The 144,179-nt window shown below is 38.8% G+C and overlaps 1 protein-coding gene across 1 annotated transcript; it reads left to right on the top strand.

Moving 5' to 3' along the window:
* Nucleotides 1-32,070: 32,070 nt before the first annotated feature.
* On the top strand, nucleotides 32,071-118,951 carry ZFAT (zinc finger and AT-hook domain containing). The gene is made up of 16 exons (XM_032182854.1): nucleotides 32,071-32,214; nucleotides 42,970-43,140; nucleotides 50,229-50,489; nucleotides 59,018-59,191; nucleotides 68,401-68,551; nucleotides 68,826-70,297; nucleotides 71,473-71,705; nucleotides 81,065-81,152; nucleotides 84,817-84,966; nucleotides 87,532-87,705; nucleotides 92,088-92,176; nucleotides 96,714-96,852; nucleotides 101,856-101,974; nucleotides 103,690-103,816; nucleotides 105,234-105,364; nucleotides 118,012-118,951. The coding sequence occupies exons 1-16, from the start codon at nucleotides 32,196-32,198 to the stop codon at nucleotides 118,249-118,251; spliced, it is 3,738 nt and encodes a 1,245-aa protein (XP_032038745.1). The 5' UTR covers nucleotides 32,071-32,195; the 3' UTR covers nucleotides 118,252-118,951.
* Nucleotides 118,952-144,179: the final 25,228 nt, after the last annotated feature.

Below are 144,179 nucleotides of genomic sequence, written 5' to 3'. Positions count from 1 at the left end.
TTTGATTATTCTGTATGTCAATACTGAGAAAGCATTTGGCTTGAGTCTTGTGACGGCTGCTTTCTTGGTGGCTACAGCCACTGCTTATAGGGTCCTTGTGGAGAGGGGACAATGTCCCATACCCACAGGCCCATGTGCAGTTTCCCTTCCCTGCAGGGAGCTGCTCGCTCCCATTTCAGTTGGCTTCTCCCCCAGCTTCTGGGCCCTTGCCAGCTTTCCCCAGCCTGTGCTGATGCCTGGGGTTATTCTGCCCTGGGTGCAGAGCTTTGTGCTTTTCCTTCTTGAACCTGATGGGTTTTCTTTTGGCCCAGTGCTTGGGCTTATCAGGGTCTCTGACTGTTGGTAGAAGTGCTGCTGCTCACTCTGGCAACCTCCACATGGAGCTTGTTCTACGTGGGTGCCTCAAATGTGTCTTCCAGAAGCTGGTGGTAATCTCTGTTCCCTCTTTTGACTTCCTTGGATGGGAGTCTGGTGGTTCTTGTGCTTGTCACATGGAATTCTGTGAATTCCGTGACATTTTGTATCGATGATGCTGGTAGCTCTGTCTAGAGTACAGAAAAAGAAGGCTTGTGCATTTGGTAGTTGCTAAGCAAAGTCTTCAACAGCATAAAAAAGATTGTTTTTGTGATGTAGAAAACACAATCCAGCTAAAAGTTGCTTCTGTCTTCTCCAAGCAACAACTGAGTAATGATTGCCTTCTCTTATTGTAGTCCAGTAACTAAATGTTACTTTGCTCCAAGTAAGGAAATATGACTCAAAATCACCAGATAGACTTCACTGATCTATGAATATGTCAGGGGTATAGCTTACTGCTTATTGTGTTATAAATTGTATAGGGAGGTGGCTTGATTCTCAAACAAGTGTTTGCAAGGCTATGAAAGTAGCATTTATTATAGATATTTGCCAGATCCTATGCAAGACTGACTTGAGATTCTGGAGAAATTTCAAAATGAGCTGTTTTGGCAATGTGTTGTCTTTTCAGTTACTGTCAGTATTACCTGAAAGCTAATATCCTGAAAGCAACTTGATGAAATCCTACCTTTAGAGAGACCTTCCAAGTACTCTTAAAGTTATTTTTGTTGCTGCTGTATGATTTTTGTTTGTGAGGTGGTTGATATTCAAATGGATGCCACGACTACATGCTGTTCCTGTGTGGACTGCTTCCTTTGGGGAAGCAGGCTGTATAGGGGCACTTAAATGAATGGGCCTCTTGGGTATTACAGCAAAACAAATAATTAACTTTTTTTTTTTTTGAACTTGTAATAGCAAATGCCACACACTTATCTGATGTTCTTGACCTGCATGCTTGCTGGGTTGAGCTTATTTTCTTTGAAGTAATTAAAAATCCTGTATATGCTTTGCTGGGAGCAAGGTTAAGATTTACAGTTTCATGCAGATCCCTTCTCAGTCTGATCTCCTTCAAGGTTCAAGCACAGTGGAGGAGTTGAGCTGCACTTCATCCAGTAAGGAAAATGAGCTGTTGCAACACTGCCCTTTCACCAGGCTGCAGTAACAATCTCAGGCTCTGCTTACTGAAATTACTGCCGAGGGAACGTCAGAATCTGTCATATTTGTGGCTGTACAAGCTTGAAAAGGTTAGAATATGCTCATGCAGGGCTGCTCTTAAAACAGGAGCATTTGTTGTGTTTTGTAGCCTCTGGATCTCTTGGTGGCTTGGCCCAAGCTGAGTATTTACTTACCATCTTATCTGGTAATATGGTGTAGGCTTAACTGTTGGATTTCTGATGTCTACAGAGCATCCAAGGGTGTCCTCAGGCAGCGAAGGTAAGCAGTGGGACTGCAGCATGGATTTCTCACTGCAGTTCTGAGCTTGTTTCCGTCAGCGGTACAGAGGGCTATTGTTGGCAGCTGATATCACCAGAGAATTATAATTGCAAATGTGAATGAAAAGTCAGTAGATGAAGTGTGCTAAATGTGCCATTGTTTTGGAGTCTGCTACGCCAGACTCAATTGATATCCGCTTAAAAAACAAAGGGGGAGGAAAGGGAGATGTGAAGAGAAAACAGCGTAACCTAACAAGTGACATCTGTAGCTTTTTTTTTTTTTTTTTTTTTTTTTTTAGGGGAGGTTTTTCCATTCATGCTTGGCTATATTTGAGTCAGCAGGCAGGGAGGACTTCAGTGTTTTAGCAAAATTCGTAGGGGGCATAGTGTGTATGTGTTTTTGTTCAGTTTTTGTTTTTAAATAACCAGAAAATAAATAATTATTTAACTTTTTAAAGGTAGAGCTCTTACTGCAAAGAACATCTGTTAAATTTATGCTTTTATTTCTTGACAAGTGTTAGGGTTAGTTTTTGCCCTCCTGTGTCTGTCTTCTGCTCTCATTAAGACATTATCAGATCCATTATTTCGTATTCAGCAGTATGAACCTTCCTTGTATGTTCCAGATTGAAAGATCATCTCTGTCTTGTACTCAAAGATGCCTTCCACAAGCTCGCTTTCTGCAGACAACTTCATAATTTTGGACCAGAGATCCTTCTTACCTTGAAAGAAAAGACACTGTGGGCACAGATTTGGAATTGGAAGACTCTCAAGATAAAACAGATGAATTGTCATGTGGAGGTACCTGTAGCCTATGTGAAGTGATTTGTTTTAATAATTTCTAGTAAAGCATCTCCAAGAATACCCTGGATGAAATGATATGATTTTTGTTGCAGTTCTTTCTGAGGAATCAGGTGAAAATCTTATGTTATAGGGACCAAAGAGGAAGTTGAACAGCTGAAGCTGTGAAATTAGACCTGTATTGCAAACAGCAGTATTTGTTTTAAATCTTAAACCTGTTGAGCTTTTATAATCAACGTTTCTGGACAAATCTGAAGGAGTACTTCAATGGGAAAATAAGCAAAGGCATTGAATACTTTTGTGAAAGGAGACCCAATGCATTCTGTGTACTCATGTTTCTCCTAAGCTTGTAGTTCCAACTGTTCATGTTTCTCTTCCGGTCAATGTGTTTTGATGTAGCTCTCCTGCTAGGAAAGTTTAAAATCTTTTTGTTTGTTTGAAAAAAAAAAAAAAAAAAAAAAAAAAAAAAAAAACTGCAGTTCATGTATGGCTGTATGTTAAATAGCAACAAACTGTCAAGTGTCTGTGCTGGGAGGGGAGAAAAAAACTATACCAGTAAGGATGCTACTGTTCTTTTTCCCTTTTTCTGCTCTTGATTGCAGGTAAACCTAGTATTGGGGTTTTTACGAGGACAATTCATTTAAGTTCTTAATAACAGAAAGATTTTTATTTTTTAAATTCTAAAGCAAAGTGATCTTGCATCAGCCAGTTCCTGCCCCTGAGTTGGCAGCAAAGATGACTGAGTACTGCAGAACTTATTTCCTAGGTTACCTAAAATAAAAACTTAATTTGGCTGGGTAACTTCTTGGGTATGTAGTTGTACTAAGTAGAGAGACAAGCTGTGTTATAAATACATGATTTCTTCACACTGAACTGTGTTCTTCAGCCAGAGGGAAGAGGAGGCTTGGGGAGGAGGGGAGAGTGTGTGTCTAACTGCTGCCTTTGATTGCCTAATGAATCATAGAGAAGAAGCCAGATAATTCTTGGAGGTATACAGCAAAAGGATGAGAGGCAATGGACCCAAGTTGCAGCAGGAAACTTCAATAAATTGTAAGGGAAAAAAAAATTCTTCAGTCTGTGGCTGGTCAGGCACTTGACCAGGTTGCTCAGAGAAGTTGTGAAATATCTGTGTGTCCTTGGAAATGCTCAGAATTTGAGTGGAAAAGACATGAGCAACCTAACTACTTCAGATTCAGTTCTCCTTTGAGCAGGGAGTTTGCTCTAAGTGATGTCCAGAAGCCACTTTCAATGTAAGATATTTCTGGATTCTGTTTGGTAACTAGTTTGAATTTTTTTTTTCTTCAACAAGCATAGGCTTAGCATTGTTCTAAGCTCTCTTTCTAATCTTCTGTTGTAATGACTTCTGATGTCTTACTTTTTAAACTTGTACTCACTGGAGTCAGAAATGGGGTCTGCAGAGAGTGCTTTTGTGAAGCATGTACTCACTGACTTGCTGCTGTTTGCAGTCTTGCTGCATTGGAGCTCTGAATGCATTCATCTTTACTGGATCTGCCCAAGTCAAGCCTTGAGAAAGTGAAACCAATTTCCAAGCTGCTCTTGCTGTGCTGTTTCTGTTACTGTTTTTCGACTTCAATTTTATGTATTTACAATTCACAGCACTAAATTTTAGCAGGAAAATATTTTGGAGTAGGGTGATCTTAGACGTTGTAGGCAACTTGAAGTTTTCTCTTTTGGAGAAAAACTTGTGAAATCCGTTGTAGGTGTGCAATTTGTGATGCAATTTCTGGATATTGTTCCTGTGTTAATAATTGATTCATATCTGCATTTACATCAGTTATGGCAAATAACAGTGAGCAATCTCACTATTTAGTTGTTGCTGGTGTATATTCTGGAGAATTAATGAAAGAAAGGGGCTAAGTCTGTCTTGCATATTGCATCTGTGTCTGTGCTTGGGCTTGCTATACTGTAGGAATTCTCTTTGCTGTAGTTCTAGATTAATAGTCAATTATTTTCTTCCCTATTATACCTTTATTCTTTGAAACAGTGAATCATGGAAGGGAATGCATAAGACAACTGCTGCTTCCTCATCATGCGTAGCCACAGCAGACAAAATTTACAATTTTGGGCTGAGTTAGCTCATGCTCAGTTGTGGGGCAACCGGGTGGACGCCCTTCTGAATCAGGATCTGAACTTTATTTTGGCGCACGCTATCATTGTCTTCTGCAGCTTATCCCTTCCTTTTGTCAGATGAGAACTCTATTTTTCAACACAGATGTTGTGAAATGCCTGTGTTTTTCTGAAATGATGATATACTTGGCATTTGCATCTAACCCTCACTTAACTTCATCTTGGCTGTGTTAATAGTATACTGTTTTCACACTTCCCATTCATTCTTGAAATGAGACTCTGTTTTTGCTTTCTTATAGCCCAATTTAAAAAAATCTCTAACTTTTACCGTAAAACTGGTAGTTATACTGGATGATCATAAGCAGGGTGAATAGTTTCCTGAGGAAAAGCAGTTCTAAAACTGCTTACATATAATTCTTATTTCATAATTTGTCATGCAGTGTTTAGTGCCCTAATGAACTCTCTGGGGCTATTCTACGATCAGAGCCTTTACCTACACTAGGACACACAGTCAGCATTCAGGTGTATCTGAACCGCTGCATGACGTAAGAGCTTTTGGAGATGATTTGCAGTGCAGAAGAGCTGAAAGCTATGATTCTTAAGATAAAATACTGATTCAGATGCCTTACTTTGTACAGGACAAATAGTTTAATTTATTCTTTGTAATCCATGAAAAAGTGAAACAAAAACACTTGTAAACTATAAGGCCAGTTAAAAATGTATATATATATTTTTTTTGCTTAGACTTACAAGAGGAGTTTGGGGGAGGGAAATGAAGGAAAGAGCACGTTGAGAGCGTATCAGTCCACAAAGCATCAGTCTTTAAGCAGACTATACAGTAGCATGCTATAGTGTTTTAAAATCTAAATCTTTACTACTAGAAAACCAGTGTATGCTGCGTGTTGATTTTCATTGTGAAGTTCTACCATTTTCTCTAACTTACATGCAGTTCAAGTGTTCCTTTATATTTAGGATTTAATGTTTAATTCTCAATTCTGTTCTGGTCAATGAGCATGACTTAAAATAATCAGAGTAGTAGTTAAGATCTGTATTCCTTTGTCAGCAGTAACTTTTTTATTTTGCTTGCATCAAGCATCTGTGGCTAAACTGCTTTGACAGGTAGACTGATGGACGAGACCTTGACTCCAAAACACACATGAGCATGCATACATAGACTCCTTTAATTCCTTTTTCAGTTAATTATTTGTGTGCCAACTGACACTTCAAAGGATAGTAGTGTAGATTTCATAGTACAGGTAATGTTATCTTTATTGCTGTTTTTAACAAAAGCTGTTAACAGAATTTACAAAGATGGCAATTAATATTCTTCAGCTTGCAATAACATTAGAATAATTTCTACTTGTTTTCAGTGCTTGTAAGCTTTACTGAAATTAAAGGATGGTGCCTTTAACAGAAGCTGGAGTATGCTGTCAGTTATCTTTTATTAAAAGTGTATGGGAGAACACCTTAAGCAGTTTCTTTATGAATACTTGGCTTCAGTTTTCATCGAGCTTTTATAGAAGTTGAATCCCTCAAGCATATAGCTGCACGGAATGATCTGTACTGTATATGCCTTTTAATACCATACCTCGATGGAACAGAAAATCTAACTCCTTTATACAAATATAATCACATTGTAAGATGCTGTGCAAATATCTGTAGCTGACAGTGAGTTTGATAAAGCAGTAGGAGACTTCATTGTCTTTTATAGTGTCTGGTTTGTGGTGATTTACGTGTTAAAACAAAAGGAGGCTGAAGGGAGTTTGTTCTCTTTAGGTGACATTGCAGTAACCTTTATTACTTCCTTAAGAAGCAAGTGTTAAAGGAGAGCAGTGGAAGAAATGGTTCACTGCAACTTAATGCTCAGCAGCCTAATTAGCCAAATACCATGTGCCTACCTCTGCATGAAATAACCCATTTCTTTCCAAGGTAAAATAGGAATTTTCAGTTTTGGAACAGCCTGAAGAGGCTTTTGTTACAAATGACCACTGGCTTTTTAACTATTTATTCTCAAATAATGAAGGTCAGCATGGTATCCATAGTGACTGCATGCAGCTTCCTCATTAATCTTGGCATACTCGTGTAATAACCAAATTCTCTTACTACTAACAACTTTTCACGTTTCAGAAGGAAACCTTTATTTGAAAACAGGCTGTGATTTAGTTTCTGTAACTAAGAAATCTTCAATATATAGTCTTTCTTCACTTTTAAACTACTTGTCATAATTTCCACTTTCTGGCTTGCTCTGGAGGCCTTAACAGAGAGCCCCAGAACAAGCAAGCTTAAATTGCAGGAGTCTACATATAGTCTGGCCATAGAAAACTTCTTGCAGTCTTCTTTCTAAATGGTTAAAGAATATTAAATGAGAATGTTATTGTGTTTTCATCTGTTAGTTAAAGGAAGGTTTTCCACTATAAACCATAAAATAAAGGCCTTTAATAATAAAGGCACATGAATATGATCAAGCCAGAATGATATGGTTTAAAAAAAAAAATAATCTAAATCTGCTGACAGGCATTTCAGACCCTCCAGGTCTATCACATTTGCATCGTCAGGAGCACCACTAAAGTCCTTTGGACTTTGAATTTCTTCTGTGCAGAAAATGAGAATCAAAGTGTTATAGAACATGAAGCAACTCTGATACACTTAATAAACCAAAGTAATTTAAATTAAATTCTCTTTAATAGTACCTTGAATTGTAAATATTTTTAACGAGTTCTTTTGTTTCCCTCCCACCCTGTCCCTCTCCTTTAACACTTAACTCAAAGATAGCTGTTTATATTTATTTGGTTGTTTGAAACAGAGCCATAAACTGATCAGTCATTCTAACACTGGGGAAAAAACATACTTTCACAGTTCTGCCAGATTTATTTCTAATACTGTCTTCATTATGAGTATGACTTGTTTTGCTTGTGTGCTCAATTTTGCATATAGTGTTATATATATATATTATATATGTATTTATATTCTCCTTATATTTTAAGAGCTCTCGAAATGAAGGTACAGGGAAGAAAAGTATAAATTTAAATATAAAAAATGTGAACCTAATGAGGTCTTAATGTGTATTAAAACTGAGTCCATGTATTTTTTTCATATGTTGCATTTAGAAACTTGGTTAAGTAAGTATATGTTGATCTAGAATTGTGTTGGTTGGTTTGTTTTAACAAAGCGAAAGTGAGATTTTATTCGGAATTAGTTGAACAGCAATTTGTTGGAATGTTACAGAACCATGTCTTAAATCTCTTTTTTTTTTATCTCCCCTCCTCTAAAGGTCACCAGCTGCTTTGTACAGTTAGACAGTGGCAGTGATGTGTCGTAGTCTGTTGCTGTAAACATCCCCGACTGGAAGCTGTAGCAGCTCTAGCTTTCAGTCAGATGTTTGCTGCACCCGGCTACTCTTGAGCAGCGTGTGACGGAAAAGGTGCTGTAACAACACATGCATAGATACCTAGCTGTTAGTTTCTATAGACACAGCTGAGCTGCCTTCAAGCAAGATAACCTGGTTGTTTTTAATAGTGCTGCTATGATCCATTGAAATCTAATCTGTTAGAAATGGAGATGCAAAGTTATTGCACTTGTGTCACTCAGAAGTGAGTCTCTGCTGCGTTGTGGTGCGAGCTACGGAATTACGCCTCACTGGGATGTGACAGCGAGGGGGGCTTGATTTCATGTACAGCTATCCATAAACCAGACTTCTATAAATTGTCTGTTTTTAACAGCTTCTGTTACTTGTGACTCTTATGAAAAAATAATATGCTGTCAAGTACTTAGCAGGCGTTTCATCGGATGTGCACTGCTTCTTGTTGTTCTTTCTGAAATTCCATGTTCTGGGTCTATGAGTGGGTGGCGCTCTTATTGTTTGCAAGCTGGATGTAACCCAAGGCCAAAATAAAGGTTTAAAAAAAAAAACCACAGGATGTATTTTTGTAGTAACAATGCATAACGTATACACTTGTTTGTGGTATGGTCGATTTGGTTTGTGCTACCCTCACCATGGCATTTACAAAGGATTATTCTTCACACAAAAAACAGATTTTGAAAGTACTTCAAAATTAACTCTTCACTAGGTGTTGACTTAAAGCAATCATTTCAACAAGAACAACTCTGCAAAACAGCTTTACCACTCTTCACTTTTCTCTCCACTAGGAAGGGAGACCTGCAAATGCTGTTTCCTGGATTTTTGTCTGGGATTTTTCTCCTTTGTTTCACTTTAGTCCTTTACTTGCAACAGATAGGGAGGGGAATTGCATGTACGAGTAAACTGTGCTGTTCAGGCTGAAAGTATTCCTGTTCTGCTTTAATTCTACACTCCTCCCCCTCTGAAAAAATATTAACTTGATATTCCTTGACACGTGAAAGACAAACTTTATTTAGTTATTTGATAGTATTATTCTAGTGATTATAGTAATATCTTGGGTATTTTTTAATTTCAGCATAGGGATTCTGTAGAAGATTACATCCAAAGGTAAAAATACTTCAAGAAATCCTTTTTTTTTTTTTTTTTTTTTTTTTTTTTTTTTTTTTTTTTTTTTTTTAGTCCTGGAAAAGCTAGACAGCAAGCATTGGAAGTGTAATGATTTTGAAGCAGGTAGTGAATGGCCACTTGTGAACCAAGGACAGCCATTCTTCTATGGTGGTCCCAGGAGCATAAATATCGAGCTTCATCTGTCCAGTAACAGTACCATGTGGTTATAGAAGGTTCCGAACTTCTATATCGATATAGAAGATAGCACTGCTACAACAACTTCTTTTCAAAGCAATGCACGTACAACAGACTCAGTTAAAATCTTTTTTTTTAAATATGATGTTTGGTTTGTGTACTTATTTAAAAAAAAAATACTTTGAAGAAGGATCTACAAATCTCGGTTTTCTTTTTTCAAAGAAAAACACAAGCGCTGATAGTCATTTTCCAAGCTTTCTTTACTGTAAATATTTAGTATTTCCTAGCTCTGTATAGTATTTGAACTTAAAAGAAATGAAGTGTTGCCTGTTAACATTCTTCACTGAATGATCAAAGTAAATGTTATCTCTTTGTTAATCTAATAGTCATTTTTAGTGCTGTCTTTCCCCATGCCAGATAAGTGTAGAGGAAAAACATGCCATTAGTTTACGTGCAGTTTATCAGTCCAGTCCCATGGAACTTTATTTATGTAATAGTATTAATACATATACTCAAAGACAGCTATCATGTCTTCACACAAAAACAAACTGAAGTGGTGTGTGACTGTAGGAAATAAATAAAAAAAAAAAAAAAAAAACACACTGCCTTTCTCTTTGGGGTTTTCTTGCTAAGTGAAATACAAGGATCTCTGTTTTCTGTATGTGAAATACAAACTACTGAACATCTTAACGTGTCTCAAACATGGCTCTTGTTTATGAATAAAGAAAGTGGAACTTCTTAAAAGCTGTTGGCCAAATGCATGTTGATGCAGTGATACAAGGTGGACTTGTAGTACTGGCACTGCTGGATCAATGGATTTTAGGAATGGAAGAGGCAGGTTTTACATACCGGCCTAGTCCTCAGCAAAGCAAATCACTGCATCTTGTTAATATGAAGGCTGTAACTATTGCTTATGGTAGAAGACTTAAATAAGTTTCTAATATTTTTACAGTCTGCTAATATGAGAGTGAAGGCAGATACCTAAGGGAAGAAAAGGAGGCTGGTGCTCCAGAGGCCAGTGGTGAAATTGTGAATGTGCAACTATTCACTGGAACAGGCTGCCCAGGGAAGTGGTGGAGTCACCATCCCTGGAAGTCTTCAAAAGACGCTTAGATGTAGAGCTTAGGGATATGGTTTAGTGGAGGGCTGTTAGTGTTAGGTTGGAGGTTGGACTCGATGACCTTGAGGTCTCTTCCAACCTAGAAAATTCTGTGATTCTGTGATTCTGTAATTCCAGGTGACTGTCATACACAGTGCAGGTGCAATGTTCAGAAATAGAAGCTAGGGTGAATACCATGGCCCTTGTTTGCTGAGCAAGTAGAATGCCTGTGAAGCTGAGTGTTTGGGGTCTGGATTAGTTGCCTGTGGTTTTCTTCTGGGTGTTTTTTCTGACCGCTTAAAAGCAATATATCAAAGTCCTCAGTAACTTTAGACTGCACGAAGCACTCTCCCCTTGCTGTGAACTCACAGATGCATTCAGTAGAAATGCTTGATTTTATGTTTTGTTTTCTTTCTAATTCAGTGAACCAATTGTTAATGTTTGGAGGTCTTCTCCCAGCCTTTGTGTATGAAATAATCTGCATCTGTGGTGCCTTTTTCCCAGTAAATCTGTAAAACACCTGCTCAGCAAAGAGCTTTGAGAAGGTTGAGACTTGGCCTCTTGGTTGATACTGTAGAAGTAATTTTTTTTTTTCCTGGACTGCTAATATTTTGTTTGTTCAAGACTGTAGATGCTAAGTTAGACACACATTTAAAATAAGATGTTGAAGCTTAAGTAAGCGTCGTGTTCCCTTGCTGTTAAAATGACTCATTTCTGAGTAACTAAATCTGTGTGGAGGAAAATAAGAATTAAGAAGATTGAAATAACAAGAAGAGTACCTTGAAAAAGTTTTGGAATGGGAATTAACTTAAGAAAATGCAATACAAATAGGAAGATTTTCAAATGAAGCAATAAAACTTAGCCCATGAAGGAAACTGGAAATTTTTAATACTACAGGAGTTGAATTTTTGCACAAACCATTTGAGATGGATATTTCTGAGGACAGTTACCCAATTTATACTACCCTTTGGATGTTCAGTGTGTGTCTTGGTGCTGGGTATGGATTTTGAAAATGGTTTGAATTTGAGATTTCTAGAAGGTGCCTACTTGGAGCATCAAGAGTCTTGGCAGGTAAGTGCAACAGAGAACGCTGATAGCCATGGTCTGTGAGAAACTTTTTCTTCCTACTTTTTCTCTGATACCTCTACAGTATTAGGGACTGTACGTGTATATTCCTGTTCTGATATTTATAAGGTTAAATGTTAAAAAAAAAATTAAGCGTTCCAACTTTGTTACATCAGTAAAGCTTAGTAATTTGCATGCGCCTTACGAATTGCGTAAGTTGTAGCTCACACAATGTATCGCAGTATGTCTGTGCCGATTCATTTTTGGATATCTTGAAAGCCAATGCTGTATTTATATTGTTAAGCTAACTTTTAGTTCCTGTAAACATCCTACACTCAGCTATAACAAGTGGTAGGGCTGGGGGGTGGATGTTTACTTCAACTGACTTGGAAAGGCAGCTTTCCTGAATGATCAAGTGACATATTGGCAAGAACGGAATACTATTTTCCAGTAGTATTCAAATAAGTTCATTGTACTGTAAATACTCTTTTGTGAAAGCAATGTATTTCTATACATGTCTTAATAGGCAATATAAACCTTAATTGGAGTGTGTAAATACATATGTGTTTATTGTAAGTCAGTCTTTAACTGCAAAAATATGTATCTTTTTTTTTTTTTTCTGATTGTGAATAAACTGTGCTCCTATTTCCTTGTCTTGAAAAGTAAACTTCTGGTGTCCTTAGTTCACCCAAGATATGCTGGTGATAGGGAGATACCTAAAATCTAATATTGGATGTTCAGTTCTCAATTGCAGCAGTGATTTGTTATTTGTCATCTACTTCTTTGTTATTAAAGGAAGAAGGGATGATACTGGGTAACGGTAAATAAAGAGAAATAAATATGTGAAACATTAAAGTGGTAAAAAATCACTCCTTTAACCGTTTCTGTTGCCCTTTGTATCAAAATCAAAAACATCTCATTTTGATGGGGAAAAATTGTGTAGCAGAACAAAGGAGCTAATCTACTCTATCTTTGCATTTAACTCTTTTTACATCACATCTTATGTGCTAGAATCTCATTCCTAATGATGAATTAAATACTGATCTCATACTGATGGGTATATTCAATGAAATACAGCTCCAGCATTGGACAATATTAAATATTAGGTCTAACTGTTCAAAAAAAGTTCAAAAATATTTTTCTTCAGACCTGAAGGATGAAGGACCTTGGATTCATCACCATTATGAAATACAACTCAGTTTCTTGAGGATCACGTTTCATGGAATTATTTTAAAATACAAAATTTTAGTATTAGAAAGGTAGTGCCTCCTTAGATGTAACCAATTAAGGCGAACATGAAAATTATCAAGAGGGTTTTTCTCACTTAAGTTCACGTATACAAGCACTTTTTTTGTTACAGTTAAACACTGCTGGGCTTCTTATTTTTAAGCTGAGGAAGTATTGTTGTCCTGGGCACGTTTTATAAAATACATAGCACTGCAAACACTGGCACACACAAAAATGCATCAGAAGTTCAGTATTTGCATAGAACTTTGTGAACACTGCAGTGCAACCATGTTTTTACTATGGACAGGTGCATGCACATTAAAAAAAAAAAAAAAAAAAAAAAAAAAGTTCTATGAGGTCTTGATCGAATGCATCTGTTCAGTTGATGCAAACCTGGATTTTCAAATTGGGGTGAACTAAGGAAGTATTAGGGACAGGAGTCGTCCTCTTCAGAAGAGATCATGTAATGGGGGTAAAAAGCTTAACTGCAGAATGTTTCTCTACTGTATTTCCTAGAGTTAAATGCCCCGTGGCATTGCGAAGTATGAGGGATCTTCATTGTTGCTAGTGCAGCTCTGTTTTCCACTCTGGAAAGTCGCCCTGCTCTGGGACTGGTGGATGTTGAGAGCAGGACAGAGGCAAGAGGAGGATTTACCTGTAACACCGCATCTTGCAGCTTCTTGCGTTAAGCGGTGATTCATGTTGGTGGATGCTCTTGAGCTGGGTCACTGGTGATTTCTCCTCTTGCTTCTTATATAAAGGAACACAAGGAGTTTGCACTACACATCTTTATACCACACCACAGAGCGCAGCATAGCGCACTACTCTTCCTGCTCAGTGCGGACCAGGTCCCTGGCTTGGCGCACTGTGCGGCCCCACAGGCGCTCGTGCTCATGTAGCCAAGGGATTTGCAGCCAGAAGGATTCCTTAGATCAGCATTGCCACTGCTCACAAAGCATAGGGGGTCATCCTTTTGGCAAGTGCCTTTGTCCGGAGCTAGTTGGTACTACGGATAGCAAGTAAGTGATCTGAGCAAATCAGATAGGGGTGGATATTTGGTGTTTCGGCAGGTGTAAGTGCATTCGAGATATAAAATTCATGCTCCAGAAATGTATGAACAAAACTGCAGTCTTTTTTATTACAGGAAAAAAAAAAAAAAAGTTGACTTTTTGATATGCCTATTAGAAGATAAGCAGTAGAAAAAGTTACATTTGGTAAAAACCAGAGAGCCTATTGATGCTTGTATTTCAGTTAAGGCTATCTTCTGAGTATTTGGGACTTGCAGGAGTTTGAGTTCTATCGTGGTCTCAGGTTTGGGGGCTTAAAGTTTGTCTACTCCTTGGATAAACCCACGTGGGAGTAGATCACAATGGTCCTGTTGTTGAAGTATTCCAAGTAGTTTGGCTGATCCTAAGGGAGACAACCCACTGAAAAGTGTCTTGAGAAGAAATTTCTGAAAGTAAGCCAAGCTGCTGTTTGGTTTTGTTTTAAAGTGAGGATGTGATAAGAGAATGTGTACTGTGCATGTGTGCATCCTTGCTTGTGCTTGGTTGCAAGTGCTGGTGTTAAAAGTGCTAACATTTACTATCTGTGAAAATCCTAATTTGAGAGTTAAATAGACTAATTCTGTTCCTCCTTAGCCATATTAATTGGTTAATTCTCACCATTCTAATTTGTGCTAAAGTAAAACAAAATGTCAAACTTAACCTAGAGTATGTTTAAAGGTTCTAAGCATAAAATAACATTGCACAATTTGGAAATGTATTAGGTCATGTAGATCGTTTTTCTTCCATTGTGTTGGTGCTTTCTAAACAGATAAGTCATAATCCCATGGCGCCAGTGACGGCATAAAACAAAGCTGGAAAATAGCTGGGAAAAGGCTGCAATGTGTATGATTTATAAGATTGTCCGGAAGTTTTACATAGATATGGTGGCAAAGGTAAGTCCCTTAACATTAGTCAAAAACTAAATTTCTCTTAGAAAAACACGCAGGCACAGTTAATGTATTTTGGGGGGTGGGGGGCATTTTTGAAAACAGGCATTTACTCTTCTGTTTAATTCTTCCTGTTTTTGTTTTGTTTATGACAAAAATCCAAACTTATTTAAATAAAAGTACATTGGTACCCATTTTTCTTGTCTGCTTTGTTCATTAAATTTTTCTTCTGGTACTTGCGTGCTCCTCCTAACCAACTATGCCAGGTACATCCAGCTTGGTTGATGTTTTCTGGGGGTTCTGTGCAAAGGGCATAGGTAAAATTCTTAAATCTTCCACGATTCTACAGGGTGTGAGTATCAGTAACGTGGGTCTTAGCTCTGATGTTGAAGCCCATTCAGGCAGTCCAGGAACACACGGGGTAAGCTTGGTCCTTCATTAGGGAACAGCAGCCCCCCAATGTGTCTGTTTAAAGCAGGAAAGCCCAACCCAAGGGACAATGCATGGGCTCTATGCACCATGAAGGAAATGTAGTTTGTGTCAGTCGGGATCATTTGTTGCCTGATAACATCTCTTTCTCGGTAGAGAAATAATTTCCTGTAAACAATATGGCTTTATCTAGCATAGGAATCTGCCGTTTTAATAAAGTGAAAAATTATTTTTCCAAACTTTACACAAGCCTTATCTTTCTCTGACAGGAAGAAAGGGAGGTGGCAGGGATGAAAGATGCTTTGTGAACTGAGCTGTGTTTACTTAAGGTTATGGAAAACACGCAGAAAATGTACCCATTAAATGCATAGCTTACTACATTTTTTTAAATGCATTTTCCCAAACACTAATGAAGGGTAGAATTGGCTAACTACCAGTTAGTAGGAAATGTGGTGCATTAATTATCTTTTGGGGGAGATGTTTCACACTTACAATGTAAGGAATTGATAAGCTGGCAAATCTCTTCTTAACCTGGATTCCAGTTTACAGTCAACAGAAACGCTGTGGTTGAATTTGTCGAAATATTTCACGAAATATGACAGTTTTGCAGACTAGACGAGGTCTTTTCTATACCATTAAACTGCCTGCTGTAGCCATCGTAGGTTACACCCTTACTCCTGAGCGTGGTGGAGATGCACCACATGCCCGGTGTCTCCACTTTCAAAGCTATTCTGGTTCTCCAGGCGTAGGCGCTTCTCCATCACCAAGCCCTACTGGTCCCGCTCTGTCAGCTAGGAGGTACGAACCTCGTACAGGCGCCTTGACAGAGGTGTTGATGAAACTTTGCTTCTCCTCAATCAAGAGCCCCTCACACATGCTTGCATAATTTGCAGTCTTCCAGAAAAGTTGATGTTACAGGATAGAGACAGTGAAATGGGAAACAGACTGGATTATAGCAGAAGGAGGTCTCCTTGTGAGCATGGGGATGATAAAAGTAATTTAATACAGAGTTTTCAGATCAGATGTACTTGTGTATGTGTGTACTGTTGGTGCTAGAGGCCAAGACCAAGAGAACATCCGTTGGTTTCTGCTTTCAAGTGAAAGCTGCAGGTATGGCTCAGATACAAGCTCAGGAAAATCACTTCTTTTTTTTTTTTTTTTTTTTTTTTTTTGCCTTTGAAAAGATGTACAAGAAGAAAAAAGGTAATCCAAAAATGGCTCTTTTAACTGATGTAACCTATCCTTCAAAGAACTGAGATGTTCTGCTTCATGTCTTGGATGCATTGCTTCTTCCCATTTTTATTTGCTAAAATTAATTAAAGGAAAAATAAATAGGTATCTTTAAATGCGTAGAGACTTGTTCTCTAGAAAATTTACTTCCAGATAGGAGACCTAGGGAAGGATAAGCTCTAAAATTCAGAACTAAGCTCTTCAAGGTTCAATCGACTCTTAACCACTAAGTAGCAGTCTTCAAGTGATGGCTGTGTAGTAGTTACAGGAGCTCAACTTCAGATACCAAGTTTCATACATGACTGTTTGCCACTGTACGTGTGTAGTTAAACCATATAATAAGAGGTTTTAATGGTTACTCCTTCAAGTGCTGGATTTGCATTAGGTATGATAAGGTTTTAATGCTATTTTGGGGCAACGTTAATAAACTTCCCCTTTTTAAGAATCAAATAAGTTGTTTATAACAGCAATCAAGAAACATTCAGATGTTTAATGCTGGCTGATACACCTGTTCCATATTTTCAATAGCTGGATAAACTCCTGTTGTCTACAGGGGAGATGTGCATAAATGGGGTTTATACTTGTTATATACATAAACAAAGCTGTTGAAGCCAGTTCAAACTCCAGGGAGAGCAGGACTTCTGGTTTTATTTAAACTTCTTGGGGGTAACATTAAAATGCAGAGATAGCTTTGGTTTTACTGAATTTTGCCATATAAGCTTTCTTTCTCATTCTTAACATGTGAATATGACAACGGATGATATTTGCAGTTTGCAGCTAGAGAGTAAATGGTTGGCAGAACATCATCATCTTCCATGTACGTCCTGCTTTACACTGAATTTTGGGTCCTAAAATAGCTCCAGATAAATTTTGTGTGTACTTATGGCAGAATAAATGAAAGGGTTTTCTAAATGGAAACAAGACAGTTTACGTTCATACAAAATCTATTTAAAGTAAGGTTACTTAAATGAAGGAATGGGTTTTTGAAAACTGTCTTCTTTCCCTGTTGTGGTGAGATGTTATAGCAATGTGACAGGGTCCTCATCTTGTGTTTGAGCTTATACAGAGCAAAACAGTGGGACTGAGGAGCAGACTCAGTCTTCACCCACTTGTACAGAGATATTCAGGCTTTTGGGTGCAGTTCGGAGCTTTGCTAGCATGCAGGATTGTGCCAGCTAGCTGCATCATCAGAACAAAACTGCTTTGGGGTAACCATCACTGATTTTCCTTCTTGAAGGTTACCCCAGTAGCCAGAAGGACTAGTTATCTTATAAGGAACATTAAAAATAAAAGTAGCAGTAAAGCAGAGCACAGTTTAGCATGGTCCCAAGCAGCAGTGGTGTTCCTCACAGCTCAAGATCACTGTAGAGTGAATTTACTTGCAGGAATTCAGGACAGCTGTTTCAGTTTGATGTATTTCTATAAAGACAGATTAATAAAGCCCACAGTATTAAATCACTTAATCACACATAGATCTGCCTATTTGCCCCATCTATCTGTCTAAGAAATATTGGCATGTCATACTTTGGCTTTTTTTTTTTTTTTTTCCTGAACTTGTGGTCCCTACTGTGTATGTCTGTGTAACAGAAAATGAGAATTGCTAGACTTGTGAATATCCTGCTGTACTGGCAGTGAAGGATTATTTTTTTAAAACTGTACCCTATCTTTTTTTCTTTTTCCCAGAATAAGAACACTGACATTTCCATTGCTAGGAAAGGATGTTTTGGGAATTCCCAGATTGCCATTCTAAAAAGACAGCTTTAAAGCAAATGAAAAAACATTTTTACGGCAAACATTCTTATGTTGCAGGGTATAATATCAATTCTTAAGATTTTAATCCACTCACAAAAAATAAACTTGAGTTTTATTGAGATTTAGAAATCCTAGAGCACTTTAGTTGGTTCCTTTTAGGAAAAAAAGGGAATGAAGAGTTCCTTCCATGGCAGTACAGGAATTCTTTGACTTTCACTCTTCCTTGTCTCCCCTCAGAAAGAAGGAAAGAGTTCTCCCTCCTGAGGAAAGAGCATGGGGAAGCAAGTGCTGATAAGGCAAAACCGAATATACTGTGTTTGGTGGCCTTAGTTTGAAAATACAGGAAAGGAAAGGGAGGAGGGAATGCTGGAAGTTGAACAAAGAGCTATAAAAGGGAGCTTTTTTTTTTTTCTTCTTCCAAAGTTTCCTCAGTACACAAACCTTATTTATAGACAGTAAGCAGAAGAAGGGATTATCCCATGAACTGAGATATTTTAATATACAGAAGACACAAGTCCAGCAATGTCCGTGAGGTTCCATATCTTTTTTTGTTTATTTGTTTTTATAGGGGATAGCTTTTTGACTGATGGTTATGTTTGTTTGGTGCACCTGAGTGGCGTTTTGAAGAGCTCCTGTGGCCTAACAAGGGTTATTGTAAGGATGCCTCGATCTCTAAGGCATGGAGCGATTTCAGGCTCCCTTTGCTTAGATCTAATACCAGGAACAGGTATATATTTTTTTCACTCTTTGGAAAAGAGCCTGTTCTCAGTCCTGTAAATGTAAATGCATGGAGTAAGATATACCATGCTGTTTTATTTTTTTTTTTAATTAATTTATCAGGACAAGGTGCAACTACAAATATTTCCCTGGGGTATCTCTTGGTGCATTCACAAGACGGCATTTTATTTGGTGTGGAAAGATACCGGCCAGGTATTGCAGGTAATATCTTCAGTGCAAAGAGGTCTGCTTCACCAGATCCTCTAATTCAGAAACTACTTCCATGAAGGCCAAAAGGCTTGCTTGGTATTCTGAAGATATTCTGTTCATCTCTGACAAGTTGTCATAACAAGTGTCAGGTAGGACAGAGCCCTGTCTCCATGGTTAATTTCCATGCAGATCTTCATCTACCTATTTTTTTTAGACTGCTTAAAGGACAAAGTTAAAATATTGTACCAGAAAGTCTGCATATATAGTAGCGGTAAGAAAGATCAAGATCTAGTGAAGGTATTTCTAAGGTTACGCTGATAAGGTTAACTTACTGTAGCTTCTTCAGCTGAAGTAACATTAAGTACTTTTGATGCCGAAGCATTTTAATTAAGCCTCATACCTTTTTTTTTTTTACCTTTTATTTTATTTTATTTATTTTTTTAAGATAACTATATTTTGTTTTACAAGCAGGGAATTATATTCTGGGCATCTGCGAACTGTTGTATGAAGTCAGGAGGAGTTAGGGTTTTTGGTTTAGGGAAAGATTCTTCTGTGACTGAGACAGAGGCTAGGACTTTAGCCTGACCAATGCACAAGCTACATCTATACTGAAATATGCTTGTTCTCGGGTCTGATTCCTTCCCGTCTCTTTTCCTACCACCACCAAAAGATTGCACACACTGCTTAGGGCTGTCTCCTCTAGCCTGGCTGCACCTGCGCTGCATAGTGCTTGACTTTGGATCTTTTCTACCACTGCTGTAGTGCCATAGGACAAATACATGGGTGTGTACTTAGACCTGCTGTCTTGTCACCAGTGTATCCGACTTGGGTCTGTCCATGGTTATAGACATTGTACCACCATGTGGCTGGCTTGGGGGTATCAGCAAGTGTGCCCTGGCAGTCAGAAGGTCCAACCTTACCCTGGGGTGCACCAAGCACAGCACTGCTAACTGGTTAAGGGAAGGGATTGTCCCGCTCTGCTCTGTGCTGGTGCAGCCTCACCTTGAGTACTGTGTGAGCTTTTGGGTACCACAGTACAAGAAGGACATAAAGCTGTTAGGCAGTGTCCAGAGGGCTACAAGAATGGTGAAGGGTCTGGAAGGCAAGGTGTATGAGGAGCAGCTGTGGTCCTTTGGTTTGTCCAGCCCCAAGCAGAGCAGGCTGAGGGGAGGCCTCATGGCGGCCTGCAGCTCCCTCACGAGGGGAGAGGAGGGGCAGGCGCTGAGCTCTGCTCTCTGGGGACAGTGACAGGACCTGAGGGAACGGCATGGAGCTGGGACAGAGGAGGGTCAGGCTGGGGGTTAGGGAAAAGAGGTGGTCGAGCACTGGGACAGGCTCCGCCGGTCAGTGGTCACAGCAAGGAGTCTGCTGGAGTTCAAGAAGCGTTTGGACAACACTCTCAGACATAATCTGACTTTTGAGTGGTCCTGCATGGAGTCAGGGATTGGACTTGTGAGTCTTTTCAAACTTAGGATATTCTATGATTTTTGAGGGCAGGGGAGAGGGAGATACTGTGAAACCTCAAGCATTCCCCAAAGCCATAGTTGGCAGACTTGAGTTTGCCTTTTTTACCAAAAGACTTCCCCCATGGTGGGGATGAGAAGCTTTCCTTGTCTTTCAAGAGTCAGGGAGAAGACTAAAATGTATGTTTCTCTCTGACAGTGGGCATGTGGAGGTTTGCACTGTGCCAAGCTCTGACCCTTCACTGATGGCTTTGGTATGGCAGCCATTTCAACCATGTTCTACATGCATGGGAACCATAAAATACATGAAGGTTTTGCTGGGTCCTCAGAATGATTTCCTCTAGTGCATCCAGATGGGATATTAGAAAATCCTATAGTCCTGACATTCCCTGAGTTTTTGTTTGAGCTGCTAGAAAAATAGGTAAGTAGAGTCACACTGAACTAATGGCTTCCAATACCTTGTTTTCAGTGATGGCTCACAACCATTAATTAGATCTGGTGGTGGTTTTTACTGCAGAATAATAGCACAGATTGATGAAACAGTCTTTAGTGAGGAGTTGTTGTGACTGAAGTCCACATTCTGATTCCATTACGTCTGGATGACTTCACTGATTCCTAAAGTATCTTCTTTTAGTTTTCATTAATGTAAATAAGACTAGAATCAGGCTTAGGTCAGAATATAACTGGAGAAACTGGAGTATGTGCAAATGTAAAAGCACATGGAGTGTGCACATAACTACATAAGTGGATTTAACTATAAAGTTTTACAAAATTCTCAGCTAAGATATGACAGGGATGACTAATTTATTAGCATAGCTTCTCAGTACGAACATAAAAACTGAAGTTGTGTATTTTTATTGGATGTTTGAGTAATGGTGTCTGTGTTACAAAAATAAAACCCCAACCCAAAACTCTTGACGTGATGTACTAATGAAAGTAGACTGAGCAGATGGTTTTTAGGGGTTGTACTAAACGTATTATGCAACTGTGCTGTTCTTTCAGGGAAAGATAAATGAGGCAGAAAGAAATATAGCTAAACCTTTAAAGCTTATTTTTCATTCATTGCCAGAACAGAAAAAGACGTGAAGAACATTCCAAAAATAGGATAAATATTCAGGTGTGCAAGCTACAAAACTTACTCTTTTACCGTCTAATTTGAGTAATTATCACATTGCAGCACTGGAGTTAGGAACTTGTTCAGTGCATTGAATTTGTATGAGGAAAAAATCATTGTAAGACCAGGAAAACCCTGCCAGCATGGCTAGGAGAAGAATCCTAGATGGAACACAAAGTTGCTTAGTTTGGGGATATCATAGAATGAAGCCTGAAGATAGAAGTTTAAACTGAAGGAGTAATAAAGAAGGAAATTTGGAGACGTGATACCATTTAAGGAGTTTATCTGTGATTTAGGAAATTCAATTAAAAAAAAAAAATTGTAAATGAACCTCTGCATTAAATTATTCTGTCAGAGAGATGGAGGGGTTTGGGTTAAAATTTCCACAGAGTGCAGTGCATGTGTTTTCCTCCTCATAAGGAACAAAGAAGGAATAGGTGGATATCTCACATCATACGACATTGCTAGGAGTTGCCCAACATATTCAGACACGTGGGTGATTACAACAGTCTAAATTACTGCCTCCTTTTTTTTTCCACCTTTTAAACAGATGTTCATTATGTTCAGATTTGGAGTCCCAAAGGAAACAGCTTTCTGATTGCTGGATGCTGTCAGAACAAGCTGTATTTATTATTAAACTTTGGAGATCCGAATTCTGCTCGTTCTACGTAGAAATGTCTTAGAGTCGGGAATACAGAATTGTTACATTTCTCAGGGTATGAAATATAAGCTGGCAAAAGAGACAACTGTGTTGCTTCTGGCCCCCAGGAAATCTACAGGGGTTTTGCTGTTGACCTTAATGAGACTAAACTTTCTGTAGTACAAATGGAAAGTATGCATGAACTTTCTGTAGTATAAATATGGCCCGTTGTAACCTATCCATACTCTGTTGGTGATGGAACCTTTTGTAATCGAGGAATACTAGTCTGAAAAGGATTTTATTTACAGCTTTTTCCAATCTGTTTTTAAGGATTGTTTTCAGTCATTGATATTTATTCTGTCAAAGCGTGAATTACTGGGCTGTTAATGTGGAATTTGCAGTGTGATATGCAAAGTTAAAATGTTATGCAAAGTATATGCAAAGTTAAAATGTTAAAAAATGTTATCAGAAGAATAGGGATAGCGAATATTACACTATCACACTGTGTGAATTCCGTGGTGATGTTGTATGAGAATGAGCAGTGATCTTTGAGTCAAAACATTCAGAACATTCAGTTATGTGCATTTGAAAGACAACCATCGGAGTTCACAACTAACTGGTGGGATTTTGTTATTGATGGTGTTTGTTTTTTAACAGTCAGAAAAGGAGAGCTTTCAATAAACAGAAGAAACAAGCTACTTTTTATTCGCTTACATGTAAATCTCCATTAAATCCCAAGTACTTCTCTGCTCTCCCTTTTTGGGTGAAAGTCCTGAAGGTCTAGTAATGTATGCACCCAGATTCTTGTATTTTTATTTTTTTTTTAGTAATGAAGCAACAAGTTCTGAACAAACTTATGGTTGCCTTAACCATTGAACTTGATGCGTAGATGAAAGCATATCATATTTTTTTTTAAGCTTATAGAAAAAAAAGGCACCAAAGGTTCATAGAACCCAAGACATGCATTTTATAATGAGGTACATGTGGAAAACAGAATGTAGGTCCTGTGTGTGTATTATCTATTTATAAATATGTATTATTTAATTGGAGGAAGTAAAATTATTTAGGTATGTAGTCATGGTAGTTCCTACTTTCCTAGGAGGGAACTCAAGTATGAAGTATTTAATGATGTGCTAATATTGCAGAGCGTTGATGGGGATTAGGAGTAGAACAGCGGTCTGCTGGAGCAGAGAAATCAAATCAAAATCCTGCGTATTGTCTATGAACTGTTAGATTTGTACAGCTTGCAGTTTGGGTACATAATTCCTACTGTACAGTTAATAAATCAAACCCAGCACAATTGGTGCTGTTTCTCTCTTTGCTCTGCTATCCTATAAATAGCTCGCTCTTCAGTGAGAATTGTGGCAGCTTTCCCAGCAGGGATATGATAACAAAGATGTCTGTCTCCTACACCTGTCTTTGTGCCTTTTTCAGTACTGCTGGCTCTTACTACTGAGGATGAGCTTTCACGTACTGTGGATTTACTTTTTCCGTTTGACACATATATTAGCTATTTCCCTGTAGTACAGTAAAGGTGAAGAGAATGAAATCAGGGCTTGCACTCTGTTTCTTAGACACTTTCACATATATAAATAATCTTAATTTTGACAGCATTACGTTCTGAAAAGCTACTAGCAAAGTTCGCTTTCTTGTGTGCATTTCTATCCTAGTCCAGGAGTCCTGTTGTTCTTGTACTTGTCATGATTTTGGCTGGGATAGAGTTACTTTTTCTTCATAGAGGCTCAGAGGGTGCTGTGTTTTGGATTTGAAATGAAAGTAGTGTTGATAATACACTGACGTTTTAGTTGCAGAGCAGTGCTCACCCAGAGCCAAGGGCTTTCCAGCTCCTCAGGCTGCCCTGCCAGCAAGGGGCTAGGGGTGCACAGGGAGCTGGGAGGGGACAGAACCAGGAGAGCTGGCCCAGACTGGCCAAGGGATGTCCCACACCATGTGGCATTGTGCTCAGCCATAAAAGCTGGGGGAAAGGAGGAAGAAGGGGGGACATTCGGAGTGATGGCGTTTGTATTCCCAAGAAAGCATTCCGCATGATGAGCCCTGCTTTCCTGGAAGTGGCTGACACCTGCCTGCTGACGGGAAGTAGCAAATAAATTCCTTGTTCTGCTTTGCTTGTGTGTGTGGCTTTTGCTTTACCTGGTGAGCTGTCCTTACCTCAACCCATGAGTACTCACACTTTTACCCTTTCCAATTCTCTCCCCGGGGACAGTGAGCGAGTGACTCTGCGGTGCTCAGCTGCCTGCCGGATTAAACCACAACAGGACTAAACTGTGGAGGAAAAACAAAACAAAACAAAAAAAACTAATCAAATAGTAATGATTATTCTTAACCTTTATTTTTAAATATAATTTTTGTCTCATAGGAGCCTATGTAAGAAGGCAACCCCCGATCAAGAAGTCTATAAAGAAGAAGGAAAAACGCCATTTAAATCTGCACAGAGCTCCAGCTGTGCTGCTGTCCCCAGATAGTCTGACATCACCTAGCAAAGAAAAACATGCTGCACAGTTGTAATAGGATTAAACAGTATAAACCTACGAGCAGAAATGTGATTAATACAGGGTATTTCGAAGCCCTGCAGTGATTATATTGCTATACTGAGAAAACTACAATCTGTTTATTAGAAACATTTTAAGTGTGTATGTATTTTTTTCTGAAGTTATTTATAATTGTTGCCTTTCTTCGAGGCCTGCAGGAGGTATATATATATATGTATTTAAATTAACTGTGCGGTGCAATCAATATCAGTAGACTATGCAATCCTGCAATGGCAGGAATTATGATAAACCTCATAGTAAGCTCTGGAGAGATTTGTAAGTGTGCAGTTTGCACTGCCCCATTTTTATTAGCATTGTCATTATAAAGATGTTACTGGAAGCAGAAAGTTAATGTTCTGTAACAAAAAAAGAGCAATTATGCAGTCCTAAACAGAGAATTCCATATTAAACATAGCAGATAAAAATAAGCTTATACAGTTAATCTAGAAAGATACTATGGAATAAAAAAATGAGCCCTTTACAGTAAAGCAATAACAACTTTTCTTTGTTAAGTACAGAACTAGCTGCAAAACAACCTCCTATAATTTCCAAGTGTTAATCTCCTTGAAATTTTCAAGTAGAACTTTCAAAAGTGCACAGCGTCAGCTGGAATGGTTTCCTCTTAGTAATCAGTGGGAATATAAGTGAGAATCAAATGCTGAATGTCTGTGAAATTTCATCTTAAGCCTATGTAGTGGTGGACTCGCGTAAGCCCCAAATTTGATCTAACTGATGGAATGGGGATAACGGGCAGAATTATTCACAAGAGGGTGAAGGTAAAACTTTTTTTTTTTTTTTTTTTTTTAAATACTGCTTGGAGCATTGCTTTTGGAGGAATCCATCTCTATGCTTAGTTTTTTAAAACATAATTCATATACCTTAAGTTATACCCTTAGAAGCATAAGGCTGGGAGGTGTGTGTGTGAGGAGAAGGTGTTCAAGAACTTAAACTTGGTCTCTCATTAAGCAATGGTACTTTTATTTTAAAATGATGAAAAGTATCCTACATGATAATACATGAAATGGGAATAAAGAGAAATAATGATTTTTAAAATAAATAGTTAACATTCAGGGCCTCATTGGCTCTTCTGGTTATAGGAAAAAATAATAATGCTGTCTGCCTGACACAGTCTGTACCTTCCTGTAAAGAAGGACTTCTCTGGGTGTTGTCCCCAGCACCCTTGGCTCTTCTCTCTGTTCCCCCTCAGTTTACAGGCTGCATAATCAAGTTTTCGGCTTTTCCCATCTCTACTTCTCCTCCACAATTTGTCACACGGTGGTGACTGTGCACGCACACGTCCCGCTCCAGCGGGGTCGAGCAAAGCACCTCTGCACGTAAAATTTGTTGCCAAGTGAGTTCCTGCAGGTCTCTGAGCTGGGGGCGAAGGTGATGGACTCTGTGGTGTAACCTGAACGCTGATAGTTGTATTGATTGCTTAATTGGATAACGTTACCCAGATCCTTACTGCTGAGACATGGTTCAGAAGACATGCAGAGCTGACGTTACAGGTCGATGCTGGGCCCTGTCCCCAGCCACTCACCTGTTTCGGTGCAGTTGCCAGTAGGCTGCCTGAGATAACTAATCCAGGTTACAAATAACTCTGAATTCAAGCCTTTTACTCATCTATCTAGATGGGTTTGCAAAGTGAATATAGAACACTGGGCTGCACGGAGTTTAACAGGCAGAGTTAGGTGGCAGCCAGCTTGCTGACAAGGACTGAGCAGCTCAAGGGAAGGAGTGGGAAGAACATTAAGCCGTGTTGTCACCAGGAAGCTGTGCTACCCCGCTAATTCCTGCGAAACCTGGAATTGTGTCTGTGCCTTTTCCTCTAGCAATTAGGAAGCAAAAAAAAAAAAAAAAAAAAAAAAAGTAAATTTTTCTGGAAGACTTTTCAAATTCAGCAGTAATAGAGATGCATTTCAAAGTGGGAACATGCAAAGGGGAGGCTCAAGAAGTAAATGTTCTGATTAGTATTAAAGTATCATCTTGAAGGCAGGTGAAATCTATCGAACGTCAGCTATGTTCAATTTTCAGATGAGGTTCAACATGGCAGAGTGCCAGGTCCTGCATTTTGGCTACAGCCCCATGCAGCACTAAAGGCTTGGGGCAGAGTGGCTCGAAAGCTGTGCAGAAGAAAAGGGTCTGGGGGTGTTGGTCAGTGCTCACCTGAACATGAGCCAGCAGTATGCCCAGGTGGTGAACAAGGCCAAGGACATCCTGGCTTACATTTTTTTTTCAATATTCATATTATAATAAAAATAAGCAAGGTTTGAAAGTCAAGCACTGGGAGCTGGCAAGTGTTAAAGGCGACGCTCGGTGTACTTCTTATCCTCCTGCCAATATTTTTTGTTCAGAGCCTTAGGTCTGTGAACACAATTTATGGTTTCTCTCAAAGGACTACTGCTTCATTTAGGCAATTAAATAGCACTTCGTTTGTGTCCTATACTGAGTTTTGCAGCCTCCCTGTGGCTTAATTAATTTTCTTGTGGGTGCTTATGTGGCATTTTTATTGATTTGCTTCTTCAACAAAACGTTTTCACAAAACACTTGTGGGGAAAAAAGGGAAAGTGATGCATTGGAATTTAGGGTAAAAAGTTTCTCTGGTTGTATACATTCAATTTAAGACATCTAAGATGAGGGTTTTTAAAAGCAATCATCACATTTTTAAGCACAGATTCTAAAAAAAAGAAATTAAAAAAAATCAGCTTTACATGCACATAATGCTTTTAAAGCAAATTGCAATATACCGTGGTGAGCAATCAAATGAGAAGGAACACACAGTTAATGATCACTTGGGTGTAAATCATAAACTCTGGGAAAAGTAAGAATAGATTTTCCAGAATAGCTAAGGCTCACGTTTCCCTCTCAGTAGTTTTCAGCTGTTGTAGCAAAGAGGTAGTTTTATTTTACAGGCAAACGCGTTTTCTGTGTAGCCCTAATTCATGTTTAGGTCAGGTCCATCTGCAGTGCTGAGTCAGAGATCCTGCAGAAATTCAATACACGATGTTAAAGATCCCCAGAAAGAACTTCTGCAAAACCAAAAGGAAATGAAAGCTGTACAGGGCGATATTAATTCTAACTTGTAATTGATTTTTACAGCTTTAATTCTGTGGAGCCACTCTATTGAACAGCTTAGCAAGGTGCACCATGGTTTCACATGTCTGAAAATGCTTTTTCAGTAAAGTGCTTTGCCCTTTTCCTGGTGGTAAAGCCCAGCTTGTAGCTGGGAAAAGGAGTCAGCATCTGTCCTTTGCCTCAGGTAAGGGGCATCTCTTCATCGATCCCAGCTCCAGAAGTAGGCTGAAGCCCTGTGCGATACTTAACTCCTCTGCACAGGAACTTTGCATCCATTTATTTTATTTTTTTCCCCCTCACTTTTATTTTAAGAGATTTGTTTAAGAGGAAATCAACTGCTGTGGGCTAGACGTGGTGGCTAAAACAGGGGACCACTCAAGGGACTGAAGGAGGCTTGCAGCCGTACTTGGAGAAATGTTGGTGCATGCAGGAACTTACCTGAGAGTAGCTAGAAAAGAGCTGGGGCAAGAGAGTAACTGCAGAAAGTACCTGGAAAAAGCCTTTAAAGATGAACAAAACTGGGACTGAGAGAAGAAAGGCAGCAACAGAGGTCAGACAAGGAGATAGGCAGGTGAGGCATGAGCAGGTAGAGAGTGGATCGTGTGTTTAGTAAATAGGGAAAGTAGGGCAGAAAGAGCTGAGCAAACAGGCCAGGATCAGATTCCCTCACGAGGTGAGGGACAGGATGAGGACGCAGGGCCCGTAGTGCCTTGCAGGGTGTGACCTGATGCACAGACTGCACTGCTCCTCTGTTTTCAGAGGGTGCCACTGAAACGCACCTGAGTGATGTGGGTTTTAATGCAACAGCATGCAGTTGAATTTCTGGAAGCACCCAAGGGTATTCTTGCTTAGGCTGTGGAGCTGTGAGTCAGAGCTGTGAAGACTTTGCTTTAATCTGGTTCCGTGACCTGGCCAAGCACCCTCACAGCGCCTCTCTTTTTGCTCCTGACCTCTGACAGAGCTCCCAAAACGTTTTGACTAGGCCAGACACCAAAGCTCCAGCTCTGATTTTTTCCTTCTCTTTCATCCTTGGTAAAGAAGCAGCATTTATTAACACAGGCTTGTGACTGTGCAAAGCAGAGCTGTACAAAACAACCACATGGAAGCAGCAACGCACCATGTGTGGTATTGATGCTCAAGCAGCGGCTCCAACTATGTGAGAGATTTGGGACAAGCACTTTTCTTGGCAGGAGAGCCCACCCTACTTGCTGTTGTGAGGCTTGGTGACTCAAGGACCAGAGAATGTTCTTTCAATGCCAAGGTAAGGATGAATATTACTCATGTCCTAAAAAGAGCACAAGCCCTTCCTTTCAGGGGAGATGAGTGTCTGAGCACGCATGTGCTTTGATCTTTATTGCTCCAAGCAGAAAACATTCTCCAGAAGCTGGTGGATACACTGGCAAGCAGGGATGTCAGGAAGGACAAAAAAGGGCACATGAAGCTGGAGCCCAGGAAGTGAAAAGTGGGAGTTAAGGCAGCTGAAGACAAAGGCATAATCCTAAATGTCTCCTGTCATCAGGTCAGGATATCCATCCTGCTAAAATGTTGCTCTGTCGTTCCGATCAGAGGAGATAAGTTAGCAGAGGAATGGGACCACAGCTCACAGAAGAGTTGTCTTTTCCTTCTCTGATGCCTAGTATTTGGGCACCTGATGTAAACACCCACCCACACACACAAAACCACTTCGTTTCTATATTAGCTCTCCTATGAAAGTCATTCCAGAGAAGCATCTGTGGGTGAACGTTCGTGCAGTACCGATTCTCCAAGCCCTTCTGCTAGGGCCTAAGGCTCATTCTGGCTGTGTCTGAGCCCTCCTTGATAGCAGCCCTCCTGTCCTTTCACGTGGCATCTGTAGTGACTGACAGTGTGCGGTGCGCTGTGAGGCTGCAAGCAGCGTAAAAAAACAGAATGAGGCATCAGCTAGGAGAGGTGACTTTGTTTTACACCATAATTATTTCATTTCCTCACACTTGCCTTCTCATATTCATAAGCACCAGGATGCTTAAACTACTTGTGACACGGAGGACGAGTTCCCATCACGTGGTCTGAGTGTCCTGAGTTTGCCTGACAGGTATATGTGGTGTTTGGATGTGTCTTTTGTGTTGTTTAGGGGTTCCCAGTAGCTCTCATCTTTTGTGCATTCATCTTGCCCCACCATTGTAAATCATCAGGAACAGTGCACTTTTCATATGCACTGGTGGCTTAAGTCACGGGGACCCTTCTTCCTTTGGGGTACAGCCTTGTAGTTTGTTATGTCTACTTTTTAGATGCAATCTAAGGACACTGGCTTCGATGAATCCTTATCCGTGATGGGATTTTCCTTTTGAGAGAGAAAACTCCTACAAGAATAAAGTATAGGGTAAATTTGTGAAGCTGGTTGTTAGGATAAAAACCCTAATTCTTTCAATGTCTGGCAGAGGAGGCTAGGAAAAAAAAATGCAATGCAAAGAGCAAAATTGCAGACATCAGCCCCACCATCTTTAAGGACACGGTGGTAGTACAGAGGCTGTGTCCACAAAGACAAAAAGAGCACTAAGACTGATCACTCTTGCAACTAAGAATTTTTGAATATTTAAGAATATTTAGAAAATGTGGATCATTGTAGAGCTGTTTTCTAATTAAAAACTGGTCTAAGGAACATATAGGTTTTGAGGCCTTCTACCTGAGGCTGAATTTTGCTCATCATAACTCCATGTAAGCAGTGTTATTTGTAAGTTATTTTAAAGACAACTTCTCAGTAAATATATATGCATTATTTCTCTTACAACAGGAAATTATTTAGGTTTATTACTGGAGTTAATGCCAAAATGAATTCTTATCTTCACAAGTTTTGCTCTCTATGCTTAATTGAATACATCCGCAGTATGACAACAACAAAAATCAAATAGAAAATATAATATCATCAATGTTTAGGAAGGATAATGCAATTTCTATGAAGACGTTTGCACTGAAATTAATAACAGTGACAGGCACTATGGAGTTCAATACTAAATTAATTAATATTGAATGTATACAACATTTATGATGATTTAAGAGTGAAGGTGATAAAACTGATATTCGGTGATTATTAGTGTAGAAACAAAGCAGAAAAGCAATGAAACAGAAAAACATGAGGCAAAAGTGTGTGTTTGTGAGTACTCCGACGGAACTTGTTGCATTTTGTCATGGAATCACAGAATCATTAAGGTTGGAAAAGCCCTCCAAGATCATCTGGTCCAACCATCCCCCTGCCACCAATGTCACCCCCTAAACCATGTCCCCAAGCACCACGTCCAACCTTTCCTTGAACACCCCCAGGGACGGGGACTCCGCCACCTCCCTGGGCAACCCGTCCCAATGCCTGACTGCTCTTTCTGAGCAGAAATGTCTCCTCATTTCCAGCCTGAACCTCCCCTGGTGCAACTTGAGGCCATTCCCTCATGGAAGTATCTGTCATCAGGCTCCTTTCAAGAATAAAAAGTTATTAAAAAAAATAACTTACTACCTGAATAAAAACTTTGGAGCTGAGTGAAAAAAAAATTAGTGTGTGATTCACCACAGCTAACACATGCTGATGTATGGCATATGCAGAATAAGGCATATGCAGATAAGGCATATGCAGAAAATAATAATAATAAAAAAGTGTTGAGGCGCACTTACATAAAAAAATAAACTTAAAAAACACAGCATGGTAGTAAACAGTACGTGAAACATCCCTGAGAACTAATGTTTATTTACAGATCACTTAATATTGTGGACATTTATTTTAAACTTGTACAACTAGGCTCCAGTAGACACGAGGCAGTATTATCAGCCACTGAATTTCCAGTTTGGCCACACGTGTTCTTATAAACTGTTGTGTTTTTTTTTTTTTTTCTTCACCGCTTTAGAAGTAAATTGTTTAAAAGACGGGAGCTGAGGGGAGCCGGGAGCCCGCGCTCCGCCTGAGGGGAGGGCACGGCGCGCGCCCCGCCCAACGGTCGCCGCTCAGCCGTTGGGCGGGGCGCGCGCGCGTCCCCCCCCCTCCCGCTCCCTCCTTCCCCCCCCTCCCTCCCTCGGGCCCCGCCCTCTCCCCCTCCCCGCCCGCCGTCGCTGCGGAAGAAGCCGCCGTGTCGGGCGCCGCAGATTCGCCATAACCCGCCTCACCTCCCCCCCCGCACCGCCCCTAAATCCATCAAAATAATTTTATTTATTTATTTATTTATTTTAAAGCAGGGAGGCCCGCGGGGCTGCGGCTGGGAGCGATTTTTATTTTTATTATTATTATTATTTGGGCTCTTCCCTTTCCCGACGAGGCCGCTGCACTGGGGTTTCAGTCAGCTCGCAGCCCACCCCCGCCTCATCTCACCTCCCGCCGCCCCCAGCCCCTTTCCCCGCCCGGTGATGGAGGCTGCGGCTGCAGGTGAGCGGGGCTGGGGCCGGGCCGGGCGGGGGAGCGCGCACGGAGCCGCTGACAGGGGCCGAGCGCTGAGGGAAGGGGGGAAGAAAGTAGTCCCGGCTGCGTACCCCTCCGCGTGAGAAAGTAGTCCCCCGAGGAAGGCGGGCAGCCACCTCACCTTACCCACTTTCAGCAGCCGTCGTGTTGCCGCTGAGGGCAATGGGGTGCCGGGGATGTTCGAGAAGGGTCGGGGAGCAGCGGGGTGCAGCGCGGAGCAGCGGGGTGGCGGAAGGATAACGCGCTCCCGAGGTTCCGCAGCTCTGAGGGGGCCGCTGGGGGAAGGGGCGGCCGAGGCACGGCGCGTCCTGAAGCGGCCCGGGGCTGCTCTCGGCATCTCCTTGGAGCTGCTGTGCCCCCCGTATTCAGCGGGGTGTGATCATTAAACCTGCGTTCTGTCACCTCAGCCCTTCGTGTGTTGGTCAGGGGGTTGTGGGGATTTACGAGCGGAATCACAGAGTCGTTACGAGACCTCCGAGATCATCTGGTCCAGCCATCCCCCTGCCACCAGCATCGCCCATAAACCGTGTCCCCAAGAAGTGAAGTTACGTAGACATGACAGCCAAAATAATATTGTGTATGTGCTGTCTGCGTTTCACAACCCTGTGTTTGTTGTACGGGTTTGAGAGGTGATGTCACAATACTTTAATCACGGTTAATTGCCCTGTAGACTGACATCTAGCTTTCAGCTGTCATTCCTGGAGATGAATTTTTAATTGATATTTAGAATCCCAAATTATTTCTGGCTCGCCTGGGCAGTGTTCATAGACAGCACAGCTCAGAATTTTATGCCAGAGAGGGAACAGGAGAATAACTTGAATCTAACCAGTGGAATACCCAACAAGTGTTGTGTTGCCTAAGTACTACTTTGTAAAAGCATTCCAGGACCACTTTATATCGTCTCAGCAAGAGCAGTCAGGCACTGGGACGGGTTGCCCAGGGAGGTGGTGGAGTCAAAATCATTGGGGGTGTTCAAGGAAAGGTTGGACGTGGTGCTTGGGGACAGGGTTTGGTGGTGACATTGGTGGTAGGGGGATGGCTGGACCAGTTGATCTTGAAGGTTTTTTCCAGCTTTAATTATTCTATGATTCTATGATTTAGATGGGAAACTAATTCTATTACTAAAAATAGTAATTTTTAATTTACTCAAGCACATTTGTCTTAACAAAAGTAGTGTTGTGAGAGTAGTTGAACCCAGAACTGCCGTGAGTGGCCAGTGCCCAATAGGTGCTGCACCCAAAGCGAGCATTTCCTTTGGGTGTGCTTCCAGGAGCCAGGTTCAGAGCATTTCAGCCAGGGCATCCTGAAAGTGATGGCCGAGTGCATCCTCTTCGCTCATTCTCTGGGGTTCCACATGTTTTGGGTATTACAGTACCATGCCCTGGTGTTTTTGTTGGGATTCCTGCAGTGTTGCGTTTAACCACATGAGGGCGATCTTAGAACGTTAAACAAGACCAAGTCTTTATGGATATGTATCTTTTTAAATGATGGAAAAGCTACTTTGTTTATATATTAGATAAATTGATTATTCTGAACTGCTTCAGGTAAGCTTCTTCCCTTATTATGTTTTCATACAGAGCCATTTGTGGAGAAAACTTGTTGCCTTTATTAGTGGTCTAAACTTGTTAGTAGAAGATCCCTTTTAATCCAGTCCTAAATTTGTATTCTAGGCAACATAAGTGTGTGTAGGCGGTGTCTTCTTTTGAAGAACTTTATAAATACTTCTGGAAAAAAAGTTACAGAAAGCTAGCATGTGTAGAATCTAATAAAAATCCATATGCTTGTATCTGCCTTCATGGGTTAAGCATTAGTAGTTTTAGTCAGATTTCTTTTGACAAATCTAGTAATGCAGAGGTTAAATACAGTGCTTTTGGGTTTTGTGAGGATGTGCTTCAGAAAAGGAAGAAGGGTAGGAGCCTTGTGCCTTTTCCCTGTTGGGGCAGCTTCATGACGAGGCAGGTTCTGCTTTCTGGTGGTATCTTGGACAGCTCTGAAGCAAATCGATGTAATTTGGAATACTCAGTCTATTGTAACTCACGTTAACCACCTGAAGCTGATGCATCTGTCAAAAGGCAGTACCGCAGCCTGTTACTCCTTTCTTTCCCTACCTCTTTATCAGAGATGATGATGTGAAATCGTTGTGTCAAATATTTCCAAGGCTTTGTGTACCACATTGCTATCACCATGGACATTCACTCACCTTACAGCCCCAGAGTTATACGAAGAAGTGCCTCCCCTTGTTTGTTCTCTGCCTTTTCCAACTCAACGCTGAGGGCAGATCCACTAACATGAGCAGACAGCAGGGTCCTGGAATCCCCTAGCTCAGAAAAGACCTTCAAGATCACCACATCCAACAGCAACCTGGCCTACTGCAGCCCTTCAGTAAGCCCTGTCCCTTAGTGCCACCAGGTGTCAGACGTTTAATCAGTGCCCCTTGCTGGTCACCTCCTCCTTCATAACTGTTTTACTCTTCATTCTTCCCCACCTTCCAATTCCCTCGTTCCCAGCTAGGAGGATTCTGATTCATTCATCTGCTACTGAACTGTGCTGTGTAGTTGGCTGTACTTACGTTTATACCTTTAAAAGAACTTTTTTTCCCCCTTCTTTTAGATTTTCAAGTTAAAGCATCCAGAGTTCTAAGCTGAAAATGGACTTCTGCAGCAATAACCTGTGCTGTTTTTTGTTTGTTGGTCTGTGTTTTAGGACCATCTCGTTGTAGGGCTGTGTATTGTACCTCTGAAGTTTTTGTTTTAGAGTAGTGCACTTCTTACCTTTATTTTGAGGCTGTCTTTAAACTGTTTGCCGTTGTCAAGAGAGCTTTCACAGAAACCTCTCCAAGCCCTTATAGAGTGAAAGTAAATTGAAAAGCTTATTTTGCTTATGACTTACCTCCTTTGAAGGCTCCTTTCATACACAGATTACTTCTGTATTACAGAGGCTCTCAGGCAGGCTTGTTACTGGTGAGGTGTTTAGGAAAAAAAAAAAGGCTGCATTCTGCTTTCTTATTTCTCACATTGCTAAAATAATCTTTATTGACCTGCATTACTGTGGTTTTATTTCTTAATTCGTCACCATTTGCAGTCTGTTTGTTTTCCTCATTTCTTTTCTGAGAATGTTTTCTTCTACTAAAGCTTCTTCTCACTGCTATGTACCATGCTCAGCAATTAAAATTATATATATTCTTTTTTCTTGTCCTTTCTAAAACCTTTGATAATTAGTATCAAGTACGATGCTTTTAAATAATCTTCATGCTGATTTAGCTCTTTTTGGAGCCCTTTTTGTGTTTTGTTTTTGTTCTGTTAAGGATGTTTTTAATCTTTATGTGGTTCACATTGTTGAAGTTAAATGTTTGGCTTTTTATCACTCCTGCCCAGGATTTCGAAGTCTTTCTTTAAGCTCCAGACCCAAGGAGAGTCACCCATCCCAAACTGTGTCTCCTCTTGCAGCTTCCCTGCTGAGCGAAGCAGCCGTTCACGGTGTCTAAATATTTAATCTTGGTCTCCTGTCCTGATCTGACATTTGCATAAGGATAATTGAAACCTAACGTGCATCGTTATTTCTCATCTCTGTAACTTCTTCTATCTCCTTCAGTGTGCCAGGGCCATTCCTACCCTCACGGTCAGGCTGTTGCTGATGTGGTTCTGCCACTGCTGTTCTGCACAGAGCAGGAGTTTCCACCTGCAGACATTGTGTTCCTTGTTGAAATGGCCTGTTAGCTGGGACTGATGCTAAGGCTGGGATAACAGGGCATTGCTTCACAACCAGCTACTTTCCTACTTTCTTTTCTCTTTAATTTTTATTTGCAGGCTGTGGTATCCCACTGGTATTAGAAGAATATTTATCAGAAACTTTGGATGTGTATCTGTCAACATCCTCATTTACAGCTCAGCGTTCCGGTTTTGACACCTTACTAAGTGTAGCACGTTATTGTGGTACCATGTAGATCTCTTTTTTCCTTTTTTAAAGCAACTACAAAGAAATGGAAAACAAAAACAACAGTTTATCTCAACTCTGTGCTCTCTGTTGTTTCCTGTTGAAGTCTTTTTTCTGTGTTATCCTTAATTTGAAAATCGACTTTACCACTTCAAGGCGAGTCTCTTTCATCTTTGTGGTCTGTTGTGCTTGCTTCAGTCTTCAATTCCAAAACTTTTCCATAATAAGTTTTGGGTTGGGTGTAGCCTGTTACCTCTCAGTGTTCTTTGCTCGTCTCGTAATGCTCCCGTAGGCAGAGATGAAGCTGTCAGCCCAGCTCACAGCACTCGTGTTCCAGGGGGTTAATAGCACCCCCCATAACTGCTGCTTTTTTTCCCACAGCTTTTGCTTTTTCTGTCCTTGGTATATTTGTATTGTATCTTTTTTTTTAAAGGCAGTTTATTTATTAACCAGACGCATTCACGCACTCCAGTGTGATTTAGTCTTATACTGTGTATCTCTCTGTAACATCTGAGAGCCTCTATAGACGTAGTTTGCTTCGAAAAGCAAACTTCTGGTTGTCTTGGGAAAAGGTGGTGAGTGCACATGATTAGGTTTACTTTAAGATCATATTAATTTGTATTGATTTTAGTGTGATTTGGTTGTTTACAGCAATGTCTTCTATAGCTACAGTTCTGTAACTTTCTCTTTTATATCAAAATGAAAAATGTTTGTGGTGTGTAATAATTAAATAAATTATTCCCACCTAAGCAGCTAGAAGTGAAAACAGACACGGCCAGGTGTCCTTTTCCTGAGAAATGCTGTGCTGCAGGTTTCTTCCTCCGTGGTCATCCTGCACTGGTGAATTGCGCAAAACCAGTTGCTAACACGAGTTTGGGTTCAGGTGAAGGTAGCCCTAAAACCACTTCGTCTTCTCTCTGGTCTGCTGCTCTCAGTGCAGTTGTTTTCTTGGTTGTGGATCTGAGTGTACTTAGCCATTATAGAGGGGATTTGGGGGATGCTACAGCTCCCGAGCAGTAGCAGGCAGTGGGATGTTTTATACAGGTTTTATTTTTTTAAAATGCTTAGTTAGGATCCTGCTTTTCATTTGGAGATGTGCTATAACCCCCCCACCCAATGATTCTTGGTGAATCATAATTCAGAAAACAGCAGGAAACAAGTATTGATCTTTTAATTCCATCAAATGAACAGAAATAAAATTAGTCTATACTACTGTCTTTATTAAAATGATAACTGAAGTATTATAAGGTGGAGGAAGAGGTCTAGGGAATAAACCCATGGCTAAATTATAGCCTTTTGGATTTAAAGCATATGGAATCAAAACCTGCATTCATTTTGAGATCTTTTTTTTTTTTTTTTTTTTTTTTAATGAGATAGAAAAATGCAGCTGAGAGTTATTTACATTTTTACAGGAATTATGAAATAGTGCTGATTACCTGAAGGTATTAAGAACATGTAATCATGCATTTCAGAGTATTTAAAAAAAGTGTTTTCTTTTTAAAACAGATTAAAGTAGAATTTAATTAAAAAACAAAAAAAGTGTCATTTCTGTGAAGCAATAAAAACATATTACTAATATGTTTTTCAAAATTTCCTATATTTGAAATATCATTGAAAATGGAAAAAGTGTGACATGCACAGAGTGATAGGTTCTGATGCCTATGACAAATATTGTCACTATATTTGGCATTAGCAAAGGCATCAGAATTCAGTGCACTGGCTGTGCCAATTCCTTTATATGTGGTTCAAAGTATTTTTTATACAGAGGAATAATTCTGCCTGTGTTAAACACAAATTACTGGCTTTTTACATATTGCTCTCATGTTAACTGTTACCTCAGTATATGAATACTTCTCCCTAAAGAAACTACCAAGGAAAAGGATTGTGTATTTTTCTGGGACATTATGATACCTTATGTACTCAGCATTTGTATAGGAAGAGATCTTTAATAAAAACGTTTTATGGGAAGAATTGTGCCCCCTTTCTGATATGATAGGCAGTATTGTTTTTATTGCATTTGAAACTTGAGCAGAAACCCTTACATATTCTCAGTAATTTTCATGTTAGTGTGTAATTACAATGTTTTGTGTCATAAATTTAACTCTACTGGAAAATGTAACTGTATTACGTAAAGAAAGCTTGTGGTTAATATTGCCGTGATCGAATGCTTGCAGGTTTCAAGGCGGAACATAGCCCAGGACAGGGAGAAGTGACAAGATAGTGACCAGGTCAGGCACTGAAGTAACATGAATATCTTTTATAAGCTTGTTTGTATCCCCAGGTAGTGCTGTGCTTTGCTAGTAGATGAAGCTACAACTTGTTTCTGAGTTTATTGTAACATTTGTGTTAGCTCGATATAGACATCGATCAGCTGTTAGTTAGCAGGAGTTTTTCTTTTATAATAATAATTAGCTTAGAAATATTTTTAAGTTGGCACTGATTTTAGGCAGTTGGTTATCGCTGCCTATACTCTAGTGCCAAGATATATTTGGGTGGGAACTGATTTTCCTTAGTCCACAAGTGCAGCTGGTTTTGTAAGAGTGGGCTTGGAGATTTGAGGGTAGCACAATATCTGAGGAAGTTAAACTTGTTGGAGAAAGATCAGAAACAACACTGCTGTTGTCAGGGGGTGCTAGGAGCAGCTGCTGCTGGTGGCAGCCCTGCAGTCTGGTGGCTTTTTCACTCGGTGCAAGGACTATGGGACTCACACGTGGGCTGGACAGTGAGGTTACACGGAGGGGCTCTTATGGAAGGTTTTAATGAGAAACAGGACAGACAGCAGTGATCAGGCCAGGACCTGGTCAGACAAGCATGTTTTCCAGTAACAGTTTACACACAACAGGTCCCTTTTATGCCATTTTCCATTCCTTCCCCCTCCATGTAAGCATTCCTTCATCCATTTAACATCATTCCACAGACCCTCCTCAAATATCCCAAATCTTTCTGCTCCTCCTTTCCCTTTTCTTACCAGTTCCAAAGTCCTGGTGGCCTTCTCCACAGCTGTGCCTGCAGTTTCTTGGTGGCCCATCGTTTAGTAACTGGAGTATTTTGGTCCTTGGCATCAGCTCTGTTGTGCGTTGGCTGCCAGGTTTGTGTCTCTGTGTTCCTGTTCATCATTTCTCCCATTAATTTACTGACCTCCTACATTGAAAATGTCCCTGATCAGATGACCTTAGCTGACTCTCACCTCCCACGTGTCCTTAAAACTGAGAAAAGACTGAGGTCTTTTTTTTTTTTTTTTTTTTTTTTTTTTTTTAAGAAATTGATGTTTCTTGGCTCGCTATATTCTATTTCCTGGCTGACGGGCAACAGAAGGACTTTGATATAGTTGCTTCTAAAAGGTTTCATATAGAGAACCTTTAAAAAAAAAAAAAAAAACTCCCCTAGTAATTGATTTTGCCACAAGTCCTGTGTGCTATGACATGACTTACTCCAGAATTGGGAAAGCTGAGTGGTAAAGAGGAAGCAGCATTTTGGACCTGCACATCGGGTGATGCAACTGAGCATCTTAAATATAAGTTGTCTTTTTTTTTTTCTTTTTTTTTTTGTCCAGAAAATTCTTGGTCAAATTTCTTATTCCTTGGGCCACTAGCTATCAAGTGAACAAAAACTAGCTATCAAGTGGAAAAGCTCCCTTTTGTTTACCTTATTTGTGTTCATTGTGAAAACAAATATTAAAAACAAACAAAAAAACTACCAACAACAACAAATAAACCTCCAGCCTGTGTTTTGTGCTAAAGGAAAGTTTGTGACTTGTTAAAATTAACTCTTAAGTTATTGTCATATATGACATTATATGACAATTATAATGATCAAAAGCATACATGGCAATTAGATAATAACCTATTCGCATAAATAATTCTATTTTCAGTAATTCTTCTAATATTACTGCTTTAGAGAAAAAGAGGGTGGACTCTTATATTTTGGGAAGGGGATTGGGAACAGGTGAGCCTAGTCTGCAGCTCCCTGTTTGTCTTCAGTGATCTGTTCATAAATCTCCCTTCTCTGTCTACATGGCTCAGTATAACTATTTTTTTTTTTTTTTGTCTATTTGTACTATAAGAAGTACCTTGAGATCTTTGGAAGAATGGAGAAAAAAAAAAGAAATGGCTTTATTTACATTTTAGCTTAATTTGCCACTTTTAGGTGTAAGAAGAAAGTCACTGGTAATATTTATTTCAAGATACATTTATCAGGGTTTACATGGGCAAAGTGAAGATAACAAATTAACACGAGGCAAGCTCAGTAACTGGAATGCTCCAAATTGGTTTTGGCTGAAATTCCTGTTGTTTGTTTACCTGCATACTTGATTACTGTTCCTTTCATTCTCTGCATATTTAATTGCTGTCTAATTAATTGCTCTGTTGATTTCCCACATAATTAATTATCCACTACTTAATCATTGATTCCCTGCATAGTTAATTGACTTATTGCTTATTTGATTTTTACAGTTAATTGCCTATAATTCATTGCTTTATTGCTATACTACCTAATTAGCAAACAGGTAATCAATTATCATTTGCTTATTCCTAATCTAGTGGTTTAGGCCCATGATAAACTGAGCACAGTTTATCTTCTGGTTTCTGACCTCCTTTTCCAGTTATTCTTCCTAAAATCATTTCTTTCATCCATTTTGTTTCAATCTCACTTCTAAGTAGAGCTCATGCATCTTCTCTGTGCTTTCACCAGCACTCCCACCGTGCTCTGCCACCTGCGCTGTTCTCTTCTGGTCTTCAGCTTTATTCCTGTTTGATTATTTCCCATGTTTTTATTACTTGGTGTTAATCCCACAAATTTCTTAGAAAAGCCTTAAGATGAGGTTTTTATAATCAGGCACTTGAAAAAAAACAAACTGACTTTTGGGCATTCTTCTGGTTTTCAGCCCCTCTGCAGGTCTTCACTGGTAGGAACGATAAATAAAATGTTTTATGAGCACAGTTGTTGAAGGAGGAGACAGGAGACACAAAGCAGTGAGCATGAACTTGCAGAGAAAGCAGCTGGAAGGTCAGGAAGCAGGAACAGTGGCAAAGAAAGCCTCAGAACAGAAGTGTCCCCTGCATCGTGGGATTTCAGCATTCGGCTGTGGTTAAACTTTTCTGATAGATGCTGATAGGTCTTGTAGTGGGAACATTAAACACATATTTAGACAGAAGAATCATCATCCACTGTGTTAATAACAGGCATCATTCTTTTTTTTAATAAAAGAATACTGCTAAATAACTGGAGCAGAAATGATTCAAAGCAACATTTCCATTATAAACTTACTGCAACCAAAATAAAAATGTGTGTGTGCTCGAGACAACAGAATGCCTGAAAAGGATCCCTACCAAGCTCAAAAGACCATGCTGAGTATATTATACGTTTTACGTAGCTGTGTGTGTGTAGGATACAGCATATTCTGTACAGCAGGAATAGTATTTCGACTGCTTTTCAGAGCTATTTTAAGAGATGAAGGCATGCTCTGCCTTTTATTTTTGCAGTAGTTGTATTATTTCTAAGGATTAGGTTGCTTTTGTTAGAGTTTCATTGCAAACAACTGTAAATGAGAGCCAGCTTCACTATTCTGAACATTCAAAAGGTTTTTCTGGAGTGGGGTGAACCATACAATTAGTGTGTCACAGAGGGAGGAGAAGAAAATCAAATAGGGGTAGTGATCTTTGTTTGGGATTGTTTTGGGACTAGGTTCCAAAGTACAGCTTCCTCGTTCTCTTTCACCCCAGATTCATCCCAAGACTCACAGAAAATCACTTAGTTTCTGTACTTACCCGGCTATCCTGTGGATTAGTTTGTACCTTAAATAGTATTGGCTGTTTTGGTTTGATTTCAGTGAGGATACGTTCCTACTTTTCCTTAGTGGAACAGAGGGAGAGGAGGAATTGAAACTGATGTCTGGGCCAGGGGCTTATATACAGAGCTGAGGAACTGGCATGTTGTTAAATTTGGTTCCTGGCTGTTACTAGTTTTTACTGGAAACAGAAGGGAGCAGGGACTATGGAAAAAACATGTTGAAAAATCAAAACGTTCAAGTGAATGACAGCAGTCTTAGAAAGCAGAAAAAGAACCTCAAATTAATTCTGCCAAAAGTTCGTAAGTTTCTTTTTAGTTGAAGTCTTCTGAATTATTAATTTGATAGTAACCCTTCTTTATTACTTACTCTCTTGTGTGTTTGTGTTCACATCACACCTCAACTACTTTGGAACTGAACTGAAAAAATCAAAAGTTTTGTCTGAAAAAATATGTAAAATTTCAGATTAAGGCATTGACCAAGAAATATTTTAATGTAGTTCTTCATTGGCTGTTACTTCAAGAACAGCAAGGTCGAGGACCAGGTATTAGACATGGAGCCCAGCATCTATCGCAGAACTGCTTTGTAAAGGATAAAATGTTCGGTGTTTGTACCAACAGGATGCACATCAACAACGGACAATGTCTTTATCTTATATAATTTTATGTTTATCGGCTGTTTAAAAGAAGTGTGAAATCAACATTTTCTGAGGCTGAAAGGGCAAAAACTGGCTTCATCTGTCCCACTTCCTTTTAGGTCTTGTTGCCAAGATTTGAGTCAGGTGAAATGTTTTGCCCTGTGAAGATCTGGGTGGAAGTCTCACCATTTCTTCAATTCTGTTTGTGATTTATTGTGAATGCTTTCATTTAATGATGCAATATTATTTGTTTTAACTACTCACTGCCTGTTAAATGTGTTAACCAAAATCTCAATAACTAGTGGTAATATGAAAAAATGACTAAAATTTGTAAATATTAACTTCTCTTTTTAAACCTGTTTTTCAGGGATCAATTCCATCTTCATGTGTAAGCTTTGTAACTTGTTTTCACCGAATCAGTCAGAACTATTGTCTCACGTCTCTGAGAAGCACACAGAAGAAGGGACTAACGTCAATGACATCATTATTCCACTCCAGCCTCTAACAGCACCAACAAACATAAACAGAAACGGAGAAGGTACTTTTGATAAATTGAATGACGTGTCATTTTCTAACAGTCATTTCATTTTTTTAATGAAACCTGTGGCGTGGTGGGCTTTCACTGTGTGTGGAATGATTTACATAGCTTGTTTCTGCGATGGTCGCTGTACGTTGCCAGCCTGAATTTCAGTCAGTGCAGATTAGATCAGGGGATGGATGTGGATAAACTCAGCATGTGACAGGGGATGATTACAGTGCTCCATTAATTTTAAATGTCAAGTATAGCAAAGGCTGCTTCCTACAGCTTTAATTTGAAGCCCTAACAAGAGTGGGAAGAGTGTTGTTAGTGCTAGACAATTAAGTTTTCTTAGGCAAGCAGCCAGGGCACCATGGACTGGAGGGAGGTCTGGAGGTTTTGGAAGAGTGGCATGCTTTGAGTAATCTAACTCCTTGCTTGTTGGGTTTTAGATAATATAAATTAGTTCTAGTCCAAAAAGGCAGTGGCATGATTCATAATTTATAATTGTGCTTTGGTGTTGGCACTAGTAAATAATAAAAAAAAATAATAAAAAAAAATCTGGTAGTCAAAGGTTATGCAGAATGAGAGTTAGTTATGCAGAATGGTTTTCCTCTGCAGCAGCAGCAGTTATATTTGTGACCACGTTTAACTGATTATAATTGCAATCCCTTGTAATGTCAGCAATGGGTTCAAAATAATTCAGACTTTCTAATTATATCTTCTTTTAGACCCTTATTGAACAATGGGTTTATATTGTTGACCAACCTCTTATTTCAACATGCCTATGAGGATTTCCAAAGTACTTAATAATTATGGTTGCTGGATCTTAAAACGTGTGTGTTTATAAGTAACAAAGCAAAATAAACAAAAACCAACCAACCAAAAAAAACCCTACACTCTTAACATCATACTTGAAAACATTTTATCATTAATGTACGTGTGTGATATTTCTTCCTTTACTTACTAAGAAAAATTCAGCAGTTCTATTAACTTTATCAATATAAGAAGATATTTCTAATAATGGTCATATAGTATTAAACTGTAGCTGTTATCTCCTCAGATCGTTGTTGAGAAAAACATTGTACTAGATCATTGTTTCACACAATGCCTAAAATTAACAGTACATTAGAAGACGAATAAATTTTAGATCTGCATCCCATTTTAAAATGCCATTCTAATTTTAATAGTAAAGAATGAGTATTTCAGGCGTATGGAATATATCTTCCTTTCTTAAAATTTTGTTTCCTGTTAGCACTTCACTCTGAGCCTTGTGATAATGGTACCGTGTAACATATTCGTATTCCTTTAAGTAAATAGGCTCTTCTGTAGTGTGCTTGTTGTATTTGTGATAGGGACTATCTGCACTATATTATATGTCATTAAGCAAACATTGTATTTATCAGACTAGTATATAATTATGGTTATGATCTGAAAGAGCAGAAATTAGACTTATCCAGCTTTGAAGAGAATAACTTCATAAATTAATTATGCAAAAAAGTCATATTATGTTACCTTTTTTATTGTTCTTGGTGAATATATCTGCCGTGATCATGTGGTGCCACCATTTTCAGATTATGAAGCCCAATTCTTTGACACCTGCTGTTAGTAGGAATGTCAAGGTGAATTACTTATCATTTCAACTTGTATTATAGAAATGAAATATATATTTTTTTATTTCTTATCGCATGTTGATTGGATAAAGAGGATAGTGTGTCCTGAAGTCGTATTGAATTTTTCCTATGTTCTGCTTAAAAAAATTAGGAGACTTCACAGCTGAATGTAGGAATTTGAAAATTTCCCCTCCTGTTATAGAATCAGCAACACAAAAGTTTTTAATATACTTTTTTTTTTCTCTTGGTGAACTCTGTACTTTTTTGTAGTGTTTCAATCTTGTCAGTAAGGGAGAAGTGTTTGATGAATGACAGCCTGGAAATTACAACTTCCTTTTGGTACTTGTTGGCTGATAGATGAACATATTTCTGTCTTTTGAAATCATAGTTTCTCTTCCGAGTACAGGTAAATGGTGTAGTTCCTCCAGAATTAGTATGGATGAGTGAGTGTTGTTAATGGGGCTCTGTTCTGCCTGAATACTAAATTAATGATTTTATAAGTACTGTGAAAAAGTAAAACGCTAGGCAAGTAATAAGTGTTTATTACTCTGAAGTTATTTTATTGGCAGTACTCTCTGCTGAATTTTAGTTAGTCACGCCACTTTCCCATAATAATTAAGGGATGATATATTTAGACTTGATTCATTCGAAACATTTTGATTTGATTTGATGTTAGAATTGTGGAACCAGGGGTACCAGGCAGATGTTGCTGTTGTACAGGTTATGAATAGGTTATGACTTGTCTGGTGTGGCATCTTTGTTTGGGAACGGACAGCTATGTTCTGGTTTACATTGGTAATGCTTTGAGGAACAGCGTAGATAGTCCTAACTTCCAACTTTACAGCTGTCTGTAATATTATTATTCCATGATGGATGCTTTAGCCTGTATCTGTATTATGGGATATGTGCTCCTTGCAACACAATCTCCAGGCCTCACTGATTTTAAGACCTACTGATTTTAAGACCTGGAAAGAAGTTACAGTCTGCCTATGGTAATTTTTCCAGAGATTTTTAACTCATTAAGGTCACTTTAAAATGCAGCAGATGCATCAGCCTTCTCATGACTTGAGGATGGGCTGTAACTAGAGCAGGCTGAACAGCTTCAGGGCTAAAAGCCTAGGTGCTGTGATGTGCACAGGGAACGATAACTGCATAAGGAACCTGCAGACGAAATTTATTTGTGTATTTTTGTCTGATGCCTTGTGCAGCAGATACTGAATGCTTCCATGTACTGTTGGAATTATTTACATAAAAGAAGATGAGCTTTTTGTTTGTTTATCAGACAGATGAGGATGGGTTCATGTTGCAGAACACATCTAGCCAGTAGCATTCAGTCAGGATGTTTATGCAAAAACTTTCGCAAGTGTTTCGTGACTTCTGGCAAACTTTTTGTTTGAATTGTGCTACAGCTCCCTTTTTTTTTTTTTTTTTTTTTTTTTTTTTTTTCCTGGGAGAAAAAGAGCCATTTGATAGGGATCTGTTATGTCTCCTACTCTTCCAGAGTCATAGATATTTGCCTTTTAACGTAGTTTAGTGACATTTGTTTTCTACATCGTTAGCTCTAATTACCCATGCAATTGAGTTAAACCTGAGGACTAGAAAACCAGAGAAGAATCTATTTTAGTAAGAAAAACAAATAAACAAAAAAACAACAACTAACTTTAGAAGATTCTACTTTGTAAGGGTGTTGTCCTTTAGTGAACCAGTTTTGGTTAAATTTGATTTTTGATACAAGCTACACAACCCCTTCAGTGAGGATCACTGAGCCCAGCTAAATCCAAAGTCCTGGAGTGCTGCCATCTTCTTCACTCTAACCTACAAAGAGTTAAAAACTGTGTGTGTGTTTTTGCTTAGTTAAATTTCAAGGGAATAATTGCATTTAATTCTGCTGTATAATAACACGAAGACCTCATAAATAGAAATGTTGCATGCTACTCATATTCTGAACATTTCTGAGATTACTGATTATTAAATGGACTTATTTGAGGAAGCTTATGTGAATAATTCCTGTGGAGGAACAGTGCAGGAGTAGACTTAAATAGTAGCTGTTTTTTGTTTGTTTGTTTTTACTGTTCTCTTTCTAAACTGTCCTTTTTAATGCCTTTGAGTACATAATATATAGCATAGCAGAGGAAGTCTTCCTAGAATATTGCCATTGTACATCCAATGCCAGTTAACATAAAGGTTAGTTTTAGTGAATCTGTGATGGGTGTAAAAATCCCTACAAACCACAAAGATGTTCTTGGGGGGAACAAGATTTCACTTTTAAAATCTTTTTGATGACAAATTAAAAACTTGAGCTTCCTGCTAATCATCCTTGAAATAAGTGCTTTTTATTTGTATTTTTTTTTTTCTTGTTAGTCTGATACTTTCTTTTAGCAAGGGGTGATGTTTCTGTTTGGCTTATTTCTGTGTGAACAGATGAATACAGTGTTCAATTACTGCATGTTGTTACTCTTAGGTGGCTTTTTGAACTGTGGTTAGTACAATGAATGGATAGCTGGTGGCAAGCTGGGTACAGAGAGACAGCTGGCATTTATAGTCCTGTGCATCATTAAACAGTGAATTCTGGCATTGTTAATTCAAAGTAGCTTGAGGTATGATTGGCTCTGGAAAAAGAGGGGATAAAAGAAGCAAGGAATTTTGGTGATACATCAGTTATCCAGGAGGCCTCCTGTTCCAATGTATGTTGTTTCCCAGCACTTGCTGTTAAGCCTTTTAAAATGTCTGAGAACTGCTGGTAATTCTGCTGCTGGCAGTTCTGCTGCTGGTAGACTCATTTACAAACCGATGTAAATTTACACATTCTTTGTATTGGTTGCACCATTAGAAATCTTTCTGGTAACAACTACAACTTGGTAGCCCACAGAAAAAGACCTATCACCAACCTTCTGAAGGAGCAGTTCTCACATTTCCATTTGTATGCAGGACTTTTTCCATTTGTGTCTTAATGAGAAAATGCTGTTCTGTTTTTCATTACGTTTACATTAAAACCAGTTAGCGAGAGGTGAACGAACCTTTTTTGCCTGATTCTGTTCAATTTCTTTTTGGAAAATATGCTGGGTACTCTCATAGAGTCGGAACTGCAAACGAATGAAAACAACGTCATAAACAGAGAATGTGGTGGTTGTATCCACTCTTCAAATCCTAAGATTTAATTGCTTAATGGCAACTTGAGCAGCATCTGTCTTCCTGATACCATGCTTGATGCACAGCAATTTGACCTTCTTACAGGTTGACATTGATATGTTGTTTGTTCTAATTTCATGTTAATTTCATTAACTCAAGGCACCAGGTACTGTTTGTCACAGTTAATGGAAGTCAAAATAACGTGAATAGTAGCAAAGAGAGGTTTTGAGAGCACTGAAATCACCTTCCTCTTTCGGGCTGATAACTCACCAAACTGCTTTCACTGGAGTGCAGTAGCACAGAAATTCAGAATGCTGCTCCTGAATAATTGCAAAAAGATTTGTGAAAGAGTTAATTTATTTTTTTTCCCATTCACAATGAGGCTTTTAGTGTTCTTATGACATGGTTAAGTAGGCAGGTGCTCCATCACTACTCTAACGAGACAAAATGCTTTCTTGCTCAGTTGATACCAGTTACATGATTTATCTCAAAACTGCCGTCTCTGTATGTGGGTTTTTGTTTGTCTGGAATACATAAGGGAAGCGATTAACAGATTCTGAAATGATGCTGCCACCACCTCCTGTTCTCTCGCCTTAAGATTCCTTGGGGTCATTTATTTTTCCTTATGTTCTAAGTCAACCAATTTAATTTTCCCTTGAAGAAATCTTTAAGGGATCTCAAAAATGTGAGTACCATAAGCCAAAACATATGAGATACTTTTTTTTTTCTTCCCAGAGCATCAAAAACAGAGTGGTTGGCAATTTTTTAATATTTTCCAGTCCTTTGTTTTTCTCTCATACTACAAGTGTGATGGCTGAGAGGCACTCCATACCTGTTCTATTCCACTTTTCACATTTTAATGCATATTATACAGTGTTGGTTTTTTTTGTTTGTTTGTTTGTTTTTGCCATTCCTATGACTGTATCAAGATATTTTGCCTTTTAATTTTGAAAGCTTAAATCCATTGCACACAGCTGAAGGTTCTTAAACTGGAACTTTGGACACTCTGGGGTCCAGAATGATTCGGGCACTGCATTCTGGAGAGTATTTTCTGTGTTCATTCAATACAGAAATACAAATAATGACTAGTTTCAGAGCTTAGGTGTCTAACATTGGATAAAATGAATGCCAAAAGCATGGAAGTAGCCTAACTCTGTCCTGTTTCTCCATACACCATCAGGCAAACTCTTCTAGTTGTGCGCAGATTTTTCTCTCTGAGCTCTGCAGAAGTAGATCTGTTTTTTCACCAGATGTCTGCTCAGACTCAAAAAGATACTATAAAAGTGAGCATGCTTTGCTTTCGGTGAACTGAGTTTCTTGCAGAAGAGCAGGTTCAAACCAAAACGTATACAAAACCAGATAATTCTTCAAGTACTTCAGAGTAAAGAACAAAAAACAGCCAAACCAAAACAAAAACCAGAGAACCTCTGAGATTAAAAAGAAAGTGAACGATACTTTTCATTGCATCACCTAACAGATGAGAGGAACTGAGAGCTAGGATGAAATCTCCTAAAGGTATCCGGTCACCATCTGGAAAATTCGTTCCCCTTTGAGTTTTTGCTTTTGTTAGCTAAAAGCTTTCTTCTAGTTTAACTGGCTTAGTCAATCCTGAAAAGTTTTGTCTGTGAGAGGCTGATAGCAAGATTGCTTTTGAAGTAACTAGAGTAAGGATGAGAGAGATCACCAGCAAGAGATATGGGTGTGAAGCTAGAAAGTGCTAGGAATAAGAAATCATGTGAGTTACAGAATCTTAGAAACATGAATGGTTTGGTTCCAGCCTTGCTGCCATGAGCAGGGACACCTCCCACTAGATCAAGTTGCTCAAAGCCCCATCCAACCTGGCCTTGAATTATTAAGAGTGTAATTACTCAAATTATTACAAGGACAATTAGGTTTAAAAGATAAATTTTTGTTTTAAAAGATAAACTGAGTTATTTTTTTTTTTTTTTCCAGAATGTATCTCAAATACTTAAGCAATTTCTTTGATTTTAATTTAAATGAGATTTATTTTTTTTGGTGGAGTGTCAGAACACAGCAGAGCAACTCTGTAGAATTTGCATGCTGATACAATTATGCGGTAATCTAAAAGAATGCTTGCAGTGTAATTTCCGTAAAACTGTAGCACTGATATCTGTCGATCTCAATAACACATGTTATTGCTTTGGTTATTGCTTTGTGGCTAGCAGAAATGCCAACAAATGTCATTGCTTAAAAATAAGGCTGTGTGAAGCTACCATTTTCTTAAGCTTTAGGCTTTGAAATTTTATTTAATATTACTAGCTTTCAAAGATCTGATGGATATTAGCTAATTACCAGAGCAACCCCGTGAAATTTCATTATAGCTTCTTTTTAACTTTCTGTTTCTAGAGCTCCTTGCAGTGAAGAGGAAAAGGGGCAGGCCCAAAGGGTCTACTAAGAAATTCTGTGCAGATGAGGATGTGGCAGACAGTAACTCTACTCCAAATGAAGAAACTCAGACGGGGACAGAAGAAGGACCAGAACCGGCTGAAGTCTCACCAGGCAGCTTGGAATGTAGGAAATGCAATCGGAAGTTCTCTAACACCCGGCAGCTGAGGAAGCATATCTGCATTATTGTGCTAAATGAAGGAGAAGAAGAAGGAGATGGAGGTAAGAAAATACCCAATAAAACGACGCAAAGTGAATCAGCGTGTTTCTGTCCTGTAGCTTGATTGGTAACAAGCTGTAAGCCCTAGTGTTAATTTTCAATTGAAAGGAGTTGTCTGTTTCTTTTAACAGAAAAACCATATCGAAGCACAACTGAGAATATAATTAGACAAGATTATTTTATTTTATTTTATTTCCGTAAAGGTCAAAAGATTTATTGCACTTGCATTAAAGTTGTCTTAAACTCACTGAAATGCTTATTTTAGATAAGAAACTGTTCTGTTTCTCAGAGGATTACTCTTTTCAAATGAGAAGTGATAGGGACCACGAAGGTGGGTATCATCCATTGATGAAGAAGGATGATTCCTTAGAGATGTTTCTGTTGTGCACCCTGGGAAACCTGAATTAAGTTCTTTTCTTTTGATAGATCTATAAGCGCCTTCCAGGGTGGCTTGTTTTCCTGTATGAAAAATAACTCAAAACTCACATTTCTATTTCACCAAAGTTCATATGGTTTATTGTCTTTGAAGTATGAGAGTTCACTGTCAGCTTTAAGATAGGTTTAAATATATTCAACCTCTCCAAAGTTTTAAAAAGAAAATGTTGAAAATTCATTTAATTTTTCTCCAAGGTGAATGTCATGTGAATACAAAATAATACAGTAGCCCAAGTTATCTAAACTTATATGAGCTTTGTGTTTATGTTAAAATGAAGTGTGTTTTTTCTTTTTCTTCAGCGGTAGTTACATTGCATATTATCTGGTTGGTTCTACTTACACAAAAATTTGCCATTGATTTTTCTCCTGTTTTCCATTACTGTTTTTTGCCCACTGTATCATTATGCTGCACAGCTAGTCCGAGTTCATTTTGCTTCCAGTGTGTTGTAGAATTTAACTTCTGCGGCTAACAATAAAATGAGCTTAGAATATGTTGACAGAGCACAGAAACTCTTGCTTTCATAAATTACCTGATCTTTTTTTTTCTTTTACTGTCATCATTGGTTGGATTTTTCAGCTACGTGTAGAGACTTTTACTCCAGCAGTCTTTTCTCTGGCATCACAAGTGTCAGGACCCTTTGCTGTTTGTCTGTGCTAGATACCATTTTAGCATTTGCATTATTTTGTCAGCGTTGCCTTTCCCAAGCATCCTTTTAAAATATAATCTGAAATCAGAATATAAGCTCAAATTAGCTGCCCATTACCTGTTAGCTCATTAGAGCTGCTAAATCTTATCTAGATCCGTTATGCTAGAAAACCCACTGCCAGATTTTTCAAAGTAAATTGCTCAGTCTTTTCCTTTAAAAAAGAAACCAACCACAATTTCATGTGAATGGAACATTTTTTATTTACTTTCTGGCAAAAGCAAAACAATCAAGAAAAATGTCATTCTTGCAGAGCAAATAATAAGGGCTTTCAGTTGTTGATGATTAGTGCAGCTAGAATGTCTCCAGCCCAAAACTTCGTACTTTGGTGGCTAACTGTAACACTACTGGCGGCTGGTTTTTATCCTAAAGGGATAATTGTTCTTGGATTACACCTGGAAAATTCTGTCTTCAGCCGTCTGCTGATAACCAACCCATCGGAGGGAAACTTCTCATCTCTGGTTTTGTCATGTGAACTGCTTTGGCAAAACTTCCCAACTTCTGAATGTGTAGATAAACAGCATGCATGTTGTTGTTATCCTTTAGGAAAATGTGATCATGTTGAGTAGCTCAAAACTTTTTATGCGTGTACAAGACCAATATGGTCTACACCGAGGATTGTTGGTCATAGTTTTGTTGCTTTACCAGCTCAGAACATACGTTCTTCAAACTTGGGGATTTTGGAGTTGTATTATTATCAGACTCAATTTTTATTACAAAGAAAGTTTTGAGGGTAATGGGTGAAACTTGTAAAAGTGAACGAAAAAAAGCCTAAAATTAAACAGGCAAACAAATAATGTAGTTGTAAATGCCTTTTTTTTTTTTTTTAATCTGTTCATGTAATTTCATGGGGACCCGTTCGTACTTAAAAATACTTGCACAAACTTGCCAAGATACGAAGTTGTTGGCAGAGCCTGTGAGCTGGAGATTTCACCCAGATCAGTCACAATGACAGCTGCTGAGCTCATTAATTTATCTAAGTGGGTTATAGAGCTGTCTGGTTTTCTACTTGTCAGTATGTTCTGTGTTAGTGAGTTTCGGAGCATTGTTGCACTGTTTGTGAAATGGTGCTTCTTCGGATTGTTTCTCAAACCTCATCCTGGTTTTCCATGGCTGCCATCTTGCTGTATACTTCTGATAAATGGTTATTACTAATTCTTATTAACCTCTTGCATAAGGTTCATAATTTAGAAATCTTCATGGTTGCAATCAGACTATTCTTACTTGGTGTGAGTCTTAAGTAGCAGACTAACTAGACGATACGGAAATTGCTTATATATTTAGTCAGTCATATCATTCCTCTCAGCAGCTCTGCTGTATCTGTTTGGAGATAGAGGACCACAAATAAAAGGGGTGTTCAAAAAGCAAGAGCATCCTTGATTTAGGCAGTGGCATAAACATATTTATTTTGCTTGTGTTTTTTTGTGTGTATAACGTTCAAAAAATATTTCAGTTACTTGAATAGATGTGATTGACACCAACATTTTCTGGACTAAAGTGTCTGTGAGACAAATACTTCTTAAAATCACACACGTTTTGGTGTGTATGAGAAAAGCAGGACTGAAACTTCTGATTTGATGACATTTCTCTGTTGCTGGAATTCTAAGAGCTGGATGGAGAATTTTGCTGAGGCTCTTTGAAGTGTTCAGAATTAAAATATCCTCTCTCATTTCTGACACAGCAGTTAAGAATAGATGGCTAAAATCATAAGGATCTCTGACAGCAAGTTCTTCTGTAATTTTTGACCTCTTGCCTAATACATATTGGTTGTTCTTCCACTTTTATATCCAACGTTTAAGCTTTTGCCATTCCAACTTGAAATTAGTTTTATCATTTTCTCCACTGCTTCTTGATTTATTTTTTTTTCTATTTTCATCTGCTTTCTCATGTTTTTAATTTCATGCAGAGTCTATCACTGTATGGGTATCCGATTAAAAATAAAGTACTGGGTTTGGCTGGGACGGAATTGGTTTTCTTCATATGGTGCAGCATTTTAGATTTGTGACCAAAATAACACTGATAATACACTAATATTTTAAATATTGCAAAAATAGGCTAAATATTGAGACGGTGTATATTGATATTCTCTGTGATATTCTTCACTGAGAGAAACATAATAAGCGTATTGACCTGAAGGTGAAGTTAAGATATCTGGTTTCCAAATAATAAAATTTGTTGCTTTTTATAGATCCCTAAGGGAGCTATTGAAACACTTATCATAATAGATGTCTAAAATTGCAGTGGGTAAACAACTATAAAACTGTATGGAAACAACAGCACGTATTGGGCTGAATACCATTTCACCAGAAATAACTGGTGAATGTAATTGGCCTCTGCTGTTGTTTTGTTTCTGGGACCAGCGAGCCACATGACTTCTGTGAGATCAGTTTCTCGCTGAGGTGGTCTCCCCTCTTTTTCAGGAGTCACCAAGCCTTACTGGTTACTGACATCCTCTGGGCAGCTAATTTACTGCCTTGATGAGTACGGGTTGCCTTCACCTTGTGGTCCTGTTCAGTGGAACAGCAAGAAAAAAAGCGTGTTTGTTTATTTGCACAGAATTTAAAAATGTCATTTTTTTTTAAATGCCCCATATTCACACTCAGTAAATGTACATGTATATACACACATTTCCTAGAGGGTTTCTCTGCCGATGATTTAAGCAGAGCTGTTTGCATGCTTGTTTTTGTTCCTATTGATTAAGCCAAATTGATGGTTTGGTTAATGGGCTGGCAGGAAGGACTGCCATCCATTCTTTTTGTCCTAAAACAAAACTGGATGAGTTGAGAATCTGCCTGAACAGTCGAAAAAATGGAGCTACCAGAGCTTGTGCCTCCAGGATGGGATGGGTTTGAGTGTTTTGGCTGTTGCTGGATTGGATCAGTTCCCCAGCAGCTGCCTCTACGCTCTTGTTTTGAGAGAGGCAAAAGGTCATTAATTTAACCTGCCTCCCTTTACCACGTTGCAGCACACGTGAATCTCTGGCAGGTACCAGAGTGAACATTTGATGGCTGGGGAATGGGATTTGGGTGGTAGATGAATTGCAAGTGGTCAGCCTAGATTCTCTTCTCTGGAATAAACCACCTTGAGCTAACGAAAAGGATTTTTAATCTCAGTTAAACAAGTGCCTGATTCAGATCAGTTTTGTGTCAAAGCAGAGAGGCTTGCATCAGTTCAAGTTCATTATTTAAAGCAGTTTATGTCTAACAGCACAACTTTTAGTATTAAATAATTAGCATATTCAAGCAGTTTAAGAATTCCTCTGATTACCACCGCTCCATTGTACATCTTAATACACTTCATAAGGTTTTCTGACCTCGTAAAATTGACTCCAGGTGGTTCTTCTACTGCTCAGATCTTATTGCAGACAGTCCAGATATTCTTTTAGACACTTTGAAGAGATTCATAGTGAATTAGGAGCCTGTGTAATTCTTAAGAAGTGTCACTTTGAGCCTTAGTTTAAAATATTTTTGCCATCAACAGGATTCTTATTTACATGACTTTGTTCTGTCTGTAGCGTGTCAACCTGTGCAGGAGAAACAATTTTATGTGTTCATTTTGAATGACCAGTTCACTACTTTTTTTTTTCTCCTCAAACTACACTCTTGCTGCTATGAAATACCGGTATGCTTTAGGGAGAAGAATAATAATTTGAATGAAGAGCAGTTTAAAAACATACCAATTAGGAATGTGTAGCTGTGCCTGCACAGTGTCGTACATCCAATTATGAAGGCAGCGAGCAGTACTCGCAGTTAAGGGCTCAGACTGAGGCAGGGGACAGATGAACAGCATAAGTTGATGGGACTGTGAAGGTACTAGTTCGTTCAGAGTTGACAGGAGTTTTCCTCATCAACGCAGACACAGCCATTCCTTAAACATGTCAGAAGGCGCAGGCATCGTGTTATGTTTCTTGCACAAGCACAACCAACATTAAAAATGCCTGTCGCTAGCTGGGGAAGGTCAGGTTATTAGTCTGCTGAAGTGCCAGCTGACGAGGTGCTAAGCTGACTGCTTACCAAGAGAGACACAGTGAGGCAGTTTGTCTAAATAAATCCGTTTATGAGCAAGCAAAAGACTTCCTTCCACTTGGAGGAAGTTTGCTTAGCTATTCTGAGTTGTGTATAACTTCATTTGCTCCTAGATCTTCTTATTTGTTGGATGCTCCTTTATAATACGCTAAGAACAGTAACAGGTGAATTGTACTAGTTGTGAAAGATAAAACACCGGTATTTGACTCCAAACCAGTGGTAACAGTCAAGTAATTTTTTTTTCCAGGAAGACACTAAATTTCTGAGATGGAAAAGCATCCTGTATTATGGCAATGCACTGTGAGCCCAGGGGTCAAAGCTGAAGCTTATCTTTTTCATTAAAACATTCTTTCCTCTCCCTCTGTCATTTCATAAAAGTCTTTTTACAAAGAGTTCGGGAAGAAAGCAGCTGGCAATGGGAGGCAAGATGGTTTGATGGAGGGTGGTTGATTGTTTTTTTTTCATTTGTTTTTGTTTTCAATCTCTTTCAGTTCATGCACAAACTGTGACGTTGTTGTGCTTGTAGGAAAAAGTATTGCCCATGCATGCAGCCCCAGCTCCTTATCAACAAATCACTTCTGGAAGGTGCTTGTTGCTTTCAGAAAGGGAAGGAATAGGACTACTTGTGTCAACATGCATTGGATTAGTGGATAGATTTTAAAGTTTAACTATAAGAACTTTATGTTACAATTCTGCATATCATTATAAAAACACTTTGTAATAGCATTTTTGGAGTTCTTTTTTGAAGGCAGGGAGTCATCGTCAACTCTGTTGTAACAGGCCTTGTCTTTCCTGCAGCTTGTACCCTTGGTTGACCTGAAGCAACTAGAAAACTGTTGTGCCTGATAGAGGGACATAGGAAGAAAACCAGCATGAAATAGTTGTTAGCTGTTAATGTGGTAATAGTTACTCATTAGTGTTTATCACTGACACACTTAACTCTTTTATTCCTTTTCTATTTTCTAGTAGAGTCTTGATATTGTAAAGTTAATAGAGTTGCAAGTTAAGCATGAGAAGTCCATAAAATGTTTTTGTTCTCTCACTAAACTGATTAACTCTTCCTTTGTAATAGTTAGAATAGACGACTTATGGGTAGGGTGTTTGGAATCTGTTCATATTCCTACAATGAATTTAGTATGTGAAGCAAAATGGGGAAATTTCTGCTGTCCTAATTTCATCTTTCCCTTCAGTCAATAGTTCTGGATTTTTGTTAGCTAAACATGCAAAATATCAAAACATTTTTTTTCTAAAACTGTCACTAACTTGCTGTCCACTGAATATAAGCAATGTAATTAACCTAATCAGTGTCTGTATTGGTTGTTTACCAGAACATAAAATAGCCCCAAGGAAACACAGTTCAACAGGCAGCGTACATTCATGTGTATTCTGATTCTCTATGAGAATACATTCTTCTGCTGGTGGCCCAGTCCTGCTCTGAAATTTGTGAAGATCTGTTGTTGATAGTAAACTAATGGAGGCTGTTTCACAAAGGAAATGTGGAAAAACGTTGTTTGCCTCCATCCCGCTTACATGCCACCAAAAGAAAACACTACATGAGCAGTTTCTGGCTTATTTCTTTATACTCAAATATAAAGGGGTTATTTCTTTATATCCAAATATCCCTTCAAGTTTTGCTGTCAAATACTGCTGTCAGAATTTCTTGGTTTCAATATCAGTCAATAACTATATTAAGGATCTAAATGGAGACATAATAAGACCCTTCACACCAAAGCAGGAATATCTTCTAAAACCATGAAAATCTACAGAGAAAAAGGTAGTTGAAGAGAGGAACGTATCAAGGAATTTTTCTAAAGAAATCTAAGCTAACTCCTATGCACCTTGTGTGCCTCCATGTGGTGTTTATTTGTTTGTTTTTAAATCTGCTTAGAGGACTTGTAGTTTAGCCAATCACTGTTTACAGGTGTGGTCCTAACTATGCTACTTTGGTTTGTGTTTAGCCCTTTTTGTTCTTTGTTTTTAACTGTCATCTTCCCCTAATCCTTTGTTCCAAGACCAATGGGTGTCCAGAATCTCAGTTGAGCATTAACAGAATACAAAATTAAAACACAGCCATTTCCATGCATCATATCTTGCCGCTGCTTTTGCTATTTGCATGTCATAAACAAGTAAACACACTACAGCTTCTGCCGTTACTGCTGTATATTTATATACCCTTTCCCTATCTCAGCAGAGCAGCTACAGCATGTTATGAATATACATTGAATGACTTACGCTGGAGATTGTGTCAGCTGCTTCAGGTGCAGAAAAAATACCCTTCCGAAATTCACTGAGTTCATTTATAATTTTCTTTCTTCAATCAGTTTTTGCTTTCCTTACTCATTACCTCTGGAATATTTGCATAAGGCCTTAATTTGCCATGAGAGTTTTCTTTAGCCTGCATTTCCTACCACTTCATCTGATAGAATGAAAGTTCTGGGTATAAACTTGTAACCCTCTTTTTTTATTCTTTATTTGGTAATTCCTTATTTATAAGCAGTTTAAAAAATTGAATAAGGAAAGCCTCATTTACTGTAAGGAAGAAGAACTTCAGCGAAGAACTGAGTTAATTTCTAAATATTTGTTATTTCAGATGAGTATTTTGAGTACAACTATTGTGTTGCCTTCAGGATAACAGGTCCAAAAGTTATCCAATTTAAGAAGATGAAGACATTCTGAATAGCAAAAAATAGGGGATAACTTAGAAGTGCAGGCCTTTAAAAGTCAGACTTTTGTGCCCATAAAAGTCTGACTTTTAAAGGCCTGCGCTTCTAAGTGTTACACAGAACCAAATGAACAGTTTTTTACCTTAGTTTTTCTCAGATCAACACTGAAAAATAAAAGTACGTTTCTGGTTATTGATTTAGTACAACTGTGGGGAAAAAGCCTAATCCTAAGAGATTGTTGAAACACTTTTCTGTTAAATAGGATGCATAATGAATCAGGTACTAGGAGAAATAATCCTAAAGTCTCTGTTACAGTGATGTACAGAAAGAAGAAAACCAATTTGTTATTTCATGATGAAATCATAAGACATTATACCAAGTTTGTAAAATTTCCACAAAAATCCGCGACAATTTAAGGATCATTTAGGAACGCAAGTGTTTCTGAGAGTCCAATTTTTGTTTTTCCCTTTGTTCTCTGTTTGTGCAAGTATCACCCTGGGTTCATTAAGGAGAGGAGAAGAAGTTTCCCTTTAGGAGTTCATGCAGCACACCTTGCTTTGATCACATACAGTTCTTTCTACAGCAGCATTAATTTTCTCATCTTTTTTTTTTTTTTTTTTTTTTTTGGTAGCAGTAGTGACTGTGTACCTGCATTGCTTTTGTACATAGTTATATATGTATTTTTTTGGTGTTTGCTCTTTAGGTAATGATTCTGACGTTGACATTGACAGGAAGGAAGATGAGCGAGAAAAAACTCCAAAGAGGTCCAGAGTACAGAAGACAGAGAGAACTCCATCAACTAAGGAGACTGAACAGGTTCCAGGAGCTAAAAATCCTATTATAAGTGTGGTTTTGACAGCCCATGAAGCTATTCCAGGTAATCAGAATCACCAATCCGTTTATTTATTTAATGCTGATACTATATATAAAAGAGTCATCAGTCTAAGACTGAACTGCTTAGAGTGTATATTACGTGAAAAAATCAAGTATTTAGTATTTTTTGGTCATCTTGATTCAGAATCTCTGCATCTGGCAGCTACATGATTTTAGAACTACCATTACATTTCTTCATAGGTGTGAGAAATGCTGGGAAAGAAAGGACTTTGTGGACCTGGGTGTATTTATCTGCATTAACATCAGTTATGCTTAGGCATAGGCATGAGCAAAGAAAGGGAAAATAGTTCTTTCCTGTAATATCTTTATTTCAGCTCTTGATTTATGTATCTTTTTATGGTAAATATTAATTTGATTATGAAAACACAAACAGCCTAGTGTATACATAACTTAATGTTTATGCTTAGAAATAGATTGACAAAATATGTACCTATATTTGAAAATCAAATCAAGTTCAAGTGTAATGATTAAAGGATTCTTCCTAACTTCCTCTAGAGCTTTTTAATCAAACAATTTTGGAACAATTTCAAAGTTTTCATTTTAAACCTAGGTTTGTTTTGTCTGTTAATATAAACCAGGTACTCACCTGACTGACAAAATGCCTTTTTAATAGTTTTGTGCATTATTTTCAGCTTTGTAGCCTTTGGCGTTCTCTTCTTTGTTGCTAACAGTTCTGGATAGTTGTTTTGCTTACAGATCTCAGAGCAACTGGAATGCATTTATTTCTTTTAATGTTGTGGGTTGGAACATACCTGGATTTTCTATGTTCTTTGTCTTGTGATAATGATATCTGTGATATGTTTGGGCCTTATTTTTTAAGATTCGTTTCTCATAGCAATGGTAGAGGATGCTGGATGAGCTACAGATGTCCTGTGTGCTTAGAAGGGAAGTAAGAATCACTTCCAAATTTAAAAAAAATAAAAATAAAAATTTGGTCTTGCAATATTATAAATATGGGGACAGCTGGAGGAGAACCTGAAGGCACTGGAACCATGGAAACCAGGCTTTGTGGTGGTTTGGTTTTGCTAACCGCAGGCCTGTTCCTCTTGTGTGATGTAACCCTAGACATCACCAACTGTTGCTAAATGCTCATTTCTCACCTCTTTTGCCTCTTTCCCACTGCATTCAGCTTCTCCTTCCATCCTGGCCCCATTCCCATCACTGCCACCCATGAGGCATCCTCTTGTGATAGTTGGTTAAGGGGCTTACTTGGTTAATGGAGTTGTACATGCACTTCCGCAGGGCTTTTGGGAAGAGCTGTAATTTTAATCTTCTCTATCCAGGTCCTACATTTTATGAACACAGTAAGAATTTTTATCTTTGAGATCTCTACCTTTCTGTCAAGGACTAGAACGATGTTTCAAGAGGAGAAGGAAAGACATGGCAGGCAGTGCCCAAAGAGGCAAATGAAATAATAGTAAATACAGACAGTGAAGAAAATACAGTAAGCATATGCAGAGAGTAGGGAAATGAAAATTTAGGGATGATGGTTACCTTAATTGCTACCTCATAAAATTTTTCTTTGGACAACAAAAAGTTTGTCTTTTCCTTACACGTATACTTTTTGAATGACTCAAAATATTAAAAACAACTTCAGCTTTGGGGCTGTTTGTGCATAGTACATGTTGCATTCAAAAGGCTGTAATGGATTGAAGGGAAATTGACAGTCAGATGTGAATTTGCGGCTCTTTTTGAAAGTCCTTTAATTTATGTGATTGACAATCAGTAATCTGACTAATTTGGAAGTTCCCAGGTAGAATATTTACGATAAAAAAAGTCATTGCTGTTACAGCAGTTATGAATTATCATCCAGGTTTCAGCACTTGTACATTCTGGAAGATATTAGCCAAATGGATAATTCTTTGAAGACTCAGAGGAAAGTGTTTAATTTACTGTAATTATTTTTACTTTATTTTTAATCGATTACCCTTCTGTTTTTGTCATTAATTTTGTCATTAATTTACATTAATCACCATTCTGTGATAGTCTAACTACTGTGTTGTCATAATTCCTGGGCTGATCCCCTTCCTCACTAGTGCTCTTATGTCTGAAATTTGACTTCCAGAAGACATTTCACAGAATTGCAGAATTTCTAGGTTGGAAGACCCTTCCATTCCATTTCTTTTCCCTGGAGATTTATCACCTGCTGAAGAGTTGAATTATTTCTTTATACTGCTTTTAATGAACATGAATAGATAAAACACTTCCCACCTCTCCCCTGCTTTCTGTGTGTTAATCATCTGTAAAAGTAGGTTGAAAATAAAATTAAAAATGCACAACTTCCAGCAAGCCATAGCATTCTGTAGCCACCTGTTACCTAGCATTAAAGTCGCATAGAAATGCCCTTTTCATGCATAGTACACTAAGATCTTGCTGAAGATCTGTAAACATTCTATCAAATAGATAAATAAAGAAGCCTTTAAGAATTAGTTGGATTTTATCCACAGCACAGAGGAAATCCTACTCAGACTGTATGTCTCTCTTCTTAACTTAGAGATGCTTTTAGGAGTATTACATTACCTGTTTGCTTTAATTTCACTTTATATTATTTAGGTTTGGGACACTGCTCCACATCATGTGTTCAATAGGTTATGACTAAATTGATCTCTTCAAAATCCCTTTGAACAAACAAATCGGCTTCTAACAATTCAGAAAATACACTCAGACAAGATTGATTTATTTTTTTTTTTCCCCATGCTCCTTTTCCGTAGTGTTTTCTTGGGAGGCACATGAAAAGTAACAGGTTTACAGCCTTCGGAATTGGAAAGCTTGTATTAGCTTTCACAAGTAGAGTCTGTGTAGAAGTAGTAGGTATTTCTCCCTGTGCAGGCACTGAATTACCTTCAGCCATCACTGAAGGGACCATAAATCCTTGAAGAGAGAGAAAGTTGTGCTTATGAACGTGTAGGTTGTGTATCAGGTTAAATGGAGTGCAGGTGGGTTTTGTTTTTAAGTACTGCAATAAAGAATGAGGGTAAATAAGTATAATACCATGCACGTCTAGAAATACTTTGTTTTGAATAACAAATACTCATGATCATAGCCTGTTTTTAAGAACCAGTGAGTAAACTCAGTGCCAAATACTCAATCTTCTGTATTTAATTTACCATATATAAATTCTGTAGGCATCTGAAACCAATTTTATTATTCATGCTCAATTAGTGTGATTCAGAAGTGATTCTACTTTTAATGTTTACTTTCTTGTTTTGTTCAAGTCCTGTACTATTTTAAAAGTTCAGGTTGTTACTAGGAGAGATGTCTTATGATTCTGTAAAGATGGAAAATGGTAGCATTTTTTGGTAATTTTGCCAATTCCATTAAACTTTTGGCTCATTAGCAACTTGATTTCTAAAGGAGTTGACTTTTTTCTCCTGCAAATTCTTAACACAAGGCTGTGCAGGTCCTTGTCTCCTCAACTTCAGCTGATGAACAACTGCATTCTCCTTGTGCTGTAATCTTACAGATGCTTGGATCCTTCTGTGAACGTGTTGTGAAGTGGGAAGAAGCGGAAGAATGGATTTTTGCTTAATATTTTGGGACCAAGTGACAATGTAAACACTTCCCTTTAAACTAGTAACAGTGCTTTTTGTTGTAAATGACTTTTCTTTTGTAGCTCCCAGAACTCTGGCTTTAGGCTTATGACACATCTGCATGGTTTAAATATCCTACTGTTGCCAAAGGAGCTTTCCTGTTCATCACTCTTATTTCCTAGTTCACTTCTTTCTGGTACCAGCACTAGTTCTTGTGTCAGCCTGCAGCAAGCCGATTCAGAAGCTGCTAAAATAAATATACAAACATGAGCATACACACGTACATATTCATTTGTCTCTATCAGAGAATTTTTGTTTTTCTACCACTTCTTCTTAGTGAGCCATTGCACACTGGGGCCATGAAGGTGTCAAAAGCGTGAAGGACAGTGGTGACAAAATGGGTCTTCCAGGGGTAAGGCTAGGCTTGGGACCACCCTTTTGTAAAGTAGCTGGGTCAGGCCCTTAAGTCATTAAGCCCAATATGTGTAGACTGCTGTCACCAAGGCAGTGCTATCTTCCTCTCTCTCCACAGCCCCTGGCCACAGATTCCTGTCCTTTGGACCATTATACATGTTTATGTATTTGTGAGCTAGACCAAGTTAGTAACCCAGTTGTTTGCAGGAGGGGAGAGATGGTTTAAATTTCAGCCAGATCCCTTGTCTGCTTTTCCGCATCTTCATGAACCCCTGTGCTGGCACATTCAAGGTGTCAAGAACATGGAGCTGAGTGAAGGGCTAGAGAAAAGAAACAAGCCTTATGTTGATTTAAAGCAAATGTGAAACTAAGCAAGGTTAAGAAAATTTACACTTTGACCTCAGTGTGTTTGTAGGTATCTTGTACGAATGGATTTAGCTATGTGGTCAGCTAGTGGCCAGCTGTGTTGAAAGGGACAATCGTCATCCCAACATATGTAGCTCTGTGTTTCTATTTATTTTTGAAAGTTAGAATATGTTTAATCTCCTTATTATTAGAACGATTAAAGATGATTTTGCCTTTTTTATGCTTTATTTTGGAGGTGGAAGGTAGGTTTTCATGGGGAACAGTGGAACTTAGGGTTAGTTTCTGTTGGTTTCATTTTCAGAATTGTCTTACCAGGGGTCAGTGTACATTTGGAACACGTTCCTTAGGATATTACAGAAACAGAAAGAAATACGTTCATTCAAAAAGATTGTAAGAAGGCACTCACTTCATCCATTTCAGTTATTTAATGTACACAGGTACCTACACTATGAATTTTTTTTTAAACTCAAAATGAAAAAAGAAAAAAAGTCGTAGCTTAAAGGCTGGTCTAGTCAGACGAGGCAGCTTGCAGTATTCCCATAGGAAAGAAGTGAGAACCTTACAGTGCATGGCCTCCAAGAGCTGGGAGTTGCTTCTAGATCATCATATTTAATACACATCTATTAATTTGTCTAAATCCCTTTGTGAATATATTTGTATTTTTAGTCTCTCTAAGATCCTGCAGTAGTCGTTCCATAATTTAATTACATACCGGGTGAAACCATACGTTCTTTTATTCCATGTTAAGCTTGCTGACTGCTTATATCTTTGAAATGCTTTTTGTGCATGGTTTATGAGATAGAGGATTATTCACACTTTTTTCATGGTATTCCTAATTTTAGAGGTCTTTCTGATATTCCTCTTCCAGTTATGTCACTTCCAAGTTGGAGGTCTCTGAGCTATTTATCCCTTTTCCAAGGGAAATTCTTCCAATTTTGATTTTGTTCCTGTTTTATAGTTCTTCTGTAGCTTTGTGTTTTTTTGTTTGTTTTTTGTTTGTTTGTTTTTTTTTTTTTTTTTTTTTTTTTTGTCTGTATGTAAAATTGTAGAAGGTTCAAAGAACTTAGTTGTGCGGTAGCAGGAATTTAGTTAATGTCATCTCCTATTTTACTTCTGCTTCTTTCTAATAATCCCTTCCACTAGATTACCTTGTAATCTGTTGATGAGCCTTGTTATAGGAGAACTCTGTAGCAAGGCCAAGCTGGCTTTTTCTAAGGGACAGAGTGTCAGAGATTAGAGCCCATCATTGCTGAGTTTGAGCCATGGGAAGGCACGCTGGATAACACTTGTTTGTAGAAGTAGCTGTCAGAATGTCACGAGGAACTCAAACCTTACTACCCTTAAAACGAGTTTACTTAGGTGATACCATCTGAAAAGAAGAAAGCAAGAGACATAAATGAAGTCTAGTAAATTAAAGTTAATTCTGAGTTTAAAATAAAATAGATACGAGGTGGTTGGAGCTACAGGAAGGAGTTTTGGAAAGGTATGTTCAGAGCAGTTGACTTTTTATTTAATTTTTTTTTTTTATAACTGTATGCTCTTAACAATTTAAAATGATTGCTCAGGGAGCAGTTATGAAAACTTTTGCCTTAGTTGTTAGCATGTAATATTTTCAATGGGTTTAATGGGTAGTGGGTTCAGTACATCTTACATTGGGTAGAGCCTGGAAATCAAGTTTCACTTGCTGGGTAAGCGTCTTTGTCATTTGGTTATGATCAAAAGATCATAAAATCATCTTGACATCATCTGTGTTTGTGGAATCTGTTAACCACGTAGGGAATTTAGTGCTAGGATGACCTGGAGTGTTCTGTCCACTCCAAGTATGCAAAATGCTGGCAAGGCAGTACTTAACTAGCTTGCCTAATTTAAGTGATTAACATTTTACACTGGTAGCACAAAAGTCTATTAAACAGTTCAACAGCCTGTTCAGGAAACCATCAAACATCCTGAAAGGCAGAAGGGCACAGAGGAGGTTCAGTGAAGAGCGTTTAATGAGGATCCTTGTCTCGTGTGCAGGAAATAGGAGGCTGGAAAGAGATAGCAAAGCTTACAGAGCAGTTTAAGATCTATTTTCTTTCATCTGAATTGCTCTAAATAAAGAAAACTTTGGTTGTATTTCTGAAATAATAAAGTAAGGCGATGTTGGTCTGGTGTCTAATATCAGCGTTATCTTTCTTACGCCAAACCCACTGACTGAAGCACATCCCCTGCACTGTTGTGCCAAGCTCCCATCTCCCAGGGCCATGATGGTGTGAGCCAGGAGGAGCAGCCTGGGCACCTGGAAGAGAGGAGAGGTGGGGATGGGAAGAACAGCACCTAAAATGTTCTGGTGACATTCCATTTGAAAACCTGGAAGTTGAATTCTGATCAACTGGCAGAATCTTTGCTACAGAAAAGAAAACATTAAAAAATCAGTAGTCAAAAAGGCCATTTTTATATGCAGTCAGTTTGGTGAGCAACAGAGGTAATTACAGTCTCTTTATCTACAGGGTTTGCTGGTGCCCCATCTGATATCAAAGCTTACATACTCCCAAAGTGCCTCTTCTCAAAATATCTTCAGTTCCCACTTAAAATCATTAATGAGGGAGCCAAGGGATCTCTGGCTTTCCCCTTTGTCTCCTTTACGACGCTGCTCTCCTCAGTTGCAATGCCCATAAGGCTTTCAAGCACACTGTTGGGCAACCCCCACCTGTTACTGTTTTTCCTGTATACCATGGGCATGGTTTTTGTTTGTTTGTTTTGTTTTGTTTTTAGAAATGAGATTTTGCAATATACTCTCCATCTAGCTTTGGACTGTGTAAACCTTTGTACTGTGTACTGTCTCTGTTTTTTAGCTTTCTTCTCCTTATAATTGTTGTTTCTTAGGGTTTGTGTTTATACCTCTTGTATTTTGTACATAATATCTTCAGAAACCTGCTCTCTGGATGGAACAAGAAGGATTTTAATTTCATCCCCATGTTAAAGGAGTAGCTTGTATCATTCCTCAAACTTTTTTTTTGCTATTCATGGGTGTCATTTTTATCGTAGAATCATTTAGGTTGGAAAAGATGTCCGTGATTAAACAGTGAGAACCTGTTAAAAATGTATTGATTCTGTCTTTTGCTTTCTAGGTTCCCATGTCTTTTTGTAAAATTACTTTGATTCTTACTATAATTTACTTTCTCTGTCACAAAGGCATACGGTACTTTTTTTTTAATGTTACTTTTATTTTAATCAGGTGAATTGAAATGAGATCAAATACTAATGTAATATCTAAGAAAAAGAAAACAAAGTAGAACATACGGGATTCCAGTTTTACCTGAAATTGTTAAACTCATTATTTAATTCAAAACTATTTTCATGTGCAACCTTGCTTGCTCGCTTGTCCCACAGAACAGTCGTTTTTTATAAGTCTGGCTTTTTTCTTTTTCTTTTTTTTTCCTTTTTTTTTTTTTTTTTTTTTTCCTAGGAGGTATGGGTAGTTATGTATTACTACATATTTAATGCTTTTTTGTTTTGTTCTGTTATTCAGTGTATGGTCCCTTGTTTACTGTTCATTTTTCAATACCCTGAAATACTGCCCCGAAAGCAGTTTTTTTCCAGAGATTCTTCTATAGTACGTGTTAGTAGAATATGAAGATTTCACAAATACATATGTATATCTTTGTAATATATATATGTGAATTAATAAATGTTCATATAAATTTTACAGCTTTTGAGCACAGTAATTCCCTTGTTTAACACATAGGTAGATGAGTTATGGTTGGACTAAGAAATTAAAAAGGGGATCATTCAATAATGGATACTTGGTTTGATATACTTGGATTTTTTTTTTTTTTTTTCAGTATAAATTAATATTTATGTGATTTGTAATTACCTTCAGTGCTAACTATAGAGGCTTGGCAATAAATTCTTCCTGACTACTGTTAACTGTTCAGGGGGGGGAAAAAAGAGCACTCAGCTAAACAATCTCAACTCAATCACATCTCAGAATGTGCTTAGTTTTGCCTCAATTAACTGTAAAGCTCTGTGGGATAGAATCTGATCTTTTTGTTTTCTGCACAGCCCTTTTACTTCTGCTTCTAAGGGAAATTGAGATGTGCACATGGAGCATATTCGCTTGTTATGAGGAGATGGCAACAAGCCCCAAAACAAAAAATGTAAAAGATTTGTTCAAGGAAAAGATGTCCAGACTTTTAAATATAGAAAAAAAGTGTCTTTTTTTCCCCAGCCTCATTGTGGAATTGATTAAATAGCTCAGCTGAAGTTTTCAGCAAAAGCATGGAGCAGAAACAGAAAAATCAAAATTTCATTTCTAAAACTTAGTTTTTAAAGGTGGAAGTAATTGGATATAGGATCTCACAGTAGTAGGCATCAAGCATTTTTATTACTCTGTGTAACCATCACTTCTGTAATGATATTTAAACAGATGTTTGGTTTGAGTACTGATGCCTTCTGGAATTGTATCTATCATTTTATGCACATGAATTTAAAAAATGAAACTAAAATAGCTGAACTAATGATTACGGAGTTTAATGTTTTATTTGTCAGGGGCTGTGGCAATAGGACAAGGACTAGTGGTTTTAAATAGAAAGAGGGTAGATTTAGATTAGACATCAGGAAGAAATTCTTCACTCAGAGGGTGGTGAGGCAGTGGCACAGGCTGCCCAGCGAAGCTGTGGATGCCCCATCCCTGGAGGTGTTCAAGGCCAGGCTGGATGGGGCCTGGGGCAACCTGGTCTGGGGGGAGATGTCCCTGCCCAGGGCAGGGTGGGTTACAACTACACAATCTTTAGATGCCTCATCCAAGCTAAAGTATTCTATGATTTACTCTTTTTTTATTACAGACAATGCACATTTTAATAAAATATTTTTAATGAACATATATTGTCTTTGTTTTTAGGAGCCACAAAAATTGTTCCAGTTGAGGCTGCTCCCCAAGAAAGTGAACCCACAACTCCAGAGACAACAGTTCAAGACCCATCACAACGACGAGGATATCAAGAATATGCAATTCAGCAAACACCGTATGAACAGGCAATGAAATCCAGCAGGTAATTTTGAAATATTTACCTTTATGTTCATGCAAAGTAATTCACTTTCATTAAAATCAATATAGAAGCATTTCATTCATGTTTTCTGAGCCTTTTTAATAAAGGAACAGCTGAAAATATTCTATGCATAGGTTGCAGAATTAAAAAAAAGCCACGGGGAATATCTTTGTATAATAAATAAAGGTAAGTCCATTATGAATATCTACAAAGCTTTTGACATGTTATGTGACTGAGTTTCAATATTGTAAATGCAGATGGTTTTCTTTCCTTTTAGGTTGGGTCCAACTCAGCTGAAGATCTTTACATGTGAATACTGTAACAAGGTATTCAAATTCAAACACTCCCTCCAAGCACATTTGAGGATTCATACAAATGAGAAACCTTACAAGTGTTCATACTGCAGTTACGCCAGTGCGATCAAAGCCAACCTCAATGTTCACATGCGGAAACATACAGGGGAGAAGTTTAGCTGTGATTATTGTACGTTCACTTGTCTCAGCAAAGGCCATCTCAAAGTCCACATTGAAAGAGTTCACAAGAAAATCAAGCAGCACTGTCGCTTCTGCAAAAAGAAATACTCAGACGTTAAAAACTTGATCAAGCATATCAAGGAAACACATGACCTTCAGGATAAAAAGGTGAAAGATGTTTTTGACGAGCTCCGCTTGATGACACGAGAGGGCAAAAGACAACTTCTTTATGACTGCCATATTTGTGAGCGCAAATTCAAAAACGAACTCGATCGAGACCGTCACATGCTTGTTCATGGTGATGAAAGGCCCTTTGCTTGTGAGCTCTGTGGTCATGGAGCCACCAAGTACCAAGCTCTTGAGCTTCATGTTCGAAAGCACCCGTTTGTCTATGTGTGTTCTGTGTGCCTGAAGAAATTTGTCAGTTCTGTAAGGCTCCGTGCTCACATCAAAGATGTACATGCAGATATGCAGGAAACTTCAGTTTTTAACAGTTCTATCAATCAAAGCTTCTGCCTGCTTGAGCCAGGAGGTGATATCCAGCCGGAAGCCCTTGGTGAACATCTTCCACAGACTACAGATGAATTGACAATCATGAGTAGTAATGTTATTAACACACCAAAACCACCTACCTGTATGGGTGAAGCAACAGCTGCAGATGTAAACCATAACGGTCAGCCTAATGGTGACTTAAAAATTGATACTGTCCCTTCTTTAGAATTTGAAAATCCTCTGGTGGAGAATGTAAGAGAGACTCTGTGTCAGGCATCAACAGACACACCTGCCCCAAACATTCAGTCCTGTGTAGCATCAGATTGCTTTCTGCTGAAAAATGGTACCTCTCCTCCTGATGAGCTGAAAGTTTCTCCTGCAAACGACGAGGAAGTTAACCACTCCAGTTCTGTAAATGAGCAGGGTGAAGAAATGCAGCTTTTGCTCTCTGAAGACAAAAGTTTAAATCTAAATCAGAACAATGCAGTGACTGAGAAGCTTTCAGGTTCTGAAGAGCAAAGTCAGTCTGTTCCTTCTAGTGAATCAGAAACAAGCAATCAGTCAGTTCAAAACTCAGCAGAAACCGCCACCCCTTTGCTAGCACCAGATTCTAATGCAGCCGTCAGCCCACAGGCAGCCTCTTCTAATGCAGATCCATCAGATAATCGGAGTGGAGCTGTTGCCTTTATGCAGATCTTGGATAGCTTACAGAAGAGACAAATGAACACGGAGTTGTGTGAGAGGATAAGGAAGGTTTATGGAGATTTGGAATGTGAATATTGTGGTAAGGAGCAGTACAATGACGTCAGATTTCTTGATTTGTGTTTTTTTCTTTTTAATGTTATATTGTGGGCTATCTTTTTTCCTGCTCCTCTGGCTTATAGTTTTTGGTATTGTTTGTATATCTTTGCAGCGGCACTATTTTTGCAGTTCAGTATGGATGCAGGGAGGTTCGCTTTGTGTTGTATAAACAGTATGAAATAATTCAAGTCTCAAAAACCACTAGTAAAATATAGCAAAGCAAAGCTTTGCCCTGCTCAATTTTCTGTTGGTATCAAACTTGATAGAATTGGACAGATTCTTGCTGTCCACCTGCCTCTCCCCACCTCAGAACTTTTAGTGAGGCCAAGCTCATCAGATTTAGGCATCTGCGATGAACCAGTTTGTGCTTTAATGCTTACACTCATTATCAGCTTAGTGTAAGAATCAGTGTTTCTCCTATAGCATGGCAGGATGTATGATCTCTTGCACAGCAGATACATGTACTGGTATATTTTTGTGACTTGTTTTGAACCAGTTCCTGTGAGATGAAAATTTCCATTACTTAATTTTAAGATTAAGACTGTTTTGGTTCTAATTGTTTCTTGAATTTATGGAAGCGGAAAGAATATACGATCCCCACTTATTTCAGCTGTAATTTTTTGTGCTTATATAACTGGGATGAAACAACTTGGGATTTATCTTGTAGTACCCCTTCTTGAGAAAGGAAAGGAGTCGAAGTTAAAAATTGTTGGTTTTGAAACATCGTAATGTTGTATGTTTATATACATTTTACTTTTTTTTTGGTGTTGTTATGTCAGAAAAGCCTTTAGGAAGGAGTAACATGAAAGTAACTACAAAGATTTCTGATAACCACTTTTACTTGTGTAGTTGGATTCAGAGTCTTTGTATAGGAAAAGAGATTGAAAGGACTTCCTCATTAGGAAAAAAAGATCATTGATATATAATAAAGTTGCCCTTTTTAGGCTGTTTCAGGGCATGTAACACGACCTTTTTAGACAAAAGCATATTTGTAAACATTTTCATTAGTGAAGAGTCTTTAGGCTAAGTTTTCATTACAGAAAAAAGGAGCAGATTTCAAGCAGCATGCTTTGCCCTAAAAGAAAACTGGGTATGCATTGGAATTTTCACTAACAACCGCTTAGAAATTGCTTTTTCCCTGTCTGATTTTATTTTCAGGCAAGTTATTTTGGTACCAAGTGCATTATGACATGCATGTTCGTACCCACACTCGAGAACATTTATATTACTGCTCCCAGTGCAATTACTCTTCCATCACCAAAAACTGCCTTAAGCGTCACGTCATTCAGAAACACAGTAATATTTTGCTGAAATGCCCTACAGAACACTGTGACTACTCTACTCCAGATAAATACAAGCTCCAGGCGCATCTTAAAGTTCACACAGAGCTGGTAAGTAATGAATGAAATACTATGTTTGTCTCAATTCAGTGTCATATTTTTAATGTTTGGAATTGTGTGGCAATGCTTGAAGAAGTAGATGCATGTAGATCCTGAGCATGTTCTACAGACTTCTCTGCAGGGATTATATGAGTTAGAGCAACTATACATTTTATCTCTCTCATTGTAGCTTCAGTAGGGTGTGCTGCATCCAGTAGGGTATGGCTGCATCCATTTTCTTCCTTCAGTTTTCCCAATATTCTCAGATTCTTTGGGTCTTGATAGAGTAAAATGATGTTTAGTACTATTTATTTCATTTCATTCCATGGAACTGAATCTCTTCTTTCTTACAGGTGAGTATAGTAAAATGAAAATCTGTTTCTGTCTTTAATTAACAAGGTTAAATTGTTGAGAAAAAAAAATATATAATTTTGCAAGAGGTCTAACTAGTTGTAGCTCGTTTACCATCCATTTCCCATTTCCTGTAGTGGTTACAAAGATGAAGAATTCTAGTTTTAAAGTCTCCGATCTTATTGGGTAAGCCTTCCAGCTCTGCCCATAGTAGTTGCTTCTTGTGTTAGAAGAGGTACCAGATCTGTTTTCCAGTGCCCTGTTACGTGTTTTCTTTGAGAGTGTGTAACGGACTTCATGCCAAACTGGAAGCCCTCTTTCAGTAGGACACTGCTTTGTGATGTTTCTCTGATTCAACATTATCAGATAAATAATCTTTTAAGCTAAAAAGAAGTTTTTTACATCAACCCTGTTTGCGTATGTTTCAAAACCAGATTGTGGTGTTCAGAATAGGAAGGAATTTAAATCTGTCTAAGGAAAGAGATTTTTATTTTTCATTGTTATTGTTGGTGGGTTTTTACAAGTGAAATCATTTGAATGTTTCTTCTTGTAAGATTAAGCAAAAACAATTCCTTTCTTTACATCAGTGTTGCCTGGGGTTTTCTTGTTGTTTTATTACATTGCATGGCTGGGCCAAATAGGTTTAGCGGCTGTCAGGAAAGGTCTGTGTACCATGGCTGACTTTTCATACCACGCAGCAGGATCCTGTTTGCTTGCAAGGTCAAGTGCTCAGGTGCGTGCTAGACCTGTGTATACTGAGGTTATAACACACTTATACCCCGTATGAACACTGGTGTGCATTCCAGTTCCAAACTGACCTCTAGAAAAGGGTGTTTGGCAGAAGCCTGCTTCCCTGGAATAATGAATTTAGCCCACTTTTGACTGTAGTCAATCCTGGAGGCTGTCTGCTTAGGTGGAGCGTATTGTCTTTTATAATTTTATATGAAGATACTGATATTGAGTAAAGTACAGTTGAGGATTTCATAAAGCCCATTAGCTGTTTGTAATTAAACTTTCTTGACTATAATACCTGAAAATTAGCGTGGGCTATGTCATTGCAACTTAGCTTTTTAATAGTTCATGCAGTAAAATACCTCCAAAGGTTAGTTTACCCTTCAGAGGGAAAGCAAATAAACAAACAAAAATGGTTATTTAATAACAACACTCACTCTTCTATCCTGTAAGAACAAGGAAACACCTGCAGAGGTAGTCCTCTCTTCTTTACACAACATTGTAGTTTTCACTGGCATTGTCTTGTAAATAAATCTTACACACCTTTGATATTGTGGTAGTTTTACCCTGCTGGGCAGCTGAGCTCCACCACAACCACTTTCTCACTCTCCCTCCTCAAAGGGAAAGAGGGAGAAAATACAACAGAAAGTGCTCAAGGGTTGAGATAAGGACAGGGAGAGCACTCAGCAATTATTGTCACGGGCAAAACAGACTCAGCATAGGGGGATTAATGAAATGTATTGTCTGTCACTAGGAAACCAGAGCAGTAAGAACTAAAAGCAAATGAAAACCACCTTCCCCCCCATCCACCAGCGTGGGCTCCTCTCCACAGGCTGCAGCTCTGGCCTGGGGCCTGCTCCTGCGGGGGCTCTCCATGGGCCGCAGCCTCCTCCAGGCCACATCCACCTGCTCCATTGGGGGCTCCTCCACCCATGGGGGGGCTGCAGTGTGGAGATCTGCTCCATGTGGGACCCATGGGCTGCAGGGGGACAGCCTGCTCCACCAGGGGCCTCTCCACAGGCCACAGGGGAACTGCTGCTGCCTGCCTGGAGCACCTCCTGCCCTCCTGCTGCACTCACCTGGGGGCTGCAGGGATGGTTCTCACTCTTCTCTCTCTAAGCTACCGTTGCACTACAGTTTCTGCCCCCCACGTCTCCCCTTTTTCAGTCTGCTCTCCCAGAGGCACAACCAGCATTGCTCATGGCACAGCTCTGGCCAGCAGCAGGTCCCTTTTGGAGCTGGCCGCAGCTGGCTCTGATCTGACATGGGGCAGTTGCTGGGCTATGCTCGCAGATGCCACCCCTACAGCCCCCCTGCGACCAAAATCCTGGCACATAAACCCAATGTAGAACACACCATATATGCACATTCTTCCTAATCGTGTAAGAAATCTGTGTAGATGATGTGTGAGAGCACGTTAGAAGAAAGAGGCCGAAATGAGACATCCCGTGTCCTTGTGTAAGTACCTGCTTTTCAAGTGTGATAAATGTCCGCCAGCTCCCATCAGGAGGATCATTTTCATGATCCTAAACAGAATTGAGAAAATTCATTTCATAATTAAAAACAGTGTGAAAGTGAGATCTTTCAGAATTATGCTTACTGATGCTTACTGTCATCTATATTTGAGTATTTAAATGGATTGAAAAATTCATGTATTGGCATTTACTCAGTAACGAACCTTGGCAGCTCTCTTGGTCTCTGTGCCCTCTGCTTGCTATATTTACTTAACGCCTACCTTTAGTAAACAGAGATGCTCATTCCAAAATACAGAACTTTAACAAACTAGGCATAATTAAATATGGAAAGCTACTTTCATGTTAATTTTCATTTGAAAAATTATTAATAAATATTAAAAATAAAGTGTCCCCAGTGAGAGTCAATATAAAAATCTCAGCTTCTTATACAAATACACATATTTTATTACAATGTTCCTGACTGCTCTTAAGCTGGATTCCTGTCGTATTTGGTGAACAGTGTAAATGATGGTTTTTAAAAAGCAGCTTTCTGTTCATCCCTGGCCCTCAGTATATTGCACCAAAAATCTGCTCTGAGCAGGCAAACATCACGGAAAGGTTTGTCTGAAATCATTTTAAATCTATACATAAGTGATACTTGAAGATAAGCACCTCTATAAAATGAGTGCAGACCCGGAACAGCTCCTTGCTCTTTGGTGCCTCCGTGTATTCACATATGTTTCTGGATGCAAATGATTCCCTTCTTTGGAAGGATGCTTAGAAAATTCATTATGCTGCTGACCTTTTGTGTAAGAGTGTGGTTAGAGCTTTGGGTAGGAAGTGAGACACTTGAGTTCTGATTGCTTATTTCCCCTTCCTGAGCAGTGTCTTTTTTACACTGTCACGGATCTGGCTGTGATACCTCTACCTCTGGGGTGTTGTCACTGCAAAGTAAAGAGTGCAAGATACTTGACAGGGAAAGAATTAACTGAAAAATGGGCACTCAGTTGGAAAATGGCTTTTGGTTTTGGACCAGGCTTCCAAAATAAATGTCAGTTAAAAATTCACTTTTACTAGGAGTTAGTTCAAGAAAATTGCTTTTAAAGTACTCTGTGCAGTTGCTTAACGTTTGTTGAGTTGTGATTTCTGCCACTTGACAGACTAAGAAGTCTGTCTAGCCATTTACAAAGTTTTCTGTAGCTTCCTTCATTCCTGTTGCTTAACCACTTTCTGGGTACATCGGACCAGCTTAACAAAGTTGCATTTTGATAGTAACATCAGCTGAATTCAGGAACCTTTCTAGATATATATTTTTTTTAATTTTATTTGAGCATCACAACAACTGCAGTGAGGATTTCTGAACTTTTTCACTCCTCAAAAGTATAACCCACGAGCCCAGTTTTGTTCTGTCTAATGTTAGTATTTAAAACTTCTGTCGATTCCACAGGTGCAGAAGCAGGCTCTGTCTCTATATTATTCTACAAAATTACACAGTGATTTTTTTTTTTGGTTAATTAACAAATTATGGAAACTTTTGCTAGAAATACTCTTAGACAAGGGCAGATATGCATGAGTTCAGTTTAGCTTGTTCCTTACTACAAGAAGGCCTGCAATTGCATGTCTGAGTAAGACCTGGAGCTATAATTGCAGGATTTTTAGCTTGAGGATGTAATAACCCCGACAGATGCCTGACAGTGTTTGCGATTTGCAGGACTATGGCTAGCTTCCAAAAGCTCATCATGTGTTTTCCTCTGCGTTAAAGATTAATTGTATCAGCTATGGAAAAAAATAAAAGAAAAACACAAAACATTCAAGTATTTTCAAGTATCAAACTATCAAAATGCACTGAGATTGAAATACTAGGAAGAAAAGAGAAAACAGTGTGGGAGGAGAGTTAAACATGGAGAAAGCAGTTTTAAGAATATTTATGTACTGCAGGTACTGGTTTGCTCTTCACAGTATTCTGACTTGGTCCTGAGGCAAATAAAATTACTGTCATGCTAGCTTAGACACTTCCTGTAATTTGTCTTTCTTCTGTCATCAGTTTCTGTGTAGTACCTTGCTTTTCATGCCTCTTTTTTTTATTCTCCTTTTTTATTATTATGCTTCTCTGACATGTATATGCTATTGTTTGTGTAAAGTAATTATGCCTTGTTGCATCTTCTTCAGCATTCCTCGCAGCATCTTCTGTAAGATCTTGTTGCCTTTGTTTTGTTCAGTTGTTTTTGTTTTTTAATATGTGTGCAATATAAAAAGCAGGAAGAGTTGAAACAGGCAAATACTGCAGCATGGGGAGAAAGTGATGCTAAATGTCTCTTTTTCCTAGTTTGTTCACCAACACAGTGTGCCTGGCATTGGGAGAAAATTCCTCTGACTGTTAGCTTCACAGAAGCTGTTTAAGGAAGGGGAGTGGTGATGGCCAAGAGCTGTTTTGTAAGCCAGTGTGATGCATTTGGCCCAAGTACTGTGCTCACCTGGCCATCAAGTTCTGAGGCCTCGAGCAGATGAGAAGCATTCAGTTTTGGCAGTGAGCACCAAGATCTGGTAGAGCTTTGTTACATTTCCTGCTCATGAAATAACATCAGTACAACTAAATGGACTAGAGTGTATTGTTGATTTCCGTATCACATCTGTCTCATTTGGGCTTGAACAATTTTAGAATGTCTGTGATCTTCATTTTGCACTACTAATGAACCTGTTTACAAAGCAGTTAAGAGTTCACACAGTCCCTTTTGAAATTAGTGGCAGTACTGCCATATAGATGGTGCTATATATCAATATAATTTCACTATCATCTGTTACTCTGTGTATGTTCATAGGATAAGGTAGTTGTGTCATTCAGAACGTCACTTTATGGGTGAGTGCATTCTAATCACCTGATAACATTGATGATGTTTTACCGTGTTGGTTGTGTTTGGCACTGCTTGGTTCATTAAATATTAACTTCATAGTGGCCCGTTGTTTTAAATAGCCAGAGGGTTGTCGGATTTGTTTGCATTGTTGGTTGTTTTATGGCTGTGTACAGCTACCCATGGAGTTATCTTGAAACACGTGCCTCAGAGAAGCAGAACTCTCTTCAGAGAACTGTATGTCATAATATACATAGATATTGCTGCCCTTTCTTAGCACAATTCATTTACATGAAGAGAAAGGCATTGTGTTTCCTGTGTAAGTGGCCTTATTTCATAATGAACCATAGCACAAACAAGAAAATTCTGTGATAATAGCAGACTACTTTTTCACTGGGTTTAAAAATAGTTATGGACCTGATTAATTCTTGATTTGTGGAATTTAAACAGTATTTGCAGTCAGAAAACTAACTACTTTGGAATTATTTTAGCTTCTTGTATATTCTCAAGTTGGCTAATAGGGGGATTAAGCAAACCTCAGGAAGTATGGATGTGACTCTGAAATGGAAGTGCTTGATTAGATTATGCAGCTGGCTCTAACAAAGCTAGATCCATCCCACTTGTTACTTTATTTCATAGAAAACAAACCCTCAAAGGCATTTAAAAGGCAGGCAGTCTGATAAAGCACAGAATAAATAACTTTTATTCATAGCAAAGGAAAACTTGCATGCTGAGAATGTGATGAAGGTATTACTACAACCTCGGTCTAAGTCCTTCAAAGTGCCTCTGTCATTGCCTGTGACAGGGGCACTCTGAAGAGCTCAAGCTGTGCTAGGGGGACCTTCTTTGGGACCCTGTGTTGTGACCTAGGAGAGCTCTGAAATATTCAATTTGCAAGAGAGGATTTCTTACAAGCCAGCTTTGAGAGTGATGGGCTTACACTGAAGGACTAGTGCTGTAACAAGCTCTCAGGGCAGTGACAGAAGTATGCTTAAACAGTCAACAACTAGTAACGTAAGCCCTGAAAGTCTGTGACACTGACCTGGACAAACAACTGTGAAAGGTTTGACTGCAGCTGTATGCATTCTGTGAGACGCTGGAGCTTGGCTCTGCTCAGAAGTGCAAGCTGTTACACTGCAAAGGACGCGTTGTGAAGATCATAGAGTCATGAGGATTGGGTTGGAAGGGGCCTTAAAGACCACCTAATTCCAACTCCCTGCCATGGGCAGGGACATCTCCCACCAGCCCAGGTTGCCTAAAGCCCCATCCAGCCTGGCCTTGAGCACTGCCAGGGATGGGGCATCCACAGCTTCTCTGAGCAGCCTGTGCCAGGGCCTCACCACTGTCTGAGGAAAAAAATTTCTTATATCTAATCTAAATCTGCTATGTTTTAGTTTAAAGCCATTCCCCCTTGTCCTATCACTGCACTCCCTGACCAAGTGTCCCTCCCCAGCTCTCCTGTAGCCCCCTTTAGTCCCTGGTAGGCTGCTGTAAGGTCTCCCTGGAGCCTTCTCTTCTCTAGGCTGAACAACCCCAGCTCCCTCAGCCTCTCTTCACAGGAGAGGCGCTCCAGCCCTTTCATCATCCTTGCGGCCCTCCTCTGGGCTTTTCTGGTATGTCCATGTCCTTCTTGTGCTAGAGGCCTCAGAGCTGAATGAGCTCTGAGATTACACCACCATCATGTGGAAATAATATGTTTCTTGGTGCCTGTAATGTCGTGTTGCTCCAGAAGAGTATAGCAAGAAAGTAAAGTTGTCACAATTACAGCATTAAAGTAGTATGTGGAGTGGATTTATCTTTTGTTATATAACTCTATGAGGCAAGGTGTATTTGTCCTCTTATTCTGGGCACAATCAGAAGAATTTTAAAAAGACCATCAATGCATAACTATAAATTAAATTTATGTTGATTATTTTTGTTGTTTTAGAATATATTTTTGAAACCAGTTACATAGCAAGTCTGAGGAATAGACCGAGATCTGTAAACATAAAGTTCACCTAACCCCTAAAGGATACTGTGCTTATACTTTTCTTACACCTGTCAAATTATTAACGTGATCATGCAACCCAGCCTCTGAGAAAGTACAAATATTGCTAAAGAGTTTAAGTAGAATTCATCTGTCGATTTTCATTTGAGTAATGTATTCATGTAGAAGTCCAAAATCATCAGTAGCAGGTTGGGGATAATAGATAACGTAATTTGAGAGATACTATTTCCTCAATTAACAGCTCTTTCTTGAGAGCATTTTGGCAGCATTGAATCTTCTTGAATCTCTTCCTCCAGAAACCAGCTAGTGGTCTCTGCTGTTCCACCTTCACTTGAGATTCTCAGGGCTCAAAATGGTGACTGCCCCAACCCTGTCTTAGCAAGATGCTCTACTTATACTACTCAAGGTGTTAATCCTTCAGAAGCTGCCGTCTCCAGTCCCTGGGCATGGTTTTCTCACAGGAGCAGGTGACTTTCTAACAGTGCAGGCAGAATTCTTGTTGTGTCATTGCCATATTAACTGCAGCAAGAGCTTTGTGTCCCATATCCTACTGTCAGGAAATTATTTATCGCTGTTTCAGCCAATGAGTTATTTCTTCCTTAGAGCTCTGTATGTGATACTGAATGCAAATACCTGCATAATGTTCCAAAACCCATTTACCATGAGAATTCTTCATTTTTTGCATTTCTTCTAAGAGAGAAGTCCATTTGTAAACGTATAACCGTAACATACAGACAATGCTAATCTCCTTGTCTTATTTTCCTTAATATTCAGAGATGCTCTGTGGTCGCAGGTGAGAAACTGGTAGAGTCCAGAATTCTTATTATCCTTTTACTTCAGATTTCTTTTTTATAACACAGAAGTCATTCTCTTTTTGGTACAGTAATCTCCTACGCTCTTCAATAAGTTATTTGTCTTCCTGAAATAACCAGTGAAATATCTGTTCTGTAGCTTCAAGTCATCTTTCCCAGTGAGTGGTTTGTAGATACACATCTCCCACAAGGTAGTACGTTATCTGGTTATCTGCCTAGTTGTCAAGACTTGCTAGACTTTCTTCACTCTATTTGTTATTTGATACTTCTCTCATATGTTAATCTGATCAGTGCAGAGGTGAGTAGGTGACCCATGTATTTGATAGAGTGTCTATCTGTTGTGTCAGCAGTTGCTTCTGGAAAGAGCACTCTCTTCAATTTATATCAGCAGCAAAGCTTATTTTAAATTGGGTAATTCTCCAATTAATGGAGAAAAGTCCTGCATTTTTGTGAGCCAGGTGCTTCTGGAATAACACTAAGATTACAATAGATATTACATTAAAATTGTATATAGATAGAATTGCATCAAAGCTTTCTAGTTCAACTTCTTGGACGGTGTTAACGCTTTTATAACATCGGTGACACTGATAAAAGCCAGAGGAGTCTGGAAGTCTTTAAATCAATATAGTAGAATAATGCTTTATTGGTAATATGTGAAATGCTGAATATTTATAAAACGTTAAAAATGTAGCCAATAAGTAATGGCATCTGTCATTGTTCATCTGCTCAATTCCAGGCCATTAAGCAGTATTACAAATTCACATACTGGTGGATGTCTTCAGAATAATGAGATCTGATCCTTAGGTTTCAGAAGGGTGGATTTGTGAAATCACTGAAAAAAACCTGAATATTCCTGCTTCTATCAAATAAGTTTTACTCTGTTATGTGACTTTATCTTTCAACTCCTGATTCCCTAAAGAGTCAGCCAGAAGATAATGCTTGCATTTATTGTGCATTTTCTCATGTGCTGTAACTTGGAACCCTACATTCATGAGGATTAATGACGTGCTTAGAATTCTTCCATATTTCTCCTTCAATTATTTCACTATAAATACCTTATTTTTTTTGTTAAAAAACAGAACCGTCAGTTATAACTTTGTTGAGAACTACGTATTACTGAATAATGGCTGCAGTGATTACACTAGTGGACTGATAATGCAATCTCTTTCTTTCTTGCTTGCTTAAGGATAAAAAGAGTTATTCCTGTCCTGTGTGCGAGAAGTCATTTTCTGAAGATCGACTTATAAAATCACACATCAAGACAAATCACCCTGGTAAGAAAAAATCAGGGAAAATTTCTCAGTCTTTCACAATAAAAGTATAAAGTTTAGAGTGAGCAGTGTAATGTGATTACATTGAAGGAAAACAAAAATCTATTATAATCTAACTATTGCATTTGCAGGTGTTAGAGTGAAGGAGTTATTGTTCTAGCTTGTGTGTTGTGTAGTAAATCAGGTAATTGTGCTAAGCAGTCTGTCATCACCTTGCAAAGAGTTAATGTCTATCCAAAATAGGTAGCAAAATAGGAAGGTGAATTCAAAATTAAGTATTGGGATGTCTGGAATTAGACCCCCAGACATTGTGTAACAGCACATGAGACATAACATTTGTATTGGCCATACATAAACTGACAGAAATGACTGTATTGCGCATTACTTTGTCTGTAAGTAGGTTGTTGTGATTGTAGGCTAATTCATGTGATGTCCCAAGGCTGAATCCAGGCATGCTCAGTTGGGATGTGGCTGGGCTAAACTCCAGGGGCAAGTGGATTCTTCAGAAGGGCTCAGACTAGAACCTGCCATCATATTCTACAGCCAGTATTAAGCAGGGTTGGACAAACATAGCTGGATCCAAGCTGACCACTAAAATTCATTCAAACTCTGTTTACACCTTGCTTTACAGTGCCCTGATTTTGTTCAAGTACAATGTCCATACTTTCCCTCTCAGTATTTGTGTGATGTTGGGTAGAAAGGCTCACTGCTGCTGTGGATGATGGAGAGATGACTGTATTGGGTAACATACGTTAATTAGTTCATTTTACAGTCATACTTACCACCCAATATAATTTGATATTAAGAAGAAAAATACCAGCCATACTCAAACTGAGTTTGGAAAGGAAAAATCCAATTAAAATATCTTTTTTTGTTTCTGAAATATAACGTAATGTGTAAAGCAGTAGTTTCTTATCTTCCTACTGCCACTAGATAGTGCTAGGCCCGTGTTTTTTAACATTTTCTTTTACTCTGAGTTCAGACTAGCTCCCACTTCAGCTGTCTTGTTTCCAAACCTCTTTATTTGGAGATCACTCTACAGCAGTATGATTGGCTTGTCATACATCCAGGAAATGTCCAGTGCACCAAACTGAGGTGAGGAAAGGTTTCTCTGCTGTGCTGTAGTCAGTGGGTATGCCACCCAGTAGGCATAGAAATTAAAGCTCAAGAGCTGTGCCTGTAAAGCTGTTGTGCTGTCTCATCCGGGAAATGTACAAGGTCTCGCTAAATAATGTAGTCTGCAAACTAGCAGTACTCTCTGTACTGTGCACGGCGCCCTGCTGTGCTAAACTCATGAATTTAAATACAATGAACAATTTATTTCATATCTGAATCCCTCTAAAAGCATAGCATAAATTTTTTGATCCGGCAAAGGGTTCTTTTAAAAAAAACTCTGGATTATAATAGAACTAAGGTTAAAAAAAAAAAAAAAAAAAAAAAGAAAAAAAAAAAAGCACAGCCTATTATCTTGTATCCTCATTTCTAATTCATATATGTGAACAGAACTTATCTAATAAATCTGGTATTTTCCTGCCTTATCTCCGTGGTGCTAAAGAAATACGTCTAAGTTATGTCTGTGCAGTAGTTATGCAACAACTATTTTAATATACGGAGCATCATTAATGCACAGATCTTTCCCCTGTGCACACTGTCCTTGTAATCAGGCGGAAATCCTTTATTCTTACAACCTATTTAATTACAAGCCAAGTAAATGTAAGGGATCTGTTGGTATAAACTGTCAAGTACTGCAATGGAATGAGTGCAATTGTTTTTAAAAATGTAAATGGAAAATAATAAAGATGGAAGAAAACAATGGATACTGTTAAAAGGAATTGAATTTTAAAATGGCACATCAAAAATTAATTTAAAATGAAGTCATTACATATTTATCATTAAAATGCTATTTCTGTAGCTCCCCTACTCTTCCTCTCTTAATAACATTCAGCACAAACACTCCCATCTCTTCCATTTTCATCAAGTAGAAAACATGTTATTAAGCAGTAATCCAGTACTCCTTCCTCTTCTAGGTTTACACAGAATAGGAGTTGAATTCCAGTCCCATGAAAGCAGTGGGACAAAAATCTATCTCTTTAGACTTTCGTAGAGCCAAACCAAAGAGAAGGGAGAGAGTTTGGCTTTATTGCCAAATGATTAGGGAGCTCAGCAGTGAAGGAGTCTTGGATTTTGGTCCCATGTCAGAAGTACCTGCCTTTTCACCCACTGTCTGATTTAACGTGAAATTTAATAGTCCTGAGATGTGAGAGGTATCAACATTCATAGATGCCTACTGAGCAGACACTAGCCTGAAGTCGTGAATCAAGGATCTAAGCCATGGAAGGTATGTCAGGGTTCAGACTTGTCTGTGATTTTTCTTGTTTGAGTGCTTTAAAACATAACCTTGCTCAGTCCACAGGCTTACGTATTTCCTTTTTGAGACTGTCTTCCTTGTACAAAATGAGTTCAGGCAGGATTTTTGTTTTCACTGTGGAAGCAGTTACTAGGACAGTAGTCATGGCAGTTCATATTTGGCAAAAATCTGTGCTTAGACTGTAAATTTCAAATTTTAATAATTTTTTTTTGTGTGTGTGTGTAGCATGATAAGTCATTTTCTGACACTAAGACTCTGTGTCTTAATGTTTAGATGGCATGAGAGAGTGTTATAGTTTCATTGAGTCACTTTGATTCATTTGAAATACATTGAAAAATTGGTTTTATTTTTAGAAGCATTTGGCAATGTTTTCTTTATGTGTATTTGGGATGTTTAAATTTAATCTTCCTTATTTCAAGCTTTTTCACAGTGACACCTAAAATATTAAATCATACAGAGTAGAAACATAGAGTTGTGTGTATTTAGCCTGAATAAAAGAAGGCTAGGAGAAGAATCTTAATTGCTGTCCTGAGCTATTTGATATAAGGGTAAGAAGGTGATAGAGCCAGAATCTTCTTGGAACCACACAGTGAAGGGACATGAGTTAAAACATCGAGATTCTGATCAGATATTAGGAGAGTAACTTTGACTGTGAAGGTGGACAAGCACTGGAATAGAGTGGTTGTAGATTGACTGTTCTTGAATATGTTCAGAACAGGATTGGATGTGACCCCAAGCAGTTTGGTTTACCTTTGATATTGGATCTCTTAAATTGGCCCTGTTTGGAGCAGGTGACCTTAGAGGTCTTCCAATCATATTTATTCCACAAGTCTCCTTCTGATATTCAGGCATTCTGGGGAGCATAGCAGTGACTGAAGTGAATGGAGTCTGGAGATCCTTGACATCTCTGGAAATCTGAGGTGAAATCTTGAATAAAGCCTTCTGAAAATACCAAAGAAAAAGGCACCAAATTGGTTTGTTGGGAAGGTTCATCGATGGAAAATAGTTTGTAAGCCAGTGGCACACTCAAACTGTTACTTGTTTTTATCAGGCAGTGGGGACATTGAGTACACAGATCAGGAGAGAAATGTAAAAATACACTAAAAACGTTAAAAGAAAAGGTCCTAAATTTGAAGTGCTGTGCTCTTTGCTTAGGTTTTATCTGAGTGATAGGAGGGAAAGTAAAGCTTTTAAAAATGTGAAGTGTATCAGGATCTAGCTCTTCAGTTTTAGTTATATAACAGAGAACAAATTCCCTGATGTCCTTCTGATTTTTATTATCTATTACTTTTCTCTCAGAGGTTTCAATGACTACAATTTCAGAGATTCTTGGCAGAAGAGTTCAGCTGAAAGGACTTATTGGAAAACGAGCTGTGAAATGTCCCTATTGTGATTTTTATTTTATGAAGAATGGCTCAGACCTTCAGCGTCACATTTGGGCTCATGAAGGTAAAACTCTGGTTTTAAGTTTTCGTCCATTTCAGTCTCATATTCTTCACAAGCTTCACTGGCATAAAAAGAAACTGAAATCCTGTTGTTTTGATGTGTACATACAATTTCTGAGTGTATTTTAATTACATCATCAGAGTGTGACAGCTAGCTGATGGGGACATAAACAGTGATGAAAAACCCATAAGGCAATGCTGATCATATATAGATGTATATGACTTAAGGAAAAAAATAGTAAGATGGTAGCACAAAGTTTTAAAATCCCTGGGACTTAGTCTTGTTTACCCAATCTAAGATTCTAACAGGTGGAAGACTGTTCATGTGCTTTTCAGCTAATAATCTATGCAACAGATTGCGTGTGGCCATTGAGCACTATTTTGGATTCTTCATCCATTCTTTTTCATAAAGCAGATAATGGGATTTGGTGCGCTTGAACTGGTATTTTGGTTCCAAAGTGTTTTTGTCCATGCAGATAGTTTTGATGTTTATACTAGAACTGTGTATTTGTTTGAAAGCCTTATCTGTGAGCTTACCTGCCTGAGTACCACAGTAGTGGTCTCCAATAGCTTTCACTCCATTAAAGAGCTGAGGTAATGCAAATTGTAAGCTCAGAATAATTGCTTGTGGATTCCGTAGATAGAGTTTATGCTGCCAAGAAAGCTTGCTACCCATCTCATCGTAACTAGCAGGAGAGAGAGGTGAAGAAACGTTTATTCCAAAATCAAAGCATGCAATCAAGTCTGCTTAAAAGTAGGCTATAATTCCTCCTGCTTGTAAATCTAGTTTTAAGATCATGAATATCAACCTAAAACTGCCAGAGCCTCACGAAACTGTTGAACTACTCCACTAGTTCTGATATATCCAACTTTTCTTTGAAGGATTTACTTTGTCCTTATACACCTTTGCTAGATGAGATACTGTCTGTCTCTCTCTTGTTACGTGGTTTGGATGGTTTGAAAGAAGTGAAATTCTAAGTGCTTGCATCTTAGACTGGATAAAAGATACCACTGTGTGAGCCACTAGCAAACTTGATGATAAATAACAATAAAACACAGCTTTGAACATTCAACCTGTGCTTATATATTAAGTACCTAATGAACCCATCCTAAAAGAAGAAGGACATTCTTTATTGCAGTAAATAGAGAATTAGACTTATCAGAAGACTTCTGGAGGGACATTTCATTGTCAGGTAGTCATGACTAGTCGTGACTAGTCGGTTAGGCAGACTAGATTCTACTTTTAAGTGAAGGATGAACATGTCAAGACCAAAATATTCATATTTGAGTCTAAACTCAGTACTGCCATTCAGTAGAGAAGTATTTCATTCTAAAAGGACCAGCCTAACACCCCAGTCTCTTAGTAAGTTAAATGATGCTCTCAAGAGCTCAGTATTATTTGCTTAGATTTAAATTTAATAAAGATTAAATTTCTTCTATCATAGAATGGGTTGGTTTGGAAGGGACCTTACAAAACATTTAATTCCAACCCCCCTGCCATAGGCAGGGACACCTCCCACCAGACCAGGTTGCCCAAAGCCCCATCCAGCCTGGCCTTGAACGCCTCCAGGGATGGGGCATCCACAGCTTCTCTGGGCAGCCTGTGCCAGTGCCTCACCGCCCTCAGAGTGAAGAATTTCTTCCTGGTGTCTAATCTAAACCTACCCTCATTTAGTTTAAAGCCATTCTTGTCCTATTGCTGCACTCCCTGACAAAGAATCCCTCCCCAGCTTTCCTGTAGCCCCCTTTAGGTAGTGTCAGGCCACTGTAAGCTCTACCTGGAGCCTTCTCTTCTCCAGGCTGAACAACCGCAACTCCCTCAGCCTGTCTTCATAGGAGAGGTGCTCTTGATCATCTTCATGACCCTCCTCTGGACTTGTTCTAATATGTCCATGTCCTTCTTGTGCTGGGGGCCTGGAGCAGAATGCAGGGCTCCAGGTGAGTCTCACAGGAGTGAAGTCGAGGGAACGATCCCCTCCCTTGCCCTGCTGGCCCCACTGCTTTTGCTTCAGTACTGGATACGGTTGGCTTTCTGGGCTGCAAGCGCACATTGCTGGCTCATGTCACCATCCCTGGAGGTCTTCAAGAAATGTGCAGATTTATAACTAAGCAGCATGGTATAGAAGTGGACTGTAGTAGTAGGTTAAAGGTTGGATTAGATGATCTTAGAGGTCTTTTTCCAATATGAATGATTCTATGATTCTGTTTTGAGCTTCTCATCAACCAACAGCCCCACACCCTTCTCCCTAGGGTGGCTCTCAATCCATTCTCTGCCCAGCCTGTATTTGTGCTTGGGATTGCCCTGGCCCAGATGCAGGACCTCACGCTTGGCCTTGTTGACCCTTATGAGGTTTGCACAGGCACACTACTTAAGCCTGACAGGGTCCTTCAGGATGGCACCCCTTGTCAACATCCAAAGTGTAAAATGTCAACATTCAAATTTTAAGCTGTTGACCTCATTGCTTATGTTGCTCATGCAGTCTGAAATGTCTCTATTTCTTTTTCAGGGCAATGTCTACCCTCTCATCAAAATGTATAGCTTGTTTCATAGCGTGCTTTTTCTCTTTAGGTGTCAAACCCTTCAAATGTTCTCTCTGCGAGTACGCCACTCGCAGCAAGAGTAACTTGAAAGCACACATGAATCGTCACAGCACTGAGAAAACGCACCTTTGTGATATGTGTGGGAAAAAGTTCAAATCAAAAGGCACTTTGAAGAGCCACAAACTCCTTCATACCGCTGATGGTAAGTGCATATTTAATAAACCCAAGTTTGTTTTAGGGCAATAAATACTGTCTGTACTATAGGACCTTATAAGCTTTCTTCATTTGAACACTGAGCGCTACTTTAAAAGTTTGTTTATTCCCAGGAGATACTTCTGTTCATGTCATAATTCAAAAAGTTTTCAAAATTAATTTCTGTGAAAGCTGACTGTCTCTGGAATTTTCTGAAAATTTTGTGATGGCTTTGCATCCTTCTGGATCCTTTCAGAGAACTGTTGATCTCAATATTTGAAAATACATTTGAAAATACAAATAATTCCATGGCTAGTTTTACTGTCTTCTGGGAGAATATTGGTAGGAGTTGCCAACTCCAGTAGCCCAAAAGAGGAAAGGCTACTGCAGCTCTGTGTTCCCAGGTCTAATGAGTGGCAAGTTTGGGCATATATTTCTAAGAGACACATGCACAGCATATGCATTTGCTCAGTGACTTTAATATTTTTGTTATAATAACAGAAAAAAATGACATGCAAATCCCAAAGGAAGCATTGTCCTTTATTTCAGAATTTGGGCCACAACAGTACTGCATTCCGCTGTGATTTTCAAACTGAACTAAATGATTTAGCAGGGGAAGTTGTGCTGACCTTCATTATGACTTTGTACCTTAATCTTTGTTACTCATGCAACCTTTTAAAACCTAATTCCACTCTTTATTGACCGTGTCATTTAAATTCTTTTTCATAAAATATTTGCCTGTTCACTAGCACTGTCCTTTCACATAAGCACACATGTTCCCTGTTACATCTTTAGAATTTATTTGAAGTTTTTGCTCCAATAATACTTATTTATTTTTATGTATACTTACATCAATGTATATATTACTAGCGGAAGAGACATTTCTGTTGACATTACAGTGGTACATACGTTAGGAAGCATATATAGTATTACAAAGTCAGTAAATCCTTTCTTATTCAGAAAGCACTTTCCAATATTTTCAAGTAACTTGGTCCGTGGCATGCAGATGTCGCACATATTGTATAAATCACATATGCAGGAATCAGCGGGTTCAGTTATTGAATCTTTCGCTGGTTCCTGGCAGGAGGAGAGAGCAAGCTGTATTTGAATAAAAACGGGAAGTTGGAGCACAATCAGACAAAGATCTCTTCCTATGGTGCCATAAAAAAAAAAAATCCCCACATGGAGTTTCATCTCAAAACCTTTCTGTTTCGTTTTCTCCATCTCTCATGTCCAGATAGTGAAATTTGGCAATGAACATTGAATTTGTTTTACCTGTTAGTTCTGTTTCTTCTACAAGTATATAGGTGTGTAAGTAAGTACTGCAGTTCAGCTGAGGCTGCTTTGGAAATTTGGCACTGTGGAATTTTGGAAATTTTAGCTCTGTAGTAGTGCAGGAGTTAGTCTTGTCAGGATTAGCTTGAAAGGTATGAAGCTGGTTTCCAACATTGGTGCGCAAGGAGCTATATTCTCCTATCATTTACGGCCAAGTCAGGCTGAATCCTTGACTCTCGAGCTTTTATAATCTGGCTTCAGCCCATCATCGGCTGTAATGGCTGAGGTGAGTGCATGTTCCTTGTTGCTGCACCTCCCTCTTTGACTGGTACAAATGCAGTGTTTCAGGAATCCCTCTTACCTTTGGAAAACGCGTTTTGCACTTGCTCCAAGTGAGGACAGATTTCACTATGGAACTTTAGAGTCATTTTCTACACTAAGCCCACCCCAGTGAACTCTGTGTATTTCAAACACTTGTTAAAAATAAGGTAACCTTTGTCACCAGGAATGTACTGTATGATTTGTCAAGTGAATTTCAGCCGCTTGAATGCTGACAGTTTCTCTTTGCCCAGCGTCTCCTTGCACAGTGACAGCACTTCAAAACTTCTTGTTAGCACGCATCTAGTGTTCTTCAGTTATTTCACAAATAAATGAATTTGAAAGATGTTTCTGCTGTTTACGAGTCTTGTCTTCCTGACTTACGAGTCTAGGCAATTTTTGTTCAAATATCAGCCCTGCAAAGTCAATTTAACCGGTGGAATATAAAGTAGTTTTCTGTCTATTTTATTTCACTCAAGGGTGACATGATAGAAAACAATTCAACAGTCCAGGCTTATTACTGGTTGTGATTAAAAATAAACCAGAAAAAGTGGTTTTCATTATTTTAATTAGATATCAGAAATTGTATCAAGGTTTTTCTTAGGTATGTTTATGGAAGCTTTCACGCTCAGTGTAAAACACTGAATTTTTTGAGTGAGATTCAGAATTTAAAGAAACCTGAGCTCTGCAAGGCAATACTTCCTCAGTCTTCCTTTTGCTTCTTTTGCTTTTTGGCTAGCTTTAACACACACTTGTTCTGCTTTGATCAAATAGAGTTTGCCATCCATGGACATTTAAGAAAAGAATGCAGTCTGTTTGTATTTCGTACAGCTTCCAATTTGGCTGGACATAGCAGGACTGATACAATCTTAAAACACAGAGAAAGAGAGTATGAAAGCAAGAGAGTATGAAAGCGGTAAAAGGAGAGAGATTTCATTTTAAAACAAAAGGGAAAGATTTGGGTGGGAATGTAAGGGGAACCTACAGCATGGTTTTAAGTTTGCGAGTTTCACTCTTTGCAGAGTCACAAGCAGCAACAGATGGTTCTTGAAAATGTCAGAATTCTTTCCTGTTAGAGTAATGATTTCAAAGCCAAAAGTCATCTCTTATGATCACACAGTCTAATATCTTGCAGAATACAGGCCATAATTTAATCTAATAATTTTGCATCTCATTTCAGCTGGATTGTAATACATTTTATTAGGAATAGTTTAGCAGACTTGATTGAAAGACTTCATGTGACAGGACATCCATCTGATTTTGAGGAAATTACCTTTGATGTTAATCATGCGCCCTATTAAAAATGTTGACTTTATTTTAGAATCAGTCTTCTGACCATCAGCTTTCAGGAGTTGAAATTCCAATTCTTGTTCTTCCTTTTTGTTGCTGCTGTTTTAGGTTGGAGGGCACTACCTGCAGTACTGAGGCCTGACTTAGCAGGTCTTAAACAAATTTAAAATATACTGTGAATGCAACATGTAATAGTAGTCTTCTCTTCTTCTCTATAGAATGTAAAGAAGCACCTTTCTTTGGGTAACCCTTCTGAACTGAGTTAATATTTTTTTCAAGAAGCAACCTTCAAACTACATTGACTATTTGTGTTGTGTTGTGTGGAAGACCTGCTTACAGCTCAGACTTCCCATCTGCAAAGTACTTGAGAAACAGCATCTCAAATCTTTCTGTGACTTTGTAGCTTTGTATCTTTGGGAGCAGCATGTGCAAATGTGAACCACTTGTCTTTAGACTTCCTGTCCACTGCTTTTTAATTGATTTATTCAGTAGAGAAGAACTTCGATCATTATTTTAAATCCATACATTTTAAGGAAATATGCACCCTTGTAAAATAAAGAAATATGAATCAGCACTTCAAGGACAGGTGACAGAATCTGACTGTTCTCCCTTCTGTTTGGTAGCTGCAAGACACCACATAGGAGATATGAGCTAATCCCAGTATGTGCTCTCTCTTGCCTTGTAGGACTGTATGTAAGACTGAGGGTTACTGCAGAGATTTAGATGAGAAAGGACAAAAAGTCATAATGAACAAGGCAAGCAGGCATCATTCAATCTGCTGCTGATGGAGCAACTTGTGCCCATTGTTTTTAAAACTGTGTAAGCAAAAGTGAAAGGTGGGAACACAAGGCTTCTGTATTATTTGCTGTGTTAATCCTATTTCATTCTATGACACGTTTTATTTCTCCTTAAGCCTCTGTAGAAATCGCTTCTAAAGTCATTTGAATCATTATTGGAAGAGTAGAGCTAAATATAAAAGGAAATCTTGTGGTAAAAATATTACATCATGTCATACCCTACCAGAAATACACCAAGAAAACATGCAGAGAAAACAGAGAAAATTTAAGTGTATTTGAATTGTAACAACTCAGTGTCGGAGACAGAAGTAGGGTAAACACATGACCACACATTGGTGTTTTAAAGATTTACAAATCTGCTTTAAGAGTAGCAAAATAAAGGTGCCTGCAGTTGTAAATCCTCCATTTCCTTCTTCCATTTAGGCTCTACTGTAGTGATTCTTTCTTTTTTTTCGCCCAAGAGACTGTTACAGGAGCATCTGGACTAATTAATGCCTATAATTTAAAGATGACACTTAAGCCTTTTTTCTTCCTTACTGCTCTTAGCCCAAAATATAACCAAAATTTTGGAGAACAGCTGCCAGACTTATAGTGTTCATTGTTACCATTTTGGAAATCTTTTGGAAATCATCTTTATGAGGAAATATTACCAGGAGTTTTTGGAAATTAAATAGAAATAAATTGATTCTGTTTTTTTCTACTCCCATTTCAGGAAAGCAGTTTAAATGTACAGTGTGTGACTATACAGCTGCCCAAAAGCCACAGCTCCTACGTCATATGGAACAACATGTCTCTTTCAAGGTAACCAAACATATTAATCATGGTTATTGATAACATTTGGAACTATATGGAAATTCAGGCAACAGTTTTAAATATAACACATTTTCCTTCCTTCTCACCGTTACTAATGTAATTACCATGTAATTTATTAATTAAATACATATGCATTTAATATTTTAGGAATTTTGCCTTTTTGTTCAGGCTTCTGAGATAGATTTGTTTTGTTCATAGACGATTTATATTTAGAATCTTACCAAACTTATGTAAGTTTTGCAATATAAAACAAGCATCACTATTTTTTTTTCTGACTGTCATTCCTTGAGATATCTAACCTCATATGTACCTAAAAAAATGTCCTAGGGAAGCAGGAAAGTAAATCCCATCCATCACTGTTCATTGCACACCTTAATCTCTGAAAAAATGCCAATCTCATGTGCTGTAGATGAGTTCATATACTTGAAGAAAATTGAACAGAATTAATTTTAAAACACCTCATTTATCTGAAATGTGTCTTGGAAAGAGTTTTGAAGATTGTTAATGTTTCTGTGAAGTGTTTAGATGAGAGATATGTTTTTTATTAATAAACTGTAGTATGGTTTTACTCCCAAATTTCATATTGGTTCTCAGCATGATAGGTCTTGATGTAATGAATTGTGAAATGTTATATTCAGAAAATAGAAATGATACTAGTTTCTTTTCCAGAAAAATTCAGTATTTTGTAGATAGGAAAATGTTCATTTTAATGTAACATTTTATCTTGGCAATGAACATATTTCTTATAGAAAATGTCATATTATTTTGATAGGCAACATTTTTCATTATCTGACAAATTAGTTTGCTTCTGTAGAGAGTACCCTTCAACCGTTCCTCCATAAGGCAGAAAGGAAGACAGTCTTTTGAATCATGGCTTGAATTTTGGAAAACAAGACAAATAAGAAAATGAAGCAAGTCATTCAGAGAGATAACAAACTTTGAACAAATAATTTTTCGTTCTTAAGTACGTGGTTTTACTGTATAATTATATCCTTTATTTAAAATATTTTCTCATAGATGGACATACACATTAGCCTTTTTTAATGGCTGATGAGAAGAAAGTACTTGTAATGCAGCTCTTGAAACGCTGATGATTCTGACCTCAGGATAGGTTTTAGAACTGTTGACCCAGCACCTCTTTGCAGCATTAAAATGCGGCTATTCAATGCATTATTAAGAGAACTGCAAAACGCTGAAAAGGAATTCAAAAACTGTGTCTCTCAGTAACATTTTGCCTCCTTCTGGGATAGTTGCTTGCATGCATGTCAAACTCAAAAAGGTATATCAGTAGTCACGTGACCTAATAATAATTTAATCCAGCCTATTTCCAAGCTCTGTGTCACTAGAGTCACAAGGCCCTGCTGATTCACAGGTTCTCTATATCCAGATTCTCTATATTCTGTAGAGAATCTGGATATCAGGACACTTTCAAAAGTGAATTCCAGAGCTGCAGAGACAAAAGTTAGTTTGTTAATTGTCTGAGCATTGTTTCTTCTAATTGGACAGCGACTTACTGCTGATAGCTGGAGTTCAGAATGCCAAGTAGCACATGAACTCACATTTCTGGTTACTTCGAGATGTACTGGAAGAAAAAGAATGTGTATTAGAAAAGCAATTATCAGCATTTGATTGGTTCAATTTAAATTTAGGTATCTGAGGAATTGAAATGGATTGGGTTTGGGATTTTCTTTATATGTACGTTTAAAGATGAGATCTTGGTGACTATTGTTCTGCTGCTTTTCTAGTCTACAGATCGTCATGTTGTATAGAACTTTTTGGTTTCATTTCAGTTAAACCAAAGCAGGTCACGAGAGATTTTCCTTTACACGGGAAAGGAAATGCTCAAACATTATTCTGGTGAACAACCAGTCAGTACTTACATAGAATCTGAAGAAAAAATGACATCTTGATGTAGATAGAAAAATGTTCAGATGCAGGATGACATAGAAAGTAGTAGAGTAGATGTGGATAACCAGAGAGAAAACAAATTAAAGGTTAAGGATGTATTTGGGTTATGGTACATGAAAATGAAAGGCAACGGAGACTAAGTGAGTTAAAAGATATTCAGAAGCAGCTAAATACTACAAAGGAGGAATAGATCAAAATAAAAAATGCTGCATTAATATAAAACAATTTAAAGATTTTGTAATATTACCTTTTCTTTTTTGTTGCTCATACGTACCATTTACTAATGCTTGCCACATTATTAAAAGTGCTGCTGTTACACGACTTCAGTGTATTTTTTTGGTCAGTTAAAAAAAAAAAGCAATTTGTTTGGTGTGTCTCTCAGCATTTAGTGTACCTTTAGTCGAGTGTTTTTTAAAAACCTCTTTTGAAAAGAGCATTTCTAATCAACATACGCTTCATCATTTAGCGTATTCTCACAAATATTAAAATTGCAGACTGTTTCAGAGAACATCCATTCAGATGTATCATTCATTAATTTCTCTAAATTGCTTCTTTTTTTTTTTTTTTTTTTTTTTTTTTACTGTTCTCAAATTCTGGCACTCATTCTTTTAGACAGATTTATTGCAATATCAATATTGGGCAGCTTTGTAAGATACATTCAGATAATTTTTATTGTCAAGAATATTGTCATTTGACATTTTAGCAATTTTTTCTATCAAGCTCCATCAGTTTGCACTGTAGATAGCCGTAGTGCCGTGAAGTTGCTGCTGTTGCTCCAGTATCATACAGCTCAAAGGAATCAACAGGACATTCAGAAAACAGCCCTTTTCCATTAGGGCTTGGAGACACTTATGAAAGTTGCAGAAAGTGGTGAAACTGGAATAGTCATGGGCAACAATAGAAGTCTGGGAAAGATTTATCTGCCACAGATGAGATTTCCCCATGTTTATTTGTTTCTTGTCATATTTCTTACTCTGCACTTACATGAACTGTGTGAAGTAATCGTAATTAGTTGCCTTCCAGATAGGATAAAAGACTGCATGTTGTTCAGACCTTTCATTACCATTAGACATGTTTGAAATAACTGAATTGAATTTAAAAGGCTGATTATTCTGAATACTTCTAAAGAACTAATTAGAATCATTAGCCAACACAAATAGATATATATCCATGGTACAACTTGCCCCAAAGCAAGTTTTTCTGTACTTATTTAATCATCTTCAAGACCAGTGAGACCACATCCACTGCTGGAATTAATACAATTCAGTATATTCATCATGTTTATTGTGTGCATTATGTATACTAAAGGGTTCTGTTTGCACAAAGATATAGGGATTGTGCCTTCAACTCTACAAAACCAGATTAAAGAAAAAAATGCTGCCCATCCCTACTGTGCCAGGAATTTGCAGGCCTACTGTCCATTAGCAGATAACACGCGGTACATGCAAGTGAGTTACAGCTGGTACAAGAGCAAACCAGTGCGTCTGGATGATTCTGAAAAAATGAATAGCTGAGTGTTACAGTACACTCTAAATTTTAAGGTTAAGGGAATCTGAACACCAGTTTTCTTCTGTATTCCTTCTGCTTGGAGCCTGAAGGAAGTTCACGAGCAATAACCTCAGCAGAACATTCTGGCCAGTAGGCCCACACAGCAGACACTTCCCAGCTTTAAATTCAGCTTCATAATAAGCATTCCTGTACCAGCTGTTTCCTGATGACTACATTTGGGTGGGTCTGGTTGCTGTGCATGAAGCATTTTGCATCCCATTGTGAGGACCATTACTTTCCCTGAAGGACTTCAGTCAATGTCCTTGTTCTGTTTCAGGCCTGAAATGGTTCTGCCCAGCCTCCTGTAACAGTTACCTATTTCACTCAGTAGCTCCTCAAAGGCTAGCTTTAGGCACAAGAGCTTGTTTTCCTAAATGTTTTCTTTAGCAATGTCTGTTGTTGTCAGTAGGAGGGAGACATGTTCTTAAAAATTAATTAATTTATATCCCCAAACTTAATTCATACCACTAAGTCAGTACTGCTTGTCAGTGCTAGGTTAGAGGTTGGACCAGCATCTGATCTTAGAGGGCTTTTCCAACCTGAGTGATTCTGTGCTTCTCTGGTAGTATGAATATGAGTGCCAATGAAAGGGAAGTAGTTGCAAGCATGTTGAAGAGAGCAGGAAAGGAAAGGGAAGCGATCAACTTTGTCATCTGTGGGTGTCTGTTTGGGTGCACAGTCACATTGTACCTTCATTTATTTTAGTTCTCTCACTCCCTCTTTTCAAACAAGTTACTTTGCTCATGGCAGCTGAGTCATTTACTTGTAGTCAAAAGTCTCTGCATGGTCAGATCATCAATTATGAAAATATGCAGTTTATTGAATTATGAAAAGTAAGTACTAATCTTATAATCCTGACAATATGTGGTGCTCTGCATATAATGACAAGTACTAAATTCTAGGTAAGATTTATTTACAACTTCCATTTACGTTTAATTTTGGAAGGTCTCCTTGGAAAATGCCCAATCTGGAACTCAGCAGGGTTTCTTTGGATCTAAACATCGTGGCTTAGACCTTTTTCCCTAAGAAGTCAAGAAATGCTTTCTAATGTTTTCCTTTTTGCTCCTAGCCTTTCCGTTGTGCACACTGCCACTATTCCTGCAACATATCTGGGTCCTTGAAGAGGCATTACAACAGAAAGCATCCTAATGAGGAGTATGTAAACGTAGGTTCTGGGGAGCCTGCAGCAGAAGCCCTTCTCCAACAAGGTATATCTCCCCTATATAGGACTTGTTATTGTTTTTTGCTGAAGCAAACTTGATTTAAATACAAGCTTTTGCAGGATATGTGTTCCTCTTTATTGGGTGTTACGCTATAAATCATTATTACTTTCTAGTAATTCTGAAACTCATTCCTTGCAGTGTCTGAGTGCAGGTAAAGAAAGCGTGCTGGTTGTCCGCTTCCCTTAAGTAGTTTTGCTGCTTTTCACTGGGCAGATGAACCAAAGCAAATGATTGACTCTGCAGTCAGATACTTTTTTGAGTGTAAAATATACTTAGCAGTTCATGAAGCACAAAACTTCTTCAGTTCTCATGCCTGGTGGTGAAGATGGAAAGCCAAATAAAATATAAAATTGTGTTGAAAATATTTTAGTGCTTGGTAGAGTTGATTTTATTACTTTGCTTCTTTGGAAGATGTTTTTCTTTTTTCTTTTCAATAAAAAAAAAAAGAAATTTTCAGGAATTCTGAAATCAGAATTAACTTATAGTACATCTTTGTCTGTTAATTTCTGAGCAGAAATGTGTTGTAGAATTTCACAATTATTTTCACAGATGGAGAAGGTCTTTGGAGAACCTGCAGTTGTTTCAAAGATGTAGTATCTACTTGGTCAGTATGCAAAATCACTGTTCTGTAGTAGGGTTGGCAAAAGCAGAATTCTGCAGTTTCCAGAACTTTGTTTAACTTACCAAATTTCTGAGCAGTGAAAGGAATTATTTGTCCATAGATTGAATTCTATAAATATGACCCTTAATTTTGTATTAACAATGTTTTTGAACAAATAAAATTAATCATATATTAAGTTTTCTTTTCCCTTTTGGGAGCCAGATAACTGCACTTCTGAAAATACAGTTTTTTCATTTCAGTGGGAAATAATTAAAGTTGAGAATGAAGGAGTTTTCTGATAATGAAGACATTGGAATGAGATTAAAGGGAACAGCCTTTAATTTTTTTCTGTGGTAGACATTGTCATCTTTGACTTTGCATCCTTCTTTCTCTTCCTTTCCCTACAGAGTATTCATATTTCTTGTACTACCACTAGTTCAGTGCTTGCTTTCCAGATACTGACCTGCTGTGTAGGGTATAAGGACAGTAAAGGGGCTTCAAGCCCATGTAGTAGCTACCAGGCCTGTACTTCTTACCTTAGCTCTGTCATGAAGAAAGCCATGCTAGTGGCTGCACGTTTCCTCCATCCAACCACCCTTGCCAGCTCCATTTCCTAATATGTGACCCATTGTGTGGAGTCTTACCTGTGGACTAAAAATAAAAATGGGAGACCTGCAGATTTGTTATCAGAATGTAAAAAGATGACTCTTTTTTCTAAAATGTTGTGGTATCACACTGGGGAAAAGAATGTTCCTTTTGGGAGACTGAGTTAATTGGGATTTGCATTTGGAGTTGATATACACGAATGCAACTGAAGTTAATAAAATTTTTCCTGATTTTGGGATAATATCTTCTGAATCTGGGTCACAGCACAAACAGATCAATGTGGATGTATTATGCAGAATGACAAGGTACGTGTTTCTGAGCTGCTTGGTTCAGCAGTTGCAACCTGCCACCTAACTAGCCTCTATCAAGTTTCAATTTACCATATTCATAGACCTGAAAGCAATTTTAGAAAATTATTCATGTATTCATATAAGGGAAAAAGACCATTCAGACCCAGTATTAAACAAGTCCTTTGAAATTAAAGGACTGTAGACAAACAAGAAAAGGCAGGAGAACCTGCGAATGGATGGGTTTGGAAACAAATTGAGAAGGGAAACTAACAAAGATTAGCACCTAATGAAAACTGTCTATCCCTATTCATCTTCTTGTGTTCTGCCTCTTCTGAATTACTGAGCCCAGAGTGAATTATCTCAGATGTGCTCATCTTTTATTTTCCACTCTCATCACCTGGTATATGACTGACTGCATTGCAGACATTCCAAATACCTCTATTGGAAACACCTGCAGGAGTGTAAACTGCTCGCTTCTGCTCTAGATTCCTGGAGTGCTCAAAGAATAGAAGAAGGGACAGGCAGCAGTATTGCTCTTCTGGGTTATGTTAGAGATTAGGATCAGTCAGGATGAGAAAAATTCCTTGGTGGGGTGGTGTTTTGTTTTGTTTAAGTGAAATGACATTTCACTTAAATGAAAATGTGAAATTTCATTTCACATGAAATGAAAATAACATGAAAATGACATTTATTTTGGTATTTTAAAATAACAAAGAAAAATATATACTGTAAGAATTTGATGCAGTGTGCATAGGGGATAACTGTTATGCAGGTATTCCCTTGCTAATTTTTTTGCAAGGTTCTGCCTACTTGCTCATTTGATAGCTTCCGTTTTTAGTCTAATTTGCTCTCTAGTACTGGGCCAGTCACATACATTTTTTTTCTACAAATTGTTTATTTTCTTGTTACTTATTTTCACTGCCATCACTTGCTTTACATTCTCTGGAAGAAGTTTTTCTGCTTTTGTTCATGTAGCAACTTGTGCAGCATGTACGCATGATCCATTTGTGGCCTCTGTGTTCTATTATGCCACTGCCACCACTCTAGCAGACAGTAGCAGCTGTCTTAAGAAAATGGTAGGCATAAGCTGTATAATATTTGTCTGCAACACAGTAATGCACACATCAGATTTGGTATGAAATGTAGATAAGGTGTGTCATTTATCGGCTCTCTATACATTGCCAATTAATTTTAAAGAATTGTGTGAAAATTAATTTTCCTGAGCTTTGATACCAATGTGCTGATACAGAGTTACATATTATCAGTTTGATTCTATGCTTCCAGAGTTCTTCTTTAATTGAAGTCACAGTAACAAAAGTGGCAGCTTTAATTAATCTGGTGTATTGTTATAACAGTTGCAGTATCAAATAATGTGGGCAAGTCCTCTCTTTTACAATGGTGTTTTTTCTAATAATACAGATTAGCGTGGAATGAGTATTTCACTTCATTTTCTCTAACTGATAGTATCTTTGTCCTAATCTGAACCAAGGTATTTTGCTTTTGTGATCTGCAGAATTTTACGCCCACTAACGGAGAAACTTTTTTAGTATTGTTCAGGGACTGAGTATTGAACATCTGCTGTAATAGTGAAGTCTGGTAAAGACTTGCACTAGATGGAGAGCAAAGACGGGAAATCCTAGAGGAATAATAAGTGTCAGTGGAAACACCCTTGTAATGGAGGGTAGTGATCTTCTGTTTTACCAAAATAGAAAGTTTCTTTTCACCTGGTAGAATGCCAAATGGTAAATTTCCATTACTGTAAAACCAAATGATTTTTCTAATCGCCTTATTCATAAAAGACTATGTGCAATGAGAACTCGGTTTATAACCAGCTTATGTGAGTATGTTTGAAGCATTTGAACATGATGGGTAAGAGCCATCACTTGCCATCTGGTGAAGAAACCAAGATCTGACATTTGACCAAATGACTTCCATAAGAAAAAGAAGTAGAGGCTTTTAAATCTAGTGTATAAATCTGAACACTTACGGTTTCATCATGCTTGGTTTTTGTTTTTCTTTTGTCCTTTAATCTGTACTGATGCACACTTACTAACCATCGTGCTAAATTCATGCTATTTATCACTTTGTAGGTAAGCAGAAAGTCTAGGTTTACAGTTCTGTATGTTAATGTAAACAGCAGAAACCCTAAAAAGCAAAGATAGTTGGGTGCAGATGGCATGTTGTTAACTCTTCCTGGTTTGCTTTAACAACATGCCAGAAAACTTAATTTTGCTTGAAACTTGAGAAAGCTAGAACAATGGTCTTCAAGGAGATACTTTTTTTTTTTTTTTCAAAATCATGAAAATATTTCTCTGCTGTGCATGTTAAATATTAAGATTTCACTGTTGTTTATAAGCACTTGCAAAAAAAAAAAAAAAAAAAAAAAAAAAACCACCAGCACTTACTGAAAGAGTAAAATGGTGCTATGGTTTGGGGTTGGATCCTGAAGGCCATCAGACCAGGGCTTTTTAAGACACCAGGGAATCAATATTTAAACCTAAAGCTTCAAGATCCCAGTCCTCTAGATTTTTTGAATATGCATACAATTTACATTTGAAGCTGCAGTGATGTGTAATGGAGCAAATATTAAAAACAGTCTCTAAGGAACTCTATGATTTGAAATAAAAGAGTATTCAAAGTACCAAAGTATTTGTTTATATTTATTTAACACGTGTGATAGGTGTTGTTTGTGTTGGGCCTGAAGCAGAATATGAGTCATAGGCACCCTTGGTCTTTAAAGACATTTTCCTTGGAAACTTGGAGTCATCTCTGTGAGTGCTGCTTAGTCTGAGTTTCAAGCAGAATCACGAGTGTGGGAATGATTCTGCACAGGCTGAAACATCCCCTAGTTTTACAGTGAGTTTGCTTGTGGCCAAACCAAAGAATGGGCTGAGGTCAATCAAACTTAAGTACTTTGTCATTCATTGGAAAAACTTTTCCCTTGGAAAATGGCTTTTGTTAGCAAAGCAACAGCTAGCAAGCACAAGTTCTTGCCCAGGAGATAAGTTATTATTTACTTTGCAATTTAAGTTCTTTCTGTTGCAGTCTGGCATCTAGTTCGATAGACTTGAAAACCAATACCTTCTATGTGGACCTAATTATAGAAATGAGACAGTATCTCAGACTGATGCAGGTAGCTGCATGTTCCTGCTCCTTTCTGTTTGGTGTGTAGTAGAGGTTTCCTAGGGAGAGAGTTGTAGAGGGAGGGAAAGATGGGGGAAGAGCATTCCTTCAACTTTGCATCCATCACAGGGAAGCATGCAGGCAGGGAAGCAGGATTGCCAAAACTTTCCAGATAGTTGAGTTTCTCCAGACTCCCTCTATTACCAAAATTCCATCATCCAAACTTGTCTTTTAAGCTCTGTAAGAGTACACCTACTTTGTTTTTTTTTTTTTTTTGATTTTTTTTTTCCTTTACAAATGGGTCTTTACTGCCTTGAAAAATACTTGATATAAAAATAATCAAAGGATTTATTTTTGTTTCCTTGTAGGTGGCATTAAGTGTCCTGTTTGCAGTTTTGTATATGGTACAAAATGGGAATTCAACAGACATCTTAAGAACAAGCATGGCATGAAGCTGGTGGAGCACGACGGGGAGACAAAGTGGGAGGTAAAGCACAGTTGCCATGGCTTTGGCCTTAAGATTTTAAAAAGTGATGTAGAGAAAGTTAAGAAATATTCAAAAACGTATTCTTGACTCTATATAACATCAGGAGGTCATGTGGTATCTCATCTCCATTTTGAATGCATACACTGTGGTCACTTAATCTTGACTGATTTCATAACTGGTAAGAGTAACAATGTTGGAGGGCTATAGTCCTCTGCTGCACAAAGAGCAAAAGTTTTAGCAAAAAATCACAAAACTGAAAAAACTCAGTGTCTTTACTATATGCCAAATATTCATTGATATTAGTTCAAAGATACACGAAGCTGTGAGGTTATACTGAATTAATGAAAGAAACTTATGACTTGGTCCAGACAATGTTGGAATATGGAATGTTAGACCTGAATTTGTAAGTTAATCAGCTAAAAGATGGTATTATATGAAATATTTAATTATATTAAATGGTATTATAGAGAGTAAGTCTTCCACCATTTAGTCTGTGTTTCTAGTTTCAGTCCAAAGCATGTTGGAGTCATGATATCAATGATTAAGATCAGAGCTTAAAAATTTAAATTAGACTTTAGAAGTTAGGTCAGGAAAACAAAGCAAAACAATAAAACAATCAAACCACCACCTGGATTTTCTCAGTTTGGGTGGGGTAGTGCAGCTACCTTAATCAGCCATAACATTTTAAGCTGTAACATGGGTAGCAATTCGTTTTAAAATGAAAACTTACTCTAATAAAGCAAGGTTGACCGTAGATGAAGAAGCTGTGACAAAACCACAGAATTATCTAGATCTTATATTAAAAATCCCAGTTAGCATGCTGAGTATGCTTGATTAGGCTATTGTTGGTGTCCAGCGACAGGGAAATCCAGGAGTTGCAGTTGTCTGATCTCCACAGTTTAAGACCCATTCTGGATTTCAGGCTGTCTAACCCTAAGCATAAGCATAATTCCTGATTGGGAAGGGCCATCCTGCAAGTTTGTGTTCAACAGCTCTTCAGTATCCGTGAACAGAGGGTAAAATCCTCAAAACTATCACAGTAGGTTCTGTATGGACATTTATTCAAAGATGAAAGGGCAAGTATTTTAAAATGTATCCATTTGCATTTCACAAACTGTTCTACATCCACACTTCCAGTTGATGCCCAAACATGAAAAAGTAAGAGGGCCCCAAGGATTCGAGCCTGTCTCTGCTATTGGAACTGCTATAAATAAAAAAGTCCCATCGGGGGAGAAGTACATGTTAACAGCTTGTCTTGAAAAAAACATGGTTATGGAAAAGATATTTTTTTTCTAAAATAAAATACCATTTTCAAACGTAAGAAGCATTTTACCAGATCTGCAAAGACAAGTCAAAGACAAGAATTACAGCCTAATTTTGCACAAAATGTCTTTACTAGACCATGATACAGCAGAAGTCTCTTAAGTATAAAATAACTATGCAACAGAAATGAAGTCAAGATCATTTACTGTGTTAAAAACAACTCTTGGGGGGAAAATCTTGAAGAATAAAACTTTAAGATGATATCCCAACTTCTAGATAATATTTCTCATGAATTGTGTTTACCCCTGATTTCTGTAACTCTTGTTAAAATAATTATTGTCCAGAATTCATTCCTTTAAACTCATAACTTCAGTTCTTCTCTAATTTGCTAACAAAATTGCAATTCTATGATTCTCTGATTATCCATGCATTGACTTGGTTTTGTTTTCAAGTTAACTGCTGAAGTTTCTGAAGAAGCATCCACTCAGTATCTCCATATCACAGAGGCTGGAGAAGACGTTCAAGGCACTCAAGCTGCTGTAGCTGCATTGCAGAACCTTAGATATACTTCTGAAAATGGTAAATTACCTTTTTGGGGGTTGGAATACCAAATATATATTTCTTTCATAAATATCCTTTTCAATATACTGGACAATATGTGATATTCTGTGAAACTATTAAAACAGATGAAATTTATCATCCAGAACTTATTTCTGGGGGTTTTATATTTTTTCTTCAAGGGTAAGTAATGAGAAGTGACCATTGCTTATGAATTTCTGTGTCCTTAAGTCATTAATACTTATCACAATCTACTTTGCACTTTATTATTAGATGTGTGGAATTTCCTGCCTGTATTATTGAATATATTGTGAAATCAGCTGTCTTGGCGAAGTAGATGGTGTGTATCTAATGGCAATTCCCTTGCTATCATTTTTCTTCCTGCTTAAGTCAGCCAGCCTGCAGAAGTAACACAGTGGAATAGCTCATTTACCGTGTTCCTAGGACAGTCCTAACAAACTTAATTGTAATGATGCAGAAAACAGAGTAAGCTGTTTCAGTATCACATTGAATAAGAACAAGAGAGGATTTAGATCATGATTACTAAGTCAGGAATAAGAAAAACTAGACGAAAAGAAAAAAAAAGTTCACGTTTCTGAGAGTGTTAAAACATCAGAGACTAGAATCAGTGTTCATATATTTTGAATGTATGAATAAATGCAGTGGCTATCAGAAGATTGCATTTTATAATTGTGAACTGTATCGTTCATACTACAGATAAGTTTCTCAAGCTCCCATTTTTATCAGAATTTCCAAGCACATTGCAGTTCAGTTATGCTACTGACAACTTGTATTATTTTACTTTAATCAGTGAGAATTCCAAATGAGTAAAAATATCTGGAGAAACTTTTTGTTAAGTTATTAATATTTAAATTAATGTAAGCAAGATCCTGGAACGTGCCGTACATAACAGTTTTGACTTTAAACGTGAGGCTGTAATTTTAAAAGTAGAACAATTTACTTTAATTCATTCAATTTAGGACAGTCTTCTGGCATATTCCCTCGAGGCATAAAAAACAGTAGTAGATTGTCTGAAGGCAGTTATATAGGAAAAAAATAAAGCAAGCAAATATTCTTCAGTTCGCAATTTCAGTTAGGAAGTCTCTCAGCTTCCAAACTCACAGTTCCTGCTATGAGTTGTACCCGTTGTTTGTTTAATCAATGTATTCCTTTAGATCTTTTTCAAATAGGCATAAAAATGAGCAGTGTGGTTTCACTTGCTGATTCATGCATTCCTCTGGCAAATTTGTTTTGTGAATACTTTCCTCCCATAGATCTATTATTAAAGTGTCAGGTTATTGAGCCGTTTGAAATTTATAGACAGAACTGTGAATCAGGGTTAAAGCATGAGGGGAAAGAGTGTCTCTGGCACATAGATTCACATCCCCTTAGAGCTGTTTTACGGTAATGATCTTATGCTTGCTGTCTTTCTGATAAGGTGAAAGACTTGATCCAACGGCTGTAAACATCCTGCAGCAAATCATTGAGTTGGGTTCGGAAACCCACGATGCCACTGCAGTTGCTTCTGTAGTTACCATGGCACCTGGAACCGTGACGGTGGTGAAGCAGGTAAGAGCTCTTCTCTTCTCCAAAACAACGGTGTTTATTTTTGTATATTTGTTGTGAAATGCATATTGTTCTGCAAGGACTAAATTGTGAATGACTGTGAATAATGTGTTGAGAATTTCTTCTCAACTAATTTTGGCTCAGTGTTGTGTGTACTTATGTTTATATGCACACGCACAGACATTTATACGTCTATACACCTGTGTGTTTGTGTATAAATTACACAATCATCAGCATAAATACATAAAATGTGACTGGATAAATATATATATAAGCATTTTCAGACTTTTTAAAATAGCATACCTGTATTGTGGGTCATCACTTAGTCCCACTGTCAAGAGTCAGGAGATCCTTGGGACAGACTTTTTCCAGAAACAGAAGAGTGTGGAGGGTTACAGCTTGTGTACAACTATGCGACCCTATATAGTGATGAGCCACCATCACTTTGTCGTTGTAGTGCTGTCCTGTGGCTAGAGAGACTTTCGGGGTACTAAAGTAAAGTAATATGGGGCTAAAGTCAAGCTAACAAAACTTATACTCAGTTTGAGTTCCTCCTGTCTTTCTAATGAGGGGTGCAACACAAGCAGTTTGCAGGCATGAAACAGCTCTGAGAAGAGGATTTACAGATGCTCCTTAACAGCAGTTGCTTATGTGAGAAGTCAGTGTGATCACCCACACTGGGGAAAGATAAAGAAAAAATCAAGTGAACTGTAGTTGGTTGAGCAGATACATAATTGATTTTGTTGTTCCCAGGGAAATTGTGCGAGACCAGATGATATAGGTCAATATTCTAAAAAAAAAAAAAAAAAAAAAAAAAGACTTGTTAATTTCAGGCTTTTGCAAGGGTTCTGTTTATGGGAAACATGCTGGATTCAACTGATAAAGAATTAAGTGACAGAAATTATGGTGTAGGCAATATAGTTCCTTTTAAAATGAGACAAACTTTACAAGATACTGGTAGAAGTAACTTTAATATATGTGTGTATATTCCTGAAACATAGTACTGCACAGGTTTTACTAAGGATATTTGCAATGTACAGTGTTACTAAAGCATTTTAGAAATTAAGAACGGAAAGATACACATAATTACCAAGTGAAGGTGAATCATTTTCAATTTGAGATGGCTGTTGAGTATGAACATCAAGCCCAGTATTTCTTCCTCACAGGTGTCTGCTAATTTTGATGCTGACATTTTATGTTTCTTCCCATTGTGTTCTCCAAGCTATGTTTGTTCTGCCAGTTTCATTATATTTCCCTAGTTTATTATCCCTTTCTACATTCTGTTTACATTCTTTGATTTCTCAGGGTCCCCACACTCAATGTGGTTGATGCATCAGGGAAGGAAAGTACATGAGAAGACTTAAATTCCTGAAGAGTTTAAGTAGCTCTTGTTATTTAAATGAACCAAAAGTGTGATTGTGATGAATGCCAGAACTAACTTTTGAGTTCAGTATTTATTTATTTTTTTTCAGTATTGTGGATATTAAATTCGTGGTAACTACCTAGAAGTGGAAAGTTCATAGTCTGTGAAGACAGTGTTTAGATGATTGTCACCCAGATCTGAGGGAGACAAGGCAGAATTTTAAGGAAAAGCATTTTCAAATGTTACTTTGCAATACTTAGCAGGTATTTTGTTTAGAAACTGTGTAAGAGTTTATGGGATTTTTCTTTCATTAAGATCCAAATTTGGAAAGTAAATTCAGTCATCAAAGAGGAGAGACGTTGCAGTCCTTTTTATGTGCAAATTTCAAAGCAACTTTAACTGTAGTCACTGCCAACGTGTATGCTGTACTTCTATATATGACCTGTTTCAAAGGTTGAATGCAGCATTAGCCATTGGTGTTTGTTCTATCTGTCAGTATTACTGAAAACTGTTCTTAAAAATGTGTCTTTTGAGGCCCCTCTAATAACAGTCTAGGACAAAGTGGAACCTAGGTAAGTGGCAGCAGTGAAGAAGAAATTACTTTTGTGATACTGGAATGTTAAGCTTAAAAAAACAAACAACAACAACAACAACACAACATAATTTAAAACATTCAGCAATTTTTCATCTTTCAAGTATGGAATCAGATCAATTTCTGATTCATCTTAAAATCTATCTTCATCTTTGTTAGACCATCTGAATGTGTGGATAGCATTTTGCAAGTAAATATTCATATTACAAATTAATTGTCTGTCACTTTTAAATCCATATTTCTGACTTTGAATTTGCAAGCTGCTAAGCATTGATCACTGCTTTTTCCCTTGCTTTGTATACGTTAATGACTTTCATTGGTCTAACGTAAGCCCGGTATAAGCTCCACTCCTATGTCAAATCAAATATCAAATCCTCAGAGCACAGAATCTCTTTGCTGCATTTTCTTTTCCCGCTTTGAGTCCTGTTGCTATAAAATGCTGTTTTTCCCCAATTTGAAGTTGCAGAGAAGCAAAATCAGTCGGTGCAGAACTGAAGTATATCTCATGCTGAGCGATTGTGTGCTACCTCTGCTTACATCAGGTTTTACTAATGCCTTACTTAGATGCTCTGAGCATTGTTCCTCTGCCAACTTGCTTCTTGTGGCTACTGGAATGACTGTGGCCTTTGCGACTTGTCAGTTTGTGTGTGCAGAAGTGTGCAGATCTGTGATTTTTCCAGAGGGGTATCACGAGGCAGGAGGCCTACTGACACCTGACTGGCTTCCTAGTTGCCTTTAGTGGGCTTCATGGAAGTAGAGGAAGGGAGTTTTGTAGATTTTTTTTTTTAATTATTATCATTCCACATTTTTTATTATAATTTATTTTTTCTATTTCTACTGACGTTTTATCAAATGTTTGACCTGTTACACAGCTCTAGTTACTGTTCCCAGTTCTTCTCTTTCCACCAGAAGATGGCTTCAGAATTATAGCCACATCCTTTTTTAACTTCAGGGAAAATGTTCTTAAATGGCGTTAGCATGACTGTAATCCTCTCCTATTTAGAACTGACAGCTTTTCTTTCTTTCTTTAACACCAGGTTGCTTTCTATGGGTATCACTCACTTGTACCTACTACTTTGTCAGGTTTTAATTATGCTGAGTTCCTAATTGTTAACCTTGATGTGATCGTAAGACATGTTCATATTTCACTTTCCCACTGGAAAATTTATTCCACACTCTATTCTGTGACCTTCAGCTTCACTTGTGGATTGTGAGACAAAAAAAAATCATTTCGGGTGTCAGCAATATATCAGCATCATCTGTCACTAAATTTCCACTCTTGTTCTTCAGTGGCCTCCCCGAGTCCTTACTTAGCAGCTTGGCTCCATTTTTTTTCTTAACAACATTTATTGTTCTGGTTTTTATGCTGTTATGTGTTTTTTTTCTTTCCTTTAAGGACATACATAACCCATCATTTTTCACCTTCATCTCTCATTTTTAGCTGCCTTTATAAGTTATCTTCATATTTCTGTATTTGCACCAAGAAATTTCTTCTAAATCCTAAATTACTATATATTTTCAAAGTATTTTTTGCTCTGTATGTCACACTACATCATTACTGTCTTTGTCTACCTTTTCTTCCCTCCAACTTTGTCCTTACTTTCACCTATAAAAGTGCTGTTGGCCCTTGATTTCTAAAATTGTGCATGAATCTAGATGTACCTATCAGTAATACAGCCATCTTCGCCTTGAGCACACGGGTTAGGGGCAGTGTCTTCTGTACTTGGAGTGTTTTATGGCAATGCAAGACTTCTGCCTGCAGAAACAAGCTTTGTTTTTGTCCTTAAGTCCTTCTCAGTACACTGCTATAAGTTGAGTGCATTTGCTGGCTCTGACTGATATCTCCTTTTTTAATTTCTTTCTGTTAAGTCACAAGACAGAAACATTATCATGTTTACAGTGTTCTATTAAATTATTTCCCTGAGATGTACGCCTTTATAAGGCATGTTTATTAGATCATGAATACAAATTATTATTGAGCTGAACTCGAGATCAGATTTTCCATTCGAAGCTCCCAGCTCCTGAATTGTGTTGAAATAATATACGTGTGTGTGTGTGTGTATATATATATATATATATATATGTATGTATATATATATATACACATATATATATATATATATATTCAGTTTTGGCTTTGGAAACCTTATATTTGTTTTTCATAGGAATGATATTATAAAAGAAAATCCTTTGACAGTGTAACAATAAAACATCTCAGGCTGAATCAGGATTCATCATTATGAATTGGTGTTGGCTATGACCATGCCATGTATTTGAGGCCTTTCTAAAGGTTCTGTCTGGAACTTGAAATGACTTTAGCTCCTCCTTGCCTGAGAGCCAGTATATTACCCTATTATCAAGATTAAACTTTTAGGTATCTAATTTGGGAGAAATCCTGTTGTGTGACAGCCATGCAAACATGCTGCCACTAAGGAAAGTACCGCACACGCCTGAGTGAATACCAGGATCCAAGTGTGAAGTTCTGCCAGTATGGGCTGAGATTGGCAAAAATCCACGCTGAAGCTTTGATTGCAGCACGACACAAAAAGTGTAATCTTGTCAGTTTGAATCCATTTTAGTTAATAGTAATTCAGTCTGGATCACTACAGCTAGTGGTGGTATTTATTTATGGCATAGAATTTGAGTTGTTCTGCACTGCTTAAAGAAAAAAATGTAACAAGGTAGGGAAAATGTTAAAGCACCGAATTGTAAGTTTGAAGAATAACTATGAAAGATGCTAATAAATGCTTAAAAAGACAGGAAATCTCATTCATAATGGATAGTAAAAATGGACGAGAAATTGGGGGAAAAGCACTTCTGTAGGAACAGAGCATGTAGCAGGGAGGAGGAGGGACAAGCATGGTAAAACAAGTTACTTCACTTTATGTGGATTTGACGGTGTGACCTATTACAGATGCACTTTTGTCCTCACTCCATAGGGTGGAGACTGATTTGTTTGTGTTTTTGTTTGTTTTGCTAGCAGAGCCAGTTCAGTCCATTATTTACATAGGAGAACTATTTTCCTAGCTCCCAGGCAGAATAATTTAGAGGACAATATTGGCAGTAGGGTGATGATTGGACCAGATGATCTTGAAGGTTCTTCCAACCTTCATGATTCTAAGATAAGCTAAGCATTTGTTTGTTTTAAACACTGAGCTTCTTGTGAAGAAACGTTTCCCTCAGAAATGAGCACTCGTGTTATTTTTGCAGAACAAACTGTAAATTATTCTCTGGAGAGACAAAATTCAAGATGCATTTTCTTGGTTTCACCATATGAACGTCTTTGAATGCTTGTTTCTCGAATCACTCTGTCTTGACAGCAACATCAGAGAGTTGTTCCTTTTCGGAGAGTGTCCAGCATCTCTATTTTTTGTTAGAGTTGTTGCTTGTCCATTTCCAGTGCCTATTAGCAGAAATGTGTAATAGTAACAAGATACGTTTTGTTTTAATTCATTTATTTTGCTTAACTGCAGGGTGTATTATTTTTACCAAACCTCTTTAAAACAGAGGGTTCTATGTAGGGTTCTTTGTCCAAATTTATTTTTTTTTCTTTTTGCCTCAGTTTATTGAGCAGAGCAGCAGATAGTCTCAAAGTATACCATAAGATCCATTGAAATTTAGTTGTGTGTTATCTGTGTTTTGAACTATTTTCACATAGATATGGGTAAAAAAGTATTCTGCTAATTTGCTGGTTTTAGACCCACAATATGTTTTGTATGTCCTACTAGAGCAGAAGCTATTGTCCTGGTTTAAGAAACTTATCACCAAATAAGTGTTTAAAGCTTTAAATCTTGTTTTCAATATTATTTTTCCTGTCTGAACAATCTACGGAGATCCATCTTCATTCAGAACAAATCCTGCCTGCCTGATATATAGAAACAAAACAGCTAGAGCACAGCAGCACACTTTGTTCTCTCAGAGAGGAAAACAACCAAACCAAAAAAAAAAAAAAAAAAAAAAAAAAAAAAAAAAAAAATCCAACTAACCTATGCCAAAGGTATTGTTCACCACCTCAAATCCCTGTACTTTTCCTTATTTTCTAATTCTTCTCAATAATATACCTGGGTGGCCACTACCAACAGAATCGTTTCTGCCACTGTTCTTTTAGCACATTGGCATGTAAAAGCTTTAGTAAAAAATTTAGGGCTTCACTTCCTAAGTAATATACAGCACACATTTGACTTGCAGGATCTTTGTCTGTGTGAACATTTTGCAAAACTACCTGGCTACTCTACACAATCTAGAGATAGCATCTATCATCTAATTGTTTCCTGTGGCTCTAGAGCAATCACTTCAAGCTCACTCTGATGATCACTAAGAAGATTGCATTAATCACTAATTAATATTATTAGTCACTAAGGTGATTATACCAGTCTTTCTGCACAACTGGTCATTATTAATTGACTCTAGTTCAATCCGATGGGATGTAAGTCCTTCCTGTTATCAAGCCAGAAAGCTAGTGTCCTCTTCAGGTAGGATGCTTGGGCATCCAGGTGATGGGCTAAATGGTACTGACTTGTTGTGCACGCTCATTTTTATTTGGGTTCTCATTTTATCCGCTCTGCTAAAATGGCTGACCAAGCTGTCATTATTTTATGCTACAGTTACTTTGATATTCTTTCTTTCTGACATTCACAGATGCTGCTTTGCCCCTTTGTATACACTCAGAACAATTTAAATATTACTTCTCTCTAGTCTGCCTGTCTTACAGGATGTCCACGTGATCTTCCTGTCTTTTTTGCCACATCCAACAAAGCCTTATTTTCATTTCCAAGATTTTGTACTCCTTTCCGACCTAGTGTCCTGTCTCTCATTAGCTGTTGAGATTTTGACTCTCACCTTTGATCAGTCCATGAAGATTTAATTGCTCATTATTTTTTCCAAACAAGTTTCTTAATGCCTTCTTTCGTATTGTGCTTAGTTATGTGGATATTTAATGAAGAACAATTTGTACCTCATTGTCTTCTCTCAATTAGTCTTCAGAAATATGATGACGCCAATCATCTCTGGTTAGGCAATTGGTCTGTTGATACTGCTGCTTGTTACACAAAGGTATTGCTGCCTCATATTGTACTCACCCATTTCCCTTCTTCTGTGTCTGCTTACTGTCTCATGTTTTATATTGAAAATATAAGGCCTTTGGGGCACGAAATACTTTTTTTCAGGTAGAACACGATACAGTCCAAGTCCTGGTCTAAAACACTACACTAATATTACCAGTAAAGAAGAGCAATTGGCTGATGAACGCTTTCTTGTTTTCTCCCATTCGAAAACAACAGACTGACCTTACTATCTCTGTAGCTTCGAGTGCAGGATTAGGATGAAGTCTATTCCTGAAAAGCACGGTAACCTGTTTTCAACCTGGACTTCTAAATAACTTGCTCTGCAGAATAAATATATCAACTCTTTCACTAACCAAGCAGATCTTTATCAAGCTTAGGAAAACACTGGAATTTCATGCATTTCACCCTTTATTTTAGTTCCTTTCATCATTTTATTCTGTGATCTCTTCAGGCTCTGGTAAAATCATACCATGGCAACAGCCACTTTCTTCAAAGTGACAGCAGAAGCAATGCACAGCAAAGATTACACATCAGCTTGAAGATGATCACAGAACAGAATTTTATAGTATAACACACCTTCAAAAATAAGCACCTAATAATATTAGCATGGCTGTCATGTCAAGGGCTCCTGCATATTGTACCTCAGCAACACTCTTTGTATTTTAACCTGGCTCTTTTGTGCCTACTTGATGCTGGGTTCATCCAGAAAATTTGCCAGTACATGCAGTTCTCTATGGGTTGATAATCAAGACTGATGTTCTTTTAGAACATGGAGCACTTTATTGTTTGACTTGATGGTGCCAGCAAGGGGAAGTTTTATTTGGGAAGGATGTCCCTGCTTTCTTAGCTTCTGTGGAGTTCTTGTCATCTGTATAACATCCAGATAAAATCTCCTGTCAACATTACTGCCCTCTGTTAGAGCTCCTGAAATGGTGGCAACGTTGCCTTATTTCCTCAGAAGGAAATCTAGTGATACAGAGTTCTGCCAGACAGGGGACACAGCCAGTCACAGCCTCTCTGTCAGGGTGTATTCGACCAGCCAGTGGCTAAACATTCTTAAAAATCACCAGTAGGAAGATTTGTTTGCCACTTTGCATTTTTTTATTTTATGCAAAGCAAGTCTTGCATATTGAATTCTCCTATTGTTCTGAAACTATGGTGTGCCAGCTTGTGTTTGTTTTGTAGCTCTCTATAGAGATTCATGTGATCAAATTACAGCGTTTTTCTGTGCATGTCTGTGTGTATTTTTCATATATCTATACGTAAACTCAAATAAGAAAGGATGGAGTTCAAGTTACCAAGTGGCACCAAACAAAATGAGAGACAGTCCTGTAGGCAGCAATGTAAGCTGGCACATCACATATCCAGGTGCTCTCTGGGATCTAGAAAGCTTATATTCACTTTTCCTCTTCAGCTTTTGTGTAGCTAATATGTAAATTTTCTTACTGTGGTGTCTTACAATACAAATAGAAGCAACTGTGACCTAGTGTAAGGTTTTGAATTCCTGCAAAATCTGTGTGATTAACTTTTTTTTTCTTCATGTCAACCTGAAAGGCAGCATTCAGTCTGAAATCAAGGGAGAGATTCCGCAGAGGATTTTGGGTCAAGCCTAACAAGGCTGTTTTAAACACGATGGCTCTGGTACTCCTGCTGACTTCAAAGAAAATTTAAGATAATCATTATTTCTGAGGATGAGCTCCAGAATAAAGAAGTAGCTTTAGCAGCAATTTACTGTACATATTTCCTTTTTCTACTTTCCAGGGAAGGGAAGAAGCATTATTTTCCTCAATGGCTTGAATTAATTTATCTCAAAATAAAAATGACTTGCTTGGTTTTAGAGGAAGAGGTTCCTGTAAGAGGTACCCACTTTTTGTGTCATTTGGATGGCCCTCAGATATTTGCATTTAGAACTTTAGATAATTTAGAAATTCTGAGCTTTTTATAAAGACATGAAGGCAGAGGATCCATTAACTTTCATGAGAGGCACATTAAGCCAGTAAAAAATATTTATGCAGGTAATGAATTGGTTTAGTATGCCAGCTGTGTATGGCTTCAGATTCTTGCTGCCATTCTTTAGCAAAGGATAAGCAGCCAGATGCTTTTCAGCTGGCTCTCAAACAGAAAAGAGGTCATGGATGCTACTCTTCAAAAGATTTGAGATGCCAATAAAAAGAATTGAGTGTAGTAACTTCATTCATTCTGATGGCAGCTGTCCCACTGTTTCATCAAATTGAGGGATGTAAATTAGCGTTTTGAGATGATTCCCTGTGGAACGATCTAATAGGAACCAAGCAGAAGCATGTAAACATTGAACTGATTTGAAATGTAAATATCCAAAATAATGTGGTAATTTGTCAAACTAAAAGGATTACAGATAGCTGTCCAAAAAAAAGGTACTGGAAACTAGAAACACTAGAAATAGGGGCATTAGTCTTCTTTACCCTGCATGACAAGGGTAATAAAACCATATCGATAAAGGTAGGTAGGGAGGTTAAATTAACTTTCTTTATTGGCCATTTTCATTTCAAAAGCATATAAAACTGAATAAGTATTAGATTGCTGCTATTGAATTGAATGAGATTCTGGTTTCATTTCATTTTCATGTCAACTGTGCTTTATTTATCTTCCTTTGTTCATTATTTATGTACACTCAAAGAACTATATTCGAAATTATTTATGGGTTTTGATTTAAAGTGACTAAAGTGAGACTGTACAAGATTCTTTTCAGACTGTGTTGTGCATTCTTGCTGCTCTTAGTAAATTTAGTGTAATTTTTCTGGCCTGAGGCACATTGTCAGAGGATTATGTATCATGCACTAACACAAGAGTTACTGTACATGACATAATTGAAAGGCCAAATGATATTAGAAGACTCCTATCTGTGTATGTTTGAAGATCCCCAGGATCAAGGACTGTAAGATTATAATTACCTGACATTTTTAACTGCAGCTACCTATCTAAATCCACCAGAGATGAGCCTTCTGTCCACTTGTTGTAACCTATATTAGTAGATCTTGTGTGGATCCTTCCATTTTGAACAGGAGCTGCCACTTCAGCAAGTAGCCTCAGGAAAGAGCAGGATGCAATTAAAAAAGGCGGAGTTCTGCCTGAATTAACAACATTTCCCCCCACTATAAGAAAAAAAAAAAAATCCTAAAAGGCATGTCATCAAGAGAAGAAAGGTGTGTTACATTTCTTTTTATGGTTTAGCCTGTTGCATCTTGAACAGAAACTCAAAGATTCCATTAGTAAAGGATAATTTTGGGGCTACCCATATTTTGTGTCAACAGAAATTTGTTTTTCAGAGGGTGGTTGCAAATTTTCTTGTGTCAAGACAAAGCGACCTGCATTGCCCAATTTTGTAGGATATTGAGCTTGAATTCCAGCAAGCGCTGTTTAAAATAACTTCAAATTAAAATGTTCAGGTACACTTGGTAAAAGAAACAGAACATGGAAAGGGCTTTATCCCTTTCCCATAGTTTTATCCGTATCATCTAAATCCTGTGCAACAAAGCCAGAGTCAGCATCAGTAGGTACAACTGTGCTGTTGCAGTAAGGTCAATGACAATGGTAAGATTCTCTTTAGAAGTTAAATCTTTCGCCAGTTAAAATCCACTTATATTTCATCAGTGTACCACAGACATACTGACTTTGGGACCTCTGAATAATTTAACACCTGAACAGGCTTGTTATTGTTCAAGAAAAAGCTTTGTATAGCCTGATGAATTGAGTGAAAGTTCAAAGTGATATGGAGTCCTATGGGGTTTGTGCATCCCTGTAATCTTCTTGATCTGACAGATATTTTAAACGTGGAAGAAAAACGTTATAAGGAAAGTCAGTGTACAGCAACGGGAATGCTTGCTTGGGGGGAAAAAAATGAAGTTAAAAAAAGAGCACCTAGAAAATAAACTCACAGAACTTCTTTTTCTCCTTCCAAGTCTTCAAGGAGTCAAATGCATGCTTGGACACTTCTCTGTAATTCTTCCCTACTGTTCCCATGCCCCTCTTAAGCACCAATACTGAACTTCAGTATATTTTCTTGGACTTCATTGTTCTAATAATACTGCTTAGAAAGCAGCGCATAGAAATGATCTACTACATAGAAACATTTCATAGAAATGAAAGCTACTAATCTATGTAATATAGTAGACTTCCACGCTTTGGAATCTACCATGTTTGACCTGTTTTTTCAAAATCACTTACGACTTCAGTGCTGCCAGGAACACAACATACGCTGCCCTGAAATACAAGGTTTACACTGAAATCTGGTAAACCGATAATTTATTGATTCTTTGTTCTCCTCATATTACCCCTTGTGTGGTTATTGGAAGTACCGTGGAGGTTTGCTTTCTGTGAAGGTATGTCGGTGAGCCACCGATGCTGTCTTCGTGCCCTGTTGTTTGTATAAGCTGGTGATTTATAGATACACTGGATGATGTGAAATAAAGCACTTCTGTAGAGAATATGACGTCCTGCAAATTCAGTAAGTTACTTTCTTATAGTGAGAAATGAACATGATTTATGTCTGCGAGCTCACTTCATAGAACATTTGCTAAGCCTAAATGAAAGGGAAATAGGCCTTAATAAAAACTACCTGTTTTCCAAATGGGAAAGGAAGAGAGGATCTGATTAACCATGTGGTGCAGATGCAAGTGGGTCAGCTTTTATGCTCAAGCAAATAAAATAGATGAACAAATCAATGAACAAAGGGAGTGGTGGTGTACTGAAAACACTCAACAAATGCCTTCCCATATTCTTGCACGTGTAAAAATAGCTATCCCATTCTTTACCCAAAAGAACCTTATTTTATCATTAATATTTGTAAGAATGCATTTCCTACACATGACTTAGTTTTTGAGTGTGCTGTTGTTGGCCTGGAGCACTGTGCACAGAAATGTTGTCTGGATGGGGTGAAGAATTAAGATCTGTTCTTGAATCCTAGTGAGTACTGTAGTCTGATAATTCACAAATAGTTGAGTTATTTTAAATTTGATACCAAAATATGTTGCATTATGTTTTTTTGACAGGAAAAATGTTTATTAAAAAGTCTGTTATTTTCAGTTGCTACTGTAAATATCCTTTCAATCATGTAAAAATTGCTGCCTTGCAAATCAGTATTAGGGAGGTTATTTCATTAATGCATTTCACTTTTTTTTTTTAATTAAATAAAAGTCCATTAAGTTTAGGTTACAATGAGTAGTGTTACAATGAATTTTGTAGTTTAACGAGCTTTAAAATAAATTAAAAAATGGGGGTTCTAAGTGTCTTTTCATGTGGTTTTAGACATATTCTCACATCAGTGATTCTGGAGGAGCTGTTTGACTTCCGATTTATTTAAATAAGATTGGTTTTGAGTGAATGACTGGTGAGAGATTAAAGCTGTTCCTAAAGTCCTGTGTTTCTGTAGCTTCATAGCTCTCCATGCATATAAATGAGACTGAGTTACTGCTTTCAGTATTTTGTATGGCTATACACTTGTTCAAAGTGATCATTACAAATTTTGTGTAAAACTGATATTTTCTTTCAAAACTGTCTGATTTCTAATTTCTGTGCTGTGTGTGCATTAATCATCACAGTACCAGTTATTTACTGGAAGGGTGAAACTTCTGTAACCTCTTCAATTTCTTCTTAGGTAAAAGAAGAGGAGCAGTCAGCCAATCACACTTTGATGATACAAGAGACTCTGCAGCAGGCTTCAGTGGAGTTGTCTGAACAGCATCACCTGGTAGTCTCTTCAGACGAAGTGGAGGGAATTGAGACAGTGACTGTCTATACACAGGGTGGAGAGGCTTCAGAATTCATAGTTTACGTTCAGGAAGCGATGCAGCCCATAGAAGAACAAACTGTGGAACAATCTGTGCAGGAGCTCTAGAGAATGGTGTTCAAAGGAGACAGCTGACTGATTTGCCAAAGCCAAAACTTTCATTTCTTTTCCTAACAAGACCAAAAACAATCAAGCTGACAAATTTTCAGATTATGTGTGAGGTGAGACCATAATACTAGATCTGGTTGGACTGCATCAGTAATTTAGACATTATAGACAAAACTTCCTTGCATTTTTTTCCCCTGGAAAAAGTACATATTTTGAGGAATAAATATTCATCGTTATTTAAGAAATCTGTCATTTGATTCCTGTAAATATCCCAAAATATTGTCTGTTCAAAAGTGTTATACCACAAAAAAAAATAAATAAATATATCTATATGGGAAGCTAGAACGTCTAGAAAACTCATTCCCATTCATCCCATCTTACAGATACTAAGTATGTGTTTGACTTTACTGGGAGCAGGGATTTTTTATTTTTTTATTTTTGTAAAATTAGAAGGACTTCTTATTTTTGAGTATATGCTTAGAATGTGTTTGCAGAGTTGTGGACCTAACCCAAAGAAAAGCTCAACACTTGTTATAAATATTCCACAGATAGACTTTCATTTGTGTTCGTGAGTTGATAATTTGGGAGATATTTAAAGCCATATATGATAATTTCGGGTACCAATAGCATAATTATTTTTTAAATGATTGGATAATGATAACTTTCCATCCCACCATATGATGAAACCAAATGTTTGTCAACTCAGTGAAATGATCTTCTGTTTTTATGAAAAAAATATATTCAAATGATTTGTAAATTCTATTAAAGATGTATGTTCATATGTTTTAAACAGATGTTTGTAAATATGACTGTGTGAAAGAACTTGTACAAAAATTAAGTAAATATTGACAAAAATTTAGATATTCTTAATTATGCATGTATATAGTTCCAGATTTTTTCTCCATGAATCTTGAATTGTTTCTGATTTAATATTTTTAAATTTGAGCTATAAAAGTTATTAATTAATAACAAAATTGTCTTGTTTTCTTTTAAGTGTTGACTTCCCTTTCAAAGCTAAGTAGAGAATGCTGTTTTGCATTTGCATTTGCTCTGACAAATTATTCCTACACTCAGTAGTTTCTAATCAAGAAAGTAGTGTAAAGAAATCTAGGAGGAATTTTTTGTGACTGAGCTTATTTATGGGCATTTTGAGTGGACAAGTGAAGAAAAGCTTTTAAATGCATTGATGAAATGCAGTGAGTTGGTTGCCTACCTCTTGTAATTCTGCTGTTCTTTATCAATGTTATACAAAATCAGAGTGCAAACATTTAGTGTTAGCTTCTCCCTTATCTGTGGTGATAATAAATTTATATGTCCCAGGGACATTTGGTTTCTAGGACAGAGACCTTTTTGCCATTTACTCTGGGCCTGGTCACAAATATCAGTGTTGATTTCACTAAACTTATATAAAATGAGCCATGAAGTGTTCAATAATAATTGTAACATAGAGAATAATGCACCAAACATACCAACTTGATTAATCTGCAACAGAAACTTGGTTTTGTAATTACTGCTTAACATTTAGTGTCGATATACAATAACAACTTTCTAATATCTAAAAGAGAAGAAAACAGTCTCAAATGGTTTTCTTAGAATTTATTGAAAATAGACCATTTGCTATTAAACTACATTTGGAAAAGCATCAGAAAAGCATTGTGATTGTATGTAGTAACAGCTGTGTTCTTAACATAAAACCTTTCTGAGTCAATTCAGCAACGTATTGTATTATTACCTGACTGTGAGGGGAAAATGGAAAAGTATTTTGCTATATATCATCCAAGAATTCTGAAGTAAATAATTTTCAGAGGAAGGGTTAGGGTGTTTTTTTAATTTGTTTTGTTCTTTATTTTAATTCCACTAAGTCATAGCCATGCATACCTACTGTAATTTAAGGCTTGACTTGCTTTTGTTATACAGCACTGGAAGTACCATACTTCCTGCTGTGTTAGAGGAAGAAACTTCAGTTCATTTTACTAAATTTTACGAATTCTGACTTTAGGTATTCTGACTTTAAAGCGTAAATATTTGTGTTAATTTTCTATAACCTTTTTGTTTTAGAAATAACTTAAGCACCTGAATTGAAAAGTAACATATGATGTGTAGGAACAATTTCCTCATGGAGAGAGGGCAGCCAAGTATTGGAACAGGGTGCCCAGAGAAATGGTGGTGTCCCCATTCCTGGAGGTATTTAAGAGATGTGTGATTGTGGCACTAAGGGATGTGGTTTAGTGATGGGACTTGGTAGGTCAGGTTGATGGCTGAACACGATTATTCTGAAGGTCTTTTCCAACCTGGATGATTCTATGATCCTAAATCAGGAAAGATTTTGGGCTGTGTTGAGTACAAATTGTTATTGCCATAATGTTTTCATCTTTCTAGGATATGCAGCTGTAATGAGGAGTGACTTACGTTCTTCTTGAATGTAAGTCACTGCACTTCACAAAGTGAATATCCAAAGAATTATTTTTCAGAAGCAGGTTGCTGGAGGGAAGAAAACAGCTTTGTCCATACCAGTCATTTGTTTGGAGAGGCCCCAGCTGTTCCAATTGTCTTTTGTCTGAACTGGGAACCACCAAGAAGGTAAGAATTAACTCTTTTGCGTGACAAGGTCTGATTCTGTTATCACCTAAACAGCACAGATTGTTTTCAATGTAGGTTCAAATCCTTTTATCCAGTTTCTTTTGTGAGGATTAGATGACCTTTCCTGTTCAGGGGAGATGAGGAGTTATGGCTTTTAGTTGAGTAGCTCCTGCTTCTGAAAATTATACATTCTTCCCCACACTACTAATTTTTATTAGCATTTGCTACTCTATGCAGTCTTCTGGTTTTCCTTTTTGACAACTGAGGAGTTATCCTAGCTTTAGGCTAACACTTAGCAAGTATTGCTCTTTAAAAGTTTATGCATGCGCAAATCGAGCGACTGGGCTAACTGATGTGCAGGGCTAAGAACACATCAAATGGTTCCGGGAAGGTGTTGAGCACAGGGGAGATAGGTCTTGGAATCGTGCAAAGATTTTAATAAATGGAAGAAGGAAACTGCAAATAATTTTAGTGGCATCGAGGTCTTATTTAATGTAAGGTAAGAATGATGCTTGAAGCTAATCTCTGCTTGTGTTACAGAATGGAATAACGATCTGTACACAGAGGGGAAAATGTGAGCCCTGCAAGGACAAAAGCCACAGGAGAAGGCTTGAGAATTGGGTGTTCCAAGTTTTTTTTTCTTTTCCATCCCTTTCTATTGTGTACTTTACAAATGTCAAACAAACCAAACCTGCATCTCAAGAATAAGCAAGTATTGTTACCACAGTAGAGAAAGGAAGAAAGTACAGGAAATAATATTGCAAAATACTCAAATTTTCAAAGAAATGAACTCTTAGTGGACAGAGAATTTGTTATGTAAGGGATCTTTTTGAAGCTGTGTTCAACTGCAAAATCAGGGTTTGACTTTTGGCCTGAGCTCTTTGTGCCTGCCCATGGAAAAGTTTTGTCATTTGCTGCACCAGCTTGTTGAAGCTTCAGTGAGGTCCACGGAGATGTGGAAATTGACCCAGGAGGAATTTTTAAGTACTTGGCCCTTCTGAACATCAGACTCTAGGGATAAAAGCATACTGAACACCCAAGTCTCACTTCAGGAGAACTTTTTTCTCAAAGTTGCACCTAATTCATGGAGGTAGCACTGTCAACCACTCATGCCTTGAAAGACAGCAAGCCCTGCCTAAATGTGGGGTTTTATTTCTGTAAGAATAGTGATGTTCAACTGAGACCTCTGCAACTAGTACTGAATTGGAAAGAATATTGATTTTTATTTTGCTGTTCTTTTGATGTGAGAATAACGATGGTTGCTATCAGAGTGCATGTAGTAGAGTAGAGTGAAGCAGATGCTGTACACAAAATTACAGAGATTGTTTTTCTTTGGTTTATGTTTTTTTTTTTGATGCCACGGTACAGTTCCTGCCTTTTGTAGGCATGTTTGAGCTGTATGTGAAATTTTAGACATGAGCTTGTTTGCAGACAGCATCATTAGCAAAAATGCACTTTCTTTAGGTAATGCTGCTAAAATGCTGCAAATACAGTCTTTGCTCCTAACATGACAAACTGAAGATGTTCCTTTCCCTTTTATAATCTGATCACAGGGAGGTTACTGAGTTGTACCGCACATGACTTGACAGCTTCTCAATTTGCATTTCCAGCTTTCACATCATTAGCGGACATCATTTCCATCAATAGCAGTGTGACTGCATTTGTCTTTTTTTCTTCCTTGAAATGAGGACAACTTTTCATCCTGGAAGACTCTCATGTTCACTTAGAGTTATATTTTGGCACATCCTGAGGGCATCAAACTTGATATTATGACATGAATATGTAGCATCATATTCATCTCGGGAATAATTCCACAAGGTACAGGTAATTGGTTAGGTGATCTTTCATGTGTCCCTGCTCAAATTGCCTGTGTTGGGCTTTAGTGATTACAAGCAGCACCACACATTTCAAAGGGCAGCACAAATTGCAGAGCCATTGTTGTAGGTTCCTAACAAAAGCTTCTGTTGGAGTCTGTTATGTTCTCCACAGTCACTCCTCGAAGTGGATGAGGCAGAGAAAAAGGAAAGCAATGCCAGTTTCTCTCTTGCTAAACACAAAGGGATAAAAATGCACTGCTTGTAAGTGAACATAATTCCTCTCAGTCCTATATGAAGCAGATCACCGCAGACTCACCGTCCCAGAATGACTTCTTTCTGAGAAAGCGATACCAATGACCAACCTGATTAACCAGACAGAGGTTTTAGCCCATGGAGCCTGTTGATGCTTACGGGAGTGACGTGCCAGATTGATACAAAGCCATCAGCTGCGATGTGTTTCTCAAGGGGTACAGACTCAGCCCTCAAGTTACAGGGGAGCAAAAGCTCGACGTAAGAATGCTAGAAGGAAACCACTGCTGCTGCGGCAGCATCTGGTCAGCAAGTAACTCCAGCAAGGCAGTGAATTCCTGCTCTGACCGCACTGTCTGCAGGCAGGGACTCCAGATGAAGAATTCGAGCTGCTTTAGAGCAGCTACGTATTTTCCTTTCACCTCTCTCTAAATGAAGTTTAAGGTTCCTAATACATCTTAAATCTGTAAGCTCATGTCTGTGAGGTTGAAGGAAAGCAATGACAATAGTTATCCTAGTTATTTAAAGAGTCTTTCTCTTGTATGCTGATTGATCCCACACTCGACTGCTTTCCTCCTGTGGCATAGTGGCTGGGGTGATCAGCCCAGCCCAGCCCCTCTCGGCTGCTCCTTCCTCCACACTTGAGGTTCCTTTTTGGGTTCCTTTATTATTGCCCTGACTTGAAATAAAGCCAGACAGTGGGACTGGTCCTGGTGGGAAGGGTAGGGCAGCTGACCTCAAAGGTTTCTCTTACACTTCAGATTTCTAGGCGTTTAATAACAACAAAGGAGAACAAAATGACCTGTTTTATATTCTGAGCTACACCTAACAAGGATGCTTTAGAGAGCTTACTCTGAAGTAATTGATGGGATGGGCATCGGTGGGCTGTTAAATAAGAGCAAGACTGCAGCTTACATTTTCTTATGCCACTTATGAAAAGTCCAGTGCAGGGCTTGAAATGAGTAGTGGTTACCAATAAAATATTAAAACACAAAATAAACAGTTCTGGCAATGCTATAAATGAGTTTTTTTATTCTCTATAAAATATTTTACAGTCCTCTTTGCTAAATGTGGATGAAGAGGGAAACTGGAGTCAAAACATCACACAGAGTTTGGCTTGATTTTTCCAATGCTGTGATTTTTTCTGAAAAGCTGGAAATAACTTTATCAGCCTAGGTAAAATAAGAAAGAATCAAAAGATCTTCAGTGATTTGGAATGAAATCAAACAGAAATTTATAGAGCAAACTTCGTTATATTTTTTTTTTCATTCAGTTCAAGGAATCTTCTGGAAAATAAGGGGTCATTTTGTGTTGTGCACCCAGAACAAAATGTAGTGTAAATATATTTTACAGAATTACTTAAGATCTACAACACTGAAACTATAGGAGCTGCTTAAATCATAATATTCAATATTCTTTATGGGCTAGCAATGAAATACAGGACAAAATATTGTCATAGATTACAGAGCTAGTCAATATGTGTACAATTTGTTTTGGAAATACTTCCCCCCACCTTTTTTTTAGGCTTTGAGAGCATTTAGTTTTCTGCTATCATTGGGACTGAAAATACTTTCTGGGACCTGAAAGCTGGATGGGGTATTAATAATAACATACAGACCTGTTTTTGGGTGCTACACAGCTTATTCAAATCCATCTTCAAATGGTTGTAATTGAGTATTCCCTTCATCTAATGGTAATTAAATAAGTTTCAAGATATGATAGAAAAGGTCCAGGTCAAAAATTCACCATATCATTGGAAATGAAGTAACATCAGTTTTTGCTGAAACAGCAATATTTCTAACAGCCATGTGGGGCCTGAATTTAGGTCATCTCCAGAGCACTTGAAAAATACATTAGTAAGTAAGTGGGAAAGTTTCTCTGGCTGTTGTAATACAAGTTCTGTGACACTTCTTTTCTTTGAATATATGATTTGCAATTTTGGTGATGACACAAGTGTCAGGTAGTTGGCTTTTTAGTTTATTTGGTCTGAAAGCTACCCCCCTGTAGAGAGATGTTTTATGTTAGGACCAACCAACCCAAGCTGCCAGAATTAGAATTTAGGGAAAAAATAAATAAGAGAACATTTTGCTGATAAGAGTTCACTGGTGTAACTGGAGTCTGAGTGGGAGGTAAATAACCCCAGGGCAATTTTTTACACTTTCAGACTGGAGAAAGAATGGAAGTCAAATCAAATAATTAAATTTGTTGTCATCATGTCAGTTTTCATCATGAAACAAGCTCAGGACTTGCAATACACGCCTGTATTTCAAGGGGAAAATGAAATCATTGCTGATTTCAGTTTGTGGCTTGTGTTTCATCACAACAGGTGCCTGTTCGTGGCTCAAGAGAAGTAAAGGACAGAATCACAGAATCATCTAGGTTGGATGAGACCTCCAAGATCACCTAGTCCAACCTCTGACCTAATGCTAACCAGTCCTCCGCTTCTGACATGATGGATGTTCAGAAATACTAGCAAATTCTAATCTTCTAATGTAAAAAAGCCTGCATGATCAATCCCTTATCTTTAACTCTGGATTTTTTTTTTTTTTTGATTATTTATTTATTTGGTACATGTCTTATCCCTTGATCAAAGCTCAGTTAGTTTATCCAGCTAAAGCAGCCTCCCTTCCCTTGCCATAAAGGCAGCCAAGATAGTGATGCTCTATTTAAAATTTGGTTTTAGTTATTCAGATTCAGGTCACATCTGAAACCTTTAAACAATGAATTGCATGTGGAGCTATGTCTGCTTAGAGTTCAGTCCCTCTGGAGCTTTCCTTTCCTCTTTGATGCTTCCAGCACCTCGGGTGTTGAGTTGAACTTCTGGGCACTACCATGGTGCAAGAACTTGCTCCTACACCTTGTATGTCCTGCTGTCTTAGCTGTGCTGTTCTGTGAGGTCAGGAGAGGCTGGGGGATGGTAACACTTGAAACATCCACACTGACTTCCTGAGGCACTACACAAGGTTCACTTTTGAACCTAGTGGTGTTCATCAAGACAGCATGGGCCTCAGGTGCTGCTCCTCTTCCATTTGCTGAAGGCCACTCCAACATAAAGGTTGTGTAGGAACTCTCTCATCCACTCCAAGGAAACAGGAGCATTAATCTAACCCCGTACCCTCTCCTTGGGTCATACTTGATGGTTTCGTCTCATCCCTCTGCTCACAGAGCTGTTGGGCAGCCTCGAGGAGGCTGATGATTGTGAGCATCTGGGGACTTCACTATTATCAACCCCTATGGTTAGCTGTGGAAAAAGTGCAATGGGGACAGGAGAAACTCTACACTGTGTAACTAAGGGTGGGAGTGCCATGGTAAAATGTTTTAGAGTTCTGTATTACTTAAAATAATTTTTATGCTGAAAAAGTTCTTTTCCCATCTGTCTGAATAATATATATTTTTTTTCCTGGCAAAAGGACTTATGCTGACTTAACAGCATCTACATTAGGAATGTGATCCACTATAGCTCTCTTTCTAAAGGCGTGATTAAAAAGAATAAAACAGAAAACAAAAGCAAACAAACAAAAACACAAACAAAAAACATGGACAAAGCTCTAGATAATGTCCTTAACCAGTCTCAGTGCTTTAATTTGCCTGGATCAGAATGGGAAAAAATAAAAAGTAAAAAATATGCTAGCTGACAATAAATTTAAATGCATATGGACTTTTAGCAGAAAGTAAATAACAGAGGGACTGTCACAGTGATTGTGTTATGCTTTTGGTGTTTAGTCTAGTACTGTATTTTATATTGCTTTTTCCTGAAGCTGCAGCAGAACTTCCAGCTTTCCCTGCAGTACATTAAACTACAAAGATACAAGATGTTACTTCTGAGAAAACTTAGTGTTTATTTAGCCATATGTTAAAAAAAAGGAGGCAGGGTGAAATCTATTCCTGATACTGCATACTAAGCAAGATACACTATTTGCTAATTTTACTTTTTTTTTTTTTTTTTTTTTGGCTTGCCACTGGAGGCTACAGTCTAGCTTCTGGTGTCAAGCCTTAGCAGATACCAAGACAGGAGTGTAACACCAAGGTAAGCATGAACACAGCCTGCAAAGCCACATATAAAAGACACAATACTTTCAAAAAGCCCAGACTTGTAGCATCACAAGAAGGAAAAGCAAATCTTTCTTTTAAAAAGAGTTATGTGTTTAGCAGCAAAATTCTGTATTTACACTATCCTATGGGTAAGCCACCAAACTCCTGTCCCCATGCCCATTCTTCAAAGGAATCAAATTGTTTTGTCTTCAGCTACAAGGTTTTGCTTTTTACTTTATTCTGTCTTTTCACAGCCCCATTCATTAGCTGTTAGTGCTGGTACTTTATGCTTAAGTTGTTCCTCAAAGACTTGAGGGCGTTGAGTGCTGCAAGGCATCAGTAAGGTTTCTACACTAGATGTCAGAATGTCCTATATCAGAGCTCAGCGTAAAGCCAAATTGTCATTTAATTGCATATTTCCTCCTTGAGCCAAGATCCATCTGAACTGGACATTTGTGCTTACTCCCTTATGCTATATATTCGGCAGAATGTGCTTACTGTTTTTGCTATGTGCTCAGAGCTCTTGATGCTCTTTTGTTATGCTGAATATGTTGGTCTGCTTTTCAACCTTTGTTCAAGACAGCTTTATCCAGATACTCAGAAATGGGAAAGGATTCTCTGTATTGAAGGACTTCACTTGTTCTGAGATGATAGATCCTGCTTATAAAACAGAAGGTGCTAAGACTTAGATACTGGGTGATTTACTGCGTGCTCAAACCATTTCACTAAGGCTGACACCACAAGGGTATACGAAATTGTGCTTAAATCACCCTCCTAGTGATTTAAAAGGACTAGTTAAATACCTGATTTAGAAACTAATAATTGAGCCTATGTGCACTGGCAATTATGGATGTGGTAATTGCATGTGTTAGGAGCATGTATCATGGAAATGGGAACCAGTGGGGTTATACTGCTCCTCGGGAGGCTTTAGAGATGGCGAGGAACAGCTAGAGTGGTTAAAAACAAAATCAGCTATGCACAGCTAGAGATTTTAAGGCATCAGCACCTGAACAACAGGACTAATTCTCCAATGCCAAGGAACGTGGGAGCTCATCGCCGCTAATTGAGTGCTCAACAGCTCCGTGCCTTCAGGTGGGAGCTGGGTGGTAATTCCTGCACTCCTGGCACACCGGGTGACTGGAGGACTCTGGCACTATCTGGCACAGGAGATGAAGCTGCTTTATAAATAGACGCAGAGCAGTTTCTCAGGACTTGCTGAAGAGCTGTGCTGCCAGTTTCTTGGCGTCCAAAGGTCAAGTCTGATTAGCATAAGGCAGAGCATCGCAGCAGCTCTCAGCACAGGTAGCAGCCCACCAGGATCCCAGAGGGCTGCAGTGAGGTTTAAGCTGGCTGCCCTCGTGATTGCTGTTTTCATGGTGTCGTGGGCAGGGGCTGAGCTTCTAGGAAGTCAGTCCAGTGAAAGATGCAGGTGAAAACTTTCACCAGTAACTCATACATCATCTAGCATAAATCCACAGCTGGTAATACAGCATTTCTCCCCAGATGTAACTGTCTTTTACATTCAGTTACACGAAACTTGCAAAGCTTATCTGCTGACTGGAAATAGTGTTACAGTCCTTCTGGGTTACTCTTGCCATCCTTCTTTGTCATTTGTAGGATAAAAATAGTACAGGTGAAACCAATATCATTCTCTAGCTGGTGACAGGCAACTACAGCTTAAATAAGGTTGCAATTTTGCAATTCCTTTAAATAGATAGATGAATTTTCAGTAATCTTAAAAATGAAATTCAGAGGACGATGATTTTGAAGATTAAGCAGAGTGAGATGTCCAGGGCTGGTCTTCAGAGGTGAGTAGTATTTGGCATGTCCTCTGAGGTTTTTGAATATTATGAAGCATTTTGAAAATCAAGCAGTATGTAACAACCTGGGCTTCCACCAATGACAGAATCTGAAGTTATTGCTTCAGGATGGTGGCCTCAACGAGTTTTAGTTTCCCCTTTCTTAACATGGGTATCAGAGTACTTGCCGACATCATGACTGCTATAACAGTATGCTTATTAAATCTACATAACAAGTATTTTGGAAGCTGGGATCAATGCTGAAAATGCCATGTGTATTTTGGAGGCATGTTTGGATGACATTTTGAATGTTGACCCCAGCTTCCAAAATAAATAGCATACAATTCAAAACAATCAAGTGCAAGGAAGAAGGAGTCATGTGTGCGACTACTGGTTAGGGGCAAATGTGCTAGGTAGAAGCCATACAGCAGAGAACCTGTATATGGTACTGAATCAGAAAGCACTGCTAGAAAATTGGTCTGAAAAAAGGCAGAAGTCAGCCCAAGATGTATGGCTTTTGGTGTCCTGAGGGCACTGCTAGGCCTTAATGTCGCCGACAAGCCTTACCTGGGACCCTCACCCACACTCTCTGCCCATGGATCTACTGTAGGTAGAGCTCTGTCTTTGCCCTTATTTCCTGAAAAGACTTTGGACCTCTGATGCAGGTAGCTTTTTTCCCGACCTGCCTATGTCCCTGTCTTCTGGATGGATCTCAGACCTACATTCTAGCCTTGTCTGTTGTTCCTTGTGGCATTCCCTAGATGAACACAGGACTCCCTAGATTTGTCACCTGCCTTGTCTGGGACAGCTGATGGACTGTGTTGCCAGTACCCAGCTTTCCCTACACTGCTGAGATCCTGTGGGACTACACACTGATAAAAGCACCGCCTGAGCTGGGCTCTCACTTGGCTTCTACCTCAGATGCACTTGCTGGTAACTTGAAGAAGCCACGACGTGATCCTTCTGAGTACTCGGCGTTGTGTGTGCAGTCCTAGGGAGTGCACTTGGACATTGCTGTGCACTGCCTGGAAGAATCCAGGGGAGAACTGATCTTTGGAGGTGCAGTAAATATTTCCTTTAAGAAAAGACCACTGGAAGGCGAGGGGTTGTTTAACACAAAGAAAAGAACAACTGGGCACATTTTTCATGTAAGAGCTTCCCACAAAGCAGTGAGGTTCCTATAAAGAAGAAGGAATCTGTGCAGTTTGCATATATGCGGTGAAAGGGACAAGGAGAAATGAGCTTAAATATCAGGAAGAAAGATGTAGAACAGACATAAGAAAAGCTTCACAGAAGTATTTTTTTGGGGAAAGGGTTTCATCAGTGCAGGGATTCAAGAACAAGCTAGACAACTCAAGTACTGTTGATCCTTCTCTGAGGAAAAAGGAGAGGCTTTATGGCCTCTTAATGTTAGAATCCAACTTTATCAAATTGAATAAATCAGATGGACTTAGTGTGTGACTGGAGCTTGTGAGTGCTTCTGCAATATGAATATTTAGGAGTAATCATTTTGATCATTTAAGCATGCTCTCTGTGGCCTTTATGGAGCTGTAAAGCACAAATGCAAATCAAGCCAAGCACATCTATCCCAACTTTGTTATGTGTATTTGTAAATCATTTGAATTTTGTTTTCCAAAACAATTTGTCATGCAAAGCTAGAACTTCAACTCTAAGCTCCACATTAAGTTTTTAACATTAAAATGATCACAGAGTCACAGTATTGCTAATTTAGATTGGAAAAGACCTCTGGGATCATCAAGTCCAACCTATAGCTTAGCACTGCCAAGTCTACCACTAAACTATCTCTCTAAGCACCACATCCGCAAGTCTTTTGAATACCTCCAGGGATGGTGGCTCAGCAGCCTGTTCCAATGCTCCACAATCCTTTCAGTAAAGAATTTTTTCCTAATATCTGACCTAAACGTCCCCTTGGTGCCATTTCCTCTATCACTAGTTACCTGTGAGAAGTGGATGACCCCCACTCCACTACAGCCTCCTCTGAGGTAGTTGCAGAGAGCAATGAGGTCTCCCCTGAGCCTCCTCTTCCCCAGACCAAACACCCCCAGCTCCCTCAGCCACTCCTCACAGGACTTGTGTCCCAGGCCCTTCACCAGCTTCGTAGCACTGCTCTGGGCATGCTCCAGGGCTTCGATGTCCTTCTTGTAGTGAGGGGCCCAAAGCTGAACAGAGCACTCGAGGTGTGGCCTCACCAGTGGTGTGCTGCTTAATCTGTGCTTTGGCTGAATTCATCTGCTTCATCAGCCTGATTTAACTGTCTAGTGACCCTGAGGTGTGAACTATTTCATCTGACTGGGATCAGTGTATTCCAGTGGGAAGAATGACTCTGAGCTGGTGATGTTGCCCCCCGTAGTGTGGCAAAGATCTCTGTTAAAAGGCTTGAGTTTTGTTCTACTTAGATTATGTAGTCCACAGAACTTTGCACAAAATCACTTCCTCATGGATTTTGGTTCCAGATACTTCCTTACCTCTTTGGCAAAAGTCATTTCCAGTTCAGAGATCACATGAGCCTTTCTTCCTTAGCCATTGTTAGTACAGTGATGATAATCACACGCTGATGGCAGTGTTGCTGTTATCTTTCCTGGTTTTCAGAAGAGGTAAGAGAAGACAGCAAAGACATCGTATATATATATATATATATGCATGGCTTTCAGATGAACTGAAAAACCTTCAGAGCTGTGACTGTTTCTAGCAAGTGGACCAGAATAATTGATGTTAGAATTATAACCTTCTTGTAGCCTTTCATCTGGCTACAGGTGACAGAGTTTATTTCTGTAGCTCTACATAGCTTATCAAGAAGTAAAATACATGCAGCTCTTTGAGAGGTCAAATTCACAACTTTTCAGCCTTCACAGGTGATTTAGAGATTAGTCCACCTGCAATTTTTCTTACCTGACTGAATCTGTTACTTTTACATGCATGTTTAAGCCTTTTATCTACTCCTGTTCCCTTGTTAATCTTTCAAGCACAGATAATTACAACTGTTTGAACTGGCACAGAATCTTAGCCTCATTGAGACTGGTGGGGATCCAACGGTATGGCAGAAAGGTGAGCTAGATGGAGCTTATTGCAGCTACTATATTTAGATATATGCACATTATTAGTTGACAGATATAAAACAGAATAGAGTAGTTCAGCTGGAAGGGACCTTCCAAGGTCATCTAGCCCAACTGCCTGACCACTTCAGGGCAAAACAAAAGTTAAAGCATGTTAAAGAGGGCATTACCCAAATGCCTCTTGAACACTGGCAGGCATGGAGCATCGACAACCTCTCTAGGAAGCCTGTGCCAGTGCCTGACCACCCTCACGGTAAAGAAATTTTTCCTGATAACCAGCCTGAGATCAATAAGAGTTTTGTTGATGACTTCAGTATCAAAAGGGTTGGACCAACTCAGAGCACTTTTGCACCATGGGACTGGAAAGCCAAGCAGCCTGGTTGAATAGGGAAAAATGTAACATAAAATCAAATTCTCAGCACTCCAGCAATAGGTTTTATTCTGTATAAGGGAGAAACACATTTGGCAGCTGCTGATGATTCAAAATGTCAAAGATTACATGTTAATTGATTCTCTTGTTAGGAGTTGCTTATTACCTTTCAGCAAAGCCTATGCGCAAGACGAATTGAGCTTTGAGAAGTGTGTGGAACAGCCATGAAAGTGCTTTAATGGGAAAAAAACATCATGTGCAAAGGACATCAAAAGTCTGCTCCTGTTTGCTGCTCTGCCTCTTTCTTTCTCCCTTTCTAGTTTCTAATAGTTCCAGCCCTGCTGTGCAGCTTTTTAATTAACATCTCTTATTTTACACAAATGGTGGGTGTAACGCTGACTCAACCTCCTGTCACTGGATGTATGGCTTGGAAGAAATGTTTGCTAGTCGCAAACATGAGATGGAGAAGTAACAAAGAAATTAAAAAAAAACAAAAAAACAAAAAACAAACACCAAAAACCTCACAAAAAAGGCTGTTTTCTAAACCACCAGGTCTCTTTGAGCGCGATCCAAAATCCAACGAAAGAAAGGAGATCTTTTTTTCCATCGGCTTCAGTGGACTTTGGAGAGAGTGCTCTGTTCTAACAAGTGCCAGCTGCTCTCCTTTAGTGACTGCCATCAGTAGCAGCGCTGCTGTAGCTACAGATGAAGGAAGCGGCTTTCAGTGCCTCTATGGGAAAAAAGAAAGCCCTTGTAACGTCTTTGTCCCTTGTGTTTGTAATAACAACATGTAGCGAATGTTTTTGGAGGGTACAATGGCTGAATTAAGGCCCTGCAGCCTGCTCCTAGGGCAAGGGGAACTCATTAGGCTGCTATTGGAGTCTCCAGCTTTGATGGCTTAATACTTGTTTTGCACTTATCTACACACGTTTATCTGGGAAGATTAAAGGGCTGGGCAACAGGAAACTCATCAAGGCTCCCAGCCCCTTCCCGGAAGCAGCAACCTGAGCAAGTGCTTGGGTGTGCTGTGATGGATATTGCATGTTAAGCAAATGGGATCGTTTTGGCATTAATGTGTGCCCCCCTCCTGCAGAGGAGGAGGAAGGGGGCTGCAGGCTGCTGTCAGAGCCTGAGCGAGCCCCAGACCCCTTCGTGCTGCCCGTCAGGAACAAACCCACTGCTCCCAAAGCACCCGAGGTGGGAAGCAGGGGTGTTTTCTTTTAGGAACCTCTGCAAAGCAGCGCTTCAGCACAGAAGCAAGGTACACAGCACGTCCCGCATGCACTCTCCCATGCAGGTATCGCAGTGCTGGGGGTTACCCCATGCTCTGCTAGCTCAGGCCCCAAAACTCCTTAGCACCAACAGATGCACTTCTTTCCATCCGTGGTCTTCTACTGTCTGCCCTAAAATCTGGCTTTGCCTCTTGTTTCTGTAGCTAAAAAAGACAGCCTGTGTTTTTTCCCATGGAGACAACATAACCACACGAGCTTTAGCTGGGTGCTGGTTCCAGAGCAGCCTTTAAAAGCCATGCTCTTTGAAGCACGGTTAAGCCAAAGATATACCAGAGGAAAAGCACCCAGCAGAAGCTGACCTGCACATCACCAGGCGTCATTAGCATCCAGCTACTTCTTCGGGGGACGGAAGCACAGAGTGCACATTGAGAAGTGGCAGATTTCTGTTATCGGAGGGTGAAGGGAATGGCAGGGCACGGCAGCATTTGTCACAGCCGTGTCAGAGATTGAATGACAAAGGAAGGACAGCGCTGTGTCTCTCCGGCAGATAGTCAGAGATAGCAGCCTGGAGCCAGAGCCACCATTGTCACTCAGCCATTGTGAGAAGCCACAAAGAACCAGCGGCTGCCCTGCCCTTTAGGAGCAGCATGAATTATTAATGGAGCGCTTGTAAAAGTAAGTTTAAAAAAAAAATCATCGGCGTGCCATGCTGCAAATACAGTGATAACAATTCCCTCCCCTCTTCTTTCCTCTTTTTAATCAGAAGATGGAGCATTTGGGGTTGGTTGCTTCTATTTCCAGTGGCTCGCTTTTAATAAGCGAGTAGGGTTGGAGTGACATGGCATGGACTCTGAGGAGAGTCTGCATGTTTTCTTTCCCAGTAAGTATTTCAGACATCTTCTTCCCTTTACAGAGCCCTCTAAATAAATCCCTGAATGCTAAAGGTGAAGTTTCTATTTCCCCATTTCCTCAAAGTCATGTAGGTTCTTCCCTTCCCTTCCCTTCCCTTCCCTTCCCTTCCCTTCCCTTCCCTTCCCTTCCCTTCCCTTCCCTTCCCTTCCCTTCCCTTCCCTTCCCTTCCCTTCCCTTCCCTTCCCTTCCCTTCCCTTCCCTTCCCTTCCCTTCCCTTCCCTTCCCTTCCCTTCCCTTCCCTTCCCTTCCCTTCCCTTCCCTTCCCTTCCCTTCCCTTCCCTTCCCTTCCCTTCCCTTCCCTTCCCTTCCCTTCCCTTCCCTTCCTTCCCTTCCCTTCCCTTCCCTTCCCTTCCCTTCCCTTCCCTTCCCTTCCCTTCCCTTCCCTTCCCTTCCCTTCCCCTCCCCTCCCTTCCCTCCCCTTCCCTCCCCTTCCCTCCCCTTCCCTTCCCTTCCCTTCCCTTCCCTTCCCTTCCCTTCCCTTCCCTTCCCTTCCCTTCCCTTCCCTTCCCTTCCCTTCCCTTCCCTTCCCTTCCCTTCCCTTCCCTTCCCTTCCCTTCCCTTCCCTTCCCTTCCCTTCCCTTCCCTTCCCTTCCCTTCCCTTCCCTTCCCTTCCCTTCCCTTCCCTTCCCTTCCCATTTTCCCTTCCCAAAATATAAGAGGCTGTGGGGTTAAGGTAATGAATTGGATTTTAAAGTTTAATTGCTGCTGGCCTGTTGTCCAGAGAAATTTCTCATTCAGTGTTCAAAGTGAAAGGCCGCTCTACAGAGAGGCAGTAAATAACAAACTTGAGATGATTGGCACTAGCATTTTTAAAGGAATCAAGGGTTTATACCCTATTACTTTGTACCAGTGCTCTTCTAAAACCTGTCTGCACGATTTCTGTGAATTAGTGATGTGCTTCTGCTAGCCTTTAATTTTTTCTCAAGTGCTCTTAGGTCCCTTCCTTTTATTTCCCCCTCACAAAGACACACAACTTGGGTTTGACAGCCTGGACACATTCCTGATGGGTTAAAATTAGTCCCCGTTTCCACCTTCTTTGTGTGTGAGATGCATTTCTAGAGCTGGAGATGATTTGTAAGCGGGCTACCGGCAAAGCAATGGGAAATGGAGGTTCTGAATCATCATTCCCATAAACATGGCTTTGTAGGACATGAGAAGCTGCTGGGACCCTTCTGGGGTGCAAAAGGTTTGGGGCTTTGTGTTCACGTGTCCTGGTTCATGCTGTTCTTCTGACAAGCTCTTGTTTGCTCCTGGCCCTATCTGGTCCTCAATTTACTAAACAATTTGCTGGCTGCAACCCCTTCTACCTCATACCCTGTACATCCATAGACAGCTGAGCCCATCCAATGTGTAACAAAATAGGAAAAAAAGATGGGAAAAAGGACATTGGTGTCACTACCTGAGATCGTAGTGAGGTGCTGGGATGATGCTTCACTATTAGGTTCATAACTAAGTAGTCATTCTGAGGCTTTTCTTTTCTTTTCTTTTCTTTTCTTTTCTTTTCTTTTCTTTTCTTTTCTTTTCTTTTCTTTTCTTTTCTTTTCTTTTCTTTTCTTTTCTTTTCTTTTCTTTTCTTTTCTTTTCTTTTCTTTTCTTTTCTTTTCTTTTCTTTTCTTTTTTCTTTTATTTATTTATTTATTTATTTATTTATATATCTTTACTGGGCTTTGATTAATTTTCCTTAGAAACAGCGAAGATAAACTTCCCACCAGTTTCAAGAAAGGCTGTGATAAATCTGAGCGAGGTTAAATGTGAGCTAAATATCCGCGTTAACAAAAGAGCAGCTGGCAGCGGCTGTACCTCACCGTGCGATGCACAGAGCGAGATACATGGTGGAATAGCATCACAGGCTCTTGGTGTCAGAGGACATGATGCCCTGCAGCCTTCCTGCTGCCAGACCCCAGGTCTAGGAGCCCAGGAGGAGCAGTCCCTTATGCATGGGGCACTGAACAGGTTGTTTTAAGGACAGACGAACAGAGGACTGGTGTTTGTGGTGGTGTCTGGCACCTTCCGACAGCATTATGTACAAACACGTCTTAAAAGGAAAAATAAAATCCTCACCTCCCACAAGTGAATAGAAATATGTCTTCAGCTACCGCAGTGCAGCCCATAAATAGAGCTTCTTGCTCCTCCAAACGCTCTTTCATAGCCGTTTAAACAGATACAATAAACTATTCTGGGTAGAAGATAATAAACCTTTCCTTGCATATATCTGACTGGCAAACAAGCAGGAATGTACAAACACTGCAGCTAACTGTGGAAACAACTGACACCTTAGTTTTCACTGCACTAGATTTGCAGAAACCTTTTTTTGTTTGTTTGTTTTTCCAAATAATTTTAAAATTTGATGTGTTCTCAGTCTGGAAAGCAAATCTGGAAATATAGTTGTGCTTTTCTTTGGTCGTCTCCTGTGTCTGTGTAGTCTGGAGTCCCTGGTCATGACATGAGGGATCATGGATTGGGCTTGTTTGGAGACTGGAAAACCAGAGAAGACGAGAAGACCTCACCCCATCTGTTTGCTGAGGCTTCAGTAACTATCCCTGCTCTGCACAGGCTGAGCAATTGCATCTTCTGTTTGTGAGGGCTGCTTTATGCATGAAATATCGTAAGAAACCAAAAGCAATTTTCCTTTCAAATTGGTGGTGTTATTAGATCCAGCTGAGATGTGGCTGCACAGGAATGCATGAAAACAAAAACATATTTAGGAAGCCAACAAGGAAGGTATTGAACTAAATATCCAGGTTCATTCCAACAGCTCACTGCAGTTTTGGAAACAGAAGTAGTTTTCCAAACATTGCATCACCCACCTCCCTGCTGGCCCTGTGTAAGGAGAGTTCATGCTCTCCATTGTTTTGCCTGAGCTAAATTTGATGAGAGCTTTGTAATAGCCTAATGAGTAAAAGCCATTCTCTGTGGGGAAGAAGTGATTCATTTACCTTGTTTTACAGAGGTGTCTTCCAATAATAATTTCCTTACAACTTACCCTGTTGGGAAGATAGTGTGCACAGGGGAGACGTGAATCTCTTTACCTCTGCCATCAATAATACAGAATAAAGGGGAAAAAAGGCCCATAATAACAAATATTTTACTCATACCAACCTTCATGTGCAGCTTTCAGAGAGGTGTCTCTATAATAGGACAGCATGCTTCATCAATTTGAAGTGGTGTATTGGTTCCAGGATGGTAACAGGCCAGCCTGCTAGGACAAGGCAAGCTGCCACTCCTGGGGCTGGTGGTGGTCACCCACTCACACTCACCCCAGAGACCTGAACATGTTGGTTTGAGAGCCGATATGCTGCTTTTACCAGCTAAGGATGATGGAGGTGAACAAGGGATAAGCAGTGCAAGGACATCCCTGCTATCAGCTCTTACCTGTGTGGAGAAGGCAGCAGGCTCAGCTCAGTCATGATTCTCCCAGGCTTTCTGTGATGCTTACGTAGCAGCCAACTCAAAACGACCCATTTCAACCATTGGTATGAAAGAAATGTGGCCACAGTAGCTTCCTCCCAACCTAAACATGCAGTGTCCAGACTGAATGTCACCCCAAAATAAAGAAATCAGAAAATATTAATTAGATTTTTACTCAAAACAGATCTAACACCTTGCCTTAGCGAACTACTTAGCTCTTGGCTTTGAATGCTGTGTATCAGAAAGCTAATGTGTAGTACATCCTCAACTTCTTAGCTGTGTCTTTCAGCATATAAATAAATATATGCATGTACAAATTCTGAGTTGTTGTTTCATTCCCTCCCCAAGGCACTTCATCCCTGCAAGACAAATGTAGAAGAAAAATCAAATGTTATTGTTGCTGTCTGAGATGGCATCATATAGGTCCACAGCAATGACAATAACTAAAAAGCTTTGCTTTCTATTACCTAGTCATGGTTGCTGATATTTCAAATGAGCTAGAAATACTTTTGAGTTTCATCCTTCTAAGTTATCACGCTTTCCCCCGCTGGGATGAATGTAGCAAAAATTCTGTTTGTCAAGAGACTGGAGAAACTTTGACATGAAGCTTTTAAAGAGAATGCTTAAGGAGGCGTCAATCAGGAGCACATGCACCAGAGACGTCCAGGGCTGTCTCCTCCTGACTTTCTTCCTAAGGTGATTTATCTGTGGTTTCTGAAGAGGTTTGCAGTCTTCCTTTCATGAAGTAACTGGGATATTCCAGCTTGTCATTTTACACCTGAGTGAAGACTAGCAGTTTTAATATGGAAAATGCTTGGCGCTGTCTGAAAATCAGAACACATCCTGGGTGTCTGAATTGGACGCTAGACTAGACTTCCACAATAATGTGTTCCTTTTGGAAAAAACGCATTCTTAATATACATAAACAGGTAAATACCGCTTTCTGGGTACTGCCAAATGTATGTTCTATATGGAATTATATACATTCCTAGTTTTAAAAAGAAATATTTTTCCTAATCCAAGTTCCTTCTCATAAATTATGGAAATATGTTTGTCATGTTAAGTATTCCGTCTGGACTTCAGTGAAGTTCTGCCTGCTTTTCCGAGCAGTATATTTGACCTCTTGCCCTTAATTTAAAGAACATATTTTGCTTACAGAGACATTTATCTAACAGGGATCTCTAAGGGAAGAAAAAATTTGGTTTACAGATGACTTGATTCCCTCAAGGTACATGAATCAATCACTTAAATTGCAGTGTGTCCTGCACTTCGGCTTCAATCAATAGGGGATTAAAACTCTAGTTTTAGTGCGGGGAAAATAAATGTCTCTACTGATGCTATTAATAACACCTGGGATTACTAAAAGTGTACTGATATTTTTAAAATCTCAATTTTTAGCATGTATGTGTTTTGTTTTGTATTTCCACTATTTCTCTCTGCGGGGTGGGTGAGAACAGAGGATGAACTTTGATTTATCCTAACTTGCTGCCAGGCATTGCTAAAAAGGTTTATTTCCTGAAGCTCGGTAACCTGTGTGTTGTGCCTGGCTTCGGATGGCTGCAGCAGAATATTAACACAAGCAAAACCCATAAGCAAAATTGAGATGGACCTTGTTTAACAAATATATATTTTTTACAGGGCCTCGCTCCACTGTGTCCATCCTTGCTCTGCAACACAGCTTCTATGTTACCTTGGGCAAATGACTTATGTAAAAAACACCCAAGTTCACATGAAAGCAGGTTATTTCCAAAGTGCAGTTCGGGACGTGTCTGCTTTGCTGCTTTGGCATATGTCTCTTTTCACTCCAGGTTCTGACCCATCCTCATCCTTACTACCTGCCTACTAGATTTTTCCTCATCTGTGGTGGTTAGCTACTTTAAGGATCATACAGTCATGGAATGGCTTGGGTTGGAAGTGACCTTAAAGATCATTTAACTCCAACTCCCATGCCCATTAGATCAGGTTGGTCAAAGCCCCATCCAGCCTGTCCTTGAACACCCCCAGGGATGGAATAGTTAGAGATTCATTAAGATCTGTATGGCCAGGGGGTAGGGATCACTCTCTGACACCACAAAATACAGCTTCTGGGAGTAGGTTACTGCCTGAGAGGTGAAACAAGGTGGGCATCTCTTGTAAATAATGCAGAGTGTTTTTCTCATTGAGTGGGAGCAGCCTGGAGGCAAACAGAAGAAATACAAATGCTTGGCACAGTGTTGTATGTTACATTTCCTTAGTCTGCTGCCTGCTCAGAGTATTTGGGTTTCCTACACAGGTATCTCAGAGATGATACCTATGTAGGAATAACGTTGACCATCCTTTGCACAGCACATCCAGGGGCTGGGAGACCTCCATTCAATTCCTTTCCCAGACTGAGAAGAATCAAACCTGCATCCTCATCACGTGGATGTGGCATTTTCAGTAATAGTCACTTGTCTCACAACTAAAGCCACTGAGCGACATGGGACAGCAAACAGCAGGAGGCCTTACTTTATGCAGTGACATTAAGTGAAAGACAGCTGGTGGGGTCCTGATCCCTCCTACATAGACCCTTCCAGCAGTTGATACTCCAGGTTATTTCACAGTAACCTCTTTACAACAGTTCATTGTCCATCTCTAGAACCTTTTCTTTCTGATACAGGGCTAGAGAATGCTCTCCACAACTCCAAGCCTCATCAGTCTGTAACTGCATTGTAAGATGGAAGGTACTAACTCACTATGTAAAAAATAGATTACCTGCTGCCTACCTCAGTAATGCTATTTTACTAATATTTCTGTCTCTAGAGCTGCATCTATCACTTCACTTGAGGCTGGAACCGAACATTTTCTCCTTGTAATATATAAGATTAAAAAAGAAGTAGCAGCAGGACTCTGCTTCTAAAATGCATAAAATACTCTTTAACGAAAAAGACCATTCTTTGTTGTGATTAAGATCTGCTGCCCTAGCATTTACCACATCTTTTGATGTGCCTTTCCAGTCCTAGACAAAAAGCCAGATTAGTTTCAATATTGGGATACATCTATTATTATGTATTTTGTTCTTTCACATTTAGAAATTGGAACTTAAATAATATACTTCTTCAGAAATTAAACTGCTAGAATATATTATGCCACATCAAATGTTATTTCCTTATCAATGTGCTTTTGAGCTAATAAATCCACTGCAGTCACTAGTGAGTTTTAGAATGATCCCTTGTCTGTTTTAGATGGTTGTCACTGATTTTGAAAAGTGCTTGATGTACATAAAATATGGTTTTGTAAATTGCTTTGTTTAAACTTCAGAGACTTTTGCTTTAATTTACTGTAGCTCTCAAAATGCTTTTGGCAAAAGAAGCAGCCTGCCTCATGAAGCAGGGTAGGTCTGAAACCAGATATAATTAGGAATGTTTCCCATCAGGAGGAGTCAGTCCTGGCTCTTTGCATGATTATTTTTCTATCAGCATTTTCTGTGAAAGTTTGTTGCAGGGAACTGGTGTCTTTATCCAGTGTAATCTGTCAGTGACTGGGAGTCTTAAAAGCTTTTTAGTGAATTTTGACTCACCAAAGGAAGACATGATTAGTTCTAGTCAAACTATCCTGGCAATAGATCTAACCGGCTTATGGACATCTCTAGGCAATATAGGCTTCATGGCTCTTGTAGGCTCCCTTCCAGCCTGAACTGTTCATGCTGAAATTAAAAGAGTTGCATTCTTAATACATCTCCTTCCAATCTCTGTCCCTTTTCCCTGTCCAAACACTCTGCCTCTCCCACAGCAGCATAGGGATGGGATGGGATGAGGGCTGTGCTCAGCCCCCCAGCCCCTCTTGGCCACCCCTTCCTCCTCACACGTGGCCCTGCTCCCGCGGGGGCTCCCCACGGCCGCATCTCCCTCAGGAAATGTCCCCCTGCTTTGGCGTGGGGGCTCTGCAGGGCTGCCGGGGAATCCCTGCTGCCTGTGGGCCTGGAGCCCCTCCTGCCCTCCTCCTCCTGGGGCCTGGGCCCTCTGCTGCTTCTCCCTCGCCCTGGGCCTCCTCCTCAGCCTGTGCCCGCTCTGCCCTTTTGGAAATCTGTTTTCCCTGAGGCGCCGCCAGCTCGGTGCTGGGCTCAGCTGGGCCCTGCCCTGGGGCCACTGGAGCAACCACAGGAGCCCCTGCAGCCCCAAGCCAGCACTTGGGCACCAACACATAGTACAACAGGCTATGATCACATCACGCTGAAGCCAGTACAAAGTTAACAAACTTTCTGTGTCCTTTGTGTAAGTCAGGGGTTGCTGAATCTGGAAGCCCAACAGAAATTGCTGCGGCTTCCTGCTCCAGCAGCACTGAAAAATGGCACGTTCCCAACAGCCACACACACCCCGCACACATTTACACACGTGGTCGCAGCTGGGCCACAGCCCTGGTTCATGGGGCCAGAACTCTCCTAGGACAGCCTGGCAGGAGCTGGGAAAGTTACTGGTGTTTCTGACTTTGTTACTGGGGATCCCCTAGTGCCCTTGTGTCTCTGGGCTCCTTCACATCTGTGTGAAGATGAACTTTATATCATATAACCTAATATTATATGCTGGTTAAATGATCCTATGTTATTCTGTATAATCTAGAAAAGTGCAGATTCCAGTCCTGCCAAGGGATGCCATGTACTGATTTCAACATATTTGTCTCCCTTACTCCATTTTTATGGAGCTTTTCTCCTTGTGACAACCTCCTGAACTCCTTAGCACTGTCTTAGGCAAACAGTTCATCTATGATCACATCTTCTGGGCAATGTACTCTCACTCCTGCATCAGCAGAACCTTTATATGGCTGGAAACACTAATCAATGTCTACAGTACAGTCTGCAGCTTCACATCTTCCCTGTGCTGAATGCTGCTTCTCAGCCTTCCCAGGATTATGTTTGCTTTTTCACATACCAGGACATTCTTAACTCATCTCCAGCTTGTGACTCACTGTGTCCCTCGTCTCCTTTTCTGAGTAGCTACTGCCTGGGGAGTTAGTCCATACCTTGTGTTTGTGCAATGGATTCTTCCTGCATTGCATGCTTTCATATTGAATTTCACCCTGTTGCAGACAGCATCACGATTGTTTGGGATTTTGACCTTGTTCTCAAAGAGGCTCAGAAGGGCTTTTGCACTATTTGCAATTTTTAAAGCAAACACCAAGCAGAAGGATGGCACCTGACCCAGTACAGTTTCTCAAAATGACAAAGACCAACTAACAACAGCCTTGTCATCAATAGTGTGAACAACACTGGTCTGAAACATGATATGGTGTCCTACTAGTTTTGCACCTTCTAAATATGATTTTATCCAGACTGTGTTCCTTCTTATTTATAAAATAGTCATGGGAATTAGTATCAAAAATGGTGCCAAGTAAACTGTATGAAATCCAAAACTTCTTTGCTGTCATGTGAACTTTTATCTGGTGGTGGAAGGAAATTAGTTAGGTTTGGTCATGATTAGATTCTTGGCACATTGGCATTTGTTATTCAACTTTGTGTTATCTTCCAGATTCTTACACATGGCTGGTCTGATGACTTTATCCAGAAGTTCACTATGGATGTAAGCCAAGCTGAAAGGTCTGCATTTTCCCCATTTTTTTTTTCCTTTAATTCCACCTTTTCAGGACTGGCAGTGCTTTTGACCTTCACACTCTATTGGTAGTCAGTTCACCCTTTACAAATTCTCTCAGCTCACCAGCAACAGATCTGAATCTTTTCAGATGGCTTTTTTAGGGTCCCCAAGTTTAGCCTCATAAGGCCAAGCTTTGAGAATATCAGAGGCTCAAATGAATATATATTTTTTAACATGGAGTTCCATTTGGGATGCCTGAGTATTTGACGTTCTGCATGATATGTGGAGAGTAAATGAGCCACTATCCATCATTTATCAGCAGTCCTGGCTATCGGGGGAGGTCCCAGTTGACTGGCGGCTAGCAAATGTGACGCCCATCTACAAGAAGGGCCGGAGGACTGACCCGGGAAACTACAGGCCTGTCAGTTTGACCTCAGTGCCAGGAAAGCTCATGGAGCAGATCCTCCTGAGAGTCATCACGCAGCACTTGCAGGGCAAGCAGGCGATCAGGCCCAGTCAGCATGGGTTTATGAAAGGCAGGTCCTGCTTGACGAACCTGATCTCCTTCTATGACAAAGTGACGCGCTGGGTGGATGAGGGAAAGGCTGTGGATGTGGTCTACCTTGACTTCAGCAAGGCTTTTGACACCGTCTCCCACAGCATTCTCCTCAAGAAACTGGCTGCTCTTGGCTTGGACTGGCGCACGCTTCGTTGGGTTAGAAACTGGCTGGATAGCCGGGCCCAAAGAGTCGTGGTGAATGGAGCCAAGTCCAGTTGGAGGCCAGTCACTAGTGGCGTCCCCCAGGGCTCGGTGCTGGGGCCGGTCCTCTTTAATATCTTCATCGATGATCTGGACGAGGGCATTGAGTGCACCCTCAGTAAGTTTGCAGATGACACCAAGCTATGCGC

The sequence above is a fragment of the Aythya fuligula genome, chromosome 2, assembly GCF_009819795.1.
Source record: "Aythya fuligula isolate bAytFul2 chromosome 2, bAytFul2.pri, whole genome shotgun sequence".
Taxonomy (NCBI): Eukaryota; Metazoa; Chordata; class Aves; order Anseriformes; family Anatidae; genus Aythya; species Aythya fuligula.
The sequence above is the reverse complement of the archived record's forward strand: the minus strand, read 5'-3'. Positions and strand labels throughout refer to the sequence as shown.

Bases quoted from the DNA above. Each gene is read 5' to 3' on its own strand.
- ZFAT (XM_032182854.1), top strand. The intron at 87,706-92,087 runs GTAAGTGCATAT...CTCCCATTTCAG, and splicing joins ACTCCTTCATACCGCTGATG to GAAAGCAGTTTAAATGTACA. The intron at 92,177-96,713 runs GTAACCAAACAT...TTTTGCTCCTAG, and splicing joins AACAACATGTCTCTTTCAAG to CCTTTCCGTTGTGCACACTG.